The sequence below is a fragment of the Artemia sp. Qi Xiang Cuo genome, chromosome 3, assembly GCF_049724085.1.
Source record: "Artemia sp. Qi Xiang Cuo chromosome 3, ASM4972408v1, whole genome shotgun sequence".
NCBI classification, from domain to species: domain Eukaryota; kingdom Metazoa; phylum Arthropoda; class Branchiopoda; order Anostraca; family Artemiidae; genus Artemia; species Artemia sp. Qi Xiang Cuo.
In genome coordinates this window covers 42698621-42829342 of record NC_142796.1, presented here as the reverse complement: position 1 = coordinate 42829342, position 130722 = coordinate 42698621, and the positions used below count along the sequence as shown (strand labels likewise).

The following is a 130722-nucleotide window of genomic DNA, read 5'->3' as shown; positions in this document are numbered from 1 at the left end:
AGGAGGGGACAGCCCCTTTCATATACGGAATAATTTCTGTTCGTTTTAAATTTTAATGTCGCTCCTTACTTTCAATTAAAAAAACATATTTTTTTTTATTTAATTTCTGAACGTTTTTGAATTAATGTAGGTTTTGATTTTGGCTCACCGTACATAAATAATTAAAACGACATTTGCATGTTAATTTTACTTTATTTTTGGTTAAATGGCTTACTAGAGAGTTGTTTAATTTTATTTACGAATGTTTTTATTAGTAATAAATATACGTAATGAATTAACTTACGTAACGAACTTCTATATTCATATATTTTTAATATGTATATTAGGGGGTTCGCCTCCTAGTCAATACCTCGTTTTTTACGCTAAAGTTCGAATTTTGTTCCAGTTCTTTGAGATTGACTAATTCATCACAAAGGCCATTAATTAGAATAAATGCTATGATGAATGTACTAAAAAAAACTTAAGCGTGAAGAGTGAAGTATTTACTGGGGGGCGAACCCAATCACATACGTAGTAATTTCTGTTCGTTTTAATTTTTGATGTTGCTACTTACTTTCAGTTGAAAAACTTGTTTTTTTTAATTTAATTTCTGATCGTTTTTTTAAATAATGCTGGGAAATCCCCCCCCCCCTCTTCATAGTAATGTCTCTTTCCCCATGAAAATTTCCTCCGTGGAAATATCCTCCCTCGTAACCCCTGATCCACCCCCTCCCCCCGACAACCAGAAAAAATCCCCCCAGAAAACGTCTGTATACTTCCCAATAACCAATGCTATATGTGAACAATGGGGAAAGTTTATAACTTGCAGCACTACCACCGGGGACTGTGGGGAATTATGTCATCCTCAAAGACATAGTTATTAGATTTTTAGACCATGCTGAACAAAATAGCTATCTCAAAATTTTAATCGGGTGACTTTGGGTAAAAATGAGCGTGGGAGGGGGCCTAGTTGCCCTCCATTTTTTTGGTCAACTAATAACGGCACTAGAACTTTTAATTTCCGTTCAAATGAGCCCTCCCGCGATATTCTAGGACCACTGGGGCGATACGATCACCATTGGAAAAAACAACAACTAAATAAACACGCATCCGTGATCTTTCTTCTGGCACAAGATACGAAATTCCACATTTTTGCATATAGAAGCTTGAAACCTATACAGTAGGATTCTCTGATATACTGAATCTGGTGGTGTGATTTTCATTTAGATGCTATGACTTTTAGGGGGGTGTTTCCCCTTTTTTCGAAAATAAGGCAAATTCTTTCAGGCGCGTAACTTTTGATGGGTAGAACTAAACTTGATCAGACTAATATATTTGAAATCAGCATAAAATCTGATTCTTTTGATGTATCTATTGGTATCAAAAATGTGTTTTTTAGAGTTTCGGTTACTATTGAGCTGGGTCGCTTCTTACTTACAGTTCGTTGCCACGATCTGTTTGAAAAAATAAATTAAGTTTTGGTTATTACAGGCTTCATGGCTCCATCACAATTGATGGTATGCCGCTAGTCCTGGTAATTACCCCACTTTTATTTTTGATACATTTGTTATACCTTTTGTTGAGTACTTTGAGAGAAGGATTTCCAGGATTAACTCTGATGGGAGGACATCCAACGTGGGGATGGATCATTGGGAAAAACTCATCTTCAAGTTCACTTTGTGAAGGGCGCCCTGCACAAGGTAGTCAATTAGTGAGCATGGTAGTCAAAAATCAATAAATGAGCAACAAAATCACTAAGTTTTCTGTTTTCCTTCTTTCTTTTCAAAGTGGTGGAAAGGGTGTAGCTTTCGATAATCCAGGTATTCAGCATCAGGTTTAAGGCAATATTCTGAAGGAAGAAGGAGATATTCTACATAGACAAGCACGTGCTTGTTGATGATGATGATATCCCGTGCAAACAGCATTATCATCTGGCTGGGGGACAAAAGAAGGTAAGGGACTCATCTCAGCAGGGCTAGTTCTATGCGAGAACGTCAGCAACTAAAATATTTGGGGGCTGGGTGAGAGTAGATTTTACCGACGTGCTGGTCATTTTTACGGGCTGCTTTGCACTTTTTTTTCTTTTTTTTTTTGTCAAAATGCATCATATTTAGCATCAAAGAGCTGAAGTCCATATAAACATGGATTTTTTATGTATTTTTTTTTCACGCACGGAGAATTTGGAAAAACGCAAAAAATATTTCATAGGCAGTGCAATACCGCTGCCTAATTAAAGAACTATGTTGGCACAATGTATTTTTTTTTCATACCAGGGCACTTTGTATCGAAGGAGCTGTCGTAGAAACTTCGAAAAAGGTTCATTCGATTGGAAATGGGAGTGGCTAGTGCCATTTTTAATAGTCGAAAGTTCTTGAGAGGCAACTAGCCCCCCCCGCCCCCCCCACACCCATCATCCCCCCTAACACATCCAATCAAAATTTTGAGATAGCCATTTTGTTCAGCGTAGTTTATTTCCAGATAGAAAGTATGTTTTTGAGGAGGACTCTCTTCCACAACCCTCAGGGCAAGGATTTCAAGTTATGCCCTGGGGGCATATAAGGACGATGTTGGCACAATGTATTATTAATTAATTATTTTTTCCTTTAGAGCCGGGAACTTTCTATTAACAAAGTTGTAGTTGAAACTTCGAAATGGGCTTATTTATTTAGATATTTGAGTGGTTTGTGCCCTTTCTAATAGCCGACATTGATTGGAAGGCAACTAACACCCCTTCCAAGCCCACCATTTCCCCAAACACGTCCAATCAAAATTTTGAGATAGCCATTTTTTCAGCGTAGTTGATTTCCATATAGAAATTATGTTTTTGAGGAAGACAGTCCCCCGCAACCTTTAAGGCAAGGGTTTTGAGTTATGCCCTGGGGGCATATAATGTTTTTATAGAAGGCGTTGTCGTAAAAACTTCAAAAAAGGCTTATTCGATTGGAAATTCAAAAGGCTAGTGCCCTTTTTAATAGTCGAAAGTGATTGGAGGGCAACTAACCCCCCTCTTACGCTCACCTTTTCTCGAAACACATCCAATAGAAATTTTGAGGAGGACACTCCCCCACAGCCTTCAGTGCCAGGGTAGTAAGTTATGATCTGGAGGTATATAAGGTTTTTATAGAAGGTGTTGTCGTAGAAACTTCAAAAAAGACTCATTCGATTGTAAATTCAAAGGGCTGGTGCCCGTTTTAATACTCGAAAGTGGTTCGAGGGTAACTAACCCCCATCTCACGCTCACCTTTTCCCCAAACACATCCAATCAAAATTTTGAGATAGCCATTTTATTCAACGTAGTTTTAAGTTCTGGAAATTAGGTCTTTGAGGATGACAGTCCCCCCCATATCCCTCAGGGCAAGGGTTGTAAGTTATGTCCTGGGGGCATATAAGGTTTCTATTGAACGCTTTGTCGTAGAAACTTCAAAAAGGGCTCATTCGATTGGAAATTGAAATGGCTAGTGCCCTTTTTAATTGTCGAAAGTGATTGGAAGGCAACTAACATCCCTTCCACGCCCACCATTTCCCCAAACAAATCCAATCAAAATTTTGAGATAGCGATTTTGTTCCACGCAGTTTGAAGTTTAAGAAATTATACCTTTGAGCAGGACACTCTCCCCACAGCCTTCAGGGCAAGGGTTATAAGTTATGTCCTGGGGGCAAATAAGTTTTTATTGAAATCTTTGTCGTAGAAAATTGAAAAAGGGCTCATTATATTGGGAATTCAAAGGTGTAGTGCCCTTTTTAATAGTCGAAAGTTATTTGAGGGCAACTAACCCCCCTCTCACGCCCAACTTTTCCCCAAACACATCGAATCAAAATTTTACACATTTAATTTCCACATGGAAATTATGTTTTTGAGGAGGACACTCCCCCACAGCCCTCAGGGCAAGGGTTGCAAGTTATGCCCTGGGGGCATATAAGGTTTTTATAGAACGCGTTGTCTTCAAAAAACTTCAAAAAAGGCTCATTCGATCGGAAATTCAAAAGGTTAGTGCCCTTTTTAATAGTCGAAAGTGATTGGAGGGCAACTAACCCCCCTCTTACGCCGCCTTTTCTCGAAACACATCCAATAGAAATTTTGAGATAGTCATTTTGTTCAGCGTAGTTGATTTCCAGATAGAAATTATGTTTTGAGGAGGACACTCCCCCAGGGCCCTCGGGGTAGGGGTTGGAAGTTATGCTCTGGGAGAATATAAGGTTTTTATTGAAAGTGTTAGCGTAGAAACTAACAAAAAGGCTCAATAGATTGGAAATTCCAAGAACTAGTACCCTTTTTAATAGTCCAAAGTTGTCGAAGGGTAACTAGCCCACCTTTTCCCGAAACACGTCCAGTCAAAATTTTGAGATAGCCATTTTGTTCAACGGAGTTGAAAGTTCTGGAAATTAGGTATTTGAGGATGACACCCCCCCCCCCGTCAGGGGGGTTGTAAGCCTTCAGGGCAAGAGTTGTAAGTTATTCCCTGGGGGCATATAAAGTTTGTATAGAAAGTTTATATAGAACTTTCTATCGAAAGTAGTAAGTTTATATAGAAAGTAAAAATTTCAAAAAGATCTCATTTGTTTGAAAATTAAATTGCCCTTTTTAATGGTGGAAAGTGAGTTGAGAGTAATTGACTCTCCCCATTTCCCAAAACATATTCAATCAAAGTTTAGAGATAGCCATTTTGTTCAACGTAGTTGAAAGTTCTGGAAATTATGTATTTAAGGATGACTAACCCCCAAGAGCATTAAAGAGATGACTAACCCTCGGGGCATTATATGCCCCGAGGGCATATAAGGTTTTTATAGATAGAGTTGTCGTAAAATCTTGAAAAGGGGCTCATTCAATTGGAAATTGAGAGGGCTAGTGCCCTTTTTAATAGTCGAAAGTTATTGGAGGGTAACTAACCCTCCTTTCACGTGAACCATTCCCCCAAACACATCCAATCAAAATTTTCAGATAGCCATTTTGTTCAACGTAGTAGAAAGTTCTGGAAAATAGATCTTTGAGGATGACAACCCCCCCCCGCCGTCAGGGCAAAGGTTGTAAGTTATGCCCTGTGGGCTTATAAGGTTTTATTGAAAGCGTTTTCGTAGAAACTTCAAAAGGGTTCATTTGATTGGAAATTGAAGAGGCTAGTGCCTTTTTTAATAGTTGAAAGTGATGGGAGAGCGACTAACGCCACTCTCCCGCCCACCATTTTCTCAAACACATCCAATCAAAATTTTGAGATAGCCATTTTGTTTAACGTAGTTGAAAGTTCTGGAAATTATGTCTTAGAGGATGACAACGATCCTCACTGCCTTTAGGATAAGGGTTGTAATTTATGCCTTGGAGGCATATAAGGTGCTTATAGAAAGCGTTGTCGTAGAAACTCAAAAAGGGCTCATTCGATTGGAAATCGAAAGGCCTGGTTCCCTTTTTAAGAGTCGAAAGTGATTGGAAGGCTTGAAATTTTTATCGGTGTGGGTAAAATGTATGATTTGTTGTTGTTGTTATTTAGACCAGGGCACTTCATATCGAAGGAGTTGTCGTAGGAACCTCGAAAAAAGCTCATTTGATTGAAAATAGATAAGGAAGATGCCTTTTTTAATACTCTAATGTATTTAGAGTGAAACTAATCCCTCTCCCACGCCCAGCCTTCCATTTACCATTATGTTTAAAAACTAAATTTTGCCTTAAGATTAAATAAAAATTCATTGTGATAATGCTAATTCGCAATATGGCATCTCAGCATTATCCCAAGAACAACTGAGGGTAGCCTATTATGTTCAAATTTTCGGGGCTACTTCTGCTCTTATCAAAATAGCGTAAGTGTATCCAAGTTATCAAAGAAAGTAAGCAGTTTTTTTGCGAATGGTATCAAGTTTTCCATTTCAGGTCAACTTGAGGAGGTATGAAACGAAATTAAACACTACTATTTGTGTCCAGATTTTTAATAGGGTATATGTTGGTAAAAATTGCTGAAAAATTTCCTCCAGCATATAAATAGCAGGCCAAACTATCAAGTCTTCAAAAACGGAAACGTTTAAAGTATAATTTTATTTTTCCCTGAAAAGACTATGTCGATATAAAACGAACAGAAATTAATTAAAAAAAAAACTTTCCTCAAAATAAGTTTGTCAAAGAAAAGTAAAGAGCTCCATTAAACCAAAAATGAGCAAAAATAAAATCAAATAATCTACCAAGCGTGAAACTACCATAAACCAGCATCGATAAATAATTGAAACCTAAAACGAACAGAAATTACAATAAATAACCGAGTTAAACTCAAAACCAGCAGAAATTAACATAAATTGGGCTCAAAACCCCTATGCCTTCCCAAGGCCAGAACATAATTTGCACTATACTGAAAATAATACAAATGAATGTGCATTGTCAGTTTAATATGCATATACTGATATTTGATAATCAAAATGTTAATATTATTTGATTTAATAAAGTTATGAAAGTAAGAACATTTATATTTTTTTCAGTAAACTGTCTATTAATCATAGGCAGCGCAATTGCGCTGCCTAAGTAAAGAACGATGTCGTAGAAACGTAGAAGATGTCGTAAGTAAAGTTGTCGTAGAAACTTCGAAAAGGGTTCATTCGATGGGAAATTGGAGTGGCTTGTGCCCTTTTTAATAGTCAAAAGTGATTGGACGGCAACTAACACCCCTTCCACGCCCACCATTATCCCAAACACATCCAATTAAAATTTTGAAATAGTCGTTTTGTTCGGCGTAGTTGATTGTCAGATAGAAGTTATGTTTTTGAGGACACTCCCCTACAGCCCTCAGGCTGTAATTGTAAGCTATGCCTTGGGGCATATAAGGTTTTTGTAGAAAGCGTTTTCGTAGAGACTTCAAAAAAGGCTCGTTCGATCGGAAATTCAAAGGAATAGTGCCCTTTTTAATAGTCGAAAGTAATTGGAGGAAAACTACCCCCCCCCCCCCTCTCACGCCCATCTTTTCCCCAAACACATCCAATCAAAACTTTTAGTTAGCCATTTTGTTCAACGTAGTTGAAAGTTCCGGAAATTAGGTGTTTGAGGATAACCCCCCCCCCCAAAGCCCTCAGGGCAAGGGTTGTAAGTTATGCCCTGGGGGAATATAAGGTTTTTTATAGAAAGCGTTGTCGTTGAAACTTCAAAAAGGGCTCATTCGATTGGAAATTGAAATGGTTAGTTCTCTTTTTAAAAGTCGAAAATGATTGTAAGGCAACTAACACCCCTTCCACGTCCTTCGTTTATCCTAACACATCCATTCAAAATTTTGAGATAGCCATTTTGTTCAAAGTAGTTTAAAGGTCCGGAAATTATATCTAAGACGATGCCTCTCCCCCAAAGCCCTCAAGGTAAGGATTGTAAGTTATGCCCTGGGGGCATATAAGGTTTGTATTGAAAGCTTTGTCGTAGAAACTTGAAAAAGGGCTCATTCAATTGGAAGTTCAAAGGGGTAGTATCCTTTTTAATAGTCGAAAGTGATTTGAGGGCAAGAAAACCCCCTCTCACGCCCACCTTTTCCCCAAACACATCCAATCAAAATTATAGAATAGCCATTTGGTTCAACGTAGTTAAAAGTTTTAGAAATGAGGTCTTTGAGGATGATAACCGCTCAGAGCCCTCGGGGCAAGGGTTTTAAGTTATGCCCTGGGGGCATATAAGGTTTTTTATTGACAGAGATTCAAAGAGGGCTCATTTGATTCGAAATTAGAAGGGCTTGTGCCCTTTTCAATAGTCGAAAGTTATTGGAGGATAACTAACACCCATTATTTCCCCAAACACGTCCAGTTAAAATTTTGAGATAGCCATTTTGTTCGACCTACTTAAAAAGTCTGGAAATTTTATTTTTCAGGATGATACTCCCCCCACAGCCATCCGGCCAAGGGTTGTAAGTTGTGGCCTGGGGCATATAAGTTTTTTTTTATGGAAGGCGTTGTCGTAGAAAATTCAAAAAGCAATCATTTGATTGGAAATTGAAACAGATAATGCACTTTTTAATAGTCGAAAGTGATGGGATGGTAAGTAACCCCCCTCTTAAGCCCACCATTTCCCCAAACACATCTAATCAAGATTTTGAGATAGCCATTTTGTTCAACGTAGTTGAAAGGTCCGAAAAACATGCCTTTGAGGATGACAATCCCCTCGCAGCCCTCAGGTCAAGGGTTGTAAGTTATGCCCTGGGGCATCTAAGGTTTTTATAGAAAGCGTTGTCGTAGAAACTACAAACGGGGCAATTCAATTGGAAACTGAAAGGGATAGTCCTCTTTTTAATAGTTGGAAGTGATTGGAGGGCAACTAACCCCCCTCTCATGCCCACCATTTCCCCAAACACATCCAATCAAAATTTTGAGATAGCAATTTTCTTCAACGTAGTTGAAAGTTCTGGAAATTATGTCTTTGAGGATGACACCCCCCCCATTCCTCAGGGCAAGGGTTGTAAGTGGTGCCCTGGACGCTTATGAGGTTTTTATTGAAATCATTGTCGTAGAAACTTCAAAAGGACCCATTCGATTTGAAATTGAAAAGGCTAGTGCATTTTTTAATAGTTGAAAGTGATTGGGGAGCAACTAACGCCACTCTCACGCCCACCATTTCCCCAAATATATCCAATCAAAATTTTGAGATAGCCATTTTGTTTAACGTAGTTGAAAGTTCTGTAAATTAGGTCTTTGAGGATGACAACCCCCTCACGGCCCTCAGGGCAAGAGTTGTATTTTATGCCTGGGGGCATATAAGGTGTTTATAGAAAGCGTTGCCGTAGAAACTCAAAAAGGGCTCATTCGATTGGAAATTGAAAGGGCTAGTACCCTTTTTAATAGTCGAAAGTGATTGGAAGGCTTGACATTTTTATAGTGAAGATCGATATGGGTACAATGTATTATTTTTTTCTTTTTTGTTTAGACCAGAAACGGGTTCTGCTGAATGCATGATATACAGGCTGAAGTCACAGTAACCCTGGTCTACCAATGCGGCAGTTAATGTGAGATCAGCATTCAGCCGGAACCACTGGCACAGAATTCCTATGTCGTCAGGGAACGGCATCGCCATATTCTGCGTCACAACAGAGTGGCATTTTCGCCCAGACAAGTAGCCAAACTGTATGACCCGCCAAACTATTACTCTTTTTCCCCTGCCAACCGGTCTGTAAACACACTATTCACCGATACGCAATTCCGATTTCACACCGACCTCTGCATTGGTTTGTCGCGACTCGCGTAGTCCTACTCGTCGGCCTTGGACCATCAACCTTTTTAATCGGTTCCTACTCATCTTCTCAGAGCTTTCCCTTAGAAGCCAAAACAGCGTGGATTTTTTTATTGGTGTTATGGAGCCGTGAGAAGTCTTGAAAAGACAAAACCTAGAATTCTTTATGTTCATCACAGGCTCACTAACCAAATTTTTCTCAACTTGGTGTTTCTCACAGTGAACAATCACTGGCAAATATTCTAAGATACCGTCACTTTCCGAGCCCGATTCAGTGTCAGTCGCGGAAGCCTTTTCCTGCTTATCGGACAGAGTATTTTCCTCTGAGTCATCGTATCGAAGGAGTTGTCTTAGGAACTTCGAAAAGGGCTCATTCGATTGAAAATAGAAAGGGTTAATTTCATTTTAATAGTCGAAAGTGAATGGAGGGCAACTAGTCCCCCTCCCATTATGTTTATAAACTAAATGTTGCCTTAAGATTAAATCAAAATGCACTGTGTTAATGCTAATTCCCAATAAGGTGTCTCAGCAGTATCCCAAGAAGGACTGAGGTTATTATTATCAAACTTTTGGGGCTACTTCTGTTCTTAAAATTTAACCAAATCAAAATATCGTCAGTGTAAGTGTAGAAACCAAGAATGATTATTCTTGGTTTCTGTCATATTTATCTGGTCGTGTCATCTCGGTTGATCCGCACTTTTCTAACCCTTCGGGAATAGAGTTTGGCGTTCCACAAGGATCTGTTATTGGGCCGATACTCTTTTTATTCAACGTCAATGACCTTATTAATGCGGTTCAAAATTTAAAACCTACCATTTGCTGTCGTCTTTGTCAAACAGCATCCGTCACTAGTTGTGACAGGAGTTCGTCCTTACCGAATGCACTTATTGCTTTTGCTGATGACAGTACTCTTGTCACAGCTGGTAGAATTGAGTCTGATCGTCATTTAAAGATAAATGCCCTTTTTGAAAGAGTTATCCAATGGTTTGATGTAAGTTATCTTGCCTTAAATGTCGGGAAGTCATTTTGTCTCATTTTCTCCAGAGTTTCAAAGGCTTGCCCTGACTCAAATGGAATACACGTATCAAGAGGCTCTCTAAGTAGACCTAAGGATCGTTACGTTCGATTCCTAGGCATCTTGCTTGACGAAAATCTTTCCTTCAAGCATCATAGTGACGTGATTAAAATGAAAGTCTCCAGGAGTCTTGGAATCCTTAGAAAGCTTAAACACATATTTCCAGGGTCGATTCTTAGAATCTTGTTCTACAGCCTAGTTCAGTCTTATGTTTCATATTGTTTTGTTATTTGGATGTCAACTTTTCCTCGTCTCTGATACCACTTTCAAAACTTTATGATAAAGCAAGCACTCTTATTAAGGAAACTAACCGGAATAAGGAATTCATTTGTATTTTTTTCAGTAAAGTGCAACTTATTTTCTGACCTTGGGAAGGCATAGGGACTTTGAGCCCTACTCATGCTAATTTTTGTTTCTTTTGAGTTTGAGTCGGTTATTTATTGTAATTTCTGTTCATTTTGAGTTTCATTTATTTATTGAGGGTGATTTGTGGTAGTTTTACGCTTGGTAGATTATTTTATTTTTTGTTTTGCTCATTTTTGGTTTATTGGAGTTCTTTACTTTTTTTGAAAAACTTATTTTGGGGAAAAAGTTTTTTTAATTAATTTTATGTAAAGAATCTTTATAGCCTATTAGGAAATCGAATCTGTGTCTGTTTCTTGTACGCATTGCTACACTGTTCTTCCAATCGCCAAAGAACTTCAAGAATATATTGAGTACACTCTTGCAAAGATTTTAGGCATAACATTTTATCCCCGACCAGGCTCTCTTAATCTTTTAGACACTTTTCGCGCTGACTGAAATTAGAGATCCCTGTACACAAATACTTGACAGTTGCTTCCGTTCACATTATTCACATTTTCTGCATATTATTTATCACCCAGTGCCCGATGGGTAAGTTAATTACCTTAACCTAATTTTTCAAATACTTCAAAATGTAAAAATATGATTGTTATTCTACATGTGGAGAAAATTTTCCAAGGGAGAATTTTCGGGAGAGGGGTGTTTTCCTCTGGGGATTTTCTGAGGGGGGAATTTTTCGTGTAGGAGGAGTTTTCCGTCGGGGGAACTTTCTGGGGGGCTTTTTCAAGTATGTTTAAATTTATAAATACAATCATTATTAACACGCGAGGGAATTTTTCACGGAGGGTGAAATTTTCCTTGAATGTCCTTTTTATTGAGATCGCAGCAACGCGCAAAGAGTTAACTATTTAAAAAATATAACCTACATCTTGAACTTTGAGATCACTTCGCAGCATTTATTTTTGTTGAATTGGTCTATTAAGTTAAAATTTTTGTTTTCTGTTGTTAATTTATTCTTTTTTTTTAATTATTTTTTTTAATCAACCCTCAGACTGACCTCTGATATTTCATAGGCTGCTTCTCAACCAATTGCTAAGGAACCAGCTGTTATCGACAAGTAGTGGCTAGCAAAAATATTTCACGAAATCACCCGTTGTTTTGGATGGCAAAACCTCTGTAATTACTGAACATTGTATTGATTGTAATAGATACTCTAGTCAGTATTATAGCTTATTTTCACTAATCCTGTCATTTTATGTATTTATTTCACCTTTTTAACTAATCTAAAATTATGTTGGTGAAATCGCTACGTTTACCGTTGGTTTATACAGAATAAATTGCTGCAATTGACAATATTCGGCAGTCGCATCAATAAGGAATTTTAGTTGCCGTTGCGTTCTAACAGAAAATTGAAGTCGCCCACTATTTACTGGCAAAATATTCGAATTTGAAAGAGTGTGGTTAAATTGGATCATGAGGATGTTTTACTTCCATGCTTTGAGGGCCCATTTTGTGTCCCAAACCAACAATATTAGTCAGTCGCATCAATGAGCAACTTTAGTTGCCGTTTTGTTCACACATGATTTTGAAGTCGCCCAATATTTACTGGCAAAATGTTTAAAGGTCGGGGTTGAAAGAGCGTGGTAGATATGAGTCAGGATGATGTTTTACTTGCAAGATTTCAGAACTAAAACTGCATTTTTGTGTCCCCTTTTTTATAAATCCTTTTGTTGAACTGGACAGCCACAATCAGCTTATCAGTCAAATCATTTTCAGTACTAATTGCTTCTTTTGTTATTATTGCTGTTGTGTTTAAAAAATTACTCAGTTGCCCGATATTACTTGAATTTTTTCATCGTGAGAAATTGCTTGACAAAGCAACTAAAATTCTCAAATTTGGCAATCAAATTGTGGCAATAAGTGGATTTCGCTCAAGTGTGAACATAGGGCAACTGATTAAGAGAAAGATCTTGGCATTTCCAGATCTCAGGGTTTCTAATGTCAGGTACCAATAGCGCTGGGTATTTGATCTTCTTTAATTATTTTAAAATAGTTCAATTATCTAATTATTCAATTATTATTTAATTATTCAATTCAACTAAATTAAATAATTTATTTGTTTGATTTAATTATTCAATTTTTTTAAATAATTTAATTGTTCATTTATATAATTGTCATTTAATTTTGATTAATTAAACTATTTTTAATTATACAATTTAATAATTTAGCATTTGATCTTCTTTTATGATTTTCATTAAATTAAAATAATCCAACTATTTAATTTAATTATTTTATTTAATTATTATTTAATGATTTCTTATTAAATTAAATTTGATTATTTAGTTTAATAATTTTGAATTTATCTTCTTTAATTCAACTTATCATAGGCAGCGCAATAGTGCTGCCTATGTAAAGAGCGATATGGGCACGATGTATTATATATTTATTAAATTTTTTTTTTTACCAAGGCAGAAAGAGTCTGACTCCTTCTGTCTAGAAGGAGTTGAAAATTGTAGAAAATTCAGTGGCAGTTCTAGCCTCAAATGCACCCGGGGTAAAATATTGATTAGCCCTTCCTCTTATTTCCCTCAAAATTTTCAGGCCAAATTTTTTACAAAATTTTAATTTATTAACAAAATTATTTTCAATTTATTAATTAATTAATATTTTGTATTTATTATTCATATTGTTTATTTATTATTAGTTATTTAATTTAATTATTAGAATTATTATTATTATTTAATTATTTAGTAATCAATTAGTAATTAATTTTTGTTAATTAATTAGTAATGTATTAATTACTTTCATTCATTAACTGCACCATCTAGCTTATTTTAATAAAAATAAAATCTCAAAAATTACAAAATAATTATGACTGTTAAACTATTTATTTGAAATATTGCGCCCCTAAAATTTCTGTGCCCGGGGCATGTGTCCCCCTCTGTCCCTCCCCGAAAACCGCCTCTGAGGAAATTTGAAATCAAAGGAGATTACCTTCTCCACACAATCCATATCTTGACCCCAGCGTATTTTAAGGTTTTGTTATGGGTTTATTTTAAATAATTTCGATGGACATTACAAATACAAATTAATTTGGAAACCTTATTGTGTTTATCTTTTCGAGTCTTTCCTACAGGAAATTTGAGTACTTGTATGATATGCCCTGACCGCTCATGTTGTTCATTCATTGACGCATTATAGAACCGGTTTTTTTTTCGTTAGTTTTTTCAGCTTAGCGTGAGACAAGACAAAGAGAAGTGACAGAATAGATAGATGGAAAATATATAATTTGGGCTATGTTTTTGCACATTAGGGGGGATAATGTATTCTGACAGTGGGGAGTTAAAAAAAAAATTCTTACCACATTATATGCAGAATAATTGTACCTAACACATTAGGCCTGCAGACCCTCTATACTTTGCCCCCCCCCCCCTAATTTGCCAATATACAGCCCAAATTTGTTTCTAAAGTATTATATTTTTATTATACTTAGATATATTTTATTAGGATTGAGCGTCAGAGAATCATATTACAAGAATATTAGGTCGGGGGTATATCATACAAGTACCGAAGTTTGCTTTTAAACTGAAAGTTATGGTTTCATGGATTATATTTTATGCCCTAACTGCGGATCTTGATCTTTTTTTCCTTTTTTTGCAATTCTGAAAGGGTTATTTAACTCTTACCGATTGCTGGGCTAGTTCATATTAATCAATAGTTAGTGATCGATAGTAGCCCAAAATCAGTTTTTAAAAGTTCTGCGGGAACAATGTTGCCATAAGCGAGGTGTTTTCCGCTTTCGATAATTATTTACTACACCAGGGGGCATGTTGCCTGCGCGGTGGAGATGTGCCACTTATGAGACGTGGCACTCCGAGATGTACACGAGATGACGAAGAGGTGGCAAGTCCTGGTTAGTACTGAAAGGAGTGCCCAATGATCCTCAAGTTATCCATAGCAAAGGAGATAAATCTTTAAAAAGTACCATGTGGTTTCCCTCCGCTCATGCTCTGCTGCGGGGTGGGGTGGGGGTGGTCAAAACCACTATGTACTGGAGCAGAGTCAACCTCGACAATATCGACTAGATCAGGGCTCTAAAACTTTTAAAATTGTATGCCACATAACTGAAACGAGGGTACATTCACCAGCATAAACAAAATTCTACAACTAAAAATCAATGCATTTAGACCATGTTAATAATCAAAGATTAATTCCTTTAAATTTGTATTATGTATACTATATTGTTAAAAGGGCCGCAATATTGGATTCATCTTCAACCTCCATTTAACTTTTTTGTGTACAAATTGTACCACCAAAATAGTGTAATGTACGGTGTACATGCAACACGAATTGAGAACCACAGTAATAGACCTTCCCACACATTTTAAATTGTAATTGTAATTAAGTTGTTGGTGACCTTCAAGAAGAAGGAGAAAAGGGATAAATCATAATATAGATGATTTTGAAAGATTTTAAAAGATGATTTTTCCTATTTAAAAAAATGGCTAAACAGACTGTTTTTATCTAGCGGAAAAGAGTAATTTTACAAAAAAAAAACTTAGTTTAAATAGGAATATTTGCTTCTGTGCTTCAACTGTGAATTTATGGAATAGACCATTCAACGTTTTTTTTTAGGTTTTGAAGCAGAATTGGCTTTGGAATAACATGATACATCTCGTTTCATTATAGCACCGAAGAGCTTCTATTTTGTGCTTCCATATTCACTGGAATAATTTTAAATTTTGTTGAAGATTATTAAGAACCTATAGTTGTCTTGAGGTAAGAGCTTCCTGATTTAAGGATGTCCTACTTTCAAATTTAAAAGTGATGGTTATCTTGTCTCTTCTTAATTATTATATAAAGAGGATGTCCAGTGAATCCACCTCCTGTCATATTCCCTCCAGCGGAAAATTTTGCCCAGAAAATTCTCCCAGATGTAAAATTGAGCCACTAAAGGGAAAGTGAGACAAATAAAAAGAAAAGAAGAGATTTTGGAATATTCTAGCTATATATCAAAATATATGGTGTAGAGTATTCTATAGGATTTATTTTTAATTCTTTTAAATCTTCATTGGGGACTGGGTGCTGAGTGTTCATAGAAGGGTAACCTAAATTTTAAAGAAATTAAGGTATTTGCTTATTTGAAATAAGGAGCCCTGTTCATCTAAAGTTTCTCGATTCTGACTTAAGGTCTGACTCCATGTTATTGAAACTGAATTTGAAAAAGGCCCCTTAAAGGTACTTCAGACAGGAAAACGTTCAGATGTATGCCTAGCGGATGCGTTCTCAATCGAAAGGGGGGTCTGGTGTCATGTGCTATAGATGGCTGTACCAAATAAAGTCCATGGGAGGTAATTACTCGTATTTCTTAGTCGCAGCATGTATATCTGTGCAGGTGTGTATGTAACTGAACCCTCGTGCATTTTACCCCAAATGAAATTGAACCCCAATGCAATTCAACGCCCGTACAAATAAACCCTCGTTCCACAAAACCCCCGTCCAACTCAACCCAATATAACCGAATCCTCGTACAACTGAGCCTTTGTTTAATTGGACCCCCCTTGCAACTCAACCCCATTTAACTGAACCCCCACTAAAATCAACCCGTGCTTAGCTCAACCTGTATACAACTCAACTCCCGCTTAAACCAAACCCTATTTGGCCCAACTCAACCTAAGGCCTAAGAATAAGTTTGAACTAGCGCTGACTATGAGCTCAAAATTCGCTTTGTTTGCAGTTTCTAACTTGTATAGCCCATTTGGATATTCCCAGAACTTTTACAAACTGAAAGAAACTTTCAGGAATGGGCCTATCACCAAATTCAATGCCCCATAGAATGTTTTTTGGTTTATTGAAAACTATGAGCTTTTCAGTTATTGCTCGGGTAAGGATTTACCAAGGGGTAAGTAAAAACTCTGACTTTATACCCGGTTCTCTAAACTCTTTCAGTTCGACCTTTTAAATTACATATAAGTATTTTGTTGGGTAAACAAACAGCTCGGGGTAACGAACTGTCAGTAAGAAGTGTAGTGGATCAATAGTAACCAAAACTCTAAGAAACAGAGTCTTGATAACAGTAATACATGAAAAGAATCCAATTTTGATGCTTATTCAAACTATATTAATTCATCTAATTTTGGGGATTTCAACAAACCACCCCTTCAAACCTAAAAAATCTATCTGAAAAAATAAAAACCGTCAAATTGCCAAATCGGAAACCTATTTCCAGGCAAAAATTGCGGAATTTTATCCTTTTTTTGTGAGACTGCTCCTTATCCTAAAAATTACCTCCCTATATCTACTACCTAAAAATTAGCCAAATTTTATATCTATTGTTTTTCTGAAATTAAATGCAAAATGACAAGCTCTTTCACCCTTTTTCATGTAACACTTTATAATGTGAATGACGCGAAACATTTCTACGATGCTGCTTATACTAAAATTGCTATTATCCTCCTCTCCTTAAAACGGAGTTTCCTGTGTAAGAAGTTGACGTAAGATGGTGTCAGTGACCCATGTGATTTTCCTTATTTACTCTTCTGATTTTAGACTTTTTCCTTATTCAAAAATCGTTATGGTTTAGATTCTTTCTACATCAAGGCTTCTTTTTCTTCCTACTGACTAAAGAGCATGAGTGACTTATAAGAGTGGAAACTGGTGCTAGTGTTGACTAAGAAAAAACTATCAACGCCATCTAATATTTTGCGACACTTGACATTTTTTCAAGCTTTGCAAGTTTTTTTTTTTATATCTGGAACTGGGATGAGGCACTTAATGTTACCCTAGTCTTTTATACTCACGGCGAGATAAACTTATCATTACTGAACATAAGTTTCCGAAGAACACTGATTTGGGAGCGGAATCTATGAATTGCACAAACGCAGGTTCAGTTCACAGTTGCATTAGACAGTCATAAACGACTCATCAGTAGCGTGGAACATATTAAGTTAAAATAATCAAATTAAAGTTATCGCTCATTAACGAAATTACTTAAGAATATAATTGCTTGTAATTCATTAGCCAACAATAATTCCGTCCTAAAAAAAAGGTTCCGACTTACACATTCAAAATGTCGCAGCGCATTTAAGAGGAGCGACCTGGGGAACACCAGTGTCCCCCAGGTCAGTGTCTGAGTATAACTGCTGTAAAACAAGCCGTCCTTTAAATTTTTATTAAGTCCTTTATTCCTTGATAAGGCATATTGCTTTTTTCCATATGCCAAAACTTATCTTTAAGAGACTTGACCAAAACTTTTGGCACCATTGAGGTTTTTAATATATTATTTACTTATATTGTGGTAGTGATGGAGGAGGGGGGAACTGACACTGTCCCTGGGTGCTGAAAACCCTAGCTGTGCCTCTGCAAAATAGCCTAAAAGTTATATAAGTTGTCATTTTATTAGTCCTGAATCTCCCTAGGGAAATTGTTGGCTGTCGATAGTTGTTGAGTGAAAACTCTGAGATTGGCAACTTGTGAATAGAAACTCCTGCATCTAGAGATGCACTGATGTGTGACTATGTGATCGCATATTTTTCCCTAAAAGTATATGTACATGGAATAAACAGTGGAATTGTGAAATGAATAAAATGGATATGTGCAGTCGACGGTTTTCAAAGACAATTATTTGACGTGCTATTTTCTCTGAAACGGGAACAAAGGTCTTTCTTTTTGAAATCTGTTACTGAAGTTTTGAAATTTTAATGAATTTTGAAATTTCAATTCCCTAATTATTGAGAAAATTTAGTCAACTAAGGAATTTTTTTAGATAAAAATGAAACGGGTGATTAGTTATCTTTATTTTGGATCAATGATTTTATGAAATTCAGAAAAAACAAGCTTTAATATCTGTCAATATTTCTGTGAGGAGCCTACTCCATTGATTTTGAATTGAAGTTGTCAAGTATTTTGCTGTAGGTTGCATAGGTTGCATCAAGACATGGCTAATTGTAAACATGAGAAAAGCCAAGACAGATTGTCCAAGTAATTGAGAAGCAAAATGTTTAAATGGCTGGGGGCACGGGTAAATGGCGAAAGTATGCATGACTCTCTTATTGGACACATACTTGTTTGTTAGTAAACAAAATTCGTTTTTACCCTCTTGTGCGCCCAAGTAAAAAATTGGGCCAAGGTGATCAAAAACTTGAAAGCCTAATTAGAGTAAAGCCAAGACTGATAGTCTGGGTGAGAAGCAAAGCTGGCCTAGCTTTTTCAGAAGTGTATAAAAGTGACCATTTTCACTTCTTCATTATATTCTATTACCTTAGGGCAGAACTAAGGAAGATAGGCATGCAGTAAGGGTAATTCAGATAGTCTATTTGTTCTCTGAGCCATTTGAAGGCAATTGGAGACCAAACAAATTTCCTAACAGAGACATTGTCCTAACAGTAGTCCTTTTCAATAAGTCTATTTTTCAAAAAAGTAATATAATACAATAGCACTAGAGCTAACAAGGTCCGTGGATCTATATTTAATGTTTGATTACGCCAGTCATCTGTTGTCCACTCGTTCAGGGTCTCTCGCTCTGGATGTCTTTAGAATAGTTTGAACTTGGCGTTTTCTTTTGCATCGACAAAGGAAAATAATCAAAATAATGATTAAAATGATGAAAAGTATAACGCCTAAAGAGATGGCAGCAGCCTCTCCAGAACCCAGCCATAGTGTATCTGGAAGAAATGATGATTTTATGTTAGACAATAGGAATAAAATTATGGCAGATCTCTAGCACCAGATTTTAGGATAAAGTAGAGGTCACTAATTTTAATATATGTTTATGTCGGCCTTTATTGTTATTAAGTAAAGAAAAATAAGTTTTTTTTTTAAATGAAAGTAAGGAGTGATATTAAAACTTAACTCTAGATGACATTATTCCGTATATAGACTAAGGGAAGTTGCCTTCTTCTTAACTCCCCGATCTTTATGCTCAGGTTCTCTAGTGCTATGCTTAAAGCCTTTATGAGAGCAACAAACTCTTCCATTCCCGAGATATTGTGATATACATTTTTTTCACTTTTTTTCACAATGGACTAAAAATTATTTTTTTTTCTCGAGAATCTATGAATATAAGTGAAATAACGGGCTCAAAACGGATTGGGCATTACATAAAGTAGATATAAAATCGATCTAAGTAGTAAATGCATAAATGGAAAAAGTTCGATTAGTTGAGGAAAACAAGCTAAAAAGATCAAGTTACTTAAAACCCCGTTTGCTTTGCCCCCCCCCTCCATTTCACTTACATTCCCAGATTCTCGAGAGAAAAAAAATTCTACTCGTTATTCCGTTTTGAAAATGAGTTTAAAAACATATTATTTTTCTTATTATCGGATTTTTATTCTTTCAACTTTATTAATGTAATTTTTCTGCCCCAATATTGCAAATAACTTTGAACTTCTGGTGAGGAAGTAAACATTCATTATTTTTGCTTCTTTGTCTTTAAAATTTAAAAATAATTGGTCGTTAGAAATGAATGGACGCTTGAAAGCGAATTTGTATTTTAAAAACATGTCTTTTCCAAGACTTGAACTAAATGTCCTAGTAGTAACGTAGGCTACTACAATCATCCTCACCACTACACTCTCAAGTCTTGTATAAAAATGTTTGTTTTTCTGCGTTGTCGAACCTCATATTTATGTTGTTTTATTAACTTAACTTAATTAAAGCATAAGAAGTTTAAAAAAGTGTTTTAGCATTGCACTGTTGCCTAAGTCTCTGAATAGGTAAAACTGAATTTACAAAGAAAATAAAAATTATTCGATTCAAATTGCCCTTGTGATTGAGCAGTCGTGCTTAAGTCTTTGGGAAAAAGTGGAAAAAACAAAATAACAGTAAGTAAATTAAAGTTATATTCTTAAAGTTATAGTTACAGAGTTATAGTTATTTATAGTAGTTATAGTTATAGTTATTTATATAATTTGTTAATGTTAAAGTTATAGTTATATTTGTATTATTAAATTTATATTCGTAAAGTTATAATCTTATGTTATAAGTTATATTTTCAAATAAAGTTATAAATTCAATTACCTATTTTGTACTGATCAATGATATCATATCTTTGATTTCCTTTCAAGTCATAAGTGAAAATTTCAATGCTCCTTTGACAGCACGTTGTTTCAAATGTAACAAGAACTGAAGAATTTCTACCGATGGGGAAATCTTCTCCATTAAATGCTATTTCAGGTCTTGTTTCAATTGCTCGTAAACCTGTAAACAAATTATATCAAATATTTTTTTCATAAGCTTAAAAAACTACATAATACGTCTCACATCTAAGAATGTAGGAAATTCAACAACGTTGTATGTCCTAATGAACTGGAAGTTTTCTAACAAGCTATTACGATTATTTTAAACCTGCTGAAGCTTCAGAATAAGCTTAAACAAAAAACATTATCTATCTATTGCAATGGAATTTCCAAAAGAGCCTCTTCTTGATGTCATGGCGTCACCATAGGTTCGATACGTTTGCCCTTGTAAAAATACGAATTCGTCCTTAAAGTTGTGACCTATTTAGATCGTTTTTAGCCAGAAATTTCAAAATGCAAGTTTTAAGACAAAAAAAAAACTGTAGCCGACTTCGAGGGCGGGCCCCGGTATGTGGCAGGCTGTATATATTAATTCTCGTTGTCGCTTGTCTTCTAACTACAGATAATGTGAATTTTTCTTGATGTCATGGCTTCAGTTTAGGTTTGATGCAACCATTCTGGGAAAATACTAAAAAGGTATATGATTCTAACGTAAAGATGTTTTAAATAAATACACGGTTGCTCATTTAAAGGGAGTATATATATATATATATATATATATATATATATATATATATATATATATATATCTCGTTGTTCTTTAACGAGAACACCATAGGTTCGATACATTTGCCCTTGTAAAAATACGAATTCTTCCTTAAAGTTGTGACCTATTTAGATAGTTTTTTTGGCCAGAAATATCTAAATGCCAGTTTTAAGACAAAAAAAAACCGTAGCCGACTTCGAGGCCGGGCCCCGGCACGTGACAGGCTGTATATATTGATTCTCGTTGTCGCTTGTCTTTTAACTACAGATAATGCGAACTTTTTCTTGATGTCATGGCTTCAGGTTAGGCTTGATGCAACCATTCTGGGAAAAATACGAAAAAGGTATATAATTCTGACGTAAAGACGTTTCAAATAAATACACAGCTGCTCGTTTAAAGGGAGTTATATATATATATATATATATATATATATATATATATATATATATATATATATATATATATATATATATATATATATACTCGTTATTCTTTTGTTTTAAATCATGAGCTGTCAAATAAGCAATAGCAATTGATTTAAGAAAGTCTGGAGTGAACTCAATTCCTCCTTCCTGTTGGAGCATCGAGAATTATCCATTTTATAAGATTTGTTATCTTCTGGAACTCGTTGTGATTCTCACCGTTTCTTCTCTTATAACCGCAGATTTCATTTACGATTCCATGTATTCGTTGTGATACTGGTTGTCAAATATCTTCTAGCGGCATATCTCGCTTGTTCTTTATTTTTGTGCATCTTTTACCTCAAACTTCTTTCGATGCCTTTTACTTTAGCTGTTTGGGTTCATTCAAAATCATATGTTCCAATACCTATGTTCTCTGAAATATCTAAAATTGGCATAACCATCGTTTTATTCCTGAGTTTCAAGTAACAGGGTGGCAAATCAGCAATTTCAGTTGAATTAAGAAATTCTGTCGGGAAGCCAAATGCTCCTTCCTGCTTAACACGTTCCTTATTCAATCGCAGTTTTCTGAAATATCTAAATTCTGCAAAAGCATAATTATTGTGTTATTCTTTAGTTTGAAGTCAGATTTTAGATTGCAATTCAATGTGATTTGTTGGTTTCTTATTCATTTTTTTTCTCTTGTCATTTTGTATGATTTTGCACGTGTCATAGATACTAACTATTAATTCCTCCTTCTATCCTTTACAGACGCTAAAATAATGCGTTCCTTATTCAATTGCAATTTTCTGCAAAGCAGTTTGTCATCTTGTGTAATTTTACATGCGTCATAGTTAATAAAAACTATCCAACCACTCCTAGGGCAGAAATGATGTAATTTATGCTCTTAAAATGTGCTCATAAAAACATTCATATGATTTTTTCTCCCCAAAATTAAGGATCTAAAAGAATTTCTCAAACTCGTGACCTATCTAGATCGTTTTTTCAGGCCAGAAAATGCCAGGGTGCCAATTTTCCCAAAAACTTATAGAGCCGTTTTTGAAAAAAAAATTATACATACATAAATAAGCAATAAATGTTCGTTTAAAGAGAGTAATATATATATATATATATATATATATATATATATATATATATATATATATATATATATATATATATATATGTATATATATGTATATATATACATATATATACATATATATGTATATATATATATATATATATATATATATATATATATATATATATATATATATATATATATATATATATATATATATATATATATATATATATATATATATATATATATATATATATATAACAATAATAAATTTTGGAATGACTTTTATGTCCTCATACACCAGAAGTTAATAAATTAGTTGATGGGTGATAATATTTTCTTAGGGACAGAATAGAGGGGCATCCTGGCGTTAAAAAATGGCTGGAAAGTCGTGAAAATTCCTTTGATGTGGTATTAGGTCGTGAAATACACCTTGTCCAGGACCTCAAAAGTCATATTTAAATTTGGTCAACTTGTAGAAAAATCATAGTAAAAATGTTCGTTTCCAATGTTTGAAGACAGTTGCAAGAATTAAGTATTATGTTTAACATTGAATTTTTACCTTAAGATCTTTCTTAAAACTAAGCTAAACCTATTGGGATTTTGAAGAATCATGATCACTGAATTTAATGTCAAATTCGAAGTAATTTCAAGCAATTTTCAATTATAGCCCTTAAACTAATTTACATAATATCATCTTTTTGTATGTAGTTGGAAACTAAGATCCCTTTTGCTGACAGAAATAAGGACATCGTTTGCCTTTGTTTACCCAGTATCCTTTTTAGGGAGGAAATTACCTTCCCTTTGCCGACAAAAAATGATTCAAAGCCCGGAAAAAGGACGTTTTAATAAAAAGGGGGATAATTATATATATATATATATATATATATATATATATATATATATATATATATATATATATATATATATATATATATATATATATATATATATATATATATGTATATATATATATATGTATATATATATATGTATATATATATATATATATATATATATATATATATATATATATATATATATATATATATATATATATATATATATATATATATAGAACCATATACCTGCAATAATGAAACAACTATCTGCCTTAAAGTTTATTTTCTAAGCAGTGGTGTGGTGATGCTATCTGACACAAGATTCAGGAAAACTTTTGTACTACCTGATTCGGTGTCAACTATTTCGAGAACTGCAGCCCAACTGTGGGTTGCACAGCTTCCAAAAGTATGTTCGCTGCATCTAGTTGCGGTTAAAAGTCTTGCATAGGGCTGTGTGATGTCGTAAGGCTGAAATAATGTAAAATAGGTTTAAACTTTTGCAGAAGTAAAAGATTTGTAAAAATAATTACGCCGTTGATAGTCAAATTAGACCCAAGGCAGCGCCAAAAATTGAGTTTAAAACTAAAAGTTGGAGCCACTAATTGCCGAATTAGATATAACGCAGGGGAAAAGCCTTTTCAAGAGTTATTTGATGTAAGAATGGAATTGTATGAAATGCACCTTTGTTCTAGGAGGAGTAGAAAAATTGTATAGAGAATAAGGCCCTGTATTGCCAAATTTTACCCAGGGACAAAATTGAGTTTCCTATGATAGAAAAACTATAAAGTTTTTGTCTGCTTCTAACTTCTATCCCAAAGAGTACGGGTAACTTACAAGAGAGGAAATTGATGCGAGTGTTGGCCAAAATAACCCTCAACGCCATCTAGTCTTTGGCGACACTTGGAATTTTTTCAGTGTAATAATAAATTTAATATGTGTAGTTGGTAAAATTAGTTTAGTAAAATTAGTAAAATTTAGTGTGTGTATTAGGTAAAAATTAGTATAAGTTATCCATGTTCTTTGCTCTATCCATTAACATCCACAGAGTTAAATGGTCTATACTTCATATGACAGATTATCAGTCTAATGAAGTCATAATATCACAATTCCCTAAACATTCGGTATGTGTCACCCCACTCCCCCACACTTTACTCCAGTGGTATAAACGAAGAACAAAAAATTATGTAGATTGCTCTTAAATACGAGAGAATATAATTTTTATCCATTAAGAGGAAGAATAACACGAAAGCAAAAAAAAAAAAGAATTTGTGAAAACTATTGGAAAATTATTAACGTTTTATTGCTACCTCACATCTTTTGTCAGCAAGCTTCTATTTTAGATCTCAATTATATTTTAATTCCATATTTCTATAATTTAATATGAATAATTTCAGGAATTTTTGTCAACATCTAGTTGAGCTGCCTGGTCGTGGTTGTTAACGAAAACTGATCTGATAAACTAAAAACAAATTCTTTTTTAAGGTTTTATAACCACTGTGGCCAAGGTGGCCACCGAAAAAAAAATCGCTTAATTGTTTTACCTCTTTTCTTGTTTGGACGAGATAGTTTCAATCTGTCTATGCGTTGTCTATTCCCTAGATGGCATACAATGTCTAAAGAACATTACTTCACTTGCCCTAACATGGGAAGAAGATTTGGGATTACAAGGTAGGGGAAAGGGCTAAATATTTTTTCTCTGATCTTTCAGTTCTGTTCGTTTTTACACAAAAGCTTATTTTTTTCAAATGACGCTAAGGACCCGATGAAAAATTTAAGACCTCATTTCTTATATGGGCGAGGATGCGTCGATCTATCTGTGCGTTCTCAATTCCCCTGTTGGGATATAATGTCACCAGAACATTATCCCTAACCTAGGAAGGGGACTCCGAATTATAAATTGGAGGAACGAGGGACTTTACATTTTGTATCTGATCCTCACAAAAAGTTTATACCATGTATAGCTGGAGTACAAGATTCAACTAAGAAAAGAAAAGATTATCGTTTCGAAAGGACTAAATGAGGCTAAGCAAAACTACCTCATTTCTTGTTTAGATGAGGATTTGTCGAGCTGTTTGTGTCTTGTCTATTCCTTTGATGGAATACAATGTCAGCAGAACATTTCATCATTCCCTAACCTGGGAAGGAGTGGGACTGCGCTTTTTTCTCCGATGAAAAAAAGTTTGTACTATGAATAGCTAGAGTATAAGATTTGACCAAGAAAAGGAAAAAATATTCTTTCTAAGGGGTTAAATGAGGCTAAACAGAACCTTACCTCATTTCTTGTTTAGATGAGAATTCGTTGAGCTGTTTGTGCGTTATAGATAGACAGATAGATAGATATTTATTGCAATAAAAGCCACTTTGGGCCATGGCAAAAAAAGGAAAATCACACAAAATAATACACATGATTATAACACTCATAGCAAAGTATGGTAGCCTACATAACAATAACAACGCAAAATTACAAAACATTACAAAAACATAATAAAGCACACGATACCATTAAACTAACATAAATAGATAGATGTATGTTACATCTATCAAGGGCCATGACTACAAAAATAACAAACAAGACAACAACTTACACACATACAACAATACTTTCCGCACTCACACCACCCCTTTTACAAAAATCTATCTCTATGTGACATACCCAATTTTATATACTTTGCTATAATTCTTATTGTCCCATAATTTTTTGATCCCATTACTGAAACCAACCACTCACTTGTCCCCACATTGACAAAAAATAATTCTTTCCTTAAATCCTGTAATTCGGGACAAAGGGCCATGAATTGAAGCAGATCCTGACCATTTTCTCCGCACATAGGGCATGAGTAAGGACCCTCCTTTACCCTTACCCTCCCTAAATATTTCCTCCTTTCTCCAAGTGCTAGATAGTTACCCCTCCCTGATAAATACCACTTAATTTCTTCACTATTTAAACCCGCTTTAAAATAATTATCATATCCCCAGACCTCCTTCCATTGCCGGTAAATGTCGAGGGACACCGAGGCTGCGACTTCACAATGCCATTTCTGAATCTGCTGATCTTCAAGCACTCCCTTAACTAGTTTTGCTACATTTCCTACTTCCAGCCCTATCCCCTTCCCTTCATTCCAAACACCTGATAACCCACAACTATTTAAGATTGATTTCACCTGGGAAGCCCATGAACTTTTCCTTCTATCCTGTAACACCTCCAGATAAGCTGCGTTTACTAACCTATTACTCTGTAAGTGGATTACTTTTTCTCAGTATCCTATCATTTTAACCAATCTTTTTACCCTCGATGAAAACAATGCTTTATCACACTTTAACACCAGGCTATTAAATTTCCCGCTTAGACCTAAAGGTCTTCTGAAATGTCCTAAATAAATTATCTCTATTTTTCCCCCTTTATCAAAACCCCAAACTTCCCCACCGAAACTCAATGATGGGCCTACCTTCGTCTCAAAAATTCTCTTCTGTAGCTTAATATCTGCCGGTCCTAGATGCCTAAGGGGACTCTTCAATAACGCCCATGAAGCCTTCTGACCCTTCCAACTCGCTATTTGCACCTGATCGCTCCATCTCCCTGAACTTGTGAACTTACATCCCAAATAAATAAAATCCTTAACTTCTTTCATCTCTTTCCCTTTAAAATAAAACTTATTCTTTTACCTTTCATCATTTCCAAAAACTAATATAACTGATTTTTCAATATTTAAAACTAATTTTATACTCCCCAGATAACTATCCAAAATCTCTAAAATGTTGAGCAAATCCGGAGCCGATTTTGCAATCAATACCATGTCATCTGCAAATAATAAACCAAACAGCTCAAGCGACATTCAATATAATATGGGGGCATTTCTATTTCTAAAGTACTGTTAAATATCATTAGTAAAAAGAAAAAACATACATTGTGATAGAGTGCATCCCTGTTTGAGGCATACATTACTTAAAAATGGCCTAGAATAAGAAATACCTACCTTCACTACAACTTTAACCACCTCATACATTTTCATTATAACTTCTACTAACCTAATTGGCAATCCTAATTTCACCAACACCACTGTCAACAAACTCCTTGAAACTTCGTCAAATGCTCCCCTAATGTCCAAAAACGCCGTATATAGCCTATTTTTCCTATGCCTCGTATATTTACTAGCTAAAGCCTGTAAACAAAATATTTGATCAATTGTACTATAATTTTCCCTAAACCCTGCCTGACATTCAATTAATATACCTTTATAATGCAACCATTTATCCATCCTACTAGAAAGGACTCTACAAAATAGCTTACTGATAGAACTTCCTAAACTTATCCCCCTATAGTTCTTGTGTAGGTTTCTTTCTCCTTTCTTAAATAATGGGATCATAATCGATATCTGCCAATTTTGTGGCCATAGAGCTGTACTTAGAATTGCCAAGAATATCAATGCAAGCACTGGCAGTATCCACGCTCTTGACCATTTCAGCAGCTTAGTTGGTACTCCGTCGATGCCCGGTGCTGAGTTCCCTCTCATGCTTTTCAAAGCGTGCCATATTTTCCTCCTGTCCAACCGGTTCCAGTAGTTTAGCGTCCTCTTAATCCAACTCAAAATCGGCTGTTTCTTCTAAACTATTCATCTCCTCATCTTCTCTCTCTTCGTCCTCTTCGGTGTATATCTCTTTATATTTTTGTTCTAAGTATTCTGGCCAGGTATCGGCGTGAGGGACTGAATCAGTCAACCTTCTATTTTCTGTTGATTTCCTAATTAGCTTCCAGAACTCCATTGTATCATTCACGCTAAATTTCTCCCGTATGTTTTGGCTTTCTTCCTCTTCAAAACGTCTCTTCTTCAACTTAAGTAGCCTTTTATATCCCCTTTACTTGTCCCTTATCACCTTCAAATTATTTTCCAGATCAACTGTACTACTAGCCTTTAGCAACCTAAAAGCTACTAAAACCTCCTTCTTCTTTTCCTCACAATCCTTATAAAAAAAACTCATCAAACCAATACTTCTACCATTTTTTCTCCTACATGCCACCTTAGTTCCAATCTTATACAAAACCCCCGACAAAAAATCCACAGACCCTGCTCTCGCCCCTTCCCTTGCCATCTCCTCACTCTTCTGAATAAATGACTCCAACTCTCTCTCCTCAACTAATACCTTTTTCAACTTCTCCTCACTATCATTCTCAAACCTTAAACCTTCCCTCCATTCAAGCTCATTACCCATCTTTCCCTTAACCTCAAACTTATTTTTCCGGCTCTCAGCCCATCCTCCCCCTCTTAATTCAACCCTAATAAGCAGGTGATCCGACCCAGCCAGCACCATCACCTCAAAATCCACACAACAAGAAAGAATCTCCACACTAACAACCCCATAATCTATAACCCTTGGAGATTTACCCGAAAAACATGTAAAATCCCCCACTCCTTTATCCTTCCCTGTCCTCCCATTCAAAATAACCAAATTCTGCTTACCACAAAAATCCAATAATTTTTTCCCCCAATTATTCTTTCTCCGATGACCGTCCTTACTCGTCCTCCTCCTAACCGACGGCTCAATCATATAAACTCCCTTAGTTTTTCCTAGTTCGAGATCCACCTCCTCCTCACGGGCTCCTTCGTCCTCCCCTGTATATCCGTTAAAATTCCCTAGAAAAATAAAATAATCGGACGGAAACTGTTCTGAAAAACGATCCATATCATTTTCTAATATCCCCTAGGTATCCTCATCACTAAAAGTGTTAGTTTCCGGCGGTAAATACACTGAACAAAAGAAAAACGAGTTACCACATAAAGGTACTCGCGCCCATACTAGATGACATGAAACACTTTTCAGCCGAGATAAATTTCACCATCTATTCGTTATCAATAATGCCACTCCTCCATAAGTTCTACCATTCTGCGATCGCTTTCTTTGTGATCCAAAATAAGAAAAACCTTCTATTCTCTCCTCTTTTTCCAGCCACGTTTCTACTAATGATACAACTGAAAAATCAGAACATTTAAGAAGACACTCTAATTTAAGATACGAAAAGCCCTGAACATTCCAATGCGCTAAATGACACTCGTAAATTGCGCCATGGCCCTGCTTATCCTATCCACTATTTGAGCCAATTGGTTGTGACGAGTTAAATAGCCGCCTAGCCTCCATTTTATTAGGGTCCTCAGCTCTAACCGACTTGCTCTTCTGTCTTAGGTGGTCATCTGGGCTAATAATTTGTTGGCTGTTACGTTTGGGAGCCCCCTCAGGCCCGACAATAGTTGATGTGGAGCCTTTTTTAATAACAGGAGTTTCACTGTTCACCCCATTTATTTCGTTATCGCTACTAAGCTCCTCCACTACACTAAAGAAAGATTGAATTGAGGATGAAGATCCAGAAAGCGATCTTGAATTGCAAGGTTCTTAAACCAATTATTTTCAGAAACCAAACTCTTTACTAAACTTTTTTTGTGGCACTGATAAAGACCCAGGTTCACGGAGAAACTTTTGTCCAAAATTTTCCTTAAAATGGGTCATGGTACTCGCTGATGACTCTATATTAGGGGAATTCGTAACCTCAACTACAGACTGCTTATCAAGGCTATACGTAAAACACTGTTGACCAATATATAACTTTGTCCCTCTTAGTCTTGCTTCTCTATTTTCTCCTCTAGCCCGTTCAAGAAAAGGCTTTAGGTGGTTACGAATAGACAATTCACGCTTTGTATAATCGGGACTAACACCAAGACCCGCCCTTTTCAGGTGCGCACTTGAACGCAATATAGTATCACGAATGTAACCACTTGTAAACTTAACCAGCACCGGTCGCGTGCCTTGTTTAGCGTTTAGCCAAAAAATGTATCTAATGTCCATCATTTTCAGCCCTAAATTTGGCACATGTAAGTTGAGTGCTCTCATTACATCTTCTCGTAACAAAGAACCTTTGTTTGTAGGATCGAAATTATACAGGACCAAATTACACTTTTTAGACTCATTTTCTAGTCTTTGCAATTTTACGTTAGTAGCCGACATTTCTGCTTGCAAACTTAGGTAGTCTTTCTTCAATTGTGACGTATCCTCCGAGAACTTGTCTACTGTCGGATCAATTCGCGATGAAATAGCAAATAGGTAGTTTCTCAGTTCTTGAACCTGCGATGAAACTATTTCTATTCCGTTCAATTTTCCATTTATTTCTTATAGAGATTCAGAAAAATTAAAAGAAGTCATAATTAATCCGGAAATATAGTTATAATAATTAGAAAGATTACTTATCTTTCTTTGAGGGCCGAGCCTCACAAATGCATCCGAGTGACTATTCCAGTGCCTGTAATTATTCACACAATATATTATTCCTCTGATTCCAAACAATGATAGCAGACCATTACCTCGCTAGCCCTGACCTGGGAAGGATTCTCGGAATTGTGAATTGGTGGGAGGGGATAGCACATTTTTATCTGATCCTTACAAAAAAAAGTCTATGTTATGAATAGCTAAAGTACTGAATTCTACCAAGACAAAAAAGTTTATCCTTTCAAAAGGCTAAATGAGACTAAGCAGAGTCTTACCTCATTTCTTGTTTGGATGAGGATTTGTCGAGCTGTCTGTGCATTGTCTATTCCTCTGATGGCATACAATGTCAGCAGAACATTTTGTCCAGGATATATGTTAATGGGTACTTGAACTGTTACTATAATTTCAATTTCTTGAGCAATACCCAGCTCCACCTGTCTTGGTTGGACAGCTACAAAATTTTGTCCAATATTTGCGCCGACTGAGAAGAAAAAGGTTGAAAAGGCAGCTCCCCGATTCTTTACACGGAGAAAAATGTTACCAGTTCCACCTGAAATTTTTGATTTAGTTTTATCTTAACTATATATAGTTCTTATATGTTATTCATCGTAGAGGATCAGTTTTGTTTGTTTTTAAACACATCACTACCAGCAGAAAAGCTACAGATGTTTTTTTTATATAATAACTTGCGCTGATTATAGTACAGTGTCATCTTGGCTTCAAATATATATCTTTCATCAAATTTAGTCTTACCCATCCAACGTTACGAGCCTGAATCAATTTGCTTTATTTTCGAAAAAAGGAGAAACATCCCCTAGAAGTGATAGAATCTTAATTAAAATTACACCATCAGATTCAGTGTATCAGAAAACTCTACTGTAGAGGTTTCAAGCTTCTATCTGCAAAAATGTGGAATTTTGTATTTTTTGCCAGAAGAAAGATCAAGGATGCGTGTTTATTTTTTATTTATTAAATAAAAAAAACAAGTTTTTTAAACTGAAAGTAAGGAGCGACATTAAAACTTAAAACGAACAGAAATTATTCCGTATATGAAAGGGGCTGTCCCCTCCTCAACGCCTCGCTCTTTACGCTAAAGTTTTTTATTGTTTTAAAAAATAAAGTTGTGAGACAGAGTCAAACTTTAGCGTAAAGAGCGAGGCGTTGAGGAGGGGACAGCCCCTTTCATATACGGAATAATTTCTGTTCGTTTTAAGTTTTAATGTCGCTCCTTAGTTTCAGTTTAAAAAACTTGTTTTTTTTATTTAATTTCTGATCGTTTTTTAGTTAATGCAGCTTTTATTTGCATAAAAATTTTACTTTTCTTTTACTAAATGGATGTCCTTACAAATTAAATTGCGTACTAACTTCTATGTTCGTATATTTTTCTTTTGGTAAAAAATACAAAGTTGCAGATTTTTGCATATATGAGCTTGAAACCTCTGTAATAGGGTTTTCTGATACGCTGAATCTGACGGTGTGATTTTCATTTAAATTCTTTCACTTGTAGGGGATGTTTCCCCCCTCTTTAAAAAATCGGGTAAATTTTCTCAGGCTTGTAGCCTTTGATGAGTAATACTAAACTTAATAAAATTTATATATTTAGGATCAGCATTATAAACACATTCTTTTGATACATTTATTGACATCAAAATTCCGTTTTTAAAAGTTTCGATTACTATTGAGCCGTATCGCTTGTTTTTTTATTGTTTTGTTCATTACGTATATGTTTTTACGTATATGAAGGGGTTCTCCCCTTAATCAATACCACGCTCTTTACGATAAAAGTTAAAAAAAAATTTTATTCACAAACCCCTGAATCACAAAGGCAGTTTATTTATAATAGATAGCTCTTTAGAAAGCACTAAAAAAACTGTATCGTAAAGAGCGAGGTATTGACTTGGGGAAGAAACCCCTCACATACGTTATAATATCTGTTCGTTTTAAGTTCTAATATTCCTTCTTACATTTCAGTTGAAAAAACTTGTTTTTTTTATTTAATTTCTGATTGTTTTTTAAATAATGCTTGGAAATCCGGCGCCACCTTCATAGAAATGTCACTTACCCCACAGAAACATCCTCCACGGAAATATTCTCCAGAGTAACCCCTCCTCTAGCCCCCCCCCTCTAGAAAAAATCCTTCCTGAAAATGGTTGTATACTTCCCAATAACCAATAAATAATGCTGGCAAGTCCGGCGCCCCCTTCATGGCAATTTCCCTTCCCCCATGAAAACTTCCTTCATGAACAGATCCTCCAACATAACCACCGACCCACCCTTACCACCCACAAACACAAAAAAAACCTCCTGAAAACTTCTGTATACTTCCCAATAACCTACTATATGTTAACATTGGGTAAAGTTCATAACTTTTAGCCCTCCCTCTGGGAACTTCAGGGGGGTAAGTCATCCTAAAAGACATATTTGTCATATTTTCGACCATTCTGAACAAAATGGCCATCTCAAAATTTTTTTCGGGTGACTTTGGGAAAAAAATAAGCGTGGGAGGGGGCCTAGTTGCCCTCCATTTATTTGGTCACTTAAAAAGGGCACTAGAACTTTTAATTTCCGTTCCAATGAGCCCACCCACGATATTCTAGGACCACTGGGTTGATACGATCACCCCTGGGAAAAAAAACCAAAAAAACAAACAAACAAATAAACACGCATCCGTGATCTTTCTTCTGGCAAAAAATGCAAAATTCCACATTTTTGTAGATAGGAGCTTGAAACCTCTACAGTATGGTGCTCTGATACGCTGAATATGATGGTGTGATTTTCATTAAGGTTCTATAACTTTTAGGGGGTCTTTCCCCCTTTTTTTGAAAATCAGCCAAATTTTCTCAGGCGCGTAACTTTTGATGGGTAGCACTAAACTTGATGAAAGTTATATATTTGAAATCAACATTGAAATTTGATTCTTTTGATATATCTATTGGTATCAAAAACCCGTTTTCTAGAGTTTCGGTTACCATTGAGCCGGGTCGCTCCTTACTTACAGTTCGTTACCACGAACTGTTTGAAAGTTTTTTCATTGTTTAAAAAAATAGAGTTGTGAGAAAGTCAAACTTTAGCGTAAAGAGCGAGGCGTTGAGGAGGGGACAGCACCTTTCATATACGGAATAATTTCTGTTCTTTTTAAGTTTTAACGTCGTTCCTTACTTTCAGTAAAAAAAAAAACTTGTTTTTTTTATTTAATTTTTGAACGTTTTTGATTTAAAGCAGGTTTTGATTTTGGCTCCCCGTACATGAATAATTAAAACAAAATTTGAATATTATAATTGGTTAAATGGCTTTCTCGAAACTTGTTTAATTTTGTTTAATTTTATTTACGAACGTTTTTATTAGTAATAAATATACGTAACTTAGAATTAACTTACGTAACGAACTTCTATATTCATAAATTTTTAACACGTATATTAGGGGGTTCGCCCCCTAGTCAATACCCTGCTCTTTAAACTATATTTCGAATTTTTTTTCCAGTTCTTTAAAAATGACCTCTAACTCAAAGCCAGTTGACAAGTTTAAAAACTTGTTTTTTTTTTTATTTAATTCCTGATCTGTTTCTTTAATAATACTGGGAAATCCGGTGCCCCCTGCAGAGCCATGCCCGTTCACCCCGGAAATCGTCCGTCGTGTAAAGATCATTCCATATAGCCCCTGACCCTCTCCTTCCCCCACCTACCAGAAAAAATCTCCTCTGAAAAAGTCTGTATACTTCCCAATAACCAATACTATATGTTAACATTGAGTAAAGTTCATAACTTTCAGCCCTCCCCCTGGGGACTTTGGGGGATCAAGTCATCCTAAAAAGACATTTTTATCATATTTTCGACCATGCTTAACAAAATGGCTATCTCGAAATTTTGATCTGGTGACTTTGGGAAAAAAATGCGCGTGGGAGGGGGCCTAGTTGCCCTCCATTTTTTTTGGTCACTTTGAAATGACACTAGAACTTTTAATTTCCGTTCTAATGAGCCCTCCCACGATATTCTAGGACCACTGGGTGGATACGATCACCCCTGGGAAAAAAAAAAAACAACAAACAAATAAACACGCATCCGTGATCTTTCTTCTGGCAAAAAATACAAGATTCCACATTTTTGCAGATAGGTGCCTGAAACTTCTACAGAAGTGTTCTCTGATACGCTGAATCTGATGGTGTGATTTTCATTAAGGTTCTATAACTTTTAGGGGTCTTTCCCCCTTTTTTTGAAAATCAGCCAAATTTTCTCAGGCGCGTAACTTTTGATGGGTAGCACTAAACTTGATGAAAGTTATATATTTGAAATCAGCATTGAAATCTTATTCTTTTGATATATCTATTGGTATCAAAAACGTTTTCTAGAGTTTCGGTTACCATTGAGCCGGGTCGCTCCTTACTTACAGTTCGTTACCACGAACTGTTTGATTTATGTTTTTTCCAGGGGTGATCGTATCGATCCAATGTTCCTATAATATCGCGAGAGGGTTCATTCGAACGGAAATTAAAAGTTCTAGTGACCTTTTTAAGTGACCAAAAAAATTTGAAGGGCAACTAGGCCCCCTCCCACGCTCATTTTTTCCCAAATTCACCCGATAAAAATTTTGAGATAGCCATTTTGTTCAGCATAGTCTAAAATTTAATAACTATGTCTTTGAGGATGACTTAATCCCCCACAATCCCCGGGGGAAGGGCTGCAAGTTATGAATTCTGTCGATTGTTTACATCTAGTATTGGTTATTGGGAAGTATACAGACGTTTTCAGAAGGTATTTTTTGGGGGAGGGGGAGGGGTTGCGGGGGGACTTTTCATGGAGGATGTTTTCATGGGAGAAGGGACATTTCTATGAAGGGGGCGCCGGATTTCCCAGCATTATTTAAAGAACGATCAGAAATTTAATAAGAAAAACATGTTTTTTCAACTGAAAATAAGGAGCAACATTAAAACTTAAAACGAACAGAAATTATTACGTATATGAGTGGGTTCGCCCCCTAGTCAATATCTCGCTTATTACGCTAAAGTTTTTTTTAGCACTTTCAAGAGAGCTATCTATTCTAATTGAACGGCCTTTGTGATTCAGGGGTCATTCTTAAAGAATTGGAACAAAATTCGAAGTTTAGCGTAAGGAGCGAAATACTGACTAGGGGGCAAACCCCCTCATATACGTAATAATTTCGGTTCGTTTTAAGGTTTAATGTTGCTCCTTACTTTCAGTTGAAAAAAATTGTTTTTTTTATTTAATTCTCTAAAAGGCCGTGGTCTGAAATTGAGCATATTGTTAAATAACCCATTCGAAAAGTCAGGGTAGAACAGTTTCATCCCTCCCCCATTGACGTTCGAAAGTGCCACTGCGAAGTCAGTTTCTGGTCTAGTACGCATCCATCAAAAGTTAGTTGCACACAGAAGCAAAGTTATTTGAAGTCTCGAATTTATCTAGCCACAAGTCGAAACCTTGAATATTATTCAATTTGCGTAGTCATTAAAAAGTCTTGAATTTTGTACCTACGGATTGTTCACTGCTATATTAACAGTTTGTTTTTACATTTGGTAGGCGGGTCTTCTTTCGAATTGAAGAACTATGATTAGAGATGAGAAATATGGACATTAAGAGAGCGACAAAGAGTAATGAAGAGAGTGACAAAGGGGTCATTAAATAGGGGAAACCAGAATTGGTAAGCGGGTCTGCTTACGAATAGAAGAACTATGATGTGAAATGAGAAATACAGACATGAAGAGAGCGACAACGAGTAATGAAGAGGGCAACAAAGGGTTCATTAAATAAGGGATAACCAGAATTAGTTGGCGGGTTACCGCCAAAGTTGGCAGAATTAGCTTACCAATGAAAGATCTATGATGAGAGATGAGAAATAGGGAATTAAGAGAGTGACAAAGAGTAATGAAAAGAGTGAAAAAGGAGTCATTAAACAGGAGAGACCCAGAATTAGTTGGCGGGTCAGCTTTAAAATGGAAGAACTATGATGAGACGAAAAATACGGACATGAAGAGAGTGACAAAGGGTTCATTAAATAGGGGAAAACCAGAATTAGTTAGCGAGTCAGCTTACAAATGGAAAAACTATGACGACAGATGATAAATAGGGACATAAAGAGAGCGACAACGAGCAATGAAGAGAGTGACAAAGGGGTCATTAAATATCGGAAAATAAGAATTGTCTTGCGTGGCAAGTTTACAAATGCCTAAATAATCATGAGACTCGCAGTTTTCAATTCATTATACATTTCAAAATGAAAATATTTAAGTTAAATTAATGTTTTGTAGTCTCATTCATTAGTAATTTCGTTAATGAATAAATATTCACGGCAGCCATGGTTGATTTTGACTTCTTGACACTTTTGTTCCTCTTGGATCAAGATCCCATTCAGGAGTTTGTTTGTTTTTTTTTTGGGGGGGGAAGCCGAAATAAGGAGGAGGTCATTTAACACCTTATTTTTTATCATAAAAAACTTCCTCATTCCGTAGAAGACCTCCCTATTCATATTGTGAATCACTGTCTAATTTGCGAAAATTCAATGCTTCGGGAAGAGACGGGTCTTAATTCTTGGAACCCATTTTGCTGCATTGCTCTCCTTTGTAGACAGATAGATTTATTCAACAATAAATTCAGACGATAAAATTAACAGAAAAAGCAAAAAACAAATTGAAATTAGACCGAAGTTTCAAATTAAAGTTAGACCAAAATCTAAAAATTTATCCTATTGCCAAAAAATTCTCCTAGAATAATAAACAGAATAATTTGTAGGTAAAGGTAAAAAGGTAAAGGGTGCGGCACTAGTTTCGGGCGGCAATGACATCCGTTTCATGGACGTTGAGCCGACGTGCAATGGTGGATTTGCATAACCATTTAGATCTGGGTCGACTCTCATTGGGTCTTAAAGAGTTATGCCTCTGACCCCTATTTCAGACCAAATAACCAGCGACACCAAAACTCGAACCCCGGTCCAGGCGGACACCAAAGGGATTTTAAGTCTAGCGTGCTAACCACTCTTCTAGAACAGATCTAAATTGTAGATCCAAAAAAGGTGTATTTCGCAACGGCCCGATCTTGCTGTCATTTATTTTTACAAACCATTTTTTGTCATTCTGCTGAGTTTGTGATTTTGTGTTTTATGTTTGGTACATATAAAATTCAGGTAGCATCAAGGCTCTATAGCCGCGAATGAAGGAAGAGAAGAAAAAACGTACATACACAAAAAGAAAATGATGAACAGCCGCCCACCATTGATTACCCGTTGAAAACCAAGTCAGAGTGAAATCAGCCAAGTAGCATGTGCAATAAACAATACTTTCATGAATTCTCAAGCTTAGCCCATGACCATACACCGCACGATTGCATTAAAAAAGAGTGCCTAGAAATAAAAAATACTATTTTTAACGCTGTTTTTTACATGTTTTATTTTTTATTTTTACTATTATTCCCAGATTTGGTCTTCCTTTCATATTTTTAAAGAAAATATAGATGGCTTTATTTGCTCCTCTGCAATTTTCTTTTCTTTTTTTTTTCTTACCTGGTGAGACAAAAAGTTGGCTTGCTGGTGTTGCCATTATTCTTAAGATTTGAGTTGAAATCTGAGAATTGATACCAGAAGTTATTAACGGTTGAATTGGCGCTAACACGCTCCGCTCCTCTACTTCTTCAATCTCCTGTGATGGGAAGTCTAAAATAGAACTTAAGAATTAAAGGGGCCTTTTAACTTATTATGTGTCATAATTAAATATAATTCAATTGCATCATATCTGCCAAAACTTATATACATATTTGACAGCTCCTTCTTGTCCCATTATTCTCATTTTCTGGATGTTCAACTACTGTGTTATTTAGTTATGAATTCTGTCATCTAAGACAATTCCGAATTTGTAAAATTTATTATTCAATAAATTATCTGAATTTGGTATTTCACAGTTTCGTTAATTTGGAATTGAATCTAATTCTTCAAATACTTTTAAATTTATAAGTATTATCATTATTTTACACGTGGGGAAAATTTTCGATGGTAAGTGTTGGGGGGATTTTTCGGGAAGTATTGTCGGAAGGATTCCGTGCAGGGGGGGGGGGGTCATATATTACATGAACTTTTTTGATTTTTGAATTTGATTCCCTAATGAAAGGTAATTGTCGGAGATTTTCCACGGGGTGATTTTTCAGGGAGAGGAAGTTTTTTGCAGGGGAGAATTTTTCGCAAGGCGGGGGGGGGGGTCCCGGAGGAGTAGTTTACCGTAGAGAGAATTTTTCTGGGAGAATTGTTGTTGGGGGAATTTTCCTTGAATTTCCTTTCTTGGGATGGCAGCAAGGAGTGATATATAAGCGAGTAAACTATATAACAAAAGAAGGGGGGAAATAACACACAAAAAGATTAGGCAACTTTAAATGGCTCATAGAGCTTCTTCCATTCATTCTTCAAAATTTGGCTTAATTTAGAGTGATCCATCAAGCATTGGCTATAAAAAATGTTAAAATCTTAATTCTTACTTTGGCAACCTGAAAAAATAAATAACTAGTTCCTACTGGGACATGTGTGGCGCATAAGGGATCCATAAAAGTGCTGAGGAAATTTATTCACCTGATCTGTCCCCATACCCTACGGCCCAAGAGTGTACCATTGCCATTGTTTTGTGGCATTTCTCGTAATTTTACCATTTAAAAATGACCAATGGAAGGCTTTTTTGCTTTTGTAGACCATCACTCTTAAGAATTATGTTTTAAATGTATGTATTTGAAAGATAAGAAAATAAATGGGACATATCCTGGGAGCATGCGGGTGTGGAGAGTGTCTCATAGGCAGGCCAAGATTTACGCATAGGCGTAAATCCTGCCCTATGGTCGCGCAATGCCGAAGGGTGCAAAAAAAAAACACTGAGCAATTCTCTCATAACAAAAATTGGACTGATGTGATTTATCGTCAAAGTATCTGGTGCATTTTGCTGCTGCACTGCCTATTCACAGAAGAATTACTTTAAAATAACACGGGAATTCCATAGCCATTTACAAATTGTCATATGTCTCTCAAGAATGGCGACTGAGAGCATGGCATCACCTCTCTATTTCATTACTTTTGGCTCATCACTCATCAGTCGCCTTTTGTTCCGGGCTTCCACTATCCCTGAATTTTCTTGGTCCTAAATTTCTATGTCTCCCTGAAAAAAATTGTTTGGTCCTAGGGGCGTCAAAGAATTAAAACCGGTCCTGCTCATGGGGCTCGTAAATACATTCTTAGACCACACTGGCTATACATGACAAATGAAACTCAGAGAGGAAAGAAGCTAACAAAATGAAAAATAAAATCGAAAAAGGTGAAAAACGAGCATTTTATCATCCAGTGTCGAACCATGAAGAAGGCAAAATATAAGCAAATATTTTGACAAGAACCTCCGACAAGTCGTTCTCAGTGCTAAAAAAAAGAAGACAAAGAAAAAAAACGAAAATCTAACATTTCGAAGTTTACTCTACAAAGACAGAACAGACAATGAATAAAAACCAGGCAGGAATCAATGAAAAAGAATTTACCAAGATGATTGGGCAAGAATCTTTTGCTTTGCAATAGTTTTAGCTGCTCTACATTTTCTTTTTTCATTAGATATGCAAAATAGGTTCTTTTAAGTTATACCGGGTGAAAATATTGATTGAGTCTATTAATTGAATCGATTAGATAAGTCCCTGAGATTAAAATATAACAATGACAACTTTGATTCGGCATTGGCTTCGCATATTTTCGTAAATCCGATCCATCTAGTTCTTTTTGACGAGGCAACCTTAAGATCAACTGTAAATGGCATACCACAAACTTTTAAAGAGGTAATTGAGATAAAAAAAATATATGAACCAAAATTTAGCAATAAATAGAGATACTGGAGATATTTCATTAAGCACAATTTTTACGACAGTTTAATTTTGAAGGACTCAATCAATATTTTCACACGGTATAACTTAAAAGAACCTAATTGCATATCTAATGAAAAAAGAAAATGTAGAGCAGCTAAAACTATTGCAAAGCAAAAGATTCTTGCCCAATCATCTTGGTAAATTCCTTTTCATTGATTCCTGCCTGGTTTTTATTCATTGTCTGTTCTGTCTTTGTAGGGTAAACTTCGAAAGGTTAGATATTCTTTTTTTTTCTTTGTCTTCTTTATTTTTTTTGTTAAGCACTGAGGACGACTTGGTGGAGGTCGTTGTCGAAATATTTGCTTATATTTTGTCTTCTTCATGGTTCGACACTGGCTGATAAAATCCTCGTTTTTTCACCCTTTTCGATTTTATTTTTCATTTTGTTAGCTTCTTTCCTCTCTGAGTTTCATTTGTCATGGGACTCGATGAGGAAACTGGTCATATATATACTGGTCATAATGTCAATATTTTCATGGACGTGGACACAATAATCATAAAATAAACGCACAATCATAATGAATCATAAAGAAAAAGAAGAGGACATAAAATGAAGTAAACTTCTAAAAGATCTTGCAGCGTCGGACTCTTGAAGAGTATGAGATAACCTTCTTGAGGGATGAAATAAGAATCTCTGGGTTTCTTTTAGATTCTTAGAAAATAATTCCGTCCGAGAATTCCAGATTCCAATTCTTTTTATTTTTTTCTGTTATGATTGAACTTCTAAATTCGTTTTTTAATTAAAGCTCAAACTCAGAAGCAAACCGAAACAAGTTCAGCTGCGATCTGATTCAGGAGAAGGAGTAGAAGGCGAACTTGTTATTTGTAAATCTACTAGTAAAAGGTTATCAGATTTCAACAACCCTTGATAAGGAATAAAAATGTGTGTGAGAAAGAAGGAGGGCAAGAGAAGGCACTTTCAAAGCTTTGCAACTTGTTAAAATCCAAAAGCTAGTGTCCTAATTATGCCATTTAAAAGAAGCAGAACAGCATCTGTGGGGGATGAGAAAACGGGAAGGCTTGTTCCTTGTCTTCAAGATATCTAACAGAAAAGGTTGAGGGATCTTCACCAAACTTAAAAGAGAGTAACTGTCTTGATTGTACTGTCTACACCTGATCCAACATCTTCGTATGTAGGAGGGAGGGGGGTCTATAAATTCTCCTATCAGAATATTCACCAAAAGGGCTTTTTGAATTTCAATCAAACTGTGTGGGAAGTAAGAGCTAGTACCTAGTCATGTCTGTCGGGGATGCCGACCCTTTTATGAAACAAAAATTAATTCTTGCCAATTTTGGCAAGAATTTTTTCTATCAGAACATTTAATAAAACGAATTGCTGACTCTTAACTGGACTCAGTTGAAAACAAGAGTATATGTTGGGGTTCCGTCCGTTAGGAGATCGTACCCGATGCGACCTATGTTGAAGAAGGGAGTCTGTAGATTCTTCTCACACGGACCAAAGAATACAAGTAAATTACAAGAGTGAGAACTGGTTGTACATCGACCAACAAAAAACTACGTCATCTAGCGTTTGGCGTTTCTTGACATTTTTTCAAGGCAAAATTAATTTAATTAACAAAATTATTCTAGCCACAAGTGTATTATCTCAGTTTTTGAAAAAGATTGCAGAGTACGAATGAAATGCAAAGAAACGTAAATGTTAGATGGCGTTTGTGATTATTTTTTCAACACCAACGCCAGTTTCCATTCTTGTGAGTTACCCAAACTTTTTGATACTGACTTTTACCACAAGCGGCTGTTGAACCTTTACGAAATTTGGTGAGAAGTGAGACTAATATCTTAATTATGCCGTTTAAGATGAGAATCCCATAAGGAGTTGGTGGCAAGGGAAGGGGGATCCCTGAACTCAAGTTTTCTGAGTATTAACTATAATGGTTCATCATATCCCAACCAACCTAGTCACAAGTAACAGTTACTGTCTTAATTTCTTTTTTCGGAGCTATGGATTTATTTAACCTTAGCAGCAAAGGAGCAAGGAGTTGGTCCCTATATTCTTATCATAGGCACCTCTTCCAGAAGAGGATGTCAAGTCCAAATGACTCTTTCGGAAAGAGATTAGGATATATTCTTTAAGTTCCTAAAATTTTTATTCCGTTCATTTTTAATCAACTTTTAAGGTTGTTTATTTTTCTTTGTCGTTTCATTTTTTTTTTACTTGACATAAGAAACAAATTCGTCTCTATTAGAGCTTGTGATAGACTTTTTGAAATAAATGTCTTTTAATATTACCTTATATGCCTTTTAATGGGTTGCACGTGATCCAGTCTCTACAGGAGGAGGGCGAATAGAAGTATCAAAATCGCTTTTCATTGGCCTAATTTATAGGCAGAATGGTCGAGTTCAATTAACAATACCTTCTAAATAGTCACAGTTTTGGTTTTTAATGTCTCCATTCGATGAACTGCCAGGGATTAGATAGCCTCTTTTCATTTAAAACCTTTAGAATAACCCATTGAATATCAACTTAAATTTGTTTGGGATTAGCAGTCTTTAGAGTGCTGGTGTGTGAATCCATAGGCGTTGTCGATAGTGGTTTTCTACTGCAGACACTCATTGGCACCGGAAGTCGGGTTTGACTGGTATAGTGTCCATCATAGGATTTGTATGATAGGCGTTAATAGTTATATACTACATATGATCTGTAGAAATGGATGCCTTCGAGGCTGGGGGAACACAGAGACTCCTCTCCGTGCTTGGAAGAGTCAATGGATGCGGAAACTGCACGATTTTGCAAGAATTCAACACTTCTGGAAACATAATATAACATCTTTAGATACTTTTGCTTCCAGAAAATTTTAGCATGCTCCCTACCCTTGAAAATTCCCGCGGGTAGCTATGCCAACTGACAGTGTAAGAACTGTATCCTGAATGAATTTCAATTAGACCACACAAAGAACTAAGAAATACCAATTTGCCGACATGCCTATTAATGAGTGAATCTTGACGAAAATCGATTTCGGCATGCCCAAGGCAGATTAAATTAACCCGATTAAAACTGTTCAACCTACACATCTCTCAGGAAGTCCTTTACGCCTGATGTTTTTTTAAATTATTTGAAATAGTTTGCATTGGATTGTTTTAATGTTGAAATTTCCCAGATTATAAGGGGTCTTTCCTTTCCTGATGTCAATTGTCTCTTAACAAAATAAAAAATAACAAGAAAAAAACGTGTTATGTGAAAAAAGAGCCACTAATACTTAAAACTGAGCATAAATTACTAGAGGGGGGAGGGGCTGATGCAAAATTCACCCATCACTAGACGTGGGGTGATATTATTTGTTCTTTGCTTCTAAAAAAAGGAATTAGAAATATGTAAGATTTTATTCTATGATTCGATTCTGTACCAAGTCTATTATTTTTATCACCAAGGTTTTAAGTAAAAAGAAATTATATCCTGCTAAGTGCAGGAGGGGGGAGGCAACGGTATTGTTGTAAAATTAAAATGACTTTTTTCAATTATTTTTTATTTTCCTGGGCTTAAAAAAGATAAAACCACTTCATATACAGTCTCATCAATTTAATTAACAATCTAGTTTATCCCTTTGGTTAGAACATATTTTTGATGCGTTTCTAAAAGTTTTTCTTGTCCGCCTCCCAAACAAAAGTCCTGGATACGGCCCTGAGGATTATCTATCAATTTTTGTCTCCACCTTCCCCTCGTCTCTCCCATAGAAATAATTATGTATTTATGTGAAGATTCTTTGAAAACAACTACTGAAAGACAAGGATCATTAAACTAGAATAAAAATTTCTTAAAGATACTGTAGTCGGTAGCAATTTGTTGAAAAGCAGGCTTTTGGTTAAAAGCACCAATTTTTTCGTTACAACACTAGGCAACGGTGATGGTAGTTCTATATGGTAATGATTGACTGTTTGTTTTTTCAATCTGTTTTTTGGGGATCCTCTGTTTACTTGCACAGTAAATCATTTTACATCAGTTCCCATGAGCTGAAGTAAAGCTTACAAATTGTAACTTTATCAAATGTTCTTGGGAAAAGTCTCTATTTAAAAGGATACTACACGCCATGATATGGCAGCATGTTACTGAATTTGTGAGATATCATTTAACGCTTTCGATAATTATAAATGACTATTACAAAATAAGCGGTTATTATTTTTAGCCATTTTAGGGCTATGAAATTTGATAGTTTCTTGTTGGACTTTTCCATTGTTTCAGCTTTTCCCTCACAGGGCCTTAAATCAAACCACTTTTCAACTCACTTGTTTGAACAGTCAATATTAATAAAAGCTGAGTTCTTGAAATCAGCAGTAAAGGTAAATAGGGTTTCGCTATGCACTCCCCCTCCCTAGCTTTTAATTATGCTGACTGCGGGACTCGAATTACTCTTTGTTAAGTTTTGGTTGAGGTTCACAGAAAAGGTTTATTGGCGTGAAATTTAAAAATATTACCTTAGGTATAAAGGGAATATTATATTTCTTTTTTCGTGATTTTGACAACAACTCTGATGCACTTTTGTTGTTGTTTGATTTTGTGACTATTTGATTATATTCCTATCATGTGAAGACAGAAATCTTGCTCGAAAATAATTTTTGGTGGAGATTTGTGGAAAAGCTTTAGGCGTGAAATTTAAAATCAAACCATCAAAAAAAAATCCGATTTGCTTTTGGTGGCACAGTATAGTGGCAATGATGCTCTTGTTCTGAATTCGATTTGCCTGTGGTTGAGCAATGGTGCTCTCTTTCAAAATACGATTTAAAAATATGATAATGCTCTCCTTCAGAATATGATTCGCATATGGCGGCACAGTGTAGTTGCAATGATGCTCTTAAAAATACGATTTTCTCATGGTGGCATAGTTTAGTGACAATGATGATATCCTTCAGAACACGATTCACTTGTCGCGGCATAGTGTAGCAGCAATGATGCTCTCCTTCAGAATACGATTTTCTTGTGACGGTACAGTGCAGTGGCAATGATTCTTTCCTTCAGAATTCGATTTGTTTGTGGTGGGACATTGAAATGACAATGAGGCTCTCTTTCAGAATGCGATTTGATTTTGGTGACACAGGTATCTGGTAATACCAAGACTGGGGCTCGATCCCAACTGCACCTTGTTTGAACCCAGCTTCTTGACTGTACCAGTGCAGTTAAGAAGTGTCGTTATTTCATAAGCATACGAGAAGACGATTTCAAGGAATATGCGAAGGGTCAATATCTATTTTGGAGGAAGTTGATTTGTTAAACCCAAAAGCAGTTTTAAATCATTTTTCAGGCGTCTTTTTTGATTAATAAATCGGGTCAGCACTATATTTTATTTCGCTATTTTCACAAAAATTTGATAGGATTTTTTTTTTTTTTATGCATGGAAACACGTTTTTTGTCAAAACGCTATGCGACAGTTTACGGTGGGGTCGCACACATACCTCTACTATTTTTGACAAGTTAACACCCGTTCGACGGAATTTATAGTGTAGGGCAGAGAGAGAGAAAGGTATAATTGACTTACTGACTTTTCCAGCAGCCTGTTGATTGCTCAGCGGAGGTGGCTGTATATATTTCATCATTCTACCTTTTTGGTCTTCGTTGCTCTTCCAAGAAAATAAATGTATATGAGATAAATTTATATATATATATATATATATATATATATATATATATATATATATATATATATATATATATATATATATATATATATATATATATATATATATATATATATATATATACATATATATATAAATTTTATCAGAAAAATATATTTTTTTTTTTTACTTCTATGTAACATAATAAACAAAAATGTAAACCATTACAAATATTAGACGCTACGCAAGGAAAAAATAAATACGGTAATGAAAGTCTGAATATTTCATAAAAACATAAGAAGAAACAGCGACAAATCGCTTAAAAAAAACAACAACAAGAAAAACTAAGGTAAAACTCACATTTAAACAAAATCTAATAAAAATACCCTCTGTTTATATTATTTGTTTTAAGTATAGATAACAGAGATTTGGTATTACAATACACGCAAGGCCATATCCAAGGGATACGGGGTTTGAACCCCCTGCACCGAAAATTTTTGTCCTCCTCGTAAAAACGTAGTGAATATACACATATTCAAATTTTAATGCAGTTTTTGAAGTTTTTTTTATTAAAATATCCCCCCCCCTCCCCGAAAAAAAAATCCTGGATACACCCTTGAATACACGAGCTGGCAAACAGCTAACAGGAGTTACGGCAATGAATGGTAATAGAGAAGCGGACCTAGATAAACCGTTTCGCCTGGTTCAAACAGCTAAAAAGCTGGTGATGGAAGAAGAAACTCAAGAAGCCTGCCAATACACATACTGATAGTATGTAGTCTGTTATAAATTAATGCGTTCATGATTGTAACCCCGAATCATCATTACTACTGTAAACAAAGAAAATACTTATCCCCCCAACTCTCTTATAAATGCTCTTGTCAAGACAGACAAGGGTCTGACAAAAGCCTGTGGCCACGGTTTCAAGCTCATATTCTTGTTTTATCTTTGTCTTGTTGTTTCGTTTGATTGAGTATGTTTACCGCGAGGATTGAGTCCGGGCATTTGTCGTGTCTCATGCAGACTTTTTACTTTATTTATCACTGTTATTTAAAACTTTGCATCAAAGCACAAGTTCCCGAAAAGTAGCTTACAAAAATGTCATTTATTGCAAAAATGACAGGCGCGTACCCATACTTTTGTCTTTCCTTTGAGGGTGAGGGGGGGGGGTCACATTCGAAATTTTATTTATGAAAAATTCTAATGATTTTCATTAAAAGTTTTAAACTAGGCCCCTGTAAATTATTTGTAGCTAAGATGTCCTGAGGCACATTCTCTAGTACACTTTTACAAGTTTATCTTTCAAGTTTCTATTTCAATTTAATTTGCCTTCGTGTCCAACGTGATGTAGCGAATCAAAACTTTCTGCTATAAGCTTGCATTTAGAAATTGCTGTTCTATGGTTTTGAAAACCAAAGCTAAGGTTGAACAAATATGCTTACAATAATCTAGATGTAAATTCTCTCAGAAATTTCCACCTCCCCCCTCCTTGCTCAAGAGAAATACCAAAATGTCATCTCTGAATAGTTGTAGGCTACCTTTTTGTCAAAATACACATTGTATTTTTTATTTAAATACTTCGTACTTGTTAGGTGGGAGCTACATCCCCCTCCCAAGATTAAACAATTTAAAAAATGTAAAAAAGATTTCTTTTCAGAAAATTTACCTCAAAATAATGAAAATCATTATTTGTTTTGCTTTGCCCCTCCCGCCATCCTTAAAAGTTGTTACTATTGCTAGGTAGCATTCCTAATGGCTAATCCTAAATGCCTGATTTTTTTCTTGGCCGTTGATTTTATGATCGACAATGGGTTTTGATTTCGGAAAGCCAAGCTGAAGTTAAATAAGTATGTTTAAAATCAACTACCTTTGTGATAATTCCATCCTCAGCTGATATAATTAAGAAAAATCCAGAGACAAAAATAACCAAGTAAAGGACTTCAATCCATCTCAAATATGTTTTCCTACTCATGGCAGGAATATGAATGTTAGAAAATATCAAATATTCACTTTTGATTTCCTTAGAATAACTCATAAATATTCAGAAAGATTTCATGGATGTTAATATAATTCCATAGTTGATCATGAATAGTGTCTAAATAGGGATGAAGACTGTATCCATAATATGCATCCGCAAGTTTAAAAGTGAAAAATTAAAGTTGAAAGCAATGATAGAATTTAATAATTTAGCCCTGGGTTGGGAGGGCTGAGAGCCTTAATCATTTTTTTACGCCTAGGATTCTTAATGGGCGTTATGTATATTGCAAAAGCAGAACAAGGATGGCAGTTTTAATAAAAAAAAATTATTCTGATTTTATAGAACACTAGTAAATTAGTGGTACCTAAGCTTTTTGTATCTAAAAGGGGAAAAGTGGGGGCACTGATACAGTTGGGGCTGGGGCATATAGTGGAAGTTGACGAGTTACCCCCAATTAATCTAATTGGGGGAGGGGATAGTTTCCCCCATATCTACTCTTTGAAAAACATGTTTTTGTTTTTTTCATTGAAAGATACCTATTTTTCAAGATTTACATTGGAAAATCGAAAAATCAACAAAATTGCCTTCCCTTAGATTTCGAAAAAAAAACAACAACAGATAATCTCTCCTACATTTTGCGGATTGTGCTTCTAGAAAAACGTCAAGCTTGGTCGCATGAGGACTTCTGTCTGCCCCCCCCCCCCCCGATGTTTATTTTTTATTTCTCGGTGATTCCTGATATGTTTGCTAATTTTTGCATTTTTCGAATGAAGAAATGCTAGGCCCCGCGGAAGAAATGCTAGACCCCCTGTGTGCCACGATCAGGTGGTAAACTAAAAAGTTGGGAAAGCTTCAAATCAATCACCTTTTTTATAACTTCATCCTCAGCTGATGCATTTGAGTAAAATCCAGATACAAAAATCACTAAAATAAGGAAATCACCCCAACTCAAATACCCTCCTCGACTCATGGTTGCGAGGGAAATGTTGGAAAATATGAACTAATCATGAATAGGAAAGCAGTTGTGTCTTAAAGATAAAAACTTCGGGAATATGTCAAAGGAAGTTATGTGGAAGATAAGTGGAGATAAAGTTGTAAGTGATTTCCGCCATTCAAAGTGGAATAATCTTTGGAACTTCCGCAATAGGCATAGTTTGCCCGCTAGTTAAGTATCTATTTGCCATTGCTCTAGTTTAAGATTTGGGATACCATGTTTAAACAGGATGTTTACTGATTATGATGCTACGTGGTAAAACAAAAATTTTGCGTTTCTGCATTATACATTATAATCCGGACCACTAATGAGGTGGGGGGGGTTTGAACCCCGTCCTATATTTTGAAAACCCCTTTTTGTATTTTATTAACACATCGAAAAGAACAAAAATGTCGCCGTTAGATTTTGAAAAAAAATCAAATGCTACTATAGAATGATCCTCTATTCTGGCTACTCTAGGATGATGCTGTCCTGAAATAGCCACCCCTTGGTTTTCCCGTATTTTCATTAAAAAGAAATGTCACCCCCCTAGATTTTGAAAGATCCTTTTCTTGTATTCTCATTAAAAATTGGAAACATAATATTGTTATGTTTCCAATCCCTCTCTCTCCCTTCAATCCCTCCCTCTATATTTTCGCGAATTAGCACAACTGATCAGAACCTCCTCTAATCAGTGGCGTTAATATTTTCCTAACCTCAAGTGGCGTCATTTGGGGAGGATATGCCCCCTTATGGCTTTTAGCTTCTCCCTAGGTTTAAAAAAGAAATACACTTTTGGCATTTTCGTCGAAGAATGGCTTTTTTGCTTTTTTTGTAGAAAAAAATGAAAAATGTGGACCCGCTCTAGACTAAGCTCATTTTGTCCCCCTTTTTTCTAATTTTCATGAATTCACGGCAATGCTAACCGCCCTATTTAACATTGCTGACATCGTCTTCATCTTCTAAAACTATCAAATAAACCCTTTTGCAATGCAATAAAAGAAAAAGAAAGAAACGCACTAATCACCTAATAATCAATCTGCTAAATCGCAAGAATACCAAACATTTTTTATTTTTATATACAATAGGCAATGAAATTGTAGATATGAAGATACACTACCAATAGAAAAGAACAACGAAACAACGACAACAGAAAAAACTATCTCCCTGTTGATCCAGGCTGTCTTCCCACAAGCAGGGGGGGGGGGGTGCAAATCCATAACAATGGTAGGGGGCGAGGATAAATTTTTTTATTTTCTTCGTGAAGGTCGCAAAAAAGATGTTTTTCAAAATCCCGAAGGTTAGTCGTCCCTCCTCCCGATTGGAACCCCTGTCCCTGACGGGAAACTGTTTCTTGTGGCACAGTTATGCCATTACCGTAAAAACACATATCTTTCAATTTCAACCTGTAGATGTAACTGGTATGTAACATGTATTAATTTATAAATATGGTTTCATAGAATTTCATTCTCATAATTTTAAACCAATACCCAACTAAACTATGTCTCCTGGATATAGAAGTTTTTTTAGTGTTTAGTACATTTTGAGATCATCAATTTTGTATATGTTTAGATGAAACTTCCTTCTGAATTTTTCGAAAAAAATTGAAATGTTTTGTAATACATTTTGGGATTTTTTTTTATTCATAAATAAAGTTTGCAAACCTTTTTCTTTCCTGTACCTGCACTAATGAAAATCACTATTCAACGATTTATAACAACATTTTATAACTTATACCATTTTTGTTTCCTTTAAATAGAAAATTTAAATTTTTATACAAATATAAATGTCAATAGATAAATAATGTAAACTTTTGCCTACTGTTAGGGCTTCTGCCTTAAATTCTCCCTCATTATTTCGTATGCGTTCCAAGTTTGGCAAATACTCCACAATTAGCTTTTCGAGTCATAAGTGCTAAAAATAAAATAATATATATTTCAAAAAGCTTATTGCAAGGTGTAGTAGAGTCAAACCCCTCTTTGTGTCAAGTAAAAAAAAACAACAAAAAACAGGTGCAACAAAGAATAATATACACTTGGGGTTAGGTCACAGGATTTTCTAAATTATGAAACCTAAAAGTTTGTCATTAAGAGACCAAAGAAGATCTTCATCTTCTATCCATCGCGGTGGACCTGAAATATGGAATGAACTTTCAGATCAATTGAAGTCAATGGAGGAAGTGAGGGAGTTTCCTGCCTCGCTCAATGGCGTCAATATGCGGAAATTAGTGGGTTGTATTTCTAGGAGAGGGAGAAACCTTGGGGATAATGCCCTGCTGCCCCCCCCTCATTGACGCAACTGGCTCCATTGTAATATTTATGTTTAGATACTTATATGGCGCTGGAAGAAGGTTATGGGTGTTTCAAATTTGTGTAAGGGTGAGTGTTCAGGTGCCATAGATAGTTGGTATGATATTTACTTTTTCTATTGCAGTTTTGCATGCTAATTACAAATCTGAAAACTGTTTTGCTCATTTTCAAGATATTGACAAAAACCTATTTTTCCATCCCCTTTTGCTGGATGAAACATAGATAGAATTGGTAAGGGCTCATTTACATACTAATTTTTATATCTATATCTTTTTTTAAACCAGTTTTTCATGTTTATTACAAATTTGAAAATTTTTCTATTGCAGTTTTGCATGCTAATTACAAATCTGAAAACTGTTTTGCTCATTTTCAAGATATTGACAAAAACCTATTTTTCCATCCCCTTTTGCTGGATGAAACATAGATAGAATTGGTAAGGGCTCATTTACATACTAATTTTTATATCTATATCTTTTTTTAAACCAGTTTTTCATGTTTATTACAAATTTGAAAATTATTTTGTTCTATCTGGTTTTCAAGGTATTGATAAGAACATATTTTTTAATCCCCTCTCGTTGGATGAAACATATATAAATAATTAATGGCAGATATCTCAAAAGCGATGGGGGATAGAAACAAACGGCTTACCTATTTTTAATTAACATGTCTCAATATTCTTAAAACAAGTGTTGGATGCCAAGACATCCGATGAAACATTTTTTTATTTTGCTAACCGATGATTAAGTGTAATGTTGGGTTGGTTACAGTGTGATCTATACAAGCTCTTGCTTCAGGAACGATGTGATTTGTGTTGATTTTTTATTTTGTATGTCCTTTTTTGAATTAAAAATTTAAATAAAAAAACCTTAAAACTAATGAACAACTAAATGTGTCACGGCTAAACTGATCAGTTTAATTCTTATTATTTTTGTTCTAGGTTATGGATATTAACTCGTATTTTCCTGATGAGAAAGAAGACGACGGTCCTTATGCACGCCCAGGGCAGTTTTCCCAAGCAACCCCAGGCACTCCTCCAGAAAGACCTGCCGCTGTTTTAAATGTCTCTGACTCTGCACAAAGCAATGTCACATTTAGACATCAGTCCCTGCCACCAATGAACGCTGGACGTGTTGCTGTTTTACCTCTTTCAGGGCAACCAAGTTCAAATTCGTTACCGGGTAGTCATAGTCCGTCACCATCTCCTATGCAAGGGTTTGTACCCCTTATTCCTTGCAATGGCTCTGCAACTCTTCGTCAAAGTCCATCCGTTCCTAACCTAGGTAAGATTCGCAGTTACTATTGGATACTTATGGTTTTATAGTTTATGTCATTAATTCATTTAGTCTAAGTGTTGATTGATTTACCATATTTTTGTCATTAATAATTATTTATTTTATTTTACTGTTCTGTTTAATGATATTAGATAAGGGGGTTATAAAATAATTGTTTTTATACAACCAATAATTATCTTCAATATTAGGTGCAAAATATTAGAGTGTGATCAATCAGATGATGACACCACGAATTTGAATAAAAAAAACAACCTTAATGCCAATTTTCCCTCGCCTTAGTTCAGTTTCTTCTCCCATTTTTTCGGTTTTGTTGCTCCACTTATACTAGATTTCTAGTATATATTTGATATATTATAAAGCTAGATATAGAACTAGATATACTAGTTTTCTCCACTTATACTAGCATTAAAACGATCGGAAATTAAATTTAAAATGTAAATACATATGAAAGGAAAGTTCCGCCAAACCCTTGGTGTCTTGTTTATATTAACTGTCTAAAACATAGCGTCTTCTTTAGATCGATTCAAGAAACGACACTAGGCCAACTCTGCATAAAAAGAACTAATAAAAAAGTGATTTAAGCAAACAACTGCCGCCTCCAATTTGTGTATGAAACAGTTTGTGGCGAGTTGGGGGCGATATTGTACGAAATCGTGTGGAGTATAGACTTAAGTGGATCATTTTGAGTTTTTTCTTGCGTTTTGTTTCCTCTAATTAATTTTTTATTGCTCCAATTTCTATATAGAAATAAAATCAATATTTTTCTGTAATATCGATATATTTCTATGTTGATACTTCTATATAGAAAGTTTGGCTTTCTGTACCGCTGAGGGGTGTGTAGTAATAACTTCGCATATTTAATACATACGTGTCAATTTCTTTGACATCTTTTGATGTTGATAGATTAGATACACCGGGGGGGGGGGGGTGTAAGTATCATTTTGCAGAATGAAAGATAAATAGAGACAAGTGATATCTTGTAGTATCGCCCCGATTCGGCATAATGGTTTCAAACACGGATTTGATGGCGACAGTTGCTTAATTAAGCCGCATTTTCATTTGCCTTTTTGAAGGGATGTTGGACTAGTGTTGTTAATATCAGTGACCAATCAGTGCATGTCTTAATGGGTTGGGGTCAGACCCACCCTTTATGGATGCATCCCGATAGCTTCACAATGCTAACTTCACCTGGTAAAAATAAATGTTAACAGGACAGCAATGGATTACCTTGTTTTTCCAATTGCCATTGTACCGTAATATCTTAGACCAGGCACTACAAAATTGTATCACTTTGCTTTTCACTTCAGATAGTTTGGCCATAGACTAGACACTCCTTCATTGATGACATTTGCTTCATAAAAAGAGGGACAATTAAGGGCCTCAGTACAATTAAGGGCCTGGTACTCAGTAAGAAGTTGTGCATTTGTGCTCCTTTAATTAAAAAATCGACGGTGCTAACGAATATAAGAAGCTTAAGGAATCAGTTATGAAAATATAGAACACAGAATGAATGATCTTGTCATTTGATTGATGATACAAAAATCATGTACAAATCATGTCGCACAGTCTGGATTGGATTTTTCCTATTGTAAGGACAGAAAGACATGATCGCCGTGTAAAGTGCTCTTATCTTGAATAGAGTACCGAATAAAGCGACATCGAAAATACAGGACAGTGAATGGCTTGAATGACACAACAGGACAGAAGGACCATTGTTATACTGATGACCCAAAAAAGAGTCTACAAATCATGCTGGGCAGCCTGGATAGGATCCTTTTGTAAGGACAGAATAACTTGAAACGCTGGGCAGGACAGAAGTACGAATATTTGACTTAGGAACAAATCGTATCAGACAGTCTGGATGGGATTTTTTCTGTTTTAAGAACAGAAAGACATGATCACTGTTTAAAACTCTATTAGCTTGAACGGAGTATCGAATAAAATGAATTCAGAGATACAGTAGTGTGAAGAGGTTGAATGGCAAGGCAGGGCAGAAGTAGTGTTTTTCAAGCTGAAAAAGGCTGAATTTGGTTAATATGGGAAAAGTTTATGCCAGCTTTCAAATAAAAAAAACTAGTCCAAGTGAAGGCTCAATTTGAGCGTTTTTATTGACGGTCTGGCCAAATGTATTTTGTTCTTTTAATGTCTACTTATTGAAAATTTAACTATGTACCGAGGAAACGCTGTCTTTTCTGTGGAGAAGCTAGCTTATCGCTAGCATGTTTATGGTTCTTTCACACTACGCCGTAAAATCTTTCAGACTTGCATAAGTTGAGAATCTACGTTGCGATAGTAATCTCATGGAGCTAATTCAGTCCGAAATAGTGGCAGTGGCGAGATAAATTCGTGCTGGACTTTGAATTTCATTTTACGCAAGTAAATGTTACGTTATGCGAAATTTAAAATAGCAGCAACGAAATGTAATTGATGGATGAACAATTAATAAATTTGAAAATAATTTAAGAAACTTTTCATTGAAAACCTTTTACGCTTGATCAAATCTCGAACCTTCGTTCAAGATTTTTGGTTTTGGATTGCTAGTTTATGATAATTGTGGTATTTTTAGACTATGTTTATGATGGTTGTATGGGTTATAAGCTAGCCTTGGGTGAAAGGACTTCTTTAAGTTCAAAAGGTTAAAATTAACACAACCTAACTTAACAACTTAAAATAGAAAATTACGTACGAAGCGGTGAAAGCCACCATACGCTCTTAAAACGCTGGGAGAGAACTCTACAGCTGCACAACTCTCGAGAGGCTGGAAAAAAAAATAATCTCAACTCTTTCGGGATTTCTTTGGAAGTGGAAACAATAGAAGCATTACGCAAAAGGGGATGGAGAAAGGGCGTTCGCCTGTACGTAACTCTCGTTTGGATAAATCATATTTACCAATTTATATACTTGCCTGTCAATATTTATTGAAGATTCATATTTTCCTTGAGTTTTTGAATTAATCTTGTTTACAAAAAATACCATTCCTTATTTTTTTATCCTTAATTCTAAAATAGTTCTTGTTTTTCTTATTGCTTTTTAGTTTAATTTTTATAGTCACCTTACATTTCTGCCATTTCAACTAGACAAGTATCCAAAAGGAGACGTTGTATCATATTAACCCTATTCACCGTACACATTGATCCTATTTTGCGTAAAAATAACTTATTTGTTGTAAATTTTACTGCACGGGCCACTATTGTATGCATGTAGAATGAAAAAACAGATGACAAATTTATGCTAGCTTATGGTATTTATTCCAGTCTTCTGTTCGGAAACTTTCTGTTATAATATTTAGCGTAATTTCACGACAAAATCTGGTCACGATTTTTTTCAAAATCTGTCCTCTATACATTTTTCTTTATCCATGATTGTACGGCATGTGCGCTGAAAACAGATGAGTGCTCCACGCCAACTGAGAAAATGTACTTGATAAAGTCATGGAATATAGTTAAAGTATTGAATGTCACACTAAAAAGCAAAAATCACGAAAAATATCTTTTTTACGTTATATTGGCAAACATAGCTAGCACTATCTGTTAATTACTTCAAGTTATTCTTTTTTGAGTTTTTGGGTACGTCTCGTAAGCTCATAAACAAGATTCTAAAAGGTCTGAGAAGTTTTCATAATGCCGAACAAGGTTTTGCTTGACGGAAATGTTTATTGGCATTTCGACAAAACGTGCATTTCCCATGAAAGTGCATCTCTGTGATGCATTGTTGAATTAAAACTAACATATGTTTGTTTTTCCCTAATATTAAATGGGTGTTGTAACTTTCAGGTGGTACATCTGCAGGTGGATTTCATAAAACGCATTCAAGGCATTCATCTCTTACGGGTGGTACTACATTTCACCCTAGCCATACCAGAAACGCCTCCTTAGGCAGTGTAGGAATCAATGACGCTAATGCTACCAATGCCGCCAATGGTGATATTACGATAATGCCACCACCACCCCCTGTTTCACAATTGTCTTCTTCATCATCCATAAGGAGTAATCGAGCAGGTACTTTTTGGTTTATTACCTGTTATTACTGAAATGGAAGTGAATTAATCATCAGTCTTTGGAAGTGATTTAGTTTTTGTGGCACTATTAGTTCTTACCTCTACACCTTTAGCCTTAGACCTTAGATCCTCATGTGCCACCAAAGGCACCCAGGGCATCCGCGAAGAGCCGCCAGTCTTTCCGCATGTGCGCGGCCGCCAAAGCATCTTCCCATTGGGGTCGTATCGTCTTGTGAAAGTTGGACAGCTCCTGGCTATATCTGCGACGCAAGGTGTTTTTTGGTCGACCTCTCCTGTGGTTACCCCTACACCGCCCCTCAAAAAATGATAAATGAATTTATTAGTATATTGGTTTAGTACATCGTGGTTTACTTGTTTGTTCAACCTTTATTAGTTCCTTAGTCCAGGGCAACAGTTTTATTGATACTGTGGCACCGCTCCACCTTTTAGATTAATCAGTTTTCAACCTGGAGGGTAGATACCCTGGGAAGTACGGTTCTCGTGGACAAGAGGTTGTAGTCGGTCATAATGAAAGCTTACGAAGTGAAAAAATTTGGTATCTGTTTATTGATATATTTAAACTAGATGCATGCACAAACGTATAGAATTTTACATATATAGACAAAAATAAAAACTTGGAAAAAGAAATAAGTGTTTTTCAATCAATGAATATTAAAACACGTGTGTTCTGATATTATTATAATAAGGCAACTGACTTTTACCTATTTTTGGGGTCGTGACGCTAAAGAACGAGAAACGATGCTCTAGATACACACCCATTTATCTGCGTGCTGTTCATGTTTTTCTAGCAAATAGTAAATGAAGCAAAAAAAAGCAGGGGAAAAGTTGCCTGTCAATTTTTTCTTTTCAGCCAAACAAATATCTGTACAGATTCAGATAAGGTTTTTTTCATGGTGAAATACATATACAATAATACGCTATACTAATCCCCCCAAAGACTCCCTGGCCTGTAAAGTAGATAGATTAAATAGACTCCCTTGAATCCTGCGCGTAAAGAAAGAGGAAAAAAGAAAAGAAAATATTAAAAAAAAATTTTAAGAAGCCAGAATTTTTCATTTTTTTTAACAACCTAAAAGAGTGGTACCTTCGAGCTGATTCAGGCATCGTATTCCACACAATATGACTACACTGTTAGGTAACTTATATAAAGGTACTTTTTGTGGGAGGTGGATGTACTGGGTTTCAATGAGGTCTCAAATACTGTCACTAAGACTCTGCTTATTCTTTGAATCAGGCTGAACAGTCGTGCCTTATGTAATGAAAATGTTTACTAAGGTGTTATTAAAGTTGTCACTCATAAAGAAGTGAAGCAGTGAGATGAGATGGCTTAAACTAAGATATTACTATCGTTGCCACTCACAAAGAAATCAGATGTGATTTCAGGGTAAGTTCATGCCATGCAGCATGAGGGATAGTTCTGTGCTGTATTCCCGTGCTGCACAGAGATGGCAGAGCATTAAAGCAGCCTTGCATTTTTTATTACGCCTACACTAAAATGCGGGACCCCTGGTAGCGGGGCCCTGTTGCGGCTGCACAGGTCGCACGTGCCTAATGCTGCCACTGGTGGTGTGGATGTAGTAAAAATATTTTTTGTCACGAATGATCAGAAACACATACCACAGGTATGTGTTTTTGTATTCCTAAGCTAACTTAGGCCTGCTTCGTCCGGACTAGATTTTGAGTTAAAACAGTTCTTGAAAACTAAGTAACTTTGGTTAATTATAAATTACAGAGGAATTTCAGTTTTAGTCCGATGGAAGTGCAGATTAATAATCTAAATTACTCAATTGCCTCAGAAATTCTATGCTTTTGTAGTGAAGTCGTCAGAGACTGCCGTGAAAGTGGTGCTGCTTTTTTTTTCTACATTAAGTCGCCAAAAATCCGATTTTTTTAGTTTTCTATACTCTTTGGTCCGAGCTTTTGAGGATGTTTAAAAATATGTAGTTTTAATTTGCTAGTCTCTGCTTATTTTTTTCCAATTGAAGTTGATCTGAGACAAAAAAGACAGTAAAATTGACTGATTTTGTATTTGCATTTTTTTTTTAAATTTTGAAACGCTTTCTTGTGGTATGTGCTGACACACCTGGAGACTCTGGGAACTCTGGCTTAAACATGGCCTTTGCTCTCGAGGAGTGGCGATATTTGAGGTAAATATTGCCAAAAATGGATATACTAAAAAGGAATTGTCCACAGTCTTTCCTTAATTTAGCGTTTGTAATGCGATTCTTTGCGCCAGTAAATAAATTTGGATTTTTACAATATTATAGGCACATATGTAGGGTGAGGTAGGGAAGCCTTCAATCTCGGACCCTCCCCAAAAGGTTATTTTTTACTTCCTTCTGTGTCCTTTGTTATTCACATAATTGACCTGATTACAAGGCCGTATCCAGGGGAGTTAAGGGGTGTGAACCCCCTTCCCCCTCCAAAAAAAATATATTTTTCAACTCGTAAAAACGTATAAAAAATGAATATAAACACATCTTTGTAACTTTTTTTTATTTACCCCCCCCCCCCCCGAAAAAAATCCCGGATGCGACCCTGCCCGATTATAAGGGTTTTTGCCAAAATTCTCACTCTCGTAAAGTGTGCTTCTCCCCATGCAGGAATAAATACAAACATACGTGCAGGAATAAATTCCTGCACGTATGTGTATATATAATTATTTTGCAAGCGAGATATTCTACCTTAGACGACCATGAATGTGGAATTTAGAGGTAAAAATCCAACATCGATCTCGGGCGTTTGTTAATCAGATTCAACGACCACCGGCCTTAAGTCTTTGATTATAAGTATTAAAACAAATTGTATTCTTTTAGCCCTTAGGCGGGTAAAGCCATCGTTCGCCCCTCATCCCGAACAGACGTCAGGTCAACAAAATCGACAGCAGTCATTTTTGGTTACCCTCAAGCTCAGATGCAGCACTCTTATGGATCGAACGCTGGTAATGAATTTAATGCGCAAACAGGAGTATATAATGTAAGTATAGATGTATCGATCTATGTCTCTGACTGAAGCCCATAGTATGTAGGCTATAAAAAATAGGCATTGGCCAAGCAAACCTTTCTACTGACTCTCGAAAGCCTTAGAAATCCCCAATAGATGCCTTTGAAATATCCAAAACAGAATTTTGATTAAAGAAAAAAATATATACATTAAAAGAATTGACTTTTTATTTATATTCCAGACACAGAAAATTCATTAAGTTTAATGCTACCCATCAAAAGCTACGAGCCCGAGAAAATTTGCCTGGTTTTTGAAAAATGGGAGAAAACACCCCCAAAAGATCAAGACATCTTAATGAGAACTACCCCATTAAATTCAGCATATCAGAGAACCCTGGTGTAGAGGCTTGAAGCTCCTGCCTACAAAAATGTAGAGTTTTGTATTGTTTGCCAGAAGAAAGATCACGGATGCGTTTTTTCTTTCTTTTTTCTTTTCTTTTCTTCTTCTTCCAGGGATGATGGTGTCCAACCAATGGTCCTGTAAGATCAGGATAAGACCTATTCGAACGGAAATCAAAAGTTTTAGTGTCGTTTTTAAGTGACCAGAAAGATTGGAGGGCATCTAGCACCCCTCCCACGCTCCTTTTTTCCCCAAAGACATTACATCAAAATTTTGAGACAGCCATTTGATAAGCTTATTTGAAAGGTCCATTAACTATGCCTTTGGGGATAACTTGATCCCTCCCCTGCCAAACACCCATAGTCCCTTAAGAAAGGGCTGTAAGTTATGCAATTTGTCCATTGTTGACATATAATATTTGTTATTGGAGAGTTCACGGTAATGTTTTGGGAGGAATTTTCGTGGTGGTAATTTTTCAGGGAAATCTTAAGCGGAGGGGATATGCTGACATAGTTTTGAAAAACGGTCAGAAATTAAATTTAAAAAAAAGAAGTTTTTTTCAACTGAAAGAAATGAGATACATTAAAACTTAAAACGAATAGAAATTATTCCGTATATGAGTGAGCCTGCCCCTTCCTCAACCCTCAGTATTTACACTAAAGTTTAACTTTCTGTCCCCAAGTCCTTAAGAAAGACTGCTCGAACACAAGGGCTGCTGAATTTGGATCAGAAATATATTTAAGAACTTAAAGACTTTAGGATAAATAGCGAGGGTTGAAGAAGGGGTAGCCCCTCTCATATACGCAATAATTTCTATTTGTTTTAATTTTTAATGTTGGTCCTTGCTTTCAGTTGAAAAGAAAGTTTTTTTTTCTTTAAGAAGAATCATAATTCGCTGTGTAAAAAAAAGTTTGTAAAAAATGTTAGGTTACCAGCATTCAATAATTATAGTATTAATAATAATTTATTTGAACCCTCTATACATACAAAAATGCACTTAGAGGAGTATGGAAAAAGAAATTTATAAACATTTATCATTACAAACACACACACACACACAAAAAAACAATAACTTACAAACGATTGATACATCCCAACGGAAAATCTACGAATGACTCAGATCGCTGTCTGAATCTCCCTTCTAAAACATCCATCTTATCACATATCTCAAAAACACCGTAACGTTTGGAGATATAACTTATGGGACCAAATAGCAACACGAAGTAAATACTTACAAAATTTGAAAAAGACAGACCGAATTTGTTGACGTTCAGACGTGGTAAAAAATAATGGCAGCAGAAAAAAATACATGGGGACCAAAAAACGAGTTATAAAGCTGACCAAGCGTTTTTTTGTGAAATTGATCTTGAACTCTAGAAAAATGTCCATAAGATCTTCTCAACGTCGCTCTCTACATACTTATGGTTGATGATCTCGTTGATCAAAGTGACTTCCCGAATGCAAGTCCAAGGTAATCGTGGGGACGCAGTGACGGAAACTGAATAATGGGCAACCTGAATTTTGAATTAGGAAGGTAATAAAAACCAGAAACGAGAAATTCCGTTTTAGCAGAAGCGACTGACAGCCCGATTTCGGACAACCCGTCATAAAGGCTGTTCACAGCAGCCTGCAGTGATTCCAAATTATCAGACAGCAGAAGAATGTCATCTGTAACTGTAATTGGGCGATAAGAGTCACAAGATTGAGGGTGCTTATTCTTTTTTGGGACGCACGTCACAATGCCCTCACATAGTGCAGTCGGTACGAATTGCTGCGTAATACAAGCTTGGAAAAGTAGTGCTATATGCTCAACTAGTTTCGCAGTACCATAAATCAAATGTTAAATTTGTTTAACATTAATTAATTAATTAATTTGATTAATTAAAAAATTAAATTAATTAATTTAAATATAAAAACTAATAAAGATTAAGCTAATATATTTTTACCAACTGGGCTGTGGAGCATTTGAAAATGAGCGTTACAAATTTTCAGTCGAGTTTTTCTCGGAATGAGTTTTTTTCTCGAGCAGTTCGGTCTCAGGTCACAAAATATGGACGTGTAAGGTTTGTCTTCCTTCTGAAATATATAGTTTTGCGACAAGCATGCAGCTACATCTGTCAAAGAGAGAACGAGATATCACCGAGTTCATTTGTTTCAGGTTCATCCATTTGCCGAGCTAGATACCACTTTAAATTTTTCTTAGAAAATAATCCAAACTTGGCTAGAGACTATAAAATGATTCTCTTTTCAACGGTTTTGACCAACTTTTGACCTGTTTTTCAATCCAAAACAAAAATGCAAAATGAATTTCAAAATATGATTCATTACATGAATAAAGCTGAATCTTAGATATTTAACTAAAATAAAAACAACAAGTTTTTTCCAACTGAAAGTAAGGATCAACATTAAAAATTAGAACGAATGGAAAATACTCCGCAAGTGAGGGGGGCTGCCCCTTCATCAACCCTCGCTCTTAATGCTAAGTGTTAAAGTTTTTTTTTTAATGCTTCTCATTCAAATTCATTGGCTCTTGTGTTTCAAGAGTCGTTCTTAAAGAATTTGGACAAAAGGTCAAACTTTTGCGCATAGAGTAAGGGATGTGGAAAAGGTAGCCCCCCTCCCCCTGAAATACGGAATAATTTCTGTTCGTTTTCAATTTTAATGCTACTCCTTACTTTCAGTTGAAAAAAAATTAGTTTTTGTTTGTTTTTATTTAATTTCTGACTGTTTTTCAAATCATGGCAGGAAATCTTCCTTCTCATCACTCCGTGTGAAATATCCCTTGAAAACTCCTCTTTCACCAGGGACTGTGTGGCTCTTGTAACCCCCAGAGGCATAGGCATTGGACCGCTAAACTATGCTGAACCAAATTGATATTCCATAATTCTTTATTGGATGTCTTAGGGAAAAAATGGTATGGGAGGGGTTTAGTTGCCCCCCCCAATCTTTTTGGTCACTTAAAAAGGGAATAGAACTTTTAATTTCGGTTCGCATGAGCTTCTCCCGATCTTCTTGGGTCATTGGTAAGATACGATCACCCCTGGGAAAAAAAACCCCACGAAACTCCATATTTTTGTAGAAAGGAGCTTGAAACCTATAGAGTAGAGCTGTCTGATATGCTGAATCTGATGGCGGCATTTTCATTAGGATTGTTTGTTTCTTGGGGGGTGTTCCCACCCCTTTTTTCCAAAATCAGACAAATTTTCTCAGGCTCGTAGCTTTTGATTAACATTAAACATTGAATTTTATATATTTAGAATCACCACAAAAAGGCCAATATTTTTATGTATTGATTGTTATCATAATTTCTTTGTATAGAGTTTTGTTTTGAGTTACGGTTACTATTGGGCCGAGCAACACCTTACTTATGACAACAAAAATGGTCATCCTACGTTGAAACATCAAGACTAATGGACTGCAGAAAAATAAAACTTTCAGAGGGAACATATTAATCTTAACCAAAAAGAATTTGCCGGACCAGGCCACCAGTGAGTATTTAAATATAAAGATAAAAGTTTAATACAAGATTTACATGAAGAAATTAGTTTATCTCCAAATTCATTAACATACATTTTTAAAAAGGCTGAGGCACAAGGCCACTACCAAGAAATTTTACCAGGTGATGAATATTCAGGAAGGGGGTAATTTTGCAATGAATAGGTGTGGTGGTAGTAAATTAATGAACTTTAGATGTGCTAATATGTACTATTACATTTTACATTCATCAAAATGGAATTGACTTGGTTTTAATCTAAGGACAAATTGGTCTCCAGATCTAAAAGGAAATATTTGTATTGTTGTTCTTTCCTCAAGTAGGGGGAGGGGGGTCTTGGAAGACTTTAGAGAATTTCATATTCAGTGACACATAGTAGCCGGAGTTCGTGAAGTGAACCTTACCTTTACCTTAGACCTTAGATCCACCTGTGCCTCCAGTGACATATAGGGAAGTGTAGTGAACCCGCTTGGTTATTTTTGCTTCGCAAAATTTACCATCTTTTATAAGAACCTATATTTAAACACAATCTCCCTGACCTGAGATACGAAATTTCCTGCTGTGGCTCGAGTCGAAAATGAATCGAATATTTCCCGCCTTTAACCAGGCAACGTGGAATTCGACGGCCGAAGCGAGACCCTATCCAAACCTAGCTTTAAAAAAGGATAAAGATCTTCTAAAGCCATTGATGGCACATAGGGCGTAAACTGTTATTGAAAGTTTCAATTGCCTTGCCATTTTTACACGGACAGGTGGCAATTCTGACGCTCAACCCCGACTTCTTATTGAGCCTAACTTTACTTTTACCCAAATTCGCGAATCCTTTCAACTTAGTCGAAGCAAATATCTTAAATATAATTAGTTATTATAAAAAGTTGCTGAAACATGAACTGTTTTCTAAATATTATTTTGAGGATTAATTTGATTGGTTGGAAAATAGGCAGAATAGTTATGAATTATGACTTTTCTTATGAATTTGAAAATTGAAATTTTGTGAATTTTGATTTTTATTTTGAATTGATTTTTATGTGAATTTTAATTTTGTGCATTTTGATTTTATAAAATTTTTATTAATGTTGTTTGATGTATTTAAGGAAAGGAAATGAGTGTCGAGTGATTTGATAATGATAGCATGGCATATGCTGCTGCTCTTATGTTTTTTAAACCCTTCTGAGGGGAGAGGAAAATTTTCTTTGCCGTTTTTGTGGATTTAATTACTCCTTCATCCTCCATGTCAAGCCCTTACATTTGGAGGGGTTGTAGTGGTCATAAGGTCTTTTTTAATAGATAGAATTGGAATTGAAAATTTAATTCTCTTAAAAATAAAACTTAATTGAATTGATGTTGAATTTGAGTTTAATTGAAATTGAAACTGATTCTTTAACCCATTGCTAGAATCTTGATCGTTGATCATCGCTTGAAAGACATTTTTAAAGTCTTAACAGAGATTTAATAACTTTTTGGGCTACGATTTGGCCCTGACTTTTTAGGCCACGAACTTCAATTCAAAAACTACCGTGAACAACTTTTTTTTGTCTACCAAAATGAAGCAATATTACTGTACCTTCATCCTCCATGTCAAGCCCTTACATTTGGAGGGGTTGTAGTGGTCATAAGGTCTTTTTTAATAGATAGAATTGGAATTGAAAATTTAATTCTCTTAAAAATAAAACTTAATTGAATTGATGTTGAATTTGAGTTTAATTGAAATTGAAACTGATTCTTTAACCCATTGCTAGAATCTTGATCGTTGATCATCGCTTGAAAGACATTTTTAAAGTCTTAACAGAGATTTAATAACTTTTTGGGCTACGATTTGGCCCTGACTTTTTAGGCCACGAACTTCAATTCAAAAACTACCGTGAACAACTTTTTTTTTGTCTACCAAAATGAAGCAATATTACTGTACCTACATAATGTAGGGTTTTTCTTTTTTAAACAACTGATTAAAAGCTAAATTTGCAGAAACTTAAAAACGTTATTTCCGTACTTGTACAGAATGATAAAACCTTGGATTAGTCATTTTTCTCTTGGGCTTGAAAATAAATTGTTTTTGTTGTGCCCATTGGATTTTTGTTTATTTTTACTTTATGTTTATAGCCAGTTTATTTTTTCTTCTTCTCGTGATTTTTTTTCCCTCGTTAAGAAGATACTTCTTTTGATTAATTTCAGTGTTTTCAATTTTTTTAACCTGACTGAATATTTCATTTTAATTTATTTAATTAACTTTTTTTTTGTTGTCCTATGATTTGTTTTTGTCCTTCTTTTCATTGCCACTGTTTACTGTCCGTTTCTTCCACACTGTGATGACTACCTGTCATCCACCAACCTCAGTATCATCTACTGTGTGGAATACTTTTCTGCCTCCAAAGTTAGTGCCATCTATCTTTATCTCTGTTGCTATTTTTGAGCGACATGGAAAGGGGGTTTCAATTAATAAAATTGTTCTACAGATGAAATTTGCTTCTTGTGGCTGCTGTTATTTCTAAAACAATGGGATTCGTGTCTGCCACCCTGTTATGAATGTCTGTCTGCCACCAATTTCAGTATCATCTTCCGTGTGGAATACTTTTCTGCCTCCAAAGTTAGTGCCATCTATCTTTATCTCTGTATTGCTATTTTTGAGCGACATGGAAAGGGGGTTTCAATTAATAAAATTGTTCTACAGAGGAAATTTGCTTCTTGTGGCTGCTGTTATTTCTAAAACAATGGGATTCGTGTCTGCCACTCTGTTATGAATGACTGTCTGCCACCAATTTCAGTATCATCTACCGTGTGGAATGCCTAACAAAATAAATAAAATTGTTCTACAGATGAAATTTGCTTCATGTGGCTGCTGTTATTTCTAAAACAATGGGATTTGTGTCTGCCACCCTGTGTTGAATGTATGTCTGCCACCAATTTCAGTATCATCTACCGTGTGGAATATGAAAAGTTAGTCTAAGTGAATAAGATTGTTCAATGTATGAAATTTTCTTTTTGTGGCTGCTGTTGTTTCTAAGACAACGGGATTCATGGGTGCCACCCTCTGTGGGATACCTATCTGCCACCAACGTCAGTGCCATCTATCGTGCATCTCTATTGTCATTTTTGGACAATATGAAAGTATGGCTTAAATAAATAAATTATCCTATAAATGAAATATACTTCAACCGGCTACCGCTGTCTCTGAAACAATGTGATTTATGTGTGCAACACTCTATCGGAAACCTGTCTGCCGCCAAAGCAAGTTTTGTCTATCTATTGCTCTTTGTGTGGCTATTTTCAGATAATCTGAAAGGATAATTTCAATGGTTAAAGCAACCCAGCTTGTGAAATATAATTCACATGTATACCAATCTTTCTAAAATCTCGGGATTCATGTCTGCCACACTGACTGTCACTTTGTCACTGGGTAGATTAATGGCACTTGTCTATCTATTCCTCCCTCTGGTTATTTTTTGGACCACCCTCTATTTAATCATAAATTTTTTAATTAAGTTTTTTAATTGGTATTATTAATTTTGTAGCTAGAAGCTTCATATGTTCCTGTCGATCATCATTGGTTTTACTGTAAGAAAGACCCCACTGGGAAAGAAATTTGGAATCCGTTCTCAAAAAAAGATTCAACTCTTCTAGAAGAAGCATGTATTAAAGGTGTTGTATAAATTAGAAATCTTAAAGTAGAGAAATAGCACTGTGGAGTTAGTAGTTGGTTTCAGTGGGAAGGATAAAATATCAAACGACAAACTTGTCGGCAGGAGAAAAGAATTCTTCAACACAGATCAAAAACCAAAGCAAATCGAATGTTTGTCCACATATGAAGACATTTGGTTTTCCTCAGGTGATGTGAAATCCGACAGCTAAATGTAATTTATCAGTGGGTTTCAAAATTAGATCAGATTTAAGTTATCTATCTAAGTGATCTTATATCTTTAAATGAGCAATCCCAGTCTCTTTAATATTTGTTTATTAAATCGTCTTTCGATTGAAATTACAGACCCAAAAACTGGCCAAAGTGAACCTGAAGATTGACAGTTGAATAAGGGTGAGTGAATATCAATCACGTCATTACTGTTCTTAAACGTCCCCACCAGGGTTAATTTTGCATTGTACTTTATCTTCTATTTGTATCAAATTTGTTTGCAGCAATTGTTTAATTAATTAGTGACCTTGCAGGTTGGCAGAACGGGTCAATTGAACTTCGACAGTGATTTTAGCAAGATATTTCACTAAAGTATTGTTATTTTGGACTGAATTTTGGTAAAGTACACTTGTTTTTCCTTTGTGTAGTTTCGGGGCACCGTTTCACGAATTGACTAGGTAAAAAAATGTATGAATGTCAATACAAATATATAAAAAAAAAAATTTTCTTGTGTGAATCAGGGGGTGGAGGTATTGCATTTCCGTAGGGAGAAGTGTTCAGGGGGGGGGTAATAATACGTAAATGCAGTATTAATGTGTTTAGAATTCGCTTCACCTACTGAAGCTCAGTCCTCTTGTACTGAAATTTAAGTTAATCAATTAAATCAACATTATAAATTAAGTTCATTTATGAAAAATTAAATGTAATTTATCATTAGGTTTCAAAATTATATCTGCTAATTTTAAAGATTCTAATCGTTCGCATTACTTTTTGTGTATCAAGATTATGCGTATGGTATGTCAAAACGTTGATTCTAACACTATGTTAGCTCTAATGATTGGTCGAATACTAGGATAACGCTAGAGTTAGGTTGTGACGTGAGTTGTTTTTTGCCTCAGCCGTCACATCGCCCGAGGGAAGAAAGTGTCTTCATACGTGGGTGAATATTGAGTTCGGTTCTGTCTTCAATTCGAATTTAAAAATTCTTATTTCCGGCCGGCAAAATTGTATTTAAAATAAATACAAGCTTCGTGCTTATTAACTGGTAATTAACTGGTAATTAACTGGTATTAACTGGTAATAGTATATTCTTTTTATCTACTACTCCTTTCTTTACCTTTTACAGTATTATTTTTACATACTGTTCCTTTAATTTTTTAAATAGTATAACTCATTTAAATTGTTAACCGAAGAACCCGTACTAATTTTACACTTTTTAGCCAAAAATTTATCAATGGGCTTTGAAGTTCAAATTCATTTAATTCAAAAACAAGACATAGCTCTCGTGGGCACAGCCCAAATATGATGTCTCTTAGTCATAAATAGTAAAATAAAGTTGTCTGATAAAACTTCGTAAGGATAAAATAAACTAAAGAATAAAAACACTAGAGACCATTGTAACAGTTCACAAAGCTTGGCACAAAGCTTCTACTGTAGCGCATGGTGTTACAGTGGACTGGGGTCAGTTTCGGAACCTTCTAAGCCACTTCCCTGGGGGGACGAGTTCTTATAGGGACAAAAGGTGGGGGAAGGAATGATCGGTAGATGGGATGCTGGAGGAGGGAGGAGCCAAATCCTTGGCATAATTTTTCTCGGCGGGAAGAAAGAGATTCAAGCTTAAATTCTTTGAGGTAAAAGGAGTAAGGTAGAGGGGAACCGCCATAAATGATTTACAGTGATCTCTTCTGAACTCGTTCTGTTTTATCAGTTTCATCCTGGGTAAGGGCAAAGTGCCAAACCGGACCAGTATATTCAACTAAGGGCCGTATGAAAGTGCAAAATTTTAGCTTCAGATTGTCCCTAGGAACTCGAAATTTTTTTAGTGTTTTTGGAATTTGCATTGCACCGTTAGCTTTTTTTACAATTTTCTTTGCATTCTCCAACCATGACAGGTCAGAAGAAATCATCACACCAAGTAAAGTTATTTAAGACTTATTAGCTTGGAAGCGATAGGAGGTTCGAAAGACGGCTGAGTATTCCGAAGAATACAAAATGTCGTGACCGAGCATTTGTCTTTATTCACGACCATGTTTAGTTCAGTCGCCTCTGAGGTAACTTGGTCGATGAAACCAGCAGCATTACTCTTCGAATCTTCAGATACAACTTCCGTTAATGACAAGTCGTCAACGTATTTCCATCTGTCCTCCAGCTCATCAGCAATAAAGTTGATTCAGAATGCCATCAATCTTAAATATGCTTTCAAGTTCAAGTTCTATTATTCTTTAAATATCAAAAACTTCAAATTCCAAAAACATTCAAAGGGCCCAGGGGCCTGTTAACTGGGAACAGGCCCCAGGCCACTGGAAACAGATTTAGCAATATATTTTAATAATTCGTACTGAACTAGGCTTAGACAAAAATAAATAAGAGGCTTACACACTCAATGCTCAGACGAAGACAACCGATCCCCGCATCACCTTTCAACATCAACATATCTCATTTCATCATCAACATCAAGTACCAACGCCAACTTCATAAAAGGTATTAAAATAATTCAACTCCATTAGTTATCCTCTTTAATACTACTTTATTTAATTATTTTAATTTTCAATTTTCTTCTCTAACAAAATTCTTTTTGGGTGTTTTTAAAGGAACCGAGGGCATGGGAGTCCCGAGTCCAATAAGGAAACGATATCCAGGCACGCCCAATAGCAACGGTCAGGCCAAAATCTGAATACACTAAAGGGGTGGAAGGAACCAGTATAGCCTCCTGATTTCGAGCTGCATATGGCTTGAATTTACTGACACGTGGAAACATGCAAGTAACACATGATGGGAGATCTGCGTAGAAATACTGGAATGCCATTGAACGCAGCGAAAGTTTAAAGATATCCTTCATCTTTAACAGATGGACTGGAGCATGTGGGGTGAACTGATGAATTTTTGCGGCTTTCAGGTGGAGATTACTGACTGGGAAAAGTAAAGAGGAGAAAGTAGACAACCATGCAGATCGACACTAGTATAGATAAGGATAAATGAGAGATAAGTATAAAAGATGGAGAACAGAAAGAGGAAATCTATGTTTAAGCTTCCGTGTGATACCGCTCCTCTTGAAACCATGACTTATCATCTGAATATGCTGCTGGAGTATAAGATTTTCATCCAGAAGAGGTCCAAGGAATTGTACGTATCGGTCAGGTGGCCACCATACTGGACCTTTTGATGTAGGAAGCTCCCCTACAGTTGGACAACTCTTACCTACTGTACCTACATACGGTTGGATATGCATGTCCTGTAGAACAACTTTAACCTATACAGGAAAAAAACAGGTTACGACTTTTTACATTCTCAGCTAAAAGATTACTGTTAAACCAATGATAAATTTTTTCCGCCATCGTTTGTAACTTTAGTATAAGGGATTGTTAATTTGTAGCTGATGCCCCTAACGTACTGTAATCAGCGAATGCGATCGTTTCTTCACTCTTATCGGAGGCACCTATTGGTGCGATTTGATAATCATATTTTTATGATACATTTCTGACATATGCAGCAGAGGTTTGGCATTGTGTACTAAAAAGCCAACAGAGGTCATTGACTTAAATAAGGAATAGTGAATGCTGAAGAAGTGAACCTTGAGGCACTCCATAATGAACTGGAACTTGGTTGTCCGAAGTTTCAGCAACGATAAAACGGCTAGTGAGGTATGAAGAAAACCCTGACAGCCTTTTCCCACGAACTCTGTGATGAGACAGTAAGGGAGGGGGGGGGGGGGTCGAAGGCTTTTCGTTCTCCAAACTGAGGCTACCTTGGGTACTAAGCCTTTTTCAAAAATGTATAAAAATGATGCCATTTCACTTGTTGATAGATAGTCTATCATCCATCCATCCTAGGGCAGAGCTAAGATAGATAGTCATGGAATAGGGTTAATCCAAATAGTCTATTAATTTCTGTGAGCCTTTTGAAGGCAATTGGACACCCCAAATAAAAGGTTTTCAAAGATTTATGACTGACTTTGTCCACAGGACTTTGAAGACAATTGGGCAACTTAGATTCTTCTCATTATATGAGCTTTGCCTACTTTGATTTAAAATGTTTACCCTATATTTGGAAACGTTCTTACCTTTTGTTTTATTTTTTAATTTCTTTTATTATAGCAATGAATGGTATAGAAACTAGAGACAAAGTACATGTGATGGGTAACCGTTATGACGTCCACATTGGTGATCGTTTGTGCTACCCTGTGTATTGGTCAGAAGAACCATATCCTGTTAGAAGAAGTGGGTGGTTCTTTAGGAAGCATTTGGAAAGCAAATTTACTCCCTTTGATGAAGCAGTGTCTGCTAAAATCGAGGTAACTTGAAACTTTTGATCACGACTATCTATTCGATTGTCAACACATTTTGTCGAAATGGTTTGTATTTTACGTACGCATCAATTTCTTTTTATTCCAAAGAATCAATAAAAGGGATATATTTCATTTTCAGCCACCATTTAAATGCAAAAATTTATAAGCAGTGGAAATTGCTATCGGAAATCGGAATTTTTATTTCGTTATTTACTCTTAAAAGTATCTTACTTGTGGTATCTTTTGGTTTTATGCCTTGATAGGCACGTACTTGGAAGTAGAAATAGAGGAGATGGGTTTATCCCCTCCCCCTACTCTATATATCAAAATTCTTGCTCTTGTTTTAATAATTAATAGGTTTGTCACATGATTAACCAGTTCTTGTTTTTTTCTCCCTGTCGAAATTTCATGACAAAAATAAGTTGGGTATAAATTGCTGGAACTATTCCTGTGTTGTGAGTCGGCGCTCCACCGTTTCACTGTCTTTTTCCCTTTTCCCCTAAAGAAAAACCCGCTTTTCGGGTCTCAAAGAGATGTCAGAGTGGAAGTTAATCGAATTTTCTAATCACAATCATGACTCTAAAGAGTGTTATAGGGTCATCTTGTGGAGTGGAACACCTCGAGGAAATTCTAGCCTAGTAAACGACAAACCATTGCAAAACATTTTGAGTCTTACCTTAGACCTTAGTTCTTCCAGTGCTTCCAGTGGCACAGAGCGTCAATGAGTAGCCTCCAAACATCTCTCCAGTGGTCTGCTGTGTAGATGTCCTCCCACATTTGGATGAGACTTTCCTGGAGGGATCTTCTGTCACGTTAGTACGTTCTAAGGAGCAGGTTCGCTGGTCTTCCTCGATGACAGGGGCCTTCTGGTTGCCAGTGGAGGAGCATTGTAGGAAGTCTGTGATTTGAGGATATTTCCAAGTTCTTCCTCGTTAATTCTATTGTAGAAAGCATGGCGTTTGAAAAAACATTCGGTGTTCGTTTTCATCGATTCAGTGCGTTATCTTGTTTTTGTTTTTTTTTATTTATAGACTCGATTCTCCAATCAAGGAGCATTGTCAGGGAGAATTATCCGCGGAGGGGGGGGTTTTCTGCCGGAAGGGAGGGAAACTTCCGGGAGAATGGTCCACAGGAAGAATTTTTCGAATGGCGTTTTTCAAATGCTTTTAAAATAAAAATCTTTATTTATGCTTGGGGAATTTTCCAAGGGGAAGGGGGGAGGAGGAATCTTCCGCAGGGGTATTGTCCTTGAATTTCCTTTCTTTTAAGGTCACAGAAACGCGCGATATTTCCTAGGTATATATATTTCATAGTATATATTATAGATATATTTCCTTTTCCTAGGAGGAATATCGACAGTGCTGTTTGACTAATCAGTGGCAGCGACACGTTGACATTGGTAGTGGGGAGGTCGTGAGTCTTAACGCCTGCAACTCTTTTATACAGTACCTGCATGCATCTACATTCTATGCTGAAAATCCACCATCTCCAGATACACAGGCAAGAACTAAATGGGTGATTTATTTATATTGTTAGGCATGGACGTGGCCAATCTGTTGCTGGTGCTGGTTCGCTCTGTTCATGTTATGTTCGCTAATTTTATATTTATCTTCCATTTGATTTTTTCTTCTTTTTTGTTGTTTTTTTCTGTTTCCTAAGTTATTTTCTATGTTATTTTCTATTTTCTTTTTATTTTATTTTTCTAGGTTTTTTATGTTCGCTAAATTTATATTCTATTTTCTGTTTTATATTCCATTTTTTGTCTATTTTCTATTTTGTTTTTTTGTCTTCTGTCTATTCTAATTTTCTCCCTTTTTTAATTTCTAACTTTTCTTTTTGTTTCTTATCTTTTGTATTTCTATATTTTATTCTTTTATTCTATTTTCTATTCTATTTTCCATTTTTTTCTATTTTCGTGTTATTTTCTGTTTTCTTTTTATTCTACTTTTCCTTATGTTTTAGTTTCTTATATTTTATATTTTTTATAAAAATTTTTTACTGGATCTATCTCAAGCCTGTATCCAGGATTTTCTTTAATTAGGGGGAGGGGGGTTACAAAATCACAACTTTAAAAAATGAATCAAAATTTGTTTATATGCATTTATGTCACAGTTTTTACGAGTCGGACAAACATTTGGGAGGAGAGGGTCAACCCCCCCTCTGGATACGGCCTTAATCTATCCATTTTTTTATTCTGTTTATATTGTATTTCTTTCATCTTGTGAGATTTAGTTGCATACTTCTCCGTTTTGATTACTATGCCTCAGAAAGTCTGTGAAGCCTCATAAAGGGAATTTTCGACTCAAATTTTCTAGTTTTATTGCGTCTTCAGATAACTAAAGAAGGAGGAAGGGGGAGGAATAATTTCCCTCCTATCCTCCCTTCGTTCTGTGGAACTTTTTAGACTTTGTCTGAATTTTGGGCGATGGGGTGACAGCTTCCCTTCTATTACAGAAATAATTTAAGTGCAACATAAAATATCGTATTCATATGCTTGCCCGCACAAAAGGAGAAGGACTGGTCATCCCCTGTAAGAAATATTGGATGTTTATTAGGACATTCGACAAAGAAGGACTTTCAAGAGGACGTTCTAAAACGTCCTCTTGAAAACCATGAAATTATTAAATCTAAAATTTGGTTTTGTTTACTCCTCGTACCGGGTTAAAGTCATTGACAGAGACAGCTGAAATTTTAGGGAAAACCTTAGATAATTTGGGGTAGGCGTGGCGTTCCCTATTAGTGAAATAAGGTTCTTAAAAAAACTATACTTGGTCCCAATCATAGGAAGTTTCAACTACTAATGTTGTCATCTCTAATTCATCCCATTGAAGCTTAAACTGTGTAGCCATTTAACGATCCTGTACATCCCATACATGGTCTTGCACATCCTATACAAGGCTGGTCCTTTAGGACAACCTTGCGGCGGATGGACCCCTCGCATTCCTCTGTAAAACATTTAGAATTTATCTCGTACAAATCGCCTACTTTTTATGTCAAAAGGATTAGTTAAAGGTTCCTTAGGTGATCTATAAGAAAATAGAGTGAACAAAAGTAATAAAGTGAAACCTGGTGCTTAAAGTAATTTAATGTCATTTTTCCATAAAAGTGGAGTTTACCCAATACAGAATGTTTTTTTTATATTTTTACTTTTTACCAGTGGAAAAAATCCTGGGGCTGGAACCCATGACCGTGATAAAGAGTTTTACTGAAGAATTGAGGAAATTAAAAAAAAAGAAATTTAATAATAAGAAAGAAGACAGTAAAAAGTACTTAGTCAAGTAAATAAAGTCGACATAAAAAATACAAAAACAAAATTAACCAAAATGATATAAGCAGAAATCCGGACAACAAGCTCTAATTGGCTGAATTCGCATTTTCAACTAAAAGTACGGTAAGACAAAGCTGAAAGAAAAATAAAAAAAGACCAAAACAACTTAAAACGAAAGCTTGTATTTACGCTGAAAAAAAACAAACAAACAAATAAAAACAGGTCAGAAAGCTGGAAAAGAAAATAAACGAAAGTAGCTGCGTCAATTATATGAAACCGACTTAAAAAAGCGAAAAATGAAATAAAAAAGAAAACAAAGACAGCAAGACAAAAACAGGATAAAAACTGTAATGATGTGCTTTTAATCTTTTTGGTCGTGAGAGGTCAAATATTTTTCCGTATTTTAAGGGGAAGCAAAAAATGAAGTGGGGCAAAAACTGTTGTAAGAAATTTACTGAATAGATGCTAAACAATTTTTTGAGTTTGTCACTGGTATGCCAAATGAGTTGAGAGACGAGCTTTGAACTGAAAATATCGAATCTCTGAATAGAGAAAAGTTGAAACGTATACATTTGTATTGGCCCGTTGTTGCTGTGTTCGGCCATGTATCAGTGTTGGCTCTGATGGCGCATTGCTGTGAGTTAGTATTGGTTGTAAATGAAATAGTAATGAAAGTGTTAAAGTAAAATGATATTCATAAAGTCAAGTTTACTGTAATTTTAAGGACTAAAAATATCCTGATTCTTTGCTTCTCTTTATCTCCTCTTTCTGCACTTGGCTTTTGCTAAATGTGCAGTACCAGTCTCTTTTCTTCTTGTTTCCATTTAAACAAAAATCATAAAATGATTTTAAGCTGAAGAGGGTCATGCAACATTGTTGCTAAGTTGCGTTAAGCGAATTTTTTTTTTAGCTGTGTAACTATTTTTTTTTCTTTTTTTTTGTAGAATTGTGTAGATCGTACGAAAAATGGAACATACAAAATGTTGAAATGTCCGTTTGTGGTATCCAAATTTTCGAGCTATTTTTGTCACATAGGTTAATTACAGAAGTTGTGGTAATGTGGTAAGCAGTGGTAATGGCTATTAGGTAATTGGCTAATGAAGAATTGTCTATGAAAGATAATTGTTGCTTAATATAGGTGTTAGTAATCAGACAAGAGGAAGCTAACTTATGCACAGGAAATTAATCTGTCAGTAAAGAATTTTGGATTGTTTCTGTTTGAAATTGATAAAATCGGCTTCGGTCACATAGGTTAATTACACAGGTTGAGTAAGCAGTGATCAGTGGCTGATTGACTAATTTGCCCATAAAGAATCAGCAAGTGCCTAGGAAAGCAAACTTTGCCTAACCTACATGCTATTAGTCTGAAAAGACGTCCGGGTGCGTACAAAAGTTTGCATCCAATTCCGTATCTGAATTTGGATATTTTTGTCTTGAATCTTAAGCATTACAATAATGAATATTACTTAAAGAGATTAACATTTAATATTCGGTAATATTGGAATAATATATGTAATATAATCCTCTGTATATAATAATATATTATATAATGACAATCCTCCAGTAATGACGAAAATAACGATCCTCCAGAGCCATTGATGGTGGATTCGACCTTTCAGTTGCTGGGTCTTTTTCACATTAACTATTAATTATTTTTACAATATAGCTCTTAATATTAGAAATTTCCACCAAATGTTGCTGAAGCATAACATTACGCTCCGGTATTTGTTCCTATTCCAAGACTCCCCCCCCCCTCCTTCCGCCTACCCGAAAAGTAGAATTTGCTCTAAATATCCGAAAGATGCAAGTCGGAAACACACTCTTAAGTATTAAGTATTACGTACATAGGCCTTAATATTAGAACTTTATACCAGATTTTGCTGAAACATAACATTACGCTTCGGTAGATGTTCCGTTTCCAAGGCCCCCCTCCTCCTACCCGAAGAAATCTTCACTTTTTCAAGTAAAATTAAATATCTAGTACTTCTCCCGGCCCCCTAACACCCTCTCTATCCTAAAAATATGTGTGCTCCTCTTGCCCAGGGAATGGCGCATAAAATTTTCGATCCAATCAGACATTCCAGAATCAGGATGCTCTCATTTGTCTACTATAAAACTTATCTGTAAGTAATCGGCAATATACAAAATTTACGGTCCCTGCTCCGAGGGCTGATGGGTCATATCATTTCGTGGAGCCGTATTTTTTTTAACCTCTTTTACCTTTACTTTTAATGTTAATTTTAAACTACATGGTTAATTTTGAATACTTATCCAATTCATTTGGGGGGGGGGGGGTGCGATAGTGATTGTCTGGGTAGCAAAATCCGCACACGAGGGAGCAAGCTGCCCTCCAATCCCTTTCGATACTTAAAAAAACATTGGAACTTTGAATTATAATCAAATGAGCCCCTTTTTAAGCTCCTAAGACCATCTATTCAATACGAAGTGGCCGGTAAATAGTAAAAATAATAATGCTGCATGGGAAGCAACTGGCTCCTTCTTTAAGAAATCTGATTTCTTAAAGATTACCTCTCATTTCCTGATAAAAATTGAAAAGAAAATAATAGAATTATCAGCAGACAAAAATTAAAACAAACACAAGAGAATAAGCAAAAGTTAGTAGGTGGGACAACAGATTTTTTCAATGGTTGACTCTTCTAATTTAATTTATCGGCTTTTTAAGGGTGTATTACATCATACCAATTCTGTGAAAAGGTCAATAGCTGAATGTCAAAAACTACCAGATGATGAAACGGAAGAAGTAGATCATTTAGTGTTCCTTGTTCATGGAATAGGATCCGTTTGTGATTTCAAGTTTCGACCAGTCGTCGAAGTTGGTGAGTTGTTTTTGCACACAAAATGTAGATTTTGCATTTTGATCCGTTTGTTTTGTTGCTATAAAATGTGCAAAGTTCTTGTTGATATCTTCTATTTAAATTATGTCTTATCTAGTTATTTTATCTTGAAAAGAGAAAAGGGCTTCTTGAATTTAGAATACAAGAGATTTAGAAACAAGAATTTAGAATAATGTAATTTTAGAAACTTAGATTGGCCGAATTGGCCAAATCTGTCCTGTACTACCTTTCAATGTCTTACTTTGAAATGCTGCCAATAAATCCTGGTACCAAAGATTCGGTTCAAGTTATACTTTGACCTTAAACTTAATAACTGGATATATGAAGTGATTTTTTATTCTTTCTATTTGGCTCTTTTTTCCAAAAATTGCAATGAATATTTTAATGTTTCTTCATTTTCGTTTCTTTTTGCATTCCGATTAATTAGAATTTTGTAAGAAATAAGCAAGTATCTAGTTGGCCAGGCTGTTGCTTATTTTAGGTAATGTCTTTTCCAGGTAGACTATACTTGCAACGGCTACCGGTACTTGTATGATAAATGCCCTATCGCTCAAGTTGTTCATTTATTGACGCATTGCAGAATAGACTTAGCGTGAGACAAGACAAAGAGAAGTAACAGAATAAATGGAAAATGCATAATTTGAGTTATATATTTGCACATTAGGAAGGGGGAGGGGTAAATTAATTGGACATTGTGAAGTTAGAATACAATTCAAACTGCATAATATAGAGAATAATTGTACCTAACACATTAGGCTTGCAGACCCGATATGCTTTACTCCCACCCCCTCCCCCTAATGTGCAAAAATATAGCCTAAATTTTTTTGTAAAGTATTATATTTTTATCATACTTAGATATATTTCATTAAGATTGAGCGTCGGAAAAACATAGTAGAAGAATGTTAGGTAGGGGTATTTCATACTAGTACCTTCATTTATTATACTTTGAATGATAATTAAAAAAGCAAGTAATATATACTTTTATAAAATAAATAAAACATATAACAAAAAGAATAAAAAATGTGTTATAAAAATAAATAATATTCTCCGTTCTCAAGTATCTATGCTCTTGTACTGTAGTCATTGGTGCAACTAGCATGGGTGACGCTTGAGGTGGATTCAGAAGGTGCTGCCCCCATTTCAAGTTCAATGAGTAACCATCGCCCCTCCTATCACTTACCCCTTCCGGTCTTGAAATTATTTTGTTGTTAAGATAAGAAAAAGACATAGGTGCTGAATCAAACGAGCACTTTAATACTTTAAATGATAATTTCTTTATATAAAAGATATACTCTGTTTTCAAGTATTTGTAAGTGCTCTTGCTCTGTAGTCAGCATTGCAACTAGAGCGCCGCTCAAGTTCGATTCAGAGGGTGCTGCCCCCATTTCTAGTCCAATGAGTATCCAACGCCACTCCAATCATCAAGCCAATGTGGCCTTGAAATTATTTTCTATATTATGATGAAGAAAAAACATGGACAAAGAAGCAAACGGTATATCGTATGCAGTGATTTCGATTTCGTATATTTGACATGTTAAAGTAATTCCGTCTCTGAAAAGGCCTATGAATATCGGTAGTTATTTTTATTTGACGCATTTCAAAATTATGAATAAAATTATGTCTCAACATTTGAAATATCGATCAGGTTCTTATATTATAGTCCTCTTCCTTTTTTTCCTTGTTTTTAGCCTTCTAAAATGGCGATCCAAGAATTCTTATAATTCTTTTCCCTGATGTAGCTCTAAATTGCCTGTAAAAAAAGAAGAAGTACTTATGAATGTTTTATTTGGGACGTATATTGGGAGGAGCTATTGACTAGAAGTGAACAGCCTCACAACTCTGTAAGCTGTCCTCCGTGATTCCCAGTTTTGAGTATTGGAGTTTGAAAGTTTGAAGAAGTAAGTTGTGGGGTACCACCTTAAATTTGAAAGTCGATTCCCCTAACTAAGTAATATCAAGTCAAAATAATACAATACTGGTTTAAGAATTCCTTTTCCTTGATGCGGCTAAAAATTTTCTGGAAAAAAATTGCTATTGAATATCTTATTTTGGATAGTTATCGTAGAGGAGGTGACTCCGAGTGTGCACAACATGTTAACCAAGTGGCTCCAACTCTGGAAGCTTTCTTCCGAGATTCAGGTTTTGTGGGGCGAGTTTAGATCATGTAGATTTGGAAGTTGGACTCCTAAGGTGTGATAGTGAACGAGTTCTGAAGTTGAACGCCATCAGTAATATCAAGTCAAAAGAATCTCGGTTCTCTAGAATTCCGGTCCAAAAATTCTTTTCACCAATTCCTTGTTGGTGTGGTTTTAAATTTGCCTTAAAAAAATAAATAAACAAAAATAATCTGTTGCTGAATACTTGATTCGGATAGACATCAGAGGGGAGCAACTGGCTATGTGACTAAAAGTGTGAACCATCGCAACTCTGGAGACTGTCTTCTGGGATTCCAGGTTTTGATGGCCGAGTTTAGGGTCTTTGAGTTTTGGAAGTTAGCCTCCTAAGCTCTGAGAGTACAAACTTGAAGTTTTAAGGTTTCCTGCTAGGAGGCTTTGCTCTTGGATTCTATATTTTGGAGGTCGATTTTTGAGTCTTGGAGTTTGGAAATCGACCTCTTAAAATCTGAGTGTGTACACATGAAGTTTTAAAGTTGATGACCCTCTGTTGTATCAAGTCAAAAGAAAAATCTCCAAAGTGGAACTCCTTGTCAGAGAATATACTAGATATATGTACTAAGAGCATTCTACTCCTACCATTCATTTCTTAGCATTTATCACTATAATGTCTACCCAAAAGCGCGTACGGAGGAGCAAATCCGAAAAATGATTGCGTCAGGAATTTTTACTGACCCAGATAGGTACCCCTTTATGTATTTATGCTGTGGAAGAGTGAATCCTACGCGAAGAAGTCTTTGCGGAGGAGTAGAGCCGGAAAACAGTCGCATCAAAAACTTTCAAGGACAAAATAGGCCGTTACCCTCTGATTGTATTTATGCTGTGGAGGAGTAAGTCCTCCACGTAGGAGTATATGAGGAGAAATAAATCCGAAATTGTATCAGGCATTGCTTAAGAACAAGATAGGTCGTTAACACTGTACGTATTTATTCTTAGGAGGAGTGAGTCCTCCGAGTAGAAGTATGTACGGAGGAGTAAATCTGACAAAAGATTGCGTCAGAAATTTTAAATGAACAAGATATGCTGTTACCACTGTATATATCTTGACCCATAACAGCCAGCCACATTTTGTACAAAAATACCATATTTGAAATTTTGATCATATCAATGTGAAAAGGACATTTTATAATGACGCGGTAATGAATTGCCTTTTCTTAAGTATCACCAGGATGTTGTGAAGAGATTTTAGTATTGTTTATAGCATAATGTCAAATTGAATTGAAAAAATATATCTTTTAATGGCACTACTAATACGGTAACAAATGGATAAAAGTATTTATTAGTATTTTAGGAATTTTGTACTAGTGAAGTTTAGAGAAATTGTCGTGGCTGGTTGACTAGACGGGATCTTTTTCTTTTTGTTTTGGCAAACCTGGTTGACCTGGTTTATCTGTATATATTTTTCTCCTGTTTTTCGATCTAGTTTTGATTAATCGCATTCAGTATCACGGGTTTTCTGTACATAGGTACAAACCTGAAATTGGAATGGAATCATTGTATATTTCTGTATTTACATTCTAGTTAACTATGTTCGTGAAATATCTGACACTTTGTTATCTAATAACTTTGGCAATTCAATTATTTCTGGTGCTGTCAACAGGATTGAATTCCTTCCTGTAAATTGGCATGATCCGTTGCATGGAGACGAGACAGGAATCGATCAGCGACTTAAGCCGATTACTCTTGGATCGATACCAAAACTTCGACATTTTGCAAATGATACTGTCCTGGATGTTCTGTTTTATACGTCACCAGTGTATTGTGAGGTAACTTTTAATATTGTTTTATAATTCTAGATTTATTTTTGTTTATCCGTTTGTTTTTTACAAAAGCGAATTATTTGAAAACAATAACAATTCCACATTGAAAAGTGTAAAACATTTATTTCGAGATCAGAGGACAACCAGGCACTCCCCTAATTGACCTAACCTCACTTCCTACCTTAACTGCAGCAACATGCAAAAAGGCTTGCCCTTCGAAATATATTTTATTTATAACCAACTAATAACAAAAATAGTGGCGTAAAAACACATAGAAAAAGAAAGAAAAGCACTAACTATGAAAAGTATATGCTTTCAAGACAATGGAATGGAAGAAGTTTATTTTTTTCTAATATCCGAATGCTTACTACTTAGTACGGCAGCTTTAGTAATTGCATCATATGTATTTACTTTCAAATGCCGTTTCATCATGGAAATTGAAAGCATTAAGCAGCTAGGATGGCATAAACCCACAGCGGCTTAATGTTGCAGTTATAGTAGTTTGATATATAGAAAGTCAAATAGGTACCTAATATTAAAAAAAAAGGCTAAAAAATGCGACTTTAGATTAGTGAAGTTGCGCGTAGACGAGACAGAAATCGACGAGAAATCTAAATCGATTACCTGAGTTAATTAGATCATTAAACGAGGTAAAAAACAAGGTGTGTGGTATTTATGTAATTTCTAATTACCTCATAGATGCTTGAAACCCTTAAAATACCAAGGACATGCAAATTAAAACCACTTTTTATACCCTGAACCCATTTTAGGTCTGTTCATATCTTTAAATCGCGAATATCAAAGATTTTTCTTGTGGTTATTTCAACACAATAAAGTTTTATGGGGTGTCATCATATTTTTGTCAGTGTTGCCACGTATAACCGTGAAAATAAGCAAGAAAAAGTAGTTTGCTAAATTTGAGAATGCTTTTCGTCTGTAAGAATTTAATATTAACAATCTCTTTATTCCCAAAGACAATTACACCTTCAAGGGAAAGCTCACTGATCTCCGTTTCATGGCCCTTCAGCCAGGAAGTGCAATGGCTGAAGGAGAGTTGCAAATGGCTTGCCAGTGATCTGTCTTTTTTCTTTCTTTCTTTTTTTTTTCAGTTGGTGCTGAAGACTTTGATAACGATATCTTTTGAAATGCATTTATTCTTGGCGCTTTAGCAAATAAAATCTACTGGGCTACGCTTTGTTAGCTGATGTGCAATGCTCTGGCCTGTACTTAAAAAAAACGAATAGTCGGAAATACAATCAGGGAAATTTATTATTGGTCTTGAATCATGAAACAGAGTTGAGAACATAAAAACATAACTCTTCTTCAAGTAATTACAGGATGTGTAAATTTCCAGTGTTCTGATCAGTCAGGAACGAGCAGTGACCACGAGGTAAACACCTTTCCAACAGGAATTAGTTACTTTACGCCGTCCGACTCCACTGAGCCAGACGGCCTGAAAAACTCTGTCGAGCCGATCGACCATTAACCTCGGATCACGAAACAGAATTGAAAACAAAACTATTCTTGAAGTATTTATGGGGGGAGGGTATTCCTCAGCTGTTTTGACCAATCGGGAGTGAGCGTGACCATGTGGTAAACGCTTTTCCAACAAGAATAAGTTACTTTACGCCTTCCGACTCCAGTGAGCTAGACGGCATGAAAAACTGTATCTGGCTGGTCGACTGTTAATCTCGAATCATTAGACAGAATTGAAAACACAAAACACAACTCTATTTCAAGTATTTACAGGGGTTGTAATCCTCCGGTGGTCTGATCAATCTGGAATGAGCAGTGGCCACGAGGTAAATGACTTGCCAACAGGAACTAATTAATTTATTTCCTCTGGCCCCCTGAGCCAAAAGCATGAACAACTCGGTCTGGCCGACCGAGTGAGTCATCCCCATTTGTGGATTTTTTAACCTTAATTAATTAAATAACTAAAAAATTTCAACGTAGAAAGAGAAGGGAGAAATTATGAAAAGAATATTTATCTGATAAATAATTGGGGGTCCCTAGCCTTAGCAATAATCAATAGGGTTTTACTGAATAAATGGTCCACAGCGGTCCATTCTGTTTGAATAACCCCTCTCTCGATAATTGGCGACTACTGGTTTGATATAATTGCCCTGGGGAAGAAACGGACACGCCTCTCGCTTTTTTTATCTTCTTCAATATCTTGTTCTGCTTCAACAATTATTACTTTCTTTCCCATTGCATAAAATAACACAGTAAATCAGAAACTTTTTTTGACAACTACATTTAATGTTTCTAAGTTTCTCTTCATTATTTCTTATTCGTTTCAGACTATTGTATCTACAGTCGTTTGTGAACTGAATAGAATGTACAAAATCTTTAAAGAAAGAAACCCAGGTTTTGGTGGAAAAGTATCGCTTGGTGGGCACAGCCTGGGCTCTCTGATCCTATTTGATATACTTTCTCATCAACCCGAAACCTCTGCTAAGACAAATGATGCAGTAAATGGTAGAGCTCTTTTTTTGTATTCTTGTTAATTTTTCAGTTATTATTTTTAGTTTTTATTACATTCTGTATTTAGTGTTTAGTTTAGTATGTTGTTTCTATATTTACTTTTTATGTTTTTCACTTTAAGTTCTTTTTTAAGTTATTTCTAGGAATAAACCCAGGTATTAACTGCTCAGGAATTTTATTTTGAAAAGATTTTTATCCTATTTGATTTTTTTATTATTTTATTATCCACTCTCTCATCAACCCGTAACGTCAACTAAGTCAGACGATGTGGTAAATGGCAAAGTTCTTTTTTTAATTCCCGTTATATTTTTTTAGTTATTATTTATAGTTTTTATTTCATTCCATGTTTTAGTGTTTATTTTATTTTAGTGCCATTTTTATATCTTATTTTTATTATTTTTATTCGTTTTTAAGTTGGTTCTAGGTATGAATCTAAGTATCAAACATTCAATTGCTTTTAATTAAAAAAGTTTTTTTTATGTTTTAATATTATTTATTGTTTTATCCTATATTCTCTTATCAACCCAAAATTATTTGGTTTGGAATGGGGGTCAGTGGCGTGACTCTGTTAGCTTAGGCAGAGTCAGCCCAGCTCTAAAAGGGCACCTGTAGAAATATGGGAAGGTAAGCAGGAAGGGTGTGCGAAAGCATAGGATGGCTGCCCCCCCCATTGCGCTTTCTGGCTGAAGGGCCTTGAGACAGAGTTCAGCACCGCCGGTTTGGACTTTAAGGGTCTAGTGTCGTATTCTTTACCTTTACCCCTTTTACCATCAACCCAAAGCGTCCAACTAAGATAGGTAATGCAGTAAATGGTACTTTCTTTTTAAATTCGTGTTATTATATATATTTCTTTGTTATTATATTCTAGTTTTATTTTAGTTTTTAGTATATTCTGTATTTATTTTTTATTTTGATATTTAATTTTTAAGCTGTGTATCGTTTGTTTGTTGTTTTTTATTCTTTTTCAAGTTTGTTGCAGGTATGAAGCCTTGTGTTCAAAAAGGCTTTTTTTATTTTAAAAAAGTCATTTATTCTGTTTTTATTTTGTTTCTAGTTTTATTCTAAACTTTTATCAACCCGGAACGTAAAAATTAGACAGATCATGTAGTAAATTGTGAATTTCTTTTTTAATGTATTTATTGTTGTTATATTATTTTCAATTCTTATATTTGTGATATATTTCATGTTTTATTTGTTTTTTTTCATTTCATATTTAGTTATATATATATATATATATATATATATATATATATATATATATATATATATATATATATATATATATATATATATATATATATATATATTTATTACATTTCATATTTAGTGTTTATTTTAGTTTAATGTGTTATTTTTATGCTTAACTTTTTTAAGTTTTATTTTCAGTTTTTTTTAAGTTCGTTCAAGGTATGAACCTCGTTCTTAAACATTCAGTTCTTCTATATTGACAATTAAAGAAACCAAAATCCGGGAAAACAAAATTAAAAATAAGTAGCCCTATATGATATTCTTCTGTATATTAATTAGAAGAACAGATTAATAAGGTGAAAAAACAGTATCTGGAGTCAATGGCTTTCATTCGGCTTTTTGAGATAACAAAAGCGGGTTTTCTAACCACGCCTGCTTTAACATCTAACCACGGAGCATTTAAATATTTAAGTAGCATGACGAAATATAAAACTAGTAGCTGCATCACGACCTTTTACACCTTTTTTTTTGGAAAAACTCGTTTCTCTTTTATAATTTCTCGTGACAGAATATTTGTCAAGAAAAATAAGTGACAATTAGACATAAAGGAAAGATTAGGTTTGTAACCATACAGGAAATTCCCTGTAGACATACAGGACAGATACGGTGAATGCTAGGACAAAATAGAGCCTCTCATTTTCACGGTAGAAAAATTATATCCGTTTTCTTTTTGGCTTATGAATTGGACACCGTTTTCAAAGATAGATATCAAGATTAACGGGGGCGCTAATTCACGAAAATGTAAGGGACTAAGGATTGTTTTTCGATTTTTTTTTTTTTTTTGAAGATACAAAAAGATGTTTTTCAAAATTTAGGGGGAGGGGATTGTGTTGTTTGTGACTTTAATGAACATACCAAAAACTCATTCACGTCTCATTCAGACAACACGTCTATTTCTCTTCTAAAATAATAAACACCATAGCATCACGTGTAAACCGATTTATGATCTTCTTTGTTTGAAGATTAAATTTAAAAAAAAGTTTTTTTTAAACTAAAAGTAAGGAGCGACTTTAAAACTTAAAAACGAACCGAAATTATTCCGTATATGAAAGGGGCTGTTCCCTCCTCAACGCCTCGCTCTTCACGCTAAACTGTTTTAATAATTAAAAAAATAGATTTGTGAGAAAGTCAAACTTTAGCGTAAAGAGCGAGGCGTTGAGGAGGGGGCAGCCCCTTTCATATACGGAATAATTTTTGTTCGTTTAAATTTTGATGTCGCTCCTTACTTTCAGTTAAAAAAACTTTTTTTTTATTCAATTTTTGAACGTTTTTGAATTAATGCAGGTTTTGATTTTGGCTCACCGTACATGAATAATTAAAACAAAATTTGCATATCAATTTCACTTTTATTTTGTCAAATGACTTACTCGAAACTTGTTTAATTTTATTTACGAACGTTTTTATTAGTAATAAATATACGTAACTTGTGAATTAAGTTACGTAACGACCTTCTATATTCATATATTTTTAATACGTATATTAGGGGGTTCGCCCCCTAGCCAATACCTTGCTCTTTACGCTAAAGTTCGAATTTTGTTCCAATTCTTTAAAAATGACCCTTTAATAAAAAAGGCCGTTAGTTAGAATAAATAGCTCTTATGAAAGTACTAAAAAATCTTTGGCTTAAAGAGCGAGGTATTGACTAGGGGGAGAATCAAATCATATACATAATATCTTCTGTTCGTTTTAAATTTTAATGTTGCTCCATACTTTCAGTTGAAAAACTGTTTTTTTTTGTTTTTTTTTATTTAATTTCTGATATTTTTTTAAATAATGCTGGGAAATCCGGAGCACTCTTCATATCAATGTTCCTTCCCCAATGAAAACTTCCTCCATGTAAAAATCCTTCCACCTAACCCGCGACCCACACCCCACCCTCCACTACCGGAAAAAATCCCCCTGAAAACGTCTGTATGCTTCCCAATAACCAATACTATATGTTGACATTGGTTAAAGTTCATAAATTTCAGCCTCCCCCTCCCGGGGACTTCGGGGGATTAAGTCATCCTAAAAGACATAGTTATCATATTTTCGACTATACTGAACAAAATGGTTATCTCAAAATTTTGATCGGTTGACTTTGGGAAATAAATGAGCGTGGGAGGGGGCCTAGTTGTCCACCATTTTTTGGTCAGTTTAAAGGGCACTAGAACTTTTAATTTCCGTTCCAATAAGCCCTCCCACGATATTCTATGACCACTGGGTCGATATGATCACCCCTGGGAAAAAAAAACAAATAAACGCTCATCCGTGATCTTTCTTCTGGAAAAAAATGCAAAATTCCACATTTTTGCAGATAGGTTCTTGAAACCTATACAGTAGGGTTCTCTGATACGCTGAATCTGATGGTGCGATTTTCATTAAGGTTCTATAGCTTTCAGGGGGGTATTTCCCCCTTTTTTCGAAAAGCAGGCAAATTTTCTTAGGCACGTAACTTTTGATTGGTAGGACTAATCTTGATGAAACATATATATTTAAAATCAGCATAAAAATCTGATCCTTTTGGTTTATCTATTGGTATAAAAATTTTGTTTTTTAGAGTTTCTGTTACTATTGACCCGGGTCGCTCCTTACTTACAGTTCGTTACCTCGAACTGTTTGATTTAATTTTCTTTGAATTTTTTACCTAAAAGGGCAAAGTTAAAGAAAAGAGTTTAAAAAAGCCAACTTCCTGGCTTCCTGGCTCAAGGGCCATGAAATAAAGATCAGCACCGCCGGTAGGGGCTGTAAATTCCAATGCCGTATTTTTTACCTTACTTTTATCTGAAAATGCTCAGATTTGACTAAAACAACTCATTTAAAGAAAACTAGAGCGCTAGTAACTCAGATCGCATTGTACTTCTATTTCTGTAAACTTCACTGCGAGATTTGTTGTGCTGGGTGGTAGCGGTAGTATCCCATGGAAATCAATTTGTGTCGGGGGGAGGGGTATAATAGGGCATTCTTATTGACAACATTACCTAAATTTTATTGTCGCGTCAATTTTTCTCTTTCTTACTCTCTCTGAATATTTTTCTCTCGTATTTTTATGCACTGATAATGTTTGTGATGTTTAACCCAACTTTTTGACTCTTTACCACTGTTTAACCCAACACTTTGGACAAGCTGTATTTAATAGAGAGGCTTTTTTCTCTCGTATTTTTATGCACTGATAATGTTTGTGATGTTTAACCCAACTTTTTGACTCTTTACCACTGTTTAACCCAACACTTTGGACAAGCTTTATTTAATAGAGAGGCTTTTTTCTCTCGTATTTTTATGCACTGATAATGTTTGTGATGTTTAACCCAACTTTTTGACTCTTTACCACTGTTTAACCCAACACTTTGGACAAGCTGTATTTAATAGAGAGGCTTTTTTCTCTCGTATTTTTATGCACTGATAATGTTTGTGATGTTTAACCCAACTTTTTTACTCTTTACCACTGTTTAACCCAACACTTTGGACAAGCAATATTTAATAGAGAGGCTTTTTTCTCTCGTATTTTTATGCACTGATAATGTTTGTGATGTTTAACCCAACTTTTTTACTCTTTACCACTGTTTAACCCAACACTTTGGACAAGCTATATTTAATAGAGAGGCTTTTTTAAGAACAGTGCTAAAATAGAAAATTATAAAAAAGCCTTAAAGAAAAAAATTATATAACCAAGAAAACATTCGAGCTACAGATATTTGATTTAAATCTTATTTTTATTTTGGTTTGTGAAAGAACAGAACGCTATTGCTCATAGCAATAATAAGACAAGTAGTGAATCAAATTTTCAGTTGGGCATAAGTCCTGTAATGTAGGAAGACTATTAAACATATAAATTTAAACATCATGTGCTTATATATCATAAAGACACAGTATAGATAATATAAATGAGCACATGATAAAAGTACATCTTCAACAAGAAATTTTAACAAAATCAACAAGTAACTGTAACAAACTTAATAAGTACGCATACTTATAAGTATGATAAAATTTAAAAATGACTGAAACAGAAATAAGAAAAAAAGTTTTATAAGTTTATGAAACTGAATAATTGAGTATAAACCTGACTTAGCCTACTGTTTCTTCTTCGTGTTTCTTATCATTGGATGTAGTACGATTAGAAGAGACCACGCCTTCGTCTCCTTTTGAGTCTTTTTACACTCCGAACTGATAACTAGGCACCAGTTCAATGCTAAGATAAATAACAAAAATAAAACGGTGGTTGGTTTAGCATTATTAGCCTTATTCACGCTACTGCACAAACTAGAAATCCGCATTGAAGTTATTTGTCGCATATGATATTGCAGTTGAAAACGGCCCTCTTTGTGTTATTAGCAATTTTCGCATTACTCATACTAGTGCCTAGAATGGAGGATTAATAAGTATAGTTAAGTATAATGAGTTTAACTTAATTAATAGTTTAATTAAGACTATCCACTAATCATTTTTAGAATAAGGTTAAAATAATACGATCTAAGCAATAAGACTATCTTAATCGCTTAAAATGAACAATAGCTGCAGTTTTTTAATCGCCCAATAAGCTATTGTAATAGCCTTAAACTATGAAATTAGTCTTTTTGAATATCTGTTTTTTTCGTTTTTAATTAAGTAAGATTTTAATATTAATAAATAATGTTAAAATTAAATCCAATATTTTTTTCAAATTTTATTACAATTAAATTTCAATTAAATTAATAATTAGTTTTTACTTTTGGCTTCTTATGATTATTAAATTTCAGCACCTGAAGACAATCAACTCGACGACCCATCAATGGAGGACATCTGTAAGAAGCTACAAATGGAAGACCTGTTGCCAATTTTTGTGAAGGAAAAACTGGACTACAAAACATTGCTGCTATGCGCGGATTCTGAGTTTAAAGATTTAGGATTAACAGTTGGTCAACGAGTTCGACTAAAAGTCTATCTTAGGGATGTTCACCGAAGAAGAATACGCCGAAAGGTTTACTGATTTTTTAAATTTATTTACTATTGTTTAATAATTTGTAATTATTTGTTATTAATATTAATAATAGTTATTAATTTTGAAAAACTTTCCAAAAACTTTTTTTCAAAGAAAAGTAAAGGGCAATATTAAAACTTAAGGCGAATAGCAATGAAGTCCTATGATGATTTGAACTTGGAACGACCAGAAATTACTGATAAAGAATAAATGAAACCCGAAACGAACAAAAATTAAAAATAAACAATCATAAACAACATAAAGATAATGAATACTGGTGTAGATGGGTAAATAAATCCCTTAACGAGTAGAAAATCAAAGTAATGCTTAAGTGAAACATAAAACGAACAGAAAAGCTTCAAACATGAGTTGGCTAATCCCCCCCCCCCCAACCCTTAAAGCTTCTAAAGCTTATTCTGTCATTTGCCTTTTATTGAAAACCTGGATGTGTTTTGAACACCGTGGTTTCATTTTTCAAATCATCAACCCAAAAAATAAATTAGAATCACTAAAATAATCAAGATGACTGGAAAGAACTGTTAAAAGCTTCTGTTTTGAAAGCTTTTGGAAATAGTAATTTTTTTTTTTTTTTTTTTTTGATTGCTTATCTAATTTTTACTATTGCTTTTTTTAAGAATATTTTTAAAAGTTTTTCCGGTTTTCTGCTTAAGAATTAAAATATTGGATTATAATTTAAATTATTAAATTGCATAAGGTGATCTGAGTGTTGACTTTGACTGTGTTCAGTATAATCATTGTATAAATTGCATTCAATTTAAAATGAAAGCTTCGGACGTTCTTGGACTAAGCTTTTGATTCAGCCTCAATTTTTGGATAATATGCTTGAAAGAATCCTCCTGGAAGGTAACATCCCCTTCAATTGTCTCTGAAAACTTCAACTTGATAACCTGCCTTTCTAGGATATTGAAGACTCACAATTTTGATAATCTTGATGTACGTAATGTTTTTATTTAGCTCTGCATTCTCTGTAAGTCTCAACTTAATATCTTTAGCCATTCCTAAAAATATTAAAGACACGCCGTTTTGACAACCTAGATGCACATAATGTCTTTTGATATATTTCAAATTCCCCTCGACACTCCCTGAAAGTTCAACTTAATACCCTTAGCTATTCCTAAGAAGTTTCATCTTCATACCCTTAACCATCCCTGAGATATTGAAGACACGTCATTTTGACAATCTGGATGCACATAATGTCTTTTGATTTACTTTGAAGTTCCCCTCAACAATCTGAAAGTTTCAATTTATTACCTTCAGTTATTCCTAAGAAGTTTCATTTTAATACCCTTAGCCGTCCCTGAGATATAGAAGACACACCATTTTGAACACCTTGATGCACATAGTGTCTTTTGGTTTAGTTCAACGTCTTCCAAAATTCCATGAAACTTTTAACTCAGTAACCTCATTCATACCCGAGAAGGTTTATATTCATACCCTTAGCCACCCCTGAGGTATTGAAGACATACCATTTTGACAACCTGGACGCACGTGGCGTCTTTTGATTTAGTTCGACATTCCCTTCAACATTCCCGGAAAGTTCATCTTAATACCCTTAGCTATTCCCAAGAAGTTTCATCTTCATACACTTAGCCCTCCCTGAAATATTGAAGGCAAGTTATTTTGACAACCTGGATGCACATAATGTCTTTCGATTTAGTTCGACATTCCCCTCAACATCCCGTGAAAGATATAAAGTCTGAAAGTCGTGACATATACATATAAATATATGTCATAGATATATAGCTACATCAGCCAATAGATATAGTTAGATACCAATAGTTTTTTTCTTTTTGTTTTTGTAGAAATTATCGGTGCTTTGGGAAAATACTGGTAAGACTGCTGATTCAGAACTACTTATCCAGAAGGTATTCTGAATAATTAACCTAGTCAGATACTTATTATTATCAATTGTTTATGTACATTATACGATGAATAAATAGTTCCAATTACTTATTCAGAGTGTATTTTCATTGTAATTTTCCATTGAGTGACTTAGAAAACCGGTTTAGAAAACTACCAAAGAAAACTTCTACTTAGAAAACTACCAAACAATAAACTGTCTGAAAAAATCGGTTTGGTCCCGCTTTCTAGGGCACAGCCAATAAAAGAAAGGTAAAATGATTGTCTCGTTTTACGGGTCAAAGATGAACGGTTGCCAAAAATAGAGCCTCTAGTTTTTGATAAATACCTTTTTTGGTATTTTTTATTAAAACTGCCTCTTTTAGTGTCTTCATTGAAAAACAACAAAACTGTCCACCATCCCCTAAATTTTGAAAAACACTTTTTGCCTCTGCCACTCACTGCATTTTGTTTAGTTGACTATGAGCTGGTTAACGGGCCTCTGGGGCTCTTTCGTGGTAAGTTGACAAAAATGGCTACGTTTCGTTTAGCAACCATTAAAGATAAATGGTTGCCAAAAATCGAGCTGTATGTCAGTTGCGTCAATTGTGGGAAGGGTGGTGGGACATTTGTCCCCCTCCCCTTCCCCATAAACTTTGATAAATGCATTTTTAGGTGTTTTCAGAAAAATGCCAGTTTTTCGTATTTATTTTTAGTTGGCCTGGTGCTGTGATGAGCTGTCCGTGACAGTAGTAGCAGTTGGCCATTTTTCAATATGACTTTGTATTTTAAAGGTTCGGAGTATTGTAGCATTATTTGATTCTTCAGTTGTGCCGTTGATTTTCCCTTCAAGTAAAACACTGTTTTAAGATTTTACTTGAAAATTTTAATCACAGCATTTTAACAGATTGAAGCCGGACATGAAGTTCATACATCATCCGTTGGCTATAACTTGACATCAGAAGGGACCGGACAGCCATCTATCGAATACCCGAAAATTGAGTTTGAAACTGCAAGTTTCTTCGCAATGGGATCACCGATTGGTTAGTAGTTCCACCCTTTTTGCTTTAGTTTTTGTATCCATTTTAACATTATTTATAAATATATATATATATATATATATATATATATATATATATATATATATATATATATATATATATATATATATATATAAGCAAGGCCGTATCCAGAGGGGGGGGGGGTCATTTATATGATTAATAATGCATCCTGTGTCTAATTTTATTAGCCTGGGTATTTTCAACCACCAAGTGCAACTTTTATGATTCGTCAATCACAGGGAGGATTTATGTTTTCGAAATTTGGAAAATATGAAGAACTGGAATAGCAGTTTTCCTATCTTAATAATGAATTTAACATAAGATACAAAGATATAATTATAGTGAAAATGCTAGGAAATGAATGAGTGTTGATGAGTGCTTTTCAAACCAAGTTCTCGCCATTTAAATTCCCCGATTCTTCTGCGGAATTGTAACGTCAAAACCAACGAGGGAAAAGCGCGACACCTTGTCTTTTTTTTAGGATGACTGACGCCATAATATTTGGATCAATTACTGGCTTTCGCGGTAAAAATTTAGAATCGTGGCTCTTGATAAGGAGACATGTTAAGAAAACAATTCTTACTTTAAAATATGTATAATGATCCTAGTTAACATATTATTCAAGGGGAGAACCTTTATCATCAAGTCTTTCCACGAAAAATCCTTCTTTTTCCAGCTTAAAAGAAAAAGTTTACAATAAACCACCATGCTGAGATCCAATACATAAATCTTTTGAAATTGCCCCTAGAAATTCCCAAACAAATTGTTTTATAGATAGCGCTATCCCGGCTGTTACAGGTTCATATTTTGTATTTTAGCCACAGCTCATTAAAAAAAAAGGAATAAGAACGCTATCTATAGAATAACTTATTTGGCAACTCATAGCGGCAATTTCAAAAGAATTATGCATTCCGTTTTAGAATGGAGAATATTGTAATTTCTTTCTTTTAAGCTGGAAAAACAAGGATTTATAGAGGAAATACTTGATGATAAAGATTCTCCCCTTGGATAATACGTTAACTAGGATCATTATACATATTTTAAAGTAAGAATTGTTTTCTCAGCATGTCTCCTTATCAAGAGCCACAATTCTAAACTTTTACCGCTTTCGCTTCTTCTTACATTTGAACATACACGGTCAGTGTTTCTAGATATTTAAACCATTTTGACAATTTTGGCCGTTTGGCTGCGTATTTGGCGTCATACCATTACGTCTATTATTCAACCCTCATGACGGTAAAACGTGTGCTTTTGCTAATTGTCTTTTGTTCACTTCGTTAGTGTTATTGTACGTGGTCCTACTCATCTTTAAAAATGGATGAAAAAAGTGAACATGTCTGGTGATGTTTCTTCACTTATGGCACAGTAACCGTTTGGATACTTTTTATATCGTCTAAAATTAAACTTTCAAGTCTTGTTCGATCTTCAGGAATCAGTTTTGTAACTTTTTTACATGTTCTTTTATAACTTTTAGTTAATTAAAGCTACTCAGTTAAATCAAGTTCAGCAACTTTTTTTTAGATGAATAATTTGGAACAAAATTTTCAATAAAGGATGGAAGCAGTTGTTTCCCTTTCGGATTCTCCTTCTGTTTTAATTGACATACTCTCTTTTCAATTTGTTCTACATTGTTTTATCACTTCAAATACCTTTTAATGAAGAAAGTGTCTTCTTTGTACTTTTAGCTATGTTTGTCGCTGTTCGAGGGATAGAAACTTTGGGACCCGACTTTAAGTTTCCCACATGCCCAAAGATGTACAACATTTTTCATCCGCACGACCCCATAGCATATAGAGTAGAACCCCTTATTGATCCTCGAATGACATCAATTCCTCCTGTTTTAATGCCACATCATAAGGGAAGGAAAAGATTTCATCGAGAAATTCAAGAAACAGTTTCCAAATTCACGGCTGATATTAAACAGAAATTTTGGGATGGCTTGAAAACTACTATATCAGCTGTTCAGAGCTACACGCCTATATCAAGAATCCCTGCTATAAGCAATTTTGTTGGAAGCATAGAGCCTGCACAGAAAGTGGACGACCCAATTCAGGTAAGTTATTCGATCGTTGTGTCCCCATTTTAACTCTCGAACGCTTACCTCTGCTTTCCCATTGAATACGTCAGCAATCCAATAAATCTTCCATTCTCTCCTTTGTTTTGTTAATTTCAGCCGCCAAGATTAAAGACATGATAAAATTTTATTTCCAAATAGTTATCGCTAACTATATATAATCTGAATGATCCATTTGATCCATTTCGACAGATGCGGTTTCGGGAGATTTTCGGTCGTTAATGATAGTGAAAGCAAGTAGGGGGGTTAGGATAATCCCGCTTATAGAATAATTCCGATATCGGGGAAGTGCTGCCGCACCGATTTGGAAAGAAAAAAGAATTTTTCATTGCTAAGCAGAAAAGGGTCGTAGAGAATAATAACATCCGAAAGAGCGGAAAAATTATTCCGTGTAATAGAAATTTTCAAAATGTTTGGTTCTTTACAGAATAGGATAATTTCACTCCCAGATATTAAATTTAAGGTTCTCTATCCGGCTTGGAAAAAAATCTACCCTGTAGAAAAAAAAATAGCTTCCTCTAAGATGTAAAAGAAATTGATACTCGATGACAACTTTGGAAAATTTTTTTCATGTACAGTTCGTTTTTGAATTTCGAAGAAAACCTTACTTTTTATGGCATTATCTTTCTAAAATATAATAAAAGTCAAAATAAAATAAAAACTAAAAAGATTTGAAGTTCTGTGCTCTGAAATAAGAATTTACGGTATTATATCCCAAAATTTTAAGAGAGAGACAGAAATTTCCCTGAAGTCTTCTTAGAGATAATATGAAGTTTTATCAGTATTCAAAGTTATTTGATTTCTAAAACCTTTAGCTTCGAAGCTTGAACATTCTACTGAGACAGAGTGTAGGGAATTTTTAAGAATGAAAGATTCAAAAGTGACAGAAAGAATTTTATTTTTGAAAAACAAATATTAGATCCAGTTATTAAAAGAAAAAACTGTTTATTCGCATTGAAAAAGAGAATTTTAAATTGTCTAGAAAAAAGTTGTGCTCATAAAAAAAAAAGAAAAAAAAAAAAAAAGGTATAACAAACTTTGGAAACTGTTTCTAAGTAAACGAGGCAATTTTTCATATAAGAAGGTTCGTGTTATTTTGTGTACTTTTCTTAGTATTACTCGATTAAAACGCAAAAGTTCATTAAAACAAAAATTTCAGAAAGTCACCCCAAAATCCGTATTTGGCATTCGAGATCGACTCTTCCAAAATTATTTGCAAGAAATCCTGAAGAGATTCAGAATTCTCTGGTTCTCAGAGAGATAATTTAATGTTTTGCAGGAGTACGACATACAATGGGTCTGAATGCATTCATTTTCCCAACTAGTACGGCTTTGTTTTGGCATTTCAACAGGAGAAAAAAAACGGTTATATTTCTTTCTTCTGAATAGCTACTGGAAATTTTACAAATTTCATTGGAGCTTTTCTGCCCAATTTCACGATTCCCATACCCAGGAAAAATGTCCAGTTAAAAAAAAAAAAAGAAGAAAAAAGTGAAGGTAGTAGTGTTGCTCCGCAACAAAATAAAGTGTCATTATTTGAATTGGTTGAGTCAAAACTTACACAACGATTTATAACTTAAAAAATAGAAAAATTCGAGAATCCCGTTGAATGAGAAAGACATCCATATACAGTCATATAAGTAATGTCATAGTTCTGGCTCGATGAATGGATGGATATGAAACTAATTAATTAACAGAAATATTTTGTTGTTTCAGTGGAAGTTACAACTGTAGCTTTGTCGCAAAATCAAATTCTTCACAAGGAATATAAACCTTAGGAGCTTAAAATTCATAAATTGAAATATTCAAACAGCGGGACTATAAAAAAATATACCAAAAACTTCTACAGGGACCATAAATCTTGGCCATAAAGTCTGCAGATTTCTACTTTTTTCTGAAATTCCGATTCATCCATCATTGGTATTCGTTGCAATAAACCCTGATGGTTTCTTTGGTAAATAGATACAGTAGTGACTCCTCTCCGTAAGGAAATACTATAAAATTCTTCAAATCATTTTGAAACCTCCAAAAATTCTTATTTCCCAAATGCGCTTTGTTTTATCTTCCCCCCCTCTCCCCACCGTAATGGAAAAAAATATATCCCAAATTATATATACTCAGATATGCTCCTTCTCCACCGCAACTTATTCAAAGCCTCCCTCGTTACACTTCCCAAGAAATTGCCATTTTCGTTAAGTCTTTCCTGACGACCTCCTCCCACCCCATTCGGGATGACCTGCTTTTCATTTGTTCCAAGATCTTTCGAAAAGGACGGTCTTTGGCAATCTGTATTCTTCATCAAATATGCTCATTGATTTTTGATTGCGCGATTTTTTTCTTCCTAGCATTTCTTTACTGTTTGCCGTTAAATCAATATGAAGAAACGAGTCGTACTATCAAGATACAGTTAGTATACAATTTGGGCTATATATTTATCCACTTGGAGGGGGGGGGGGTAAGTGAACGTGCATTTAAGAATGACATAATTAAGTATTTTAGAATTATATGATACGATATCTACGGGCCATGGTTAATACAAAAAAAAATATAACACTATTCAAATTATAAAAAAATACACACCCTTAAATCCGGGTTAAATTATAAGTAAATTACAGGAAACGTCCCTATGTATCATACCTGTACCCACAAACTTGCCCAACTTCTTAATCACCGTGAAACTTCACTTAATATTATATCTACCCATTCCTCCTTTGTAGTCCACCCTGGAAAACTTCCTCCCCCAGATCATTTTAATTCTTCACAAAAACCGAAAAACTGAATTAAAGCTTTAGATGTTTTAGAGTATTTTCCTTATGGAGAGTGGAACCACTTAATATTTACCTTTTCTTGAATGGTCTTGAATTAAGATGGGTAGATCAGTTCAAATATCTTGGGATTATTTTAGATGAAAATTTGTCGTTTCATAAATATGTAAAAACACAGTCGTTAAAAATTTCCGAAATATTGGCATGCTAACTCGTCTTCGTCATTTCTTTCCTAAAGCTATTATAAAATCTATTTATTATTATTTCGTCCACCCATATTTTCTCTTTTGCATTTCGGTTGGGGCATCTACCTTTCCGTCTGTTTTCAAATCTCTCCAAATACTTCAGAATAAAGCAATGAGGATTCTTTTTAATGTTGATTGCAGAACTTCAGTTTGACACCTATGTGGGACTTCAGGAATTTTCTCTTTGGACCAACTTCATTTAATTTCTATCTCTAGTATTTACCACGATTATCAATATAGTAATTTACCTGTAAATTTCTCCGGCATTTTCTCAACTAATTCTCAATTTCATAATTATCCTACTACACATCGTTCAAACTTTTCGTGCGAAATTCGCCCGACATCGAGAGCGGGATTCAGCATCCGTCACACTGGCCCAAAAATCTGGAACTCAATTCCAGCATCAGTTCGAGAATGCAGCAACAAGTGACATTTTCTAAGACTGGTGAAGAAATATCTTATGACATGCTAAGCATTTTGTTCATTAGGGTTTTCTTTTTCGTTGTTGTAAAATTTAGTTAGAAAATGGCTGTGTATTTTCGTTGGCAATATTTTCAGCGCTAAAGTATGCCACCAGGCATGTGCGCTGTTTTGTGACATTTATTTATGTACGTGTTATAAATAAAAATATTCTTATCTACTCTTGTTTGTTTCTAGCTTCAGTCAGGTTCATCTACCAGCGGATTGGTGAAGGATGTACAGGATGCATTTCTTGGGGAAGGTTTTGCTGAATTCAGAGGATCGGACGATCCGGCAATTGTTAATATGCAAGTAGGGGCTTTGAACGAAGGCAGGCGAATTGATTATGTTCTTCAAGAGGGCCCTTTAGAAAGTGTTGGTGAATATGTTTTTGCAATGGCGTCTCATGTTGGGTATTGGTAAGTTGACTCTCTCACCTTTGTTCTTTCTCTCTTTTCTTTCTCTTTGTTCTCCATGCAAATTTTTATTTGCCTAATTCATTTTTGCGATTATATCTTATGCTTGGTGTCTGTAACTTCATCTTTGTTCCATTTCAATCTAGGTAGCTACTGATAATAAAATGAAATAAAAAATTCTGTAACAATCTATCAATAACCCTGAACTTTTTATGTCGATCCGTTTCGAGCTGTTTCCGGCTGTTAAAAACAGTATGTCTTCTCTATTACTGAAGATTGATCTCTTGAGCAAGATTGTGTATTTGTGCTCAGTTTTCTTTTGAATTTAATAGGTCGAATAATTCTTTTATATCTACGTCCAATTGCAAGCTCTAGTAACAGACAAATTTTGTATGTTTCAAGTGTTTTCTGTGGGGTTTAAAACTTTATTTGTATTTATAGTAGAGGCTTTTTGTACGTAATACTTGAAATAAATGATGTATAAATAATAGGTGAATTGCCTCGCAACTCAGGTCATACTTACTCCCAGAGCCGCATTCAGGAGGGTGGGGGGTTACTTGGTCTGAACCCCCCTCCTCTGAAGGTTTTGTCCGACCCATATATAGTAACAAAAATACATGTAAACAAATTTTTTTTGAGTTCTGTAAAGTTATTTTTCATCATCTTAGTTCTTACAATTCTTCGTAGTTTTTCAGTAATTTTTGTTTACTTAATCCATGATTCTGTTGGGTAATGATCACTTGATTATATCACCTTTGTTCTTTCTCTCAATTCTTCCTTTTAGTTTTATTTGCCGACTTTATTCGTTCATGACCAATTCGTTTTCAGTAAGTTTCTCCTATTTACCTACTTCTATTTCTCTTCTTTTTTCCTTTCGCTTCTCAGTACTTTACTTTTTTGTTTTCTTTTTTTACGCGTCCTCTTTCTTCTCTTTCTATTCATATAAAACAAAACTGTCCTCACGTCAAATGTAAGGTCAGATACATTAGGAAAACGATCTCAAGAACAATAAAATCGAGGAAGTAGGAATTTTGTAAAGAAACTGGTGAAATTGAATGCTAAAGCAACACTTCGGTTATATACCAAATTTCTCAAATATTTCATATATATATATATATATATATATATATATATATATATATATATATATATATATATATATATATATATATATATATATATATATATATATATATATATATATATATATATATATATATATATATATATATATATATATATATATATATATATATATATATATATATATATATATATATATATATATATATATATATATATATATATATATATATATATATATATATATATATATATATACATATATATATATATATATATATATATATATATATATATATATATATATATATATATATATATATATATATATATATATATATATATATATATATATATATATATATATCAAAATGCCAGATTTTAATCGAAGTGACGAGTTCAATTAGTAAGTTACTTGTTTTAGGACCCATTAAGTTTTTATTTTATTTTTATTTTTATTTTTATTTTTTTTTTGCGGTAACATTTTGTCTCTTTGACAAGCTGAATGAGCTAAGACTAGCCTATCCAAATGAGAAAAGCATTACTAGCCTAAATAAAGTAGAACCGATAAGTTTGTCTTTGTGACAGGCTAAGCCAGCCTAACTTTTTCATAGTTGTTTCAAAAGTTTTTTCTTCGTATTTTGATGTTAGGTTTTAATTAGAAAAGATTTACTAATACAGAAATGAGCTGACATTAAATATATTGCATTAATCAGTTCAAAGATTCTATGGCCTATAAAGGAGGGAGAATCTAAGGGAGATTATGTTACAGGGATTGATCAAGAGGGAGGCGTAAGTTCCACCTGTTACCGAAATGATTGATTCCTTTCGAACAAGTCTGCAAGAGACTGTTACGCCTAAAGTGTCTAAATGTGTAGTTATGACCTTTAGGTGCAAGTTTTTTCAACTATTTTTCTGTTAGGCTACAATATTACAAAATTTGGAAGTTTGGAAATAAAAAAAAATCGATGGGGATTCACCTGTTCCCCCTCGATTGTTGCCCTTGTGCTGGATGTCCAGGGAACATTTGAAGCAGAAAATGGCAATATGTTGATAATGCCAATTGGCTTGACTATTCAACGCTTCATGTACGATTCGGTCATGACTAAGCTTGTCAATATTTTTAAAACAGACGGTTCAAAAAAGATTAGAAAGACTTTGGGGATGTTTTAATTTATTATGTGTTTCTTTTCTCTTTTTCTGGGGGGAGGGGATGAGGGCGCAAGCTTGTTTATTCCCCCTTGTTTATGTAAACATAAATATCTTAGGAAATTCATTGCAATGTAGTGTAATTCAAATGTAGTATAAACTAATTTAAAGGTTACTACGACAACTTCTACTAACAACTCACCGCAGCACCAAGTCGCCTGAGGCCAGCCAACGCAGCTATGCACGCTTCTTCTCCATCCCAATATATTCAAAGCCTCCCTCTTCTTACCCTCTTAGGAAGTTCCCATTTCCCTTAAATCGCTCCTTACGACATCCTCCCATCCTAACTGAGGACGACCTGCTTTCGGTTTAGCCCTAGACGGTTGGCCGAAAAGGACAATCTTTGGCAATCTGTCATCCTTCATCCGCAGAGCATGCCTTAGCCTTATCAACCTTTCTATCATTATATCCCTAGAAAGCAGGATTGAACCACACTTTTCTTACAGCCTACTTTTGAGATACGGTCAGTCAGTCTGGTACCCAAAACATGACGTAGGCAATTTTTCTGGAAAACGTCTAGCAAATCTTCATCCGTTTGTCAAGCTCCCATGCTTCAGAAGCGTATTTAACCACTGTTATCAGTGTAGACTCTAATATTCGGATCTTGGTTCGCAGACTTATCTTCCTATTCTTAAAGCTTTTTTCAACCGTGAAAAAATACCTTGGGCCTTGGCTATTCTACTTTTAACATCTTCACTGCGTCCACCGTCTTTACTAATAAATAATAGATTGTGCCAACATCGTTCTTTACTTAGGCAGCGCTATTGCGCTGTCTTTTATACTACCAAGATACAAGTCTTCTGAAAATTAGTTTTCAAACCTATTCTAGCACCGTGAACTGGCAAAGACTTTCACATAAGATGCTTAAATCATTAGCATAATCTAATTTCAGGCAGGTTTAAAGGTTATTCTTCTAAAAGGAGAAAACCCTGTCCTTACAACATCGTAGGTCAGACAACCTACCCACAAGGATTTACAGAGAGTACGGACGACTTACATACTCATGCGCTTTGGGTTTATACTAATAAAAGGAAAGACTATGACAATAAAGTGGCCACATTCAATCCAAAAAAAAGAGAATAGATGACAAGAAACGGAAATTAAAACTGATGCTATGTTAGCTAATAGGACTTTTATTGACAATCCTGGCTCTTGCGAAATAAGGGCGTCCATTGAAAAAAGCGGGGCCGTATTTCTGAAATTTCACGGGCTGGGGTTTCAAACCCCAGATCTAAACCAATGTAATGTAATCTAAACTTACTTAAACAGATCTGTTGATCGATCTAATGATACCTAAACCGATTTCAATTGGTGTAGGTATGTCTGTCCATTTCGAAAATGATTAGTTCCTTCCATAGCAGCACTGCCACTTGCAATGCTCAGGTCTTTGTCAAGTTTTAGGAGAGGCTAAGGATCAAAGCTTGGAATGGCCAAGTCTCTTTTCGGTTGCAAAGTTTGAGAGTTTTGCAGAATTGATCAATTTTTACATATTAGATCTATTCAAGTTTAAAATGTGATTTTTGTTATTACTTCTTTTCTTTTTATGGGTTTTTGTGAATGAAATACTGAATTCTAAAACCGGAAAAAATATACTGTACACTAATTTAAACATCATACTTTGAAGTAAAAATTTTGATCATCACTAGCATTGTTTGAGATAAACCTATCTAGTACAGTTTAGTCTTTACGTTTTGGAGCTAGATATATCCTGACTTCTAAGATTCAAAACTCATAGAATATATTCTGAAACGGGAACAATTTTATACGGAGAACACAGGAATATATTGTCTCCTTAGTTCTCTCCCTTCATGGAAAATATTAAGTATATTTTAGAAGATGAGCTATATCGATCAATTTTGTTTTAGGCAGTCAGAAGATACTGTATTGCTAATCTTGAAGGAGATTTATTCTGATCTGGGTATAAGTCCTGACTCTATCCCTGCTGTGGAGCCACAAGCTCAGTTCCAACCGGACTCTGCAGTCAATATCAGTCAAACCCAAGCAGGAATAATAAATGCTGTTCCTCAGTATACTCCTTCAGCCCCAGTATCCCATATTGCTCTTCCAACAGGTCAGACTTTTGGGCCTCCACGAAGTGTTCCTCTGTTGCCTCTAGCACCAGAAGTCTCCAGATCCCAACCTCCAATGAATCAATTTGTTGGGGGTGTACAAAGTGTTCCTGTACTGCCTCCTGCTCCACTAGCACCAAGATCCCAAATTTTAGCGAACCAAAGTGTTGAATCTCCAGGAAATGTTGAATCCAGTGCTGGAATTGCAGGAACCAAAGTGCTGGATTTCCAGCCTCCACCGACTAGGGTACCACAAAGTGTTAAAGCTAGTGCTGCAAATGTTAATAGACAGAGAAAATATGTTTGTGCTTTAAACCGCAAGCCTCAGCCTGCACAAGAAGGAGAAAGGAGTCAACCCCTTCCTCCCCCTCCTATGACTGGATTTACACCGTTAAAGTAGGTTATTTGGATAATGATTTGTTTGGTGTGATTTTTTTCAGTATTTGATCTATCTTTGTGCAAGTTCATAGTTGTGAGTTGGCCTAATTCGGATGTCCAAAATCAAAAGACATTAATCGGAATCCTTATGGTAAATGCATCAGTTGTCATTTTTTTCTTCTTAAATTTAGGATTAAGGGACGTATATGAACTGCTGATAATGGAATTCGCCTGATAATAAATTTTTTCCCATTTTAGAAGGTGTGATTTGAGGTTATTCGCATTTCGTAAACTTCTACTTTAGGATGTAATAATTTTATCAGTATCATTGCTTAATTTCTTTTTCAAATTGCTGCTATTACTACAAACAGGGGCGGATACAGGGAGGGGTCATAGGGTAACGTGCCTCCCTACCAGAAGGTCAAAAGTTGCTTTAATTACAAACAGCTCGCTGTAGCAATAAGCCACCTGGTACTCATATAGCTGCGCACGCTCCTTCTCCGCCGAAATCCTGTCAAAGTCCCACTCTATCCCCCCCCCTCCTCTAACGAAGTTCCAATTTTCATTAAACGTTTCTTATAAGCTTATCCCTCCCCATTTAAGGGCTAACTGCTTTTTCAAATTAGCTGTATATATTTCAAATTAATTAGTTATAGCATGATGTTTTCATTTTAGTTGGATTCCAGTTAAATATGGGTCACTTAAATTCTATTCAATAAATTTGTCTGCTGATTCATTTTTCCTTTTAGCTATAAGCCACTTTAAAGTTTAAGTTTTTCAGCGACATTTTAGCGAAACGAAATTATACAGTCAATGTCTTTTGATTTTGAGAAGGCTAGTAATTTTTCGCCGTCTTTTAATCTCAGTCGCATAACTGAAGTTTATTTCAGATTTTTCTTATAAAAATCATATGTTTAAAAAGTTAACCTATTAGTCTTTTTGTTTCTTTCTCCTCTTTTAAATGCAATTTGTTCAATCTTAGTCCTTCAATTTTTGTCTTTTTTTGCGATGAAGTGTGATCTAGATAAGCCTGAAAATTTGCCTAACTTTGTATTTACATATGGGACTGATTTGTTTAATGTATTGTTTATTTGTCGGTTTGTTTAAGTCAATCTGCTATACTCTACATGTAATTTTCTGAAACTGACACATGCGCCGGGGTTAGGGGACTTTGAACCCATTTCTTCTTCCCCAAGTTTTCACAATTATTCCTATAGTTTTTTTTATTTTTCTGTTGGAATTTTTTACTCCTCTTTCTCTCGCTCCGAAATCCGAATGTGTTCGGATTTTCCCAAGACCCTTTTTTAGCGCTTTTTTGCCACAAATATGTCAAACGTTTCGGAAGAGTAGTTTTTAAACAGCAACATATTCTTTCAGGTCAGTGGTGCCAAATCATAAAAAATTAGGGGGGAGGGCGAATTCTAGGGGAATCTTGAATAAGACGATAAATCGCTTTGATGGAATAAGCCTCTCAGGAGGATGATTGTGTGCTGTTCCTGCTGCCTGATTAACCATTTCAGTAAAAACTTCCATTTCAGTAAAAAAACTTGGAACATTTTGCAACACTTTATAATTCATTGGAAAGAGGTGATCATGTTACAACAAAACTGAAAATAAAAAAAAATGTTCTTCTAGAATCAAACGTTATAGCAAACCAAAAGTAAAAAAAGATGGAAGCTTTAGAGATCCTCAAAGCTAATCACCGTTGCGGCTATAGCTGTACGCTGTTAAAAAGCAAAATCACTATTTTGGTAAAAATTACCAAAATTACACTATTTTGCGAATAGTACTTTCCTTTTGGATTCAATTGAACAGTAACTTTAACTGATAGAAACGCGAGAATTCCTAAAAAGAACCCAAAACCCCTCAAAAGTGATGTCCGATTGTATGACGAAGAAGTACACGATTAAATTTGTCACTGTCAAAAAACTTGGGGCTTATGGTCACCGATCTTGATAAACAATAAGGGAAATTGACGGTTAAAGATTTCTACCTTGGTAATAGTGATGAAATATGTAACAGTCTGTGAAGAATTGTGAAGTTATATGGTGATTTATTTTGCATAATTTCTACCCTTTAGAAGGAGAAAGAAACTTCTTTGAGTGTACAGTTTCACTAAAACTTATTCTACATTGAAATATATCAGTAGAACTTTAAACTGTAACTTGTTGATTTGATGTCTTCGCGTGACAAAAACAAGCCCCATTGATTGCTTTAAATCAATTGCTTATTTCCATCCTATTAATTGAGCAGTAAATGTATATATCTGTAAATTTTTTCTCGGATTATTCCATTTCTGGTAGGAAAAAAAGGATCTAGATAGGTTATGACTTTGGGAAAATTCGTTTTTCCCGCCCAACCTCTTAATATTTTTCGTAGATCGTCTGCGCTGACTGAAATTAGAGACCCCTGAAGGTTGTAAGCCTTGAGCACAAGTAGAAGGAGTTTCAAACGCAATTTGACAAATTAGTTAATTTTGACCTTTTAGAGAAAGACATTCCCGTTTGATAGCTGCGAAGTGAGTCTCTGATTCTTAATGTTTTTGTGTTAAATGCTACGCATTGTGGCAGAAAATAACAATAATAATGTGTATACCAGGGGACCAAGCTTTGCTTGTTATTTATTTTTCGTTTGATAAGAGTGTTCCTTTTCCAGTGTAAAAAAAAACGATCTAGATTGGTCATGACTTTGGGAAAATTCGTTTAGGGCCTTCATTAATTTTGAACAAAAATTCATTGGAATGACGTTAGAAATACCTGGACGTCCTGCACCCCAGTGCTATTACTGTTTACACCGAATGGAATTAAGGCTGTATTGTGAAAGAGACTAAAAAACTGTGTTTCTTTTCAGTGAGCGAAACTCAGTCCCCTAGCACTAGGTTTTGATTAAAATAATATTTAGTATAATAAAATAATAATAATAAAATTATAATAATAATAATAATAATAAAATGTTAAGAGGAAGCTAGAAGGCCTTGCAACCGTATTCTATTCACTTATCTTATATGTATGACAGCCTACGTCAGTGACGTTTTTCAGCCAATTGCTGATCAGGAAACTGTGCCATGGTGTTATAGATGCTATATAGCAGGTAACAGTTTTCCCAGAGAGCGGAGATTTTTATAATCAGATAAGTGAATTGATTTTTGAAAAGGGCATACTTTTTTGCCTAAAAGCAAGGGATTGTTCCTTATTGTAGAGATTGTGTTCAGCCAGTACGATTCATTAAAATAGGTTTAGTTTTTTAAGTGTACAATCTCCGTCTCACAGATCGGGTATCGACTTAAACTTTTTATAAATTGTTTCTTTTTTTTATGGGAGGGGGTTGTGAGAACTTAAAATTTTGGGGAAGGGAGTAAACAACTTTTTCTTTGGTCCTCACAAAGCACTCTACGCTATGAATTTTTTTTTCTTTCTTTTTTATCTAGTGTCCGAGACTCGCTTTTTTGACTAATTTTATGACAGTTTTTGGCTATTTTTATGAGATTCAAATCTTCAGATACGACCTTGGACATATTAAAAACAAAGCCAAATCCTGAAAACTGAAATAGTCTAATTTTCTGAAAAGCATTGTTTGTTGTGTTTTAACAACATTGCTAGTGCTAATTTTCAATGCATTAAAAGAATTGACAGAATTTCGAAAGTTTTGTCAATTTTATTCCAATGTTTAGCTTTGTTATTTAGGTTCGATATACAACCCTATTAAATGTTTACTTTAAGCTGTACCCGTTTTGTGAAGAAATAATTTAACAAATCAATTTTAAGTCAATAGACTACTTAAATGGTCAGCAGTATAATGTAAAGCAAGAGCATCGAAGGACCTTGTACTTCTAAAACCTCATGTCTAAGATTATTACATACACCTGAGGTAATTGCCAAAAACGTTTTACTAAGTTGTTGTCAAAGAGCAGGTCATCAAGATAATGAAGAGCAGGAAGATCGAAGAATATTTGAACATAGATTGCATTGGTAAGGCTCCCCTTTAATGCAACTCAGCAAATGATTTTTGGTTATTCTTTCAGAAGTTTCGAAATATCAGATTCGACATTTGGGCGTAACAGCGACGCTATGTCGTATTATTGCCGGAAGCTAGTATATTTAAATTTTGGTATTGTTGCTTTGGACTGAGACTAATAAAATTGCCAATATCAAGAATAGTATAAGTAGCACGATTTATCTCAATATCCCCGTCCCCCTAAAAAGAATCGCAAAATGGAGGATCAATCTCCATTGTACCCTCTTCCTAGGAAAAATTGTTTTAATCCCTTCCCCACCCCAAGGATTGATGTGTGTCTACCTATGTGCTTCAACCGTTCTAGAAGATTAATTTTTCGGCAATGTAACCTATTTTTCAGAAAAGAAACGGCCAAAAAATAATTGATGCGTTTTTTTGGTTTTTGTTTTTAATTAAGAATCGAAAAAATACTACTATTAGCGGCAACAATTCACAGCGCCACCTAACAACTTTATGCCAATATAGATGCGAATGCTCCTCCCTCCTGTCTATTCAAAGCTTCATGCTTCATCACTTCCCATGAAGTTCCAATCTCCTTAAAATTCTTTCTTGTGAACCCTTATTCAAGGGTTATTCTATGTTTTTACTCTTCGTCTCAAACTTGTATGTATTTGGAAAGGGTGTTTATTTTATATTTGAGTTGTGTTATTTTATTTTGTCTTCTTACTAGGAGTAAAGCACTGCTTAATTTTGAAGATTTTGTTGTTTTTTATTTTTAAGTCCTGTGAAGCCAAAGATAACCGATTTTGGAGTTTACATAACCCCATAACGGGCTATTTTCAAGTCAGAATTTTATGTGAAACAACTTTTCGCCGAACTGATAGTTTAGCTGAGGCGAGCACCCATGGCCATAAAGTACGTTTATGTGTAGAAAAGGGTAAACGATGGCGCTTTTCAATATTTAACCGCAAAGACGTTGACCCCCCCCCCCCGCGCCGAGCTACTGTCATATGGGTACAGATTTACTTACATTTATATGAATTTGTCGAGGAAGAAGTAATTTAGTACTTCAGATGGTGAAACATTTTGACTTCATAGCTGCTCTCCTTTTGTCGTAGCCTTAAACCAGCCAAAAGTAAGAATTTCACTTAGGTGCATTGAAAGATAAACTTTTTTTTTCAGTATTCTTGACTAAAGGGCTAGGCACACATAGCTGATTTCGGGAACCGATTTCAGCAAGGATGTATTCCAAGTCGAGTGGTTATAATTTATGATGGCAAGAGGCGGGGCCTAGTGACGTTTTTCGGTGATTAATTATCATTAATTACGATTAATTTACGATAATCATTAAATACGATTAATTACATGCCTAAAGTTTTAAAGCCCTAGTACATTCCTTGTCTAGAACTAGTTGGGATTGTCTACATTCCTTGTCCAGTTGGGATTTTAGTGACCATTTTGGAACTTAAGAGCCAACTCTAGCTTTTCGAGTTGGTGCTGCTGCATGCTCGACTCAGCGCAAGGCTTGTCCTGGAGCTCTGCCTTTCTGTCGGATAGCATCAGAGACTGCTGCAATAGGTAGAAAGATATCCTCATTTTATCTACAACTAAGTCCAGTACTGATTGAAAGAGGTACACGTCAATTGTTTTCCAGTTGCACTTCCATTGTCACTTTTTGACTGGCTTAATATTTGTGGGAATTAAGTCGTCAATAATGAAACAGTTTGATACGGTAAAGGGGTCTGAGGCCACAATGCTTAGATCGACATGGCTCAGATTGACAGCAGTAACACCGCTCAGTCATAGCTGAAAGTCAAGCGAACTAGTAGCTCCTGAATTGTAAAGATGTATGTAAGTGCAGTCATTGCCAGTTAATAATTCATAGTCATTGCTCGTGTAGAGCAGATAGAAATGTTTGAGATTGCGGATCATCTTGCTGTGTAAGGTCGAATTTAGCGCCTCCGCTCTCTATCACGGAATTGACTGGACCAAACAGTGCTACGAGCAGCTACTTAAATCTACTATAGGTTGAATGGAATTTCTTCAGATTCAAGGTCCTGGTAGTTAGTCGGTAAGTAGCATGAGTAAATAATCAGATCTAAGAGTTTAACTGCTACGAAAAATTCATTCTCAACGCTTAAGGATGCTGGGAGATGATGACGAAGAAGAATTGCAACTCTCTCCGAAGGCCTTCCTCTGCTCGAACGCTTCGTAGGAACAACAAATACACGGATGCCGTCATTAACTTTTAGAATAGACAGGGAATCGGCTGACAAGAAGTGTTCCTGAATACGCAAAACGTCATTTCAGCAAATTTGAATTTCAATGGGCGGGAGCTTGTTTAGAATACCACCGTTAACATTCAAAGAAGTCACCTTTAGTTCAAAACAGTTAATGAACTTTTCATTAGGTTTCTTACTTCAGGAGATTTTACACTATAATGAGGATGGTCTGCAAGTTTACACTAAACACATTTTAGAGGAACTGTACAGGGTCAGTTCTTAGAATTTGCATGATTTTCTGCACAGCAGGAACAATGGACTGGGCTTATGCAGGTCTTAAGAACATGGTCATCTTGACATTGGAAACACCATACTGGAAGGGAACAAAACTCTTCAATTAGATACCGCTCGTATCAAAGTCAGAGGGCTGCTCATAACTTTCACTATGTCGTCTTTGCTGTCGAATGATAGCTAGTAGGAACGTGTTCCTCGAAACGTTTCAACTTTCGAACAATTCGTTATCAGAGAGAAAACGTCATCAGGGGTCACCCTGTTGGGAACACACCTTATTATGGTTCTAGGCGTTTACTCCCCCCGGAAAATACCCACCCCAAAAAAAATATACCCTCCCCCCGTGCAAAATAAAGCTTTCCAAATTTGAGTTTTGTTTTTTATTTTTCGTAGGGGGAAGAAATTTTGGTACTTGTCTATTATACGCCACTCACTCAAGTTTACGCTGTGTAAAACTCGAGAACAAACCATTGTCTCCGTTAGTTTTTTTTTTAGCTTAACGTGAGACAAGACAAGTGACACAATAGATGGGAAATATATAATTTGGTCCAAATATTTGCGCATAAGGGGGGTAAAGTATTTGGGAAGTTTGAAGTCAGATAACAGTTCTTAGTTCCTAATATGCAGAATAATTGTACCTAACACATTTTGCATGCAGACCCGCTATACTTTACCTCCACTCCCCTTAATGTGCAAATATATAGCCCAAATTTATTTCTAAAGTAACGAAGAAACCGGTTTGTTCTCGAGTTTTACACAGCATAAACTTGAGTGAGTGGCGTATAATACACAAGTACCGGAATTTTTCATGGAGAGAGCCGGATTTCCCGGCATTATTTAAAAACTATAAAAAATTAAATTAAAAAAAAAACAAATTTTTCAACTGAAACTAAGGAGCAACATAAAAACTTAAAACGAACAGAAACTATTGATTATATGACAGGGGTTGCCTCCTCCTCAAGACCGCGCTCTATACGCTAAAGTTTTTTTTTATTTTAAAACAAAGCTTATTATTCTAATTAAACGGCCATTGTGTTACAGAAATTGTTCTTAAAGAATTAGGACAAAAAGTCAAAACCTTAGCGTAAAGACCAAGGTCTTGAGGAGGAGGGGACAACTCCTTTCATATATGTAAAAACTTATGTTTATTGTAAGTTTTCGGATCGCTCCTTACTTTTAGTTGAAATAACTTATTTTTTTTAATTTAATTTCTGATCGTTTTTAAATAATACCGGGAAATCCGGCTCTCTCTCCATGAAAAATTCCGGTAGTTTTGTATTATATGTCGCTCGCTCAAGTTTACGATGTGTAAAATTCGAGAACAAGCCGGTATCTTTGTTAGTTTCTTCGTTACTTTAGCAACAAATTTGGGCCATATATTTGCATATCAGGGGGGGAGGTAAATTTTAGCGGGTCTGCATGCAATATGTGTTAGGCAAAATTATTCTGCATATTATGAAGTAAGAATTGTTTTCTTACTTCATGTTGTCCAAATACTTTAACCCCCCCCCTCTTATTTGCAAACATATAGCCCAAATTATATGTTCCCCATCTATTCTATCATTTTTCTTTGTCTTGTCTCACGTTAAGCTGAAAGAAACTAACAAAGAAACTTTTTTTTTTCTTGAGTTTTACACAGCGTAAACTTGAGTGAGTGATGTATAATACACAAGTACCAAAATTCCTTCCCCCTACGGAAAATAAAAAAGACAACAAAACTCAAATAAAATTCTCAAATTGGAAAAGCCTTATTTTCCACGGGGGGGGGGGGAGGGTAAACGACGGCCACCGCTTATTATACCATGATAAGTAGGATTCGTGATTTTGGTGTCCCGATTAGTAGCTTTGTTCAGTGCTTCTCTGAGGGATTTGGCAGCCTGCTTGCTGTCAAGAACGACCCTCCATTATTTGTTCAAAACTTTAAATTCACTATGAGTGAGCAGGGACCACTGCCAACACGTTCTAAATAGTCTTTACGTACATCAGCTTTGCCTAATCTTTTTGGCGGTTACTTGAGAATCACAGATTAGGTCGGCCTGCTTGGCTCTGGTGCTTTCTTGATTCAGGTAAGGTCGATTGTCTTGAGTCAGGAGTGACCCTTCGATTGTTCTTGTCGTACGGTCAAAAAGCTCTTAGCAGATCACTTACTATATCGACCGGCTAGGAATGATCAGAAGCGTGGGTTGAGAAGATGCCTAATTGCCATATTGTCTCTTCCACCTTCAAAACTATTCTGCTTCGAAATACTGTACCGCTTTCAGCATTATGTCATCGTATGCGTTTCCTGTTTTATTTACCGTAGGATTCAACACTGGGCTACATACAAGATCATTGCTTATGCTCCTAATCCCACCCGCAGATTTAACAATGAGGCGAGAATCTGAATGATAAGGAAAGCGGCAGTCACCGTTCACCTGATCCCCGGAGTTTAAGGGAGACTCCTGGCAGGTACAACGGTGCTTCCGACGGGTAACTGCCTTTCTTCTGCTCGCCTAATTAGAATTTTCAGTCGTATCAGAAAAAAGGACAAAATGGGTAGCTAACCTGGCAACACCAAGCATCAAAAACGAAGCTTGCTACACCGGATTATAGCTTAGCATCACCGAACGACGAAAACGCAGCTTGCTACATGTTCTATATTGACAAACCATCGAAATATCACTAACAAAGGATCAAGATGTCTACTTTCTGAATGTGGTGGCAAATCTAAAGCTAGACCTTTCATCTGAAGTGTAAATCAGCCCCCTTGAAGGGAGCTCACTCGATTGAAAATCGAGAGTTCTAGTGCCATTTTTAAGAGTCGAAAATGGTTGGAGGGCAACTAGCCCCCCCCAAGCCCATCATTACCCCAAACACATCCAATCAAAATTTTGAGATAGCCATTTTGTTCAGCGTAGTTGATTTCCGGGTAGAAAATATATATATATAGATGATATAGATATAGATTAAAGATATAGATTTTATAGATGGCGCTGTCGTAGAAACTTCAAAACAGACTCATTCGATTGGAAATTAAAGGGCTAGTGTCGTTTTTAATAGTCGAAAGTGATTGGAGTGTAACTATCCCCCCGCCCCCACCCACGCCCATCATTTCCCCAAACACATCCAATCAAAATTTTGAGGTAGCCATTTTGTTCAGCGTAGTTGATTTCCGGATAGAAAATATATTGTTGAGGAGGACAACCCCCAGAACCCTCAGGGCATGGGTTTTAAGTTATGCCCTGGGGGCATATAAGGTTTTTATAGATGGCGGTGTCGTAGAAACTTCAAAACAGGCTCGTTCGATTGGAAATTAAAGGGCTAGTGCCCTTTTTAATATTGGAAAGTGGTTGGAGTGCAACGAGCCCCCCTCACCACCCCCCACCCCCATCATTTCCCCAAACAGATCCAATCAAAATTTTCAGATAGCTATTTTGTTCAGCGTAGTCGATTTCCAGATCGAAAATATATTTTTGTGGAAGACACTCCCCCACAACCCTCAGGGCCAGGGGTCTAAGTTATACCCTGGGGGTATATAAGGTTTTTATAGAAGGAGCTGTCGTAGAAACTTCAAAAAAAGGCTGATTCGATTGGAAATTCAAAAAGCTAGTGCCTTTTTTAATAGTCAAAAGGGATTGGAGGGCAACTAACCCCCCCCCCAAGCCCATCATTCCCCCAAACACATCCGCTCAAAATTTTGAGATAGCCATTTTGTTCAGCGTAGTTGATTTCCAGATAGAAAATATATTTTTGAGGAGGACACTCCCCCACAACCCTCATGGCAAGGGTTTTAAGTTATGCCCTGGGGGCATATAAGGTTTTTATAGAGGGTGTTGTCGTAGAAACTTTAAAACAGGCTCATTCGATTGGAAATTCAAAGGGATAGTACCCTTTTAAATAGTCGAAAGTTATTAGAGGGGATCTAGCCCCCCCCCCCCAGACCCATCATTCCCCCAAACACATCCAATCAAAATTTTGAGATAGCTATTTTGTTCAGCGTAGTTTATTTTCACATAGAAAACATGTTTTTGAGGAGGACAATCCCCCACAACCCTCACAGCAAGGGTTTTAAGTTATACCCTGGGGGCATATAAGGTTTTTATAGATGGCGTTGTCGTAGAAACTTCAAAAAAGGCTCATTTGATTGGAAATTCGAAGGGGTAGTGCCCTTTTTAATAGTCGAAAGTGATTGGAGGGGAACTAGCCCCCCCAGGTCCACCATTTCCCCAAATACATCCAATCAAAATTTTGAAATAGCTATTTAGTTCAGCGTAGTTGATTTCCGGAGAGAAAATATATTTTTGAGGAGGACACTCCCCCACACCCCTCAGGGCATGGGTTTTAAGTTATGCCCTGGGGGCATATAAGGTTTTTATAGATGGCGTTGTCGTAGAAACTTCAAAACAGGCTCATTCGATTGGAAACAGTTTCTGCTTGGAGGGGGTCCAGTGCATGCCCATATCATCGACCAAAGATCGATTATATGGGCTAAGCGATTCCTTGGTCACTGGTCTATTGACACAAGGGAATACAAAATTCTTGACAGAATCATGAAGTTCGAATGGTATGTGCCCGTCAATTTCAAAGAACCATCCTTGTGGCTCATTTTCCTCGACGGTGTGAATGTCTGGGATATGACAAGGATTCTTAAGCTATTTATAGTTTCCACACGGCAAAGAGTAGTGAGACATTGCCGAGGGGTGCAATGAGTTCATGTCAAGAAAAACTGCATTAGACTTTACATCAGTGTCTTATCCACTTGGATCTGTTGTTAAAACGCGATCTCCATGAAAAACATACCCCCCCCCCCCTCACCGATCTTTCTACAAAAAGATGTTGGTCTACATCAGTGATCAACCCTATTTCCTCCTTACTAATTTTTAAAATCAACTCCATCACCAACTGTGGTGTGGAAAAATAATTGCCTAAATCTAATCCAAACTCTGAATAAATTTGGTCTATGTTCTTACAGACAATATCTAGAAGAGTTTAAACGTCACTGGCCAAGTACATTCTACAATAATCACACCCATTTTTACAATTACCCTTATCCCAAACCCTCTCGGCAAATTCATATTCCTCGGCAGTGCATTCACTATTGGTAAGTGAATTATAGAATGCTTCAATTGGAGGTAGTTTCTCCTCGCTTAACCGTGCGCCAGAACAGTAATTGTCACATGCATATATGGCTTTACAGGTCAGTAGGTCATACATTTCACTGTCTGGAAAGTGCTGTTTAAGCAAAGGAAAACTATCAAAATTGTCGCTTTTCTGCACTTCAACCAGTTGACTCAAAGCCTTGGGGAAAAAACTAAACGAATCTAAGAACCGGATTTTATTCCTGCACGTATGCCCATTTTTCTCCACCTGCCATTTCAAATCGAGAAGTACCAGCTTCTCAGCTCATTTTGGGGATAATATTGTAGGTAAATGAGTTGTTTACCCATGGACTATCTACTCCCCCTCCTTCCCTGTGCATACGTGCCAAAGCCAGTAAAATAAATTTTAAATCATAATTTGAATTGTGAATGAAAACTGGTATAAAAAACTGCTGGCTTACATTCCCATTGCACGATTGATGTGCTACACCACGAAAATTACTACCCCCTGACGATATTTCTTGCCACGGGTGATTATGATCCCTGGCTTTCCCCTTCTTTTCCCTCTAATCGCTTTCCTCTTAGACCCCTCCCCCTTCAAATTCCCCCTTACAAACCCAGCACATTTTTGATTTTTAATAGCCAGACGGTCTTCTGCGGACAACAACATTGGGTGATGAGTATTTCTCAAACGAGAAATAGCTCCATTTGTAGTGACAATTAATTTGGTCATTGCCTTGATCATGCACTCATTCTCATCCAACGTCTTGACTATTTCTAACAACTGCATTGTGTTAGAGTTGTCACTTTGCGCGTGGGCATTGGAAACCGCAATAGCTTGATGTTCTTTGATTCGATTCGGAAATCGAGGATCGTTCACATCCACTAGCCTAGCTTCACAATCTAAAAATATCTTATTGCTTTGAAGGAGGGTATTTTGAAAAATTTTAAATCTTAAAATGGCCCTGTCACCCGAAAATGTTTCCACTGATTGATAACCATGCCGCCTGCAATGCTTCATGTGATTTTGTAGTTTTAAATCACTATGAAATCTAGACATATTTCAGAAGAAAGATCACAGATGTGTGTTTAATTTTTTTTTGATTTCCCCAGGAGTGATCGTACCGATCCAGTAGTCCTAGAATATCGTAAGAGGGCTTATTTGAGCGTAAATTAAAAGTTCTAATGCCCTTTTTAAGGGACCTCAAAAATTGGAGGGCAACTTGGCCTCCTCCCAAGCTAATTTTTTTCCCAAATTAACCCAATCAAAATTTTGAGGTTCAGCATAGTCAAAAATCAAATAAATATATATTTGAGGATGACTTAATACCCCACAGTTCTCGAGGGAAGGGCTGGAAGTTATGAACTTTGCCCATTGTTCACATATAGTATTGGTTAATGGGTTAATGGGAATTGGCTGATTTTCGAAAAAAGGGGGAAAGCTAAAAGTTATAGAACCTTAATGGAAATCACACCATCAGATTGAGCGTATCAGAGAACCCTGCTGTAGAGGTTTCAAGCTCCTATCTACAAAAATGTGGAATTTTGCATTTTTTGCCGGAAGAAAGATTACGGATACGTGTTTATTTGTTTATTTTTTCCCAGGGGTGATCGTATCGATCGTATAAATTTTAATTTCGCTCTCTACTTTCATCTTGAAAAATAACTTGTTTTTATTTAATTGTTATCAAGTTCAAGGCATGCAATGAACAAAAATAGATAAGCTGGAAATAAACACTAATCAGTCTGTACTGAAACGATGTATTTTGTTCATGTTTTGGCATAGCGTGTTCACTGTATTTCATAAAGAACTAATTCAAATTGAAATATTGAAATAGTGAAATACACATGAAATATTCACAAATAAAAAAAAATCTGCAAAACATCAAATAAAACAACCTTATCTCTTTTCTTCCTTGTACATGACGATGTAAAATAAGAATTTTGTAAATAATTTCTGAGACCACACTGGCCAATCGTCTTCGCGATTTTTTGTTTTATAAGAATTTTGAAGATATAAAAGGACCAGAAAAATTTATACTTGTATATTCTATGTGCAGTGCCATCAATTGGGGAGCAGGGGTTTTTGCTTCTTTAAGTGTTTTTGCCCCCCTCCTATGTTTGGAAAAACATCCTTTTTGGTACTTTCATTTCGAAATGGCTTTTTCTTGAGATTTTCATCAAGAAAACTAAAAAAAACTTTTTTGCCCCTATATTTTAAAAATATTTTCCCCCCAAGCAATCCCCCGTCTAATATTTTTTTGCCACCACTCTCCCTGTACAGACTTTGAAAAATTCTTGATTTGGAATTTTCAATGAAAATAGTATTTACTTGGTATTTTTATTAAAAGTTTTCGTGACTTTGACCTACATTTTCGTGAGTTGATACCACTACTTTCTTTTGGAAAGGAGCGGAACTTTGCCCATTGTTTACATATAGTATTGGTTAATGGGAAGTATAAAGACGTTTCAGGAGGGATTCTTTTCTGATGGGGGGACGGGTGGGAGGAAAGGGTTACGGGGGAGGATTCTTCGATGGAGGATGTTTCCTTGGGGAAAGGGACATTTCTATGAAGACTTAAAACTTAAAACAAACAGAAATTATTACGTATATGAGGGGGTTCGCCCCCTAGTCAATACCTCGCCCTTTTCACTAGAGTCTTTTTTTAGTAGTTTCAAAAGAGCTATCTATGCTAATTAACCGGCTTTTGTGATTCAGGGGTTTGTGATTCGAACAAAACTCGAATTGTAGCGTAAAGAGCAAGGTATCGACTAGGGGGCAAACTCCCTAATATACATCATAAAAAATACGAATATAGAAGTTCTTCATGTCAGTTTATTCGTAAGTTACACGAGAACAAAATATTCGAGAAAGCCATTTAGCCAAAAAAGTAAAATTAATACGCAAATTTCATTTTAGTCATTCATGTATGGTGAGCCAAAATCTAAACTTGCATTAGTTCAAAAACATTCCAAAATTAAATAAAAAAAAATTTAACTGAAAGTAAGGAGCAACATTAAAACTTAAAACGAACAGAAATGATTCTGTATATGAAAGGGGCTGTCTCCTCCTCGATGCCTCGCTCTTTACGCTAAAGTTTGAATCTGTCACACAACTTTATTGTCATGTATTGAAGTAACATGTTTGACCAATATTGATGGGGCATGTGCACTTAATTTTGATTGAATTCCGATAACAAAAATGAATTTAAGCTAAATTAAGACATCAGGACGAAGGATTACGGAGTATTCTTTTCTATAAGGGGCTATATTTCAGTCAAGTATATACAAGATTGAAAGCGAAGAAATAATAAAAGGCGCCTTTTCACGGTAGAAAGCTAAATATTTGTCTTGAATAATGCCAAAGCAAAAAAAAAAAACAAAGCAAAACAAGTATATTTTGGGTGTAGCTGCTGACGAGGAGGGGGATTAACGAATTTTGTATTAACAAAAATAAGAGTTGTGAGAAAGTCAAACTTTAGCGTAAAGAACGAGGCGTTGAGGAGGGGACAGCCCCTTTCATATACGGAATAATTTCTGTTTAAGTTTTAACGTTGTTTCAGTTAAAAAAAACTTGTTTTTTTATTTAATTTTTGAACGTTTTTGAATTGATGCAGGTTTTGATTTTGGGTCACCGTACATGAATAATTAAAACAAAATTGGCATATTAATTTTACTTTTATTTGGTTAAATGGCTTACTCTAAACTTATTTAATTTTATTTACGAACGTTTTATTAGTAATAAAGATACGTAACTTACGAATTAACTTACTTAACGAACTTCTACATTCATATATTTTTAATATGTATATTAGGGGGCTCGCCTACTAGTCAATACCTCCCTCTTTAAGCTAAAGTTCGAATTTTGTTCCAGTTCTTTAAAAATGACCCCTTAATCACAAAGGCCGTTATTTAGAATAAATAGGTCTTATGAAAGTACTAAAAAATCTTTGGTTTAAAGAGTGAGGTACTGACTAGGGGATGAACCCCCTCCCCCCCTCTGGATCCACCACTGTCATGGTTGCAGAGGTAGGTGTAACCTAGTAAAGAACAAACAACAGCCCATAGTAACCAAAAATTAAAAACATTTTGAAAAAAAAAATTACCATTAAGAAAAAGTTGCCATGGGACATTGATTCAGGAATGGTAACTATTATTTTGGTTCGTTTTAAAAGTAAAAGTTTATTCCAAAAAAAAGTTTATGGTGATTTCTAAAAAAAGCCTAAAACACATCAAAATGAGTGTCAGATCAATGTGAAAAGTATACCATTGAAATCTCGCATAGTTGAAAACATTGTACAGGGGAATACCAGTTCCCCTCATTCAGTGGTAGATCCAGCGGGGAGGGGGCGAAGGGGCGCACGCCCCCCTAGTGTAGCCTGAAGTAGTGTAATTTACTTAATTAACTCAAGTTTGCGTTAATTAAACTCACTCCTGACGCAAGTTTATCAGATCAACCTATTTTGTGCCCCCCTAAATTTTTTATTGGATCCACCTATTTTGCCCTCCCCCCCCTAAAAAAAACAAAATCCTTGATCCGCACCTGTCCTCATTGAATAACAAGGAAAATCGCTTTTCTCAATAATTCCAATCTGAATATTTATCTTAAAGTTACGTTTAAACTTACCTCCGATTTACATCAGAAACAAAATTTGCCCCCCCCCCTTATGTAGAAATGTATACCCTGAATTGGCATATATAGGGGGGGGGGCTGAAATTCATTTCAGATAGAAATGATTATTATATTTGTAATCAGCATAAAAAAAAGGCATCAAATGGTGTTTTCACTTTATTCCTAACTCAATAATATGATTTGGTATATATTTACCCATTTTAGTTGAAAATGAATTTTAGCCCCCACCCCTATATATACCAATTCAGGGTATATATTTGCACATTAGGGGGGGGGGGGGGAAGTTGAAACTAACCTCTCAGTGACACAGAAAGAAAATCGCCACCATCCCTCTAATTTGCAAATAAATACCCTGATTTGCTCGAGATAGGGGTGGGGGCTAAAATAAATTACCAGTAAAAATGATAGATATATTCTTAAAGAGCATAAAAGAGCATAATTTACTTAATTAACTCAAGATTGCGTTAATTAAACTTACTCCTAATGCAAGTTTATCAGATCAACCTATGTTGCGCCCCGTAATTTTTTTTTATAGAAACTCAAATTTTGGCCCCCCCCCCCAAAAAAAAAATACTTGATCCGCACCTGCCCACATCGAATAACAAGGATAATCCCTTTTCTTAATAATTCCAATCTGAATTATTATATTTTCAGAAAATCAAATTTAAATAACAAATTTCTTATATTAATAAACCTTTTACAATTTAATGTTTTGTTTGCCATCATGAATCATGAATTTGCCAAATCATGAATTAGCAGGTTCTGCCTATAGGCCTAGCAACAAGCGGACGAAAACCCGTCTCATGAAAGTTGACAAAAGCCGATAACAGGAAATCAATGAACGGAACAATGCAATATTGCATAACAACTAAATACATGAGCGATTTCTATATGTCTAACTATAAGAAGATTCAACACTTCTTAGTAAATTTAAAAATAGGAAGCACTGTACAAGCAAAGCTATTTGAATTAATAACCTACTTGTGAAGAAATTTTTTGATACAAAAATTAAGTTTCTAGGTGGTATAATACAATAATTAGAGTAGTTTAAATGTCAAAAAGTTTTTAAAATGATTAATGCATCGCAGGTGACCGGAATTAGAGACTTTTGTCCGTGAATAGGATGATGATTCATTCCTATCAAAGATTCTGTCCGAGAATAGGCAGGTGGCCGACTACTGGGTGTCTTAGCCTAGGCCTAATGTGGCTAATATGACTGACAGTGTATTTATAAAATATTAAGATTAGCAAACCAGTTAGCTACTAGATTTCACTGATGTATGCACTTCAGTCTGAATTAGCCAACTAGTCAGCTATAAATAGAGTTCTATATAAACTATAAAATTAGCTAACTAGTTGGCTATTAAGATTCTGCTTATATATAAACTTGAGTTTAAACTAGCCAACTAGTCAGCCATTAATAGCATTCTATATACACTACAGAATTACCTAACTAGCTGGCTATTAAGATCCCCCTTATATATAAATAAACTTGAGTTCAAAAAAGCCATCTAGTCTGCTAATAGAATTAGCTAATTAGTTGGCTATTAGGATCCAACTTATACATAAACTTGAGTTTAAATTAGCAAACTAGTCAGCTTTCAGTAGAGTTCTGAACATATATATATATATATATATATATATATATATATATATATATATATATATATATAAATACATAAATATATAAATATATATATATATATATATATATATATATATATATATATATATATATATATATATATATATATATATATATATATATATATATATATATATATATATATATATATATATATATATATATATATATATATATATATATGTGTGTATATATATATATGTATATATATATGTATATATATATATATATATATACTATAGAATTAACCAACTCATTGGCTATTGAGATCCAATAGATATATAAACTTGAATTTAAATTAGCCAATAGAACTGGCTAACTAGTTGGCTATAAACATCCAGCTTATATACAAACTTGACTTTAAATTAGCTAACTAGTTAGCTATTAAGATTCTGCTTATATATAAACTTGAGTTGAAATTAGCCAACTAGGCAGCTATCAATTGAGTTCTGTATAAGCTACACTATTACCCTAATTCACACTTTGGAGCAAAATAAGGTCTAATGTTGGATATGTTTGGTAAAATTTACACAAAATATATAAAAAAAGGTTGTGACTGTGTTTATGGCCTAGTGATATGCCTTCTGACTAGGAGAGTTCTAGGACAGATGCAATTTAAGACCACTTGTTAACAGTGACCCCAGATGGGTATGATCAAGGGGACCATTCTCTTGTAGTTTAGAGTAGACAATGCTGCACAACATCAATTTCCAATACAGTATGTGACAACAGCAACCTTATAAGAAAATTAAAATATATTTTCTTGTGAACTATTATCACTTCTAATCAGCAGTTGTACCAAACCAATCCTGCTCAACTCATCCTCAGGGCTATACTGTGGTGTTTCTCCTCCCCATAGTATAGTGCAGACTGTCTTATATCATTCTATTTTTCCTTCTTGTTTTAGTTTTTTTTTGTTTGTTTAAAGCTTTTTCCAATAGGCAATGTTTAGAAGTCCTCCAAAAAAAAAGTCCCACCAGATCCCAAATCAAATTCCAGTGAAAGTGTCATAGTGAAAGATCTTGGCTAGTCATGCACACTATCTATAAGTTCAAATGATGTCTTTAATTCGGAGACAAGGACAATGATAAGTGTAGTGGCAAATGTCACCATAAATGAGGATAAAGGGATGCATGAAGTCCTTTCTAGAAGCTCTAAAAAAAGGGAAAAAATCTCTCCAACCAAAAGCATTTCCCCTCTCCCTGCCCAAGATCCTCCCTTCAAAAAATTAGGAATTTACCTTAAAATTACTCCTACTACCCCCTTTGAAATAAAAATGATCACTGCAATAAAATTTGCAATTTTTAAATTGCTAAAATCAATGTTCTCTCTTAATATTAACCGTGATGGATCTCTACTAATAGCTGTAGAAAATCAGAAATCAGCAGATACAATAATCAACCTAAAATACCTTCTGAATACCCAAATTATTCCATCTAATTGGAACCCAAAACAATCACCAACAAAAATAGTTGTTTATAATGTTCCCCCAGAGATATCCACTCAGGAGTTAAAAGAAGGCCTCTCAGATAGGGCTGGAAACACAATCCCAGTTGAGGATGTTACCCAACTTGGCAAACCTAACTCAAATGGCCTAAAAACTAGTAGATCCTTCTTATTCACACTGAAGGAAAAAATTAATATCCCAGAAAAATTATTCCTATTTGGGCAAATCAAACCACACAAGGAATACAAACATAAGCCTATCCAGTGTCAGAAGTGTCACAAACTGGGACACACGACAAACAAATGCAATGAAATTATCCGAGAGTGTAGTTATTGTAAAGCTTTCCATCCTAAAGAGCTGACAACTTGCAACAACACTCAGCCTACATGCATCAATTGCAAAGGCCCACATGAATCTACAAATAAATCATTATGCCCTGCATACAAGAAAAGAGCTCCAACACTCCAAATATCAACAGAGAAGGCCATTCCATACCCCTTTGCAGCAATGGAAGAAAATGCTGCCCAACAATACCAAATAAAGCATGTAATGAAACCAACCAAAACCCCCAAGTCAAACGCCCCCAATGCATCAAGCACCCCATATAAAACACCATCTTCTAAGCCCCCTAGCTCAAATCCCTATCAGAAGGAATCACCAAGCCAACATGCCTCCTTGTCCAGTGAGATGAGGTCAGCCTGGCCCCCCCCTCCCAAGAAGAAACAAACCAGAAACACTACCAGGAATCAATCCCCTAACCGACAAACAGGATGCACAACCAAAAATGCAATCCCCAAATATATGCTTATTCATTCTAAACTGTAATGCAGTTCAGGCCATGAACATACATCAACTACAGAAAACAAAAATCATTGCAGAATTGACAAAAATCTACATCCCAGATGATATGCTCATTCAAGAAAAAAAAGATCTTGCTTTACTTTTAACAAAGCTGAACATTGATACATAGTCATATGAAGAATAAATCAACAACAAAACATATATCAATACTCGAATGGAATGTAAGATCACTCACAGAAAATAAGCTAAATGAACTAATATCTTTTATGAATAATAATTCCATTAATATTGCTTGCCTCCAGGAAACTCATTTAACCCAAAATCAACAAATTAAGTCTCTGGGATATACTATCCTCAGAAAGGATAGATCTTCAGAGAGAAAAGAAGGTGGGGTAGCTTTATTAGTTAAAAATAATATAAAATTCTGTGGCATCAATTTTCCAGATTTTGCAAATGATGTTGATGTAATCGGTATCAGAGTTTGGCTGAATAATTTAAAAACCCACATAATAAGCTTTTATAACCCTAATGGCCAAACTACAGATGCCAAGGATTTCTTTAATTATATAAATAATTCTAATATGTTAAAAATATCATTATTTGTGGAGATTTCAATGCCCACAGCCTTTTGTGGGGGAATAAACCATCAAATAAAGCTGGTAAATTCATTGAGCATATGACTTCAAATAAAAATGAATTAGCTGTTGCTACCCCTCCAAACCTGAATACATATTTCAACCCCAAAAGTTGCAGATTCTCCACAATTGACCTACAAATTATGTCATTAATTTTTTTTGAACAAAATTTACATAAATAAAATTGGTAGTCTATGTACTGACCACTTTGCTATAGTTTGCTCCCTAAATGAACCTGCTGAAACTTTATCTCATACCTCAAAATATATCAACACTAAAGCAAATTGGTCTATGTTCCAAAATAAGCTAAATGATGAAATTAAAAGTTTCACCCAAAGTTCATGCATTTCTAACACAACAGTTGACACACATGCTGAAGCCTTGACATCTTTACTAATAAATACAGCTAATCATGCTATCCCCAGGACAACACCTAAGAAAACATTCCCTAAACAAATTCCTAAAGCATGGTGGACAAATGTGTGCCTAAATAAATGGAGGATAAAAAAGGCAGCTAGGACAGAATTCATAAAAAAATCATCACCTACTACATATTTAAAAAAATTACAAGCAGAATCTTATCTAAAAAGAAATAGAATAGATGCTAAACATAAATACTGGAAAATTTATGCAAATAATCTCTCCAGAGAAACGCATGAGCCAATTATACATAAAGTCAAGCCCCATCTGTGGGGAAAAGACTTTCCCCAATCCACTCCTCTATGAGCTCATACATAATAATACCCATTATGACAATGATAATGAAAAAGCTAACCTATTTGCAACTCTTTTTGTTAATAAGCTAACATCAAATAATCAAAGCAAACTGTCCCCAATTCCTATGAACCCAAATTACCAACCACGCCCAGGATCCGAGTACATAACTAATCCATTTTCAATCCAGGAATTGAATAATGCAATACATCATATTAGGACCAAAACTAATGGCAGCTATGACAATATACACCCTACATGGATAAAGAATCTCACACCTTCATACAAACAAGAACTGCTAAATTGTTATAATCATGTCGAGATCATTACCTGAAACTTGTCAAGCAGTCTACAATTTCTAGAGTCTGTACTCAATTCTTCTCAACATGTATTGTCAATAATCAGAACAAACTATCTAATGAAACTTTTACTGCTAAATCCATTGATGTTTTTAAACAAAGGCTAGATGCTGTGTGGTCCTCCAGAGAGTGTAAACTCAATTGGGATGCTATCAATGATGGAACAACACCTGGTCACCAGTGAACCTGCATACAACTAGTCGATAATTTCGGAGACCACACCGCCTTTCCATGACGATAAATAAAAGTTCAAATAGGGATAAAATCCTTTTAATAGACAGTGATGATGAAAACAGTGACAGAAATTCACAAAAATACCAGATATTTCGGTCACATATACAGTGACCGTCATCAGTAGTATATGTGACTGAAATATCTGGTATTTTTGTGAATTTCTATCACTGTTATCATCATCACTGTCTATTAAAAGGATTTTATCCCTATTTGAACTTTTATTTATACAACTAGTCATTACTCTGGAGCTCTACAAGGAGAAATCCTTAGGTTGCTCCTGACTGCAATTTAAGGTAATAATATTTCACCTGAAAAGAAACATTTAAAAAGTTTTTTTTTAATTTTAGTTTTACTGATTTGATGCTAGATTTCACCATCATCTGAGGAACTGCTGCTCAGCCTCATGCCATGTTTATTTTTAAGTATTTGACTTCGTTGATCATAATACCCTAATTAATTTATAATTGAATAAATTTTAAGTACACCCTCTCTTAGTAAATTTAAACGTGTTTTCTTTCAAATAGATCCCAAGTTGTAAAATACAAAGTATTCTCTCTGGGCCCCTCCTTAATTAATGTGGAAGTCCTATCCCACCCAAAATGCTAATGAAACATGTTAAACTCCTTGGTGTCACAAACTTCTAATAATCTTAAGTAGGCCATGCATATTTCAAGAATTCTAGACTTACCAGACAAAGAATAGTCAAAACTAAAAACTTTTAAACTGGATGAAACTGTTTGATTGACTTTAAAATGGCCAAAAGTTGACAGCACTTTAACTGTGAAGAATAAAGAAGTCTTTACTGGACCATTAAAGCTGAGACAAAGTGAGTCATTCCAGATGGCATTTTATAAGGAGACCTGTATCACACTATTATATCACACATCATATTGTAGAGACCTAGGTCACACAATTACACTCCATATGATTATCCAATTTTATCCCTATACTTGAGGCAATTTTTTCAGTTTTGTGCTTCCACTATCTGAATAGTATTTTATACATTTAAAAAAATTGAAACAAAGAAATAAAGTAAAAATAATAGGCATGGTGACTCCAACTAGATCTGTCCACAAGTATTCCCCAAGTATTATGTCAAATAGGGTTCTGACTTACATCAAAAACAGGTAAATTTTTAGTTATGTCAAATTTGTAAGTTAAAATGTGCCCATTTAAAAGAAAATCAGAGTTTTGTACCCTTTTCTGATAAAACTTCAAACCTTTAATACAGTTAGATGTGTAGATGTTTTATCTACATATTGAAACCCTTTCCAAACCAAAATTCTTTAAATTAAGTCTTCTGGAGTAGAAAAAGTGGTTTTTTTTTTTTTTTTTTTTTTTTTTTTTACAAAAACTGTTGAATAATTGGTACTTTTACCCAATTACTTCTACTGCTGTTCCTACTACTACCACGACTACTGTGATACTAGTAAAAGTAAGGCCATGCATATGAAGGTGAAAATTTGGCAGAATATTGAGGGGGAACTTTGAACTAAATCAAAACACACTGTGTCCATGCAGATTGTCAAAAGGGCATATTTCAAGAATAGATATGGGTATTAAGCTGGAACTTGTAGAGAATACTTAAAGGGGACCAATTGACAAAAAGGTAATATATGCAGACCACTACTAACACTACTAGTGCTGCTACTAAACTACTGTTTCAATTGCAACAACTTGTAAGGCTTAGAGTATTAAGATGGAAAGGGTGTCAAAAGTGCACATCAGCAATATTTTTGGAATGGCTTACTGTGCCAAGGTGAAACTTCCAGGGCATCATGAAAGGGATGTTCAACTTGAAGTCTATGAAGATAAAAATTGAGAGAATATTGATGGCAAATTCGAACTAACAAAAGACACTATGTGCATGTAGATTGTCAAAAGAGCATATCTTCAGAATTGTTTTATGTATTAAGTTTGAACTTTAAAAGAATGCTTAAAGGGGAAGATCAATTGACCAAAAGGCAATATGTGGAAAGTACTACTAATACTACTACCACTGCTAAATTTATTAGTTTTACTGCTATTAGTATTGCTTCAACTACTATTTCTATTGCAACTACTTGTAAGGCTAATAGCATTAAGATGAAAATTTCAAGAAGTACATAAATATATAGGTTATCAAAAGGACATTTCAACAATATTATAGCAATGGCTAACTCTATTTAGTTGAGTACTTATACTACTGCTGTGACTACTAATACAACTATACCTAAGGGTATGAAGGCGAGGTTTTTTAGGGGTAGAGTAATCTGAATCACAACGTGCCATCAGTATACGGCTTGTCAAAAGGGCATACCAGCAATATCTTAATGTCAGTTTATTAATTATGTTCTTCTTTCATAACATCTTTCAGTAGTTCCTCTTCTAGTGTACAGGCAGTACAGTATTTCAATGTTTCTAATAAATAGCAAAGTTACCCTGTTATGTAAGGATGTGTCCAAATCTGCTAATTTGAGTCATTTCATGGTCATCCATGTTTTTGGGCTAGTCAATTGTTTTTTTTTTCATTTTGTTGGCTTTTCATATTTCTTTGCTTTATTTTTACACATATTTTATTACGTTTTATAAAAAAAACTATTATTATTTATAAAAATCTATTGAGTAAATAAGAAAGGAAAAAGACCTTACCTTAGACCTCCAGTGCCTCTCGAGACACACAGGGCATTAGTGAGTAGCCTCCAATCTACCCTCAAGTGGGCTGCTGTGTTGATGTCCCCCTACTTGGGGATAAGATTTTTCTGGAGGCTCTTCTGTCGCTTTTGCATGTTCTATGGAACACGGAAAAAGAAGGTTGTTACAATTAGATAAATTTTAAATTTGCAGATCTAAATTGTAACCAAATTTTACTCCTAATCCTAAGAGTTTGTAAAAAAAAAATCACAGAAATTCCAGCCCCCTCCAAAAAATCGGATTGGCCATACTGGAACAAGGCACAAATTGTCAGAACAGGCAGATTATAGGACAGTATAGGGAACAAATTTATTAAGTAAAAAATTATCAAAAAATATCTAAAACAATCTGAAAATCTAAAGATCTAAACATAAGCTAAAACAATTTATTTCTTTCTTTGAAAAAAAAAGCAATGAAAAAATCTGAAGATAAATATAAAAATATAAACATGATCTAAAAAAAAAAAAAATATTTCTTTCCTAACATAAGAAAAAATGAAAAGAATCTAAACATAAATATGAAAATCTAAACATAATCTAAAAAAACTTCTTTATTTCTTACATATCATGTTTAAGCCACTGTAGTAAGGAAATAGACTGGGCAGGTCCAACATGATTTATTGGAGGAGAGAATACCTTCACAAATGTTGGCATGGGGTAGGAAGATCGGTTGGGGCTCCCTTATCATATTTATAGACGTATATGCCAATTAATAGTAGTAATTATCATCAATTCTTATTCATTTTTATTGATATTATTGGAAAGCATACAAATGAGATGCTTTTTTTTGCAATAGGGATGTAACTGTCACAGTAATGGCCAGTATTTTTGAAGTGGTATTGAATTTGGAATTGAATTGTGCTTCTCATTTGCTATTATAGTGCTTAGGACATTAAAGGAATCTTGGCACAAGACTATTTGTTACCTAATTTGTCCTGAAATAAGACTATTTTATCATGAGGATGTATCTGCTTTCTGTTTCTTTTTTATTGAATGCCCTGTTCCTTATTCTTGCCTCTATTTCTCTATTTTGTTTTAGGACAAGATAAATAATGTCAGATGCAACTGAAGAAAGCACTCCAAAAAAAAAACTTCTACTACTGAAGAAACTCCTACTACTGAGAAAACTACCCATCCAGAGAGTCAGAAAGCCCCAGAAATTGAGCCAAAGGGAGGTAGTATATTAGGTGGGCCAGGACCAGGACTCTTTGACTTTCCACCTATGGTTAGAGGAGGACGTGGTGGTCCTCTTATGGGTAATCGCCCACCTGGAATGCCCATGATGTTTGGTCGGGGTATGAGAGGAGGCGGCATACTGGACCGTGGCCGCGGGATGCTTGACAGAAGTCGTGGAATTTTAGACAGAGGTCGTGGACGAGGTCGTGGTGGTTTAATGGAACCAGGACCACAGGGAATGCCTGATTTTCATGGAGGTCCTATGGAAGGCATGGATGAAGAAATGCATGGCCCAATGGATCATGAGAGAGGAAACTTTGAAGGTCCCAGGGGAAGAGGAATTCTACATCGCGGCTTTAATCGCCGAAACTTCGATTATCATAGGTTTGATGAAGGAAGGTTTATGGAAAGAGGAAGAGGAGGTCCCCCAATGCGAGGGAGAGGGTTTGTAGTTTTGTTTTGATTATTTCAGGTCTCATGCTTAAGTTTATTACTACTGTACTTTATTATGATTGTGGTTAAAATTCAATAATGTTTGCCAATCCAAAACAGGATGGTATTTGTTTAGCCTTGGGACACCTCATAAGGAGACATGTTAAGAAAACAATTCTTACTTTAAAATATGTATAATGATCCTAGTTC

The 130722-nt window shown here is 35.2% G+C and overlaps 2 protein-coding genes across 2 annotated transcripts; one reads left to right on the top strand and one right to left on the bottom strand.

The window, feature by feature from the left end:
• Positions 1–18923: 18923 nt before the first annotated feature.
• Positions 18924–49288, bottom strand: LOC148954121 (uncharacterized). The gene is made up of 7 exons (XM_089086924.1): positions 49182–49288; positions 46260–46341; positions 38399–38548; positions 31168–31442; positions 23986–24109; positions 20547–20726; positions 18924–19192 (listed from the first exon to the last, which is right to left on the bottom strand). Exons 1-7 carry the CDS (start codon positions 49284–49286, stop codon positions 19017–19019), a joined length of 1092 nt encoding a protein of 363 aa, XP_088943050.1. The 5' UTR covers positions 49287–49288; the 3' UTR covers positions 18924–19016.
• A 7459-nt stretch (positions 49289–56747) lies between these two features.
• Positions 56748–106377, top strand: PAPLA1 (Phosphatidic Acid Phospholipase A1). Its single transcript, XM_089085949.1, has 13 exons — positions 56748–56888; positions 59725–59884; positions 67253–67379; positions 71682–71878; positions 73217–73372; positions 77824–77977; positions 81691–81935; positions 84233–84410; positions 90380–90600; positions 93368–93503; positions 95207–95574; positions 99263–99483; positions 103638–106377. Exons 2-13 carry the CDS (start codon positions 59822–59824, stop codon positions 104239–104241), a joined length of 2670 nt encoding a protein of 889 aa, XP_088942075.1. The 5' UTR covers positions 56748–56888; positions 59725–59821; the 3' UTR covers positions 104242–106377.
• Positions 106378–130722: the final 24345 nt, after the last annotated feature.

What these genes read in the sequence shown, in the direction of transcription:
- LOC148954121 (XM_089086924.1), bottom strand. Translation starts at nt 49,286, where the DNA reads ATGAGTCGAGGAGGGTATTTGAGTTGGGGTGATTTCCTTATTTTAGTG. An exon ending in TCATCCAAACAAGAAATGAG is followed by an intron (nt 24,110 to 31,167) that starts GTAAGACTCTGC and finishes ACATTATTTCAG; the next exon opens with CCTTACGACATCACACAGCC. An exon ending in CATTGATCAGTACAAAATAG is followed by an intron (nt 19,193 to 20,546) that starts GTAATTGAATTT and finishes CATTTCTTCCAG; the next exon opens with ATACACTATGGCTGGGTTCT.
- PAPLA1 (XM_089085949.1), top strand. Translation starts at nt 59,822, where the DNA reads ATGCAGCACTCTTATGGATCGAACGCTGGTAATGAATTTAATGCGCAA. An exon ending in CAGTGTCTGCTAAAATCGAG is followed by an intron (nt 71,879 to 73,216) that starts GTAACTTGAAAC and finishes TCCTTTTCCTAG; the next exon opens with GAGGAATATCGACAGTGCTG. An exon ending in CGCAATGGGATCACCGATTG is followed by an intron (nt 93,504 to 95,206) that starts GTTAGTAGTTCC and finishes TTGTACTTTTAG; the next exon opens with CTATGTTTGTCGCTGTTCGA.